This window comes from Myxocyprinus asiaticus, chromosome 49 (assembly GCF_019703515.2).
Source record: "Myxocyprinus asiaticus isolate MX2 ecotype Aquarium Trade chromosome 49, UBuf_Myxa_2, whole genome shotgun sequence".
Classification (NCBI taxonomy): domain Eukaryota; kingdom Metazoa; phylum Chordata; class Actinopteri; order Cypriniformes; family Catostomidae; genus Myxocyprinus; species Myxocyprinus asiaticus.
The window spans coordinates 6,726,612-6,844,625 of NC_059392.1; the positions used below are offsets into that span (position 1 = coordinate 6,726,612).

At 37.3% G+C, this 118,014-nt stretch overlaps 3 protein-coding genes across 4 annotated transcripts; 1 reads left to right on the forward strand and 2 right to left on the reverse strand.

Annotated features, from left to right (window-relative positions):
• The first annotated feature begins 1,769 nt into the window (after positions 1-1,769).
• Positions 1,770-12,891, forward strand: LOC127438001 (eIF5-mimic protein 2-A). 2 transcript variants are annotated; one of them, XM_051693208.1, is made up of 12 exons: positions 1,770-1,877; positions 3,683-3,755; positions 5,336-5,512; positions 5,646-5,740; positions 5,899-5,964; positions 6,080-6,215; positions 6,302-6,411; positions 8,346-8,516; positions 9,468-9,614; positions 11,644-11,782; positions 11,962-12,084; positions 12,185-12,891. In XM_051693208.1, exons 2-12 carry the CDS (start codon positions 3,692-3,694, stop codon positions 12,214-12,216), a joined length of 1,260 nt encoding a protein of 419 aa, XP_051549168.1. In that variant the 5' UTR covers positions 1,770-1,877; positions 3,683-3,691; the 3' UTR covers positions 12,217-12,891. The 2 variants fall into 2 exon arrangements, with proteins under 2 accessions (XP_051549168.1, XP_051549169.1); XM_051693209.1 differs by lacking the exons at positions 1,770-1,877; positions 3,683-3,755 and adding an exon at positions 3,806-4,862.
• A 71-nt stretch (positions 12,892-12,962) lies between these two features.
• On the reverse strand, positions 12,963-16,258 carry LOC127438010 (transcription factor 15-like). The gene is made up of 2 exons (XM_051693219.1): positions 15,604-16,258; positions 12,963-15,036 (listed from the first exon to the last, which is right to left on the reverse strand). The coding sequence occupies exons 1-2, from the start codon at positions 16,159-16,161 to the stop codon at positions 15,004-15,006; spliced, it is 591 nt and encodes a 196-aa protein (XP_051549179.1). The 5' UTR covers positions 16,162-16,258; the 3' UTR covers positions 12,963-15,003.
• A 14,874-nt stretch (positions 16,259-31,132) lies between these two features.
• On the reverse strand, positions 31,133-117,781 carry LOC127437999 (von Willebrand factor D and EGF domain-containing protein-like). The gene is made up of 32 exons (XM_051693206.1): positions 117,533-117,781; positions 104,031-104,215; positions 103,579-103,807; positions 101,380-101,445; positions 101,040-101,272; positions 98,769-98,858; positions 98,433-98,574; positions 97,539-97,756; positions 92,679-92,752; positions 90,554-90,830; positions 88,708-88,910; positions 87,140-88,098; positions 80,496-80,632; positions 79,158-79,319; positions 76,365-76,466; positions 73,943-74,057; positions 68,036-68,286; positions 65,626-65,845; positions 56,989-57,126; positions 54,270-54,446; positions 48,524-48,691; positions 44,654-45,496; positions 43,062-43,157; positions 41,917-42,012; positions 41,374-41,469; positions 41,164-41,259; positions 37,469-37,564; positions 36,856-36,951; positions 35,431-35,526; positions 34,089-34,184; positions 32,119-32,216; positions 31,133-31,471 (listed from the first exon to the last, which is right to left on the reverse strand). Exons 1-32 carry the CDS (start codon positions 117,627-117,629, stop codon positions 31,451-31,453), a joined length of 5,973 nt encoding a protein of 1,990 aa, XP_051549166.1. The 5' UTR covers positions 117,630-117,781; the 3' UTR covers positions 31,133-31,450.
• Positions 117,782-118,014: the final 233 nt, after the last annotated feature.

Genomic DNA, 118,014 nt, shown 5'->3' on the forward strand with positions numbered 1-118,014 from the left:
GAGTCCATGTTGCCTCAGTTTGTAGAGATGATCAGGATGCTCCTGTACTGAGTTTTGGTGTCTTTGTGGTGTCCTACTGGGGCTTTATATTCACCAGTGTAGGTGGGTCCAGGGTCTAAATTGTGTATCTAGAAGGAGGAAACTCTGACCTCGCCTGTTAGCCTAAAGCTTTGGAAATATTTTTAACTAATGCACTGAAAGGAACACACAGTACTGCTTGGTTTTTATTAAGTTCCTTAAAACAGTGATGAGCAGGAACATGTCTACAATACTTTGTCTTCTCTGAAAGTTAATACTCATTCATGTCAAATTTTTTGTTGAGCCTTTGATAATTTGAAATGTATATAATGTTAAAAATTGAAAAATGGTTTTACACTTTTCAGTTGCTAAAAAATAGACATGTAAAAAACAAAATAATCAGTGTTCTTGGAATTTGGACATCTTTTACTAAATTTGTTCTGTTTCTGAATGAAGCAGCCATTAAAACTCTGCTTTACTAAAAGTTTTTCCTATTAAATCACTGTCAGTAGGAGTCAATGGCTGCGTTTGAATTCGCGTACTGTCAGAGTATGCACTGCATTTGATGAAGAACATACTTCTTAGTCGTTAGAAAAGTACGTTCTTCAGGTATGCAGATGAGTATGAATCCATTCCCGGACATATTTCATCCACAAACCTGAGCATTGCCCTGTGACCCAAATATATGGTGTAATAACAACAACTGTGAAAATGATTGACTCTGGTCAGTATATTCTGGGTTCAGTACTAGTTAAGCTTAATCACCTATTGTTGATTGCCACAATGTTGATCAACTTGTCCATTATTATTATTATTTTTTAAATAAAATTCAAGAATCTGGGTTACAGTGAGGCACTTACAATGGAAGTGAATGGGGCTAACGTTTTTTGGCCTAAGCACATAATAGCACATTTACATTACTCATGTCTATTTGATGTGTGCGTTTACATCTGGAAGACACTTTACGTCTATAAGATGTTTTCTCTTGGATGTCAAAAGTACATTCAGCAGATCTCTTTGAGATGTTTATGATGCAAATCTGCTCTTTTTAACTACAAAACTACAAATCTGCTACACTGCGTTTAAAAATGTCATAGTGCATGTTTCATTTCATATAATGTGCTTTTATTGTGAATTGAAAGGACGGTGTGTTCATGATGTACCAAAATAAATTATTTTCATTTCATTCTAAAATATTTTTTGCGAGCTGAGGGCCCTCGCGGACACGACAACATAAAGGAATAAAACTGTATAATTTATTTTACATTTCTTACATTCTTATATTTTATTAGTGGGAAAAAGCTGTATAATGTGGAAAATTACATAAGTGTAAAAAAAGTTTGCATATAAAATAGTTATTGTGTTGACCCTATTGAACCGAACGCTTTTTATGGTTTGCACTTTGCAAAAAAAATAATAATAATAAAAAAAATAAATTAAAAAAAAAATAAAAAAAAATCACGCCCCTCATTATTACAATGGCATGACCGACATCGGGATTCAGATCAAAACCAGCTAGAGAGGGGTGATCGGATTTTGTCAACTTGCACACATACTGTAACACGAATGCGTATTTCACCAAACAAAATGTATTAGTATATAAAACATTGAGTAACATTTAGTCATAAGAGTTATAGACGTATAAGACTCATATTTTCTCGATAATAGACCCAACTTTTCATTCACGCATTTCTGAAATCGACAGTTCCATTGTTTTTTCCCCCTGCTCTTCTTCGGCGCATGCGCAGTAACAACAGCCTCTATTCTATACGTGACAATTTTGTGTGTTGGGTTCGGACCTGCATTGTCTTGCTTTGTTCGTGGGTTCAAAAAGCCGTTTTTTATCTGCATTAATTTCGGTAAGCTCTCCATTAGTTTTCCCACACACATACACCTAATAAACGTATAAAGATTAAATTTGAGTTATTATTAGTCCGTGTTATTAATGGATTGTAGATTTTTGGCTCATGTTTACGATCAGCTGTTTAAATCATGACGGCGGTGCTCGCCACCAGCTAGTAAAGAGATACATAAAAGAAAACCTTCGTTTCTTGTATATGTCCCCTTGATTTGTACTTACGCGTTGCCATTTATCTCGTATAAATATAGAATAGCTGAACATGGTGGTGTTTGTCATGTTGAGACGTCAATTTGGGCTTTTGGGCCTCATTTTAGCTGGTTAGCTTAGCTGCAGCGGGAGACCGGCACGTGAGTTGCAGTTCAGGGCCTGGGCCCCGTTGCAAGAAACTCCTTAAATAAAAAAAACGTTAAATGTTCTTATAAGGCTATTGTCACTTTTTTAAACCCGTTTGCGTCAATTTAAAAAGTTAATCGGAGGTCCTTAGAGGACAAAAATATCCGCGTCAAAAAACTGCCATAATATTATATATTAATATTATTTTCCACCCTTAATGAGTTAATTTGTTTTAACCAACATCTGTCCTGATCATAACTACCAAATATTCATAAATTTTCAGGATTTTAACCCTTTAAATGCCAGTTTGTTTATATAATGCCATTGTTGTTTTTTATGGGAAAAAAAAATGTTATATTTCCCTATACAAAATGCTAAGGGGAAATTTGGGGGGGGATTATCACAGGCTGGGATATGTCAATGATTAACAACAACATTGATTTTGAGGCGTTATTATTTTTTGTGCAGTGTCAGATATAAACAAAAAACAAAACAACTCGCATTCAGGTCCTTAGAGGACAAAAATGTCCACGTCTAAATACTGTCATAAAAATATTATATTTTAATATTATTTTACTTTCACTGACTTAGATTTATTTCACCAACATCAGTCCTGATCATTTTCAGGATTTTAACCCTTTAAATGCCAGTTTCTTTACATAATGCCACTGTTGTTTTTTTGCACATTTACATTTATGCATTTGGCAGACACTTTTATCCAAAGCGACTTACAGTGCCCTTATTACAGGGACAATCCCCCTGGAGCAAACCTGGAGTTAAGTGCCTTGCTCAAGGACACAGTGGTGGTGGCTGTGGGGATTGAACCAACAACCTTTTGCTTACCAGTTCTGTGCTTTAGTCCACTATGCCACCACATATGAAACACAGTCTGACATCCATACCAACACACCCACACAATTTTAGCTGCGTAATTTATTCAGTTGGCCTGCAATGCTCTAATACAGCAAATAGGAAAAAAGCATGTATTTGCTCCATAGGTTAAACATGAGAAAAAATGGTGCCATCTGGTGGAAAATATTAAAAATAAAAACTTTGAAGCCAGGGCTCTGGAATGAAAGCATAATATCATTGAATTCATGATTTTATGCTTTAATGGCTCTGGGATCAAATATTGCCGTTTCAATGGGGACTTTTTTGTCCTTAAATTTCTGAGTGTAACTATTTTGTGTACACAGTGTATCATAGATGTATTATAGTAACTGAGGTTGAAATATCAAAATTACCCCAAAAATACACACCAAATTCCCCCCCAAATTTATGCCATTGGCATTAGCCAAAATGATCGAAAAAATGAAAAAGACAAAAATGTCTCGAAGGTCGCACAAGGGTTGAAGTTATTTTTATTTAAGGGGTTACCAGCTGCTGCCCTTTAAAAATGAAACTAGAACACCGTTGTATAGAATTATATATACATCAATACACTAACTTGTTCTGTTTTTTTCCTCACAGGTGTCTTTTATGAATAATCAAAAGCAGCAAAAGCCAACGCTTACCGGCCAGCGTTTTAAAACTCGGAAAAGAGGTAAGTGGTTTAACCATTTACGGTCTCAATGTGTTTTTTAAAAAAAAAAATATGTTTCAGTGGCATACTTAAAATTAAAGGCTTATAACTCAACATAAGTGTTTGGTATCATTGTAAAGAGAACATTTTCACATTTTTTTAATGATTATGATACATGTGCTGAGTGACTCCAGCCTGGTTTCCTAAGCAACCAAATTGGCCTAGTTGCTAGAGAGGGCAGAGTCACATGGGGTAACCTCCTCGTGGTCGCGATTAGTGGTTCTCACTCGTGGTAAGTTGTGCGTGGATCACGGAGAGTAGCATGAGCCTCCACGTGCTGTGAGTCTCTGCGGTGTCATGCACAATGAGCCATGTGATAAGATGCGTGGATTGACAGTCTCAGAAGCGGAGGCAATTGAGACTTGTCCTCCACTACCCGTATTGAGGTGAGTAACCGCGCCACCACGAGGACCTACTAAAGTAGTGGGAATTGGGCATTCCAACATTGGGAGAAACTGCTGAAAAATCACAAACTTATTTTTGATTTGACATTATATAGCTCTGGGGGAAAATAAGGTGGCTCTGAATAACTGCTTTTGTTTTGTTCCCAATCATGTCAACTGTAACAGAAAAATGTTTTTGATAGGACAAAGCAGTCAAATGTTATAGCATTACAAATGTTTTTTATCCTAGTGTCCAAATCCTCTCCAAACAAATAAAACATAATAGTTGTACATAAGAACTAATTACACATGCAAAAACAACAATGATTAAAGGTTTTCATAGCATGCAGACATGATTTTAATAATGAGATTTCACAGAGTGAGTTCCATTCTGTGCCATTTAAGTCATTATTGAGTCTCCTGATGGCCATATGTAACAGTCACCAATCACATGTCTTTCTGCCCAAATATGGATGATTGTTGCACCGATCTGAATCCGATTGTTTTAGTGTTCCATAACACTGACGTCATCTGATCCAGGAAAGCAAACGTGTTTTCAGCCAGATTGCAAGATGCCAGATAGCCAGATGCACATTGTGCTTCATGTGGAAAATCTAATGATCTATGCATCCCATTACCTTGTGTGTGGGCTCGTTTGAAAGAAAATCACCTCTTCTAAGTAATGGTATGTGTGATATTATGTTCTGTTTATTTTTAGTGAAGTTAAGCGAAAACGCGTCATATACGCAACACTTGTTCACATAATACATAAATGTTAAAGATGTGTACTTCGCTATTACTCGCCATATAGCAAAACAAATATGCTATGAATATCCTACTCTGAGATTTTTTTCAATTACATGACTCGTGACCATTTTATTTTAAATAAATTATCAAAATGTAACTTCTGATTTGTCTGAATTTCAAAGCACTTGTTCAGTTTTGGTCACAATTACTACATGCATTGTAAAGTACAGTTTCTAAGCTTTCAAACGATACCTATTTTGTCGTGGCCAAGACTGTAGTTGTAAATATTTTTTTCACGTGCCCATTCGAGCTTAAAGGGTTAAAGAAACGTGTAATAACAGTTCTCGTAAAAAAAAAAAGAAAAGTGGGTTCCTCCCATTTGAAAACTTCACATTTTTCCTTTCTCAACAGATGAAAAGGAGAGATTTGACCCTACTCAGTTTCAAGAAAGTATTGTTCAAGGCTTGAACCAAACTGGCACTGATTTGGAAGCGGTTGCAAAGTTCCTTGATGCCTCTGGTGCCAAACTCGACTACCGCCGGTATGCTGAGACTCTCTTTGACATCCTGGTGGCTGGAGGAATGCTGGGTAAGCCAGTCTTGAAAAACCTGGAAATGTCAGGGAATTTAAATTTTTTTTTTTTTTTTTTTTTTTTTTTTTTTTAAACCAATACTGATTATCTAACATATTTCATTGAATGTTTTTTTTATTATTATTCCAGCACCAGGTGGTACTCTATCTGATGACATGACTCGTACTGAGTTCTGCCTCTTCACGGCAAGTGAAGACCTGGAGACCATGCAGGCTTATGCTCAGGTATTCGCCATTACCTGATCGTCCTATATCTGAAAATAGTCTTGCGTTTCTGAGCTTGTTCTAAATTTGATATCGGTGTGCTTTTTCAGGTGTCTAAATATATTAGTGACCGTGTTTATTGATGTCTTCGTACACGTTTTTCCTTGTTGAACCTGTAGGTTTTTAACAAGCTGATCAGGCGTTACAAGTACCTGGAGAAAGGGTTTGAAGAAGAGATTAAGAAGGTAAAGAAACAATGGCTGACTAACGAATCTGCAATAGTCCATAATTCATTGTGCAGCTGGAAAGTCCCAAGGATTTTTTTGTTATCCAAGAACTCATCTTTTTCTTTCTTTTCAGCTGCTGCTGTTTTTAAAAGGGTTCACTGAGTCCGAGAGGAATAAGTTGGCCATGCTTACTGGGATCCTGCTGGCCAATGGCAATATATCAGCTTCCATCCTGAGCAGCCTCTTTAATGAGAACTTGGTAAAGGAAGGTAATGCGAAGTTTGTTTATTAGTGTAGAGAAGTTGCAGTACTTTCCAAGTAAGTTTACAAAAACTTAACTTTGGTTTCATTGCAGGTGTGTCCGCCGCCTTCGCTGTGAAACTGTTCAAATCTTGGATCAATGAAAAAGACATCAACTCAGTAGCTGCTAGCCTGCGTAAAGTTGGCATGGACAACAGGTTGATGGTAAATATCATACCTTAGGGTGATTCTACAGAAACTGTCCTTGTTCTATTTTACTCAAATCAAAAGAAACAAATATGAAATAATTTTACATGAAGCCTATTTTTAGGGCAGTTAAGATTTTTTACATTGTGACATTATTTTCAAGACAGTTACACACTTTTCAGCCCATTTCTCAATGCTGTAATTATGATTCTCATTACTGTAATATGAAAACATGTTTAATTTTCAAGGATTTATACATCATAGTAGAACTCCCTTTGTACTGCTTACAAAAAACCAAAAAAAAAAACCATCCAGAAATTGGATCCTGGTAACATTTCCTCCTCTCGTTTTTCCTAAGTTGTTGTTCAAATGTGTTTTCATTCTATTGCAAAACGACCTTGAGTTGAGCTGTGAGAAAGGCGCTCAGTAAATCGTAATTTATCAGGGTCCGGAATTAACACTCGCCAGGTGTCCCCAAGGGAGCTCTGTTGTCCTGCAGTCAGTAAGGTCGCAGGTGTTTAGACAGAACGGCCCTAAGCTAGTTTCCCCGCTGCTCATCGATAACCTCAGTTAGCTGTTTATCTAGAAGCAAGATGAAGGTAATGTTCAGGACCATTTATGCCATTGTGAAAAAGTAAAGACCACTCGTGGATTTAGAGTGGATGTGCAAGTAAGTTTTAATTACCCACCACCAGACACATTCTCTAGTAATGATAGCATTATATTACTGGAACCGAGTGATTTTCATGACGTTGGGTTCTTGAACCTGCATCCTTATGGTGATGCAGGCAGAAGATCGGACTAAAAAAACAGTTTTTCAATTTTTCAATGCTGCAACACTTCTACTGAATCTACAATGTGAGACCTAAAGCGTGACTTATAGTCCAATTTCCAAACAAATTACTCTCTTGAGCCATTTCTTTTGAATCTGCAGCTCTTGTTAGTGAAGTAACAATACTTTTAAATCAGTCAAAGCTTACTGAAATAACCCAAGCATTTTAATATGTATTGAAATCATTTAGTTTTGTTATAATAAGTGAGTAATATGAAGAAAAAATCGAAATGGACTTTCAGACACTTAAGTAAGGATGTTTTAATGTCTGTCAAATCCACTTTTAAAATGCAATAAAAAAATGTCATGCAACAAATCTTACTGGCTGGTAATTTTCTCAATTTCAGGCTAAAAAGCAAATTGATTGTTTCAGTAAAGAGAATCATCATTGAAAACAAATGGGGAATAGTAAATGTATGTGTTGCAGTAATGAGAATTAGAGGGTAAAATGTGCTTGAAAATAATGCAAAAAGAATATCGTAATGGTTTAATTTCATTTATTTGTGTTTTTTTATTATTTTTTATTTTTGTTATTATGAATTGGAGGTAAATATGACCAGGACATTTTCTTGAACCAGTTTTGTGCCACTCATTCCTTTAGCGGCAGTCCCTAGGTAAAAATTATTTTGGACACTGCAACAGACAGGATATGATGTCACACTTAAGGGCTCCTGGTTTTAATAATACATTTAAAAATTCTTATTCAAAATGTTGAAATATACAGTTTAGTCTTTAGCAACAAAAGCTTGTAGTTTGAAATGTGTTCTTTGTATTAAGCCAAAAGGCCATTGTGTGAGGTTTCGATCTTCTCTTGGGCACACACGTCTTATCGTTGTACTAATTTGCAGGTTACAGTTCACCAAACTTGAACACTTATACATAGCAGAACACACATTTTTTTTTACTTGAGATTCCACGTGAATGAAACCTAATGAAGTGCGAGGTGTAGCATGACCGCAGCTTTAGCCTCCACTTATTTCGCATGTTTTTATAGCATTGTTGCTCCAGCGTGTTTTTTTTTTTCTTAAGCTTTCCGTTGCATTTATTTGTTCTCCATTTTCTTGACTTAACTACATGAGATGTGCTCCAATTTTTAACCTGACTCTGCCTCTCAAAACAGGAGCTGTTTCCTGCCAACAAGCGTAGCTGCGAACACTTCTCGAAATATTTCACCGACGCTGGGCTGAAGGAGCTCTCGGACTTTGCTCGTAATCAGCAGTCCATTGGAGCCCGCAAAGAGCTTCAGAAAGAACTGCAGGAGCAGATGTCCCGTGGCGAGACCCTCAAAGACGTGAGTAAACACCAGTGTATGCCAGGCTGGCCTTTTTCACTTTAGTTAGTTTTTCAAATATCAGTATGTTAGTTACGAGTTACACAATATATATTGAATGGAATTAAGCAAGACACTTTCAGTTTTCTAATTTATACTAGAATGAGATTGGCAGATGTTATGGTACATTTTAGGTAGGGATGCTCCGATCAGGATTTTTACAGCTGATACCGATCTTCTTGACACCTGATTGGCCGATACTGATCCCAATACCGATCATTTCACCTTTTATCAGGATCTCTGTCGTAACTGGCTATATGCAAGCTTTCTGCTCACTGTCACTATTAGTCGCATTTTCCTCTTCCCAGTAATATCACTTTGCCTAGTTTTTGCTGACAAAAACAGATTAAAGGCTTATTTAAGCTTTTTTTTTTATTATTTAAAGACTTTAAATCAAGTATAGGCTAACAAAATATTCTCTACATTAACATCGGTGCTTCCGTCCAGGGCTCTGATGCAGTTTGAAATGGCCTCTTCAGGTATTCTTCTGTTGTAAATAAGCACCGCTTCCGAATTCAATTATAAGGACCTGTCAGAGCTCTATATTCTAAAAAACTTAATTTGTGTTCTGCTGAAGAAAGACAGTCATACACATCTGGGATGGCATCAGGGTAAGTAAATAATGTGAGAATTAAAATTTTTGGGTGAACTATCTCTTTAACTGCTGAATCAAGTTTTTTCTTACAACACTATGCCAGTATTCCCTACGCTTTGTGATATCATGACAGTGCTTGTCTTAAAGGAGCCGTGCTGCTTTTGCGACATGAGCGATCTGTTTATGCGATCGGCCAAATAACCGATCACTGATCGAGTCATAGTATGTGAAGGATCGATCGGAGCGTCCCTAATTTTAGGTTTGGCAATTTAGTGTGGCAGTGTTGTATGCTTACGTTTTCTCTTGCCGTTTTTCAGATCATTGCCTACGTTCGCGAGGAGATGAAGAAAACGAGCATCTCGGAGCAGACCATGATCGGCATCGTGTGGACTAGCCTCATGAGCTGTGTCGAGTGGAATAAAAAGGAGGAGCTCGTCACTGAGCAAGCCATCAAACACTTGAAGGTATGAACACTACTCGTATAAAAATATTAAAAGCATAGTTCTAAATTTGTTTTGCTACGCTGGCTAGTGTGGCATAGTTAGAACTTTTGGCTTTTTTTTAAATATTAGACTGATGATTTTGGAAAAATAACCACAAAAGAGCATAACTAGGTTTATGTGCTCACTTTCAGCCAAAATTCCAGATAGAACCTTAAACTTCTATGTATCTCTTTAAAATGTAAAATCTAGTTGCCATTGCCGACAGTCGGAAACACTGTGCGTTCATATCAAAATCCCTGTTTTTGTGTGATAATCTTGTGAATTACTGATTGAGATGTGCTCAGTGCACGTGACAACAAACAGTGCTAGCCATAATGTCAGATTCAAGTAAATATACGTATATTCACAACTGAACTTTCTTGAAATGGTGTTCTAAAACATTCCAATAAGTTACAAAAACATTATTGATTGATTGAGCATAGCTGATTTTGACTGGCGTGTGGCTGTTTTAATAATAGCGGATTACTGGAATACCGGACATTCGACATGTAATTGTTAATGAATGACTGCTCATTATGTTAAAGGAAAATGCTAACTTTGTAGTGTTTATATTGTAAATGATTGTAAGGGTGCTGATTTTGTTTCCCTTATCTGTTGCTGGGAGCGCAGACATTTCATTTAAGATTAACACTATATAAACGCACACCATATATATATTTTAAAACTAATCGTCCAATTAATGTTATCAGCTTTCTTCGGATTTCTATCTTCTGAATGACTTAATTCAGTTTTGAAATTTCACTTTCGTTTTGTGTTTTGGTTTCATTTTAGTTTTAACAGTGCATAAATAGTTGTATTTCGAATTGCTCGCAAGGTAATCGTTAAAACGGTTACTTCAACGAAAACAAGCAGTGAAAACACATCTGTTCCACGAGCACTTAACCAGTCCACACTAATTGCACTAACTATTGAACTTGCACTTACTGTACAAAAAACCCCCAACTTTCTCTCTCTCTTCTGCACTAGCGCCTATACTACTCCAGCCACCTTGAAAACCTGGTGGTACTACACTGCAGATGTTGTTGAACTTTGTATGAAAATTGCTTGCTATGTTCCTCATTTGTAAGTCGCTTTGGATGAAAGCGTCTACTAAATGTATATGTAGAACAAGTAGTCGCTTCTTTGCCAAAGTTAACGAAGTTCATGGAATGAAATGAATTCAGAAGTTTTGTTTGAGCTCAACTAAATGAGGCTCTAATTTCTTCCGAGACGGCAGCGCCATTATTTGGTGTCAGCGCTTTGTCGCATGCTGGTTTATTTCGGTGTCGTCCAGAGCCCCTCCCGCCAGATGTATGTGCCTCTAAACCTCACGTATGCAGTTAAACTTCTTGAAGAATGCAAAGATACAAGGCGTGAGAGATTATTTAAATCAGATCATCCAACAGTTATTGAAAATATGAACTAAAGTCACTTTCTCCATGATTCCATTTAGTTTTCGTTTGTTTGTAGTGCACGTTAGGGTTGAGCATTTGAGTAATTTTTTTTTATTGGGCCTTAACCCACAAAAGAAATTAGTAATCGATTACTCGTAAGTTAATTAAGACAGTTAAAACGAAGTATGACACGTACGTGAAATTTATATCAAGGTGATAGTTCTCCCAAGCCAAAATCGATTTGCGATTATTCGAATAGCGTTTTTAATAGTCGACTAGCTAGTGCAGAACGATTAGACGATTACTCATGCACATCCCTAATGCACGGTTGTAGTTTCAGTTAAGGTTTTGTTTTTTTGAGAATATTTTTTTCAGCGCTAGCTATGTAACCGTTTTAACGATGATAACCTTGCGACAGTCCTGTAATTTGGCATCTTAAAGCAGCCATTTGGCTCCAAAATGTTTCATTTTAGGAGCTAATAGCTTCGTAGTCATATTTTAGGCTGGAGCCCTGTAAAAGATAGATGGTGGAGGTTGATAAATGCCTGCAACCTTGTTTTTAACCAAAAATGTATGTAACTACTGGCTGTAATAGTTTCTGGTAACACTCTTTGCAGCAATACAGCCCACTGCTGAAGGCCTTCACCTCCCAGGGCCTGTCTGAGCTCACCCTCCTGCTTAAGATCCAGGAGTACTGCTACGACAATATCCATTTCATGAAGGCCTTCCAGAAGATCGTGGTGCTTCTTTACAAAGGTGTGTCCTCCGTACTTGACCTTTTCAAGACTATGCACTTAAGCTCCAGATCTAGTACATTGGTAGTTTTATACAAAAATGTTGCCTAGCCACTACAACATTGTTGTCTAGGTTTTAGGTTGAATGGTTTGTTTTTGTGGCTAATGGTTATTTTCATATTTTGTTTTGACTAACTGTAGCTGATGTTTTAAGCGAGGAGGTTATTTTGAAGTGGTACACAGAAGCCCACATGGCCAAAGGAAAGAGCGTCTTCCTCGAGCAGATGAAGAAGTTTGTAGAATGGCTGAAGAACGCCGAGGAGGGTAAGGAACTCGTTTTGTATTTACCCTGCAATTGTTTCTAATTGGATTCCACATTATGTTTTCCCATGACTTTGCTAATTTATACCACTGTCTATTGCAGAGTCCGAATCGGAGGAAGAGGAGGGAGACTAAATAACCATGTCAGCAGAATGTTTTGTTACAAAAGTGCTTGTCTTATTTTTTTCCCCCTTTTTAAAAAAAAAAATTTTGACTTTTTTTTTTTATTTTTTTTTTATTTTATTCTACCTCCTGTTTTTTCAAACCATAACATTTAGATGTCATTTAAGGGCTTTATATAACAAATGGTTCATTTTAACATATTTTTCTAATATTAAGGTTTACACTTAAAATAGCACAAGTTGTGGTCAATCTTTACTCACTCAAGGAACTTTTAAGTGTTGACACAGTTAAATTATTATTATTATTATTATTGTTATAGTGATTCCTTTAAGAATTGACATTCCATTGAATTTAAATCAGGCTGCCTTGTTTGCTTTAAAGACGCCCTTTTCTATATTGTACTGATGCCTTCATGCCCCATTATGACCATTGTCCAGAAAGGGAAAGAGACATGTCTCATCGTGATGTTATTGCCAAAGGTTTAATCCTGCTTTCACTATATCCATCAGCGTTCTGTTCCCAGCCTATGAAACTGTAAAGCGCTGACAACGAATTGCTTATCATCCTGTTAAGACCCTTAAATGACTCCAGACCTCTCCTTCATGATGTATCTCCATCTTACATCACCAGTTTCTTTAATCTGAATAACTAATTGACTTTTTTTAAGAAATAAAAGTTATAAGTATATACTTTGTGTAGTTCATGCATTATGAATGTTTAAATATGGTTTCTTTGGAAGAAGTCAACCATTTTTAAGCTACATTTTCCACCAGGGGGCACTGCAAACCACGTCTCAGGATAAACCATGCTGAATGAACATGTTTTCAAAAATAATTTTAATGATTTGAAAAAAAAAAAAAAAAAAGTCATGAAGAGTACGGAAGATTTCTTGTACAAAAATAATTAAATAGCAGCTTGTTTGATGATTGCCATGTGCAAAGGATCAAAAAAGAAAAAGAAAAAAAGCAATTTTCAAGTATCAGAATATGATGGGTCTATGTTTAAAAAGTTTTGAAAGTAGGCCATATTACTGTTGAAATTAATTTTGACCCAGGGGTTAACAAAGGCGGTGTTCAAATATTTACAAAAGACTGGCAATAATCTTGTAATATAGTAATTCAAGTACAATTAATGCATGATATTTGCACTAGAATTTTTTTGGTTGTGCACATTTGCTTATGAAAGGAGAAAAAAAAAAAATTAGTTTTTCACAAATTGATGATAAAAAAAAATCATGGCATTAGCAGTTCGACAAAAAGACTTGTGCAACAAACGCAGGTAAACATTTTGGATAGTAATTGCTACGTTCTTCTAAATTTGCTTTACCTAAGTACAGAGCCATAGCAAGGTCATCTGGGCCCCCTGACTGTATATTGCTCTGGGTCCCTTTCCTATATAAAAAAAATACAGTTTAGAATTTGTTGTGGGGCCCCTTGGATCTTTGGGCCCCTAGAATCGTTACCACCTTTCACCCCACTAGCTTCGGCCCTGCCTAAGTATTTCTAACTCTGCACATGGAAGAGTTTAACATTGCAATTGCATCATCACTCAAGTTATAATCACAGAAAATGTTAGGATCAAATTTGTGATTCCTATTCTGTTTATGTAAACAACAAAAAATGAACTGTGCCTTGTGCACACTACAAGAATGAAGGAATTTTACTTTCTTGCTTTAATCTTGCTGCCTAAATCCCCAGATCATGAAATTAAAAAGTTACTGAAACACCTAGTCTGTGAAAAATTGGCATTAAGTGCACACTTTAACGTCAACAGCGCAACAAAAAATAGAAACTTTGAGTCTTTAAATGTGCGCAATGCGACCAGCCTGTCTTGTAGTGTGCACAAGAGCCTGTCCCAAATGGTGCACTTGAGCTGGACTTGTCATTTGGCCTTTGCTCACACGTGTCCATAAAGTCCAGAAGACTGCAGAGGGTCAGGAGAGTGCTCACGAGAACCCACTTTGGGGCAACAATGTGCCCCCTTTTGCTGAAACCTCACAGGTGTAAACACTATCTAAGAATCTGTGAAATGACATCAACAAAGTGTGCACTCAGAGAAGAACTGCAAGGGCTGAAGGTGGCATTTGGGAAAGGGCCATTCAACATAGGTGTCAGGGTCATGACCCAGTGTGACAGCTTGTCTGCTGACTAACACCAGGCTCCAAGACACTCTTAAAAGTTATATTCTCATTACGAAATAGTTCCACCTTCAGCAAGAAGTCATGCGCCATTTGAACTCTCATAAATCTTTAGCATGCTTTGCCCAACCCAAATTATCATGCAGAGGTTAGAATCTTGTTTACAGTCTCTTGAGAGCCATGTTGGGATCGTGGTCCCATCATAGATGTAGAGACAAGAGGGAGGGGATGGGATTTTGCCCACTGTTGTACTGACAGCGACCACTGCAAACCGCAGGGTTTCAATTACCATCATGTGACGTGCGAGAGACAGACACAAGACTGTTTTTTAAGGCGAGGGATGGTGTAGCTCACTATATCTGATACTGAAATAGCCTCCCACCAGGTGCAACTTTACACATATTCTCAGGTTACATTAACCAAAACTCAGTTGATAAGGTGGACACACATGCATATGCAACACAGATAGTAAATGCAAAAAAGTGCAGTATTCGTAGATTCTTCTCGTCACTCTTTCCATCTGTCCTCTGTCCTTTTAGGACAAAAAAGAACATACAGTAAAATATCTTGTCTCTGTGCAAGGTGATGATGTCTCTTTACACGTAAACATTTAGAAGTTGGGAGCTCATATGTAGCACCGATCAGTTGGATAACCCTTGCTGTCATGCGGTCGTATGCTTTCCCCCATCTCTTAGCTGCAGAAGAAGATACAGTCATTAGAAAGGCAATGCACACTATACAGTGTCACATATTTGTTGACATTACTGCATAGTCATGCATTATTGGTTTTGCAGATGACAAACAGTTAAAGGCGAAAGTATACTTCTGTTTTCTGTGTACCGCTACGTCACGCACAGTGCATGTGAAGCAAATTTTGTCACCAGCACAGTATGTACAGTCCATGTGCAACCCAGTTTTTCGAGACATCGTTTGCACATGCACCTGCACCTGCCGTTGACTGTAATAAACAGTATCACCAAGCATTCGTAGTGCGCATGCATAAAACATGTCCGTACGGGCTTGCGGTCAAAAGAGAATACTCTGAAAGGCAAGAGCACTCAACCTGGCGGAAAATGTAATGGCACGCAGAAAAACCCTAGCGTTAAGGCAACAATTGAGAACTGGCAAATCAATGTGAAATCAAATGATTTTTGGCTCAAAATCTGGGTAATCATCACCATGTCTGGAAATTTTTAAGGCACTCCAATATTTTTAGACTCAACAGGTGGTAGTTGAAATATTCGCCACCTTAAGAGACTCACCAGTTTCCTTTGGTTACTCAAGCAGAAAGTGCAGATGGGTTTTACTGGGGCGGTTTTGAGGTTGGTGTTGCTTTGTAAAATGTTGTGATATTTCAGGCAGGGTTGCCCATCACTGCAGTCCTCCCCTAGTAGAAGCACATTAGCCAGGTGCGAAATGTAGCTTGATGCCAAGCGCAGAGTCTCAATTTTTGACAACTTCCTGTCGGCTGGTTCCGTGGGGATGAGGGTGCGTAGAGCCGTGAAGGCGGTGTTGACGCTGTGCGTGCGGTCTCGCTCCCTAGCGTTAGCTGCCTGCCGCTGTTTGCTCACGCATGTAAGTCTACGGCCCCCACGGCGCCTCCACCCTTCCTTGTGGCCCTGAGTAGGGCTCCAGGCACCGGTGGATTTCTCAGAGCTGTCGCTACCACTGTCAAGTTCATCAGGGTCTGAGGGCAAGCTTTGGGTATCATGTGCGGGATGAGCATGAGCAAGCCCGTGCTCGCCTGCAGTGGACTTCATGGCGTGCAATGAGAGAGTGGTTGTTGTGGGTAGTCCATGGCGTAGATGCTGGCTGCCCATGGCGCTTTAAGCTGAGTGAAAATAGCAGCCGGGAGGCAGCTGCGTCTGATCCGGTGTCCGAAGATCTTCCGTGGCCCCGTGGTACTTCAGCATGCCATTTCTTGAATGACTGATCCCTTTCTGGATTTGTCCGCCACCATGTGGCTGTGGAAAAGGGTTGACAGGTGGAGCTGGGGGGCCACCTGTCATGGCCCAAAGAAGGGGATGTTCAAAGATATATAAATAAGTACACACACTAACTCACGTACAAGAGTTTGGGTGTTTATTTAACCTCTAGACTGTAATATTGGGCAAGTGGTAGGGTTAGTTATTCCTCTGGGCACAGGTCAGTAGGATGTAGAGGTGGTAATGAAGTGATCTGACCTACTTTGTTTTAGATGTCCCTTCACTCTACAGAGTTCCTGTAGCTCAACTGGTGGGCACTTGCAATGCCAAGGTCATGGGTTCAGTTCCAAGGGAAAACTCAGATACTGATAAAATACCTCAAATGCAAATTGCTTCGGATAAAAGTGCCTGACAAATGCATAAATGTAAATGGTTAATTAATCCCTCGCTATTGATATCTCTCAATAAACGTGTTTACATGAACAGCAATACGCTGACAATAACAAAAAAATGTCTTTTTAAAAAAGACAACATCATAAGAATCCCACGTTTATATGAGATTTGAAATCATCAGATTATTCTCTGCTTTGAATTCAAAATGAAAAGAGGCTTGCGCACAACACTTGCACACATTGGATGAGCTGGTAATTGCGCCATTAAATGTGTTTACATGCAACGCAAAATCAGGGTAATGGGCAAAAATTGTTTTTTCTTTAAAAGCTTATGACCATACCCCAATAAAGGAAAGCCTTTTAAGGCATTTACTTGACTTTTTATTATGCTGTCTGTTTATTAAGCATAATCTGTGTAAGAATGTGCTAAATCTGCTCATTGACAGGGCTGGGCAATATGGCCAAAAATATTATCCTTATATATTTTATTTTTCGTATCGTTCGATGTTGATATTTATCACAATACACAGTACATTTCGTACCATTAATGTGGGAGGAAATGCAATCCACATAATTGTTGGAAATCAAGAATGAATTAAACAAAACTTGTTTGTTTACACGTAAACTCCCCAGGGTAAGCTATCTTTAAATTTGAAGTTCAAGAAGTATACTCAGTTTGGGATTTAATTCTATTTTTCGATTAAATTTCCTCGTCTTCAGCGGACGTTTGACTTCTTGTGATGCTCCTCAATCCAGCTCAGTTGGTGGTGTTACTGAACCACAACCTGTATTGCTAACAGCCAATAAACATCACAAGAAGAAGAATACTTTCTTGCCTGGGACAGCTCTATGGATCATGAAAAAACTAAATAGTACATAAATAAATAGCATTGGTGTTGATGTCGGAATTGTTGTTTTCAGTCGATAGCTGTATTGAATTGTCAGTGCTCTCTTGTCCAGTACACTACGATATCATATTAGCCGGATAGCTAGCTGCTAGCGAGTGACTGGCTACCAAGCTTCATTACTGGTTTACATGACAACAGGGCGAGGTAGCCGCTAGCCAGCTAATACTTCCTAACCGTCTGATTTCATGACTGTGATTCAGTTAGCTAATTGTGTGTATAACTTTGCTGAACTTGTAACACGTACCTGATCTGATCGTCTATATGTAGAACATAGGCAAAATATCAAAAATTACTACTCAAAATTTATCATCGATATCGAGGATTTATCGTTTTAGCACCCAGCCCTACTCACTGATACAATAATTGACTTGTATTTTTATATTTACTGTCTTTGCAGTATATCTCAAGCAAAAGCACAGTTTTCTGTAATCAAGGATGTCTTTAGGGGGCCATCGCTAAAGGTAACTATCTAATATTATATACTCTTCTCTAAAACTCTACTCTCTAAACTTTGACCCAATGCTAAATTTAGCTCAGAAAAGTTTACAGACAGAGACTTCTGCCGTTGCCTGTAAAATTTTTATCACATGGGCTGTTGGTCAGTCCAGGTCCATGAGAGAGTCAGGTTTGATTTTACTGCACATAGAGGGCAGTGCTTCAAATCTGTCATGATGTAATTCAGAACACCTGTTCCACATGCTAGCAATGAAAATATGAGTTAAGAAAGCTTTACAGTCAACAAATGTTGAAATCAGGGTTTGTGCTGCAATAATTTGCAGGGAATACCTTACAATGTTGTTCAGAAAGTTCTAGTTTGCAAGAAGTTTCAAAATCCAAACCATCAACACCTTAAGAACTAAGGTGAACTTGTAAGTGAACTTGAAAAGTCAGTTGTTTGAGTCAGTTGTTCAAAGTTCAGTAAGCATTATGCTGTAATTTATGAGGATAGCACTGTAGATGGGTGCACTCTCATTCTCTGTCTTCCATATTTTTCTTTAATCCCATCTGACTGAAAGGCCTGAACAGGTGTGTTCTCTATCGCTCATTTACTGTAGTCTTTTTTTAGAGGCTGTAAAAATATCAATCAGAGTTTACCTATACAGAATAAATGAACCAAAACTATCCAAAACTTACGAAGTTAAGCTGTTCTTAAATTATAGGGTACTAGTCAATTAAATACCACAGTTAACTTTTGGCAGTTGCCATTGTGCGGAGTAGCCCACAGTGAAACCTCATTGGTCTTAAACCCTGCACCACATAACTGTTAAACATCAAATACACTCTGATTGGCTGTGATTGTGTCGGACTGTGCAACATCTTTACCTGGTAACAAGGATGCAGTGTAAGATGGCTCACCTTACATCTTAGAGATGGGAGCTGCATTATTAGTATGTTATAAACTTTGCATTTGGTTCTTCTGAAGAATTTTCCATTTTAAGATATGTGATTTATGTGCTTTAACATTATTGCTAACAGATTCTGTGGTACTTGGAGAGCAGAAGGACATTTTAAGAGCCTTGTGTTTTCTTTACCAAGCACTAGATGGCAGTAAACGACCAGTGGAGATTTTCTTTACTGTTTCTGCATTGATGTACACAATGGTGGATATGTGTCTATGGTTCAACAACTGACAAGCATGTAAAGGAACCAAATGGCCCGCCTTGTCTCCACAATTAAAACTTTTGATGGCAAATATTTAGGGTGAAAATAGGCTTTGCAAAACTACCATATTAGAATTTTTTATTAAGTTGGTTTGACAATAGCAACATATACTTCTATTCTACAAACTTGTTTTAAGGTTTTTTCCAAAGTAGGGTTAGGGTTAGTTAGGGTTACCTTAATCTAACCCTAACCTTACAATTGTAACATCACCTCCTCCTAGAGCTTTCAAGCTACATCCACCAAACTTGGTATAGGCCTTCAAACTTCTCTGGAATAGTACGTTAGGTATTTTCTAATTGATCAGGCATATGGTTTTCGCACAGCGGATGATAAAAAATGGTAAAAATCCCATAGGCTTGCATTGACGAAACGTTCAAACAGTCTAACAGAAATTCGTTAAAACCCTTTGATGTGTCTGACGTTTTCTTTCTCTCTCTATCTGACAGTTTATCTGACAATATTTCAGACAAGTTTTTGTCAAGCCAACATCAAAGTCTAGTTAATTTTCCAATGTTCAAATGTGGTATTGTGCTTTGAACAGTCAAATTGTACTGTGTGCAGGGTTCCCTCACCTTTTGACTAATGAATTTCTGCTACTTTTTCACTCATTCGTGATTACTGCAAGAGTTTTGCATTTTGCATTCATTTAGTACAGATTGCTTCACAAAGAGCAATTTTTAGCCAATGACAGACAATACTTTGGAGCTAAACATAACTAAAAAAAGTACAATATATTCACAACAGAAATTTCCATGACTTTATTTATTTCAGGATTTTATTAATTTTAATGACATTTCCAGGCATGCAAATCACAATTTTAAAATTCCCTCATATTTTCATATTTTCCCTGACCGTGAGAACCCTATGCGTGGCACGAGTCAGGCCTTGCCTTAATGCGTGCACAGTAACTCCATACAGGCGTTGAATACTTGATGAGCTGCCCCTGGCCCAAACATACGCTCCAATGGGTTTGTTGTTTATCCTCACAGCATTGCCTCTAATCTTTAAGAGTGCCTGTCGCGATGCAAAACAAAGATACGCCATTATAATCCCTGGAGACAGTTTGGTTGGTTCTCAAATGTGCAGGTCAAAGCTTGTGGTAAGTTATGAAAGTCAAGCTGCATTTGCTCAGAGCATGTTTTTCCTCGGTAACTATCCTCACAGAAACGAACAGAGCATGAAACAATACACATATTTTCATTGAATACTTTCACGGCTCTGTTCCAAGTTTAGATAGACAATATGTCATAGCTTACGCTCTGGTTCCAGTTGAGGGACGGTGAGTGCCAATTAGCATTTTAAAGGCCTAGTTTATGATTATAAAACTCTATATGCACACCCACCTGTTTTAAAACACTGTTGGAAAAGTGTGTGATTGGACTACAATATTAGAGTGCCCTCAAAGCCCCAATGAAAACTACACTTCTCTTACAGTTTTGTTTCTCTGGGTTTGGAGTGCTCTAAAATACCAGTCATTACTTACAAAAGAACCCTGTCCACCTACACATAAATTTACACACTTTAAAACACATTTATTCTTTGAATCTATGGCATAAAACAATTCTAAAATACTGCAGTGTTTCCCAACACTTTTTTGTAGCCCCCTCAGCCCCCTTCATCGAAGTGTTCCTTTTGCTTAATATTATTCTGGAAATAATGTTGAATTTCATTAATGGTAATAAAATGGACAACATGAAAAACAGACTCACCAAGCTTTCATTCAGACTCAAGCAGTTTATTTTAAAACTGCTATAATTGTGCAGTTTCATGTCCCAGGGGTTTATTTTTTATTTGTATAAATTTTTTTATTAATAAAATGGATTCAAACTTTTTTCTTTCTGTTATATGAAGGTCACATCAAAATGGACTATGAAACTTTTATTAGGCCTTCATTTCTCTTTGGTACTTTTCAAATGCCTTTTATGCACAGATTTGACTGTTTTAGCCTTGTCCCAGATCCAGACTTTCAGTATTAAACTATGAAAATCCATGATAAAAATACAACAACAACAAAATTTGTTTTTAATTGATAATCTAAACCAATTGAAATGAACATAAACCATTTAAATATTTGTGTAAAAATGATTTTTTTCAACTTTTCCACAGTTATGAGGTCATTTCCACCACATCAAAAATTTTACCCATAATAAAGTTTTTTTTTTCCCCCAAAAGTTACTGTACTTGTTAACCAAGTCTATAAAAGTGTAAGTGAAGAGAAAGCTTTAGATGGAATTAGACAAGTGATGTTCGAAGAAGACAAAGAAAAATCAATGTAAATATCACTTGTGAGTAGAATATTTCCAATCAAGCTGTAATTTTGCCAAATTATGAAAAAGTTTGAATATATATATATATATATATATATATATATATATATATATATATATATATATATATAATATTATGTTTATTCATGATAAATAAAATGTTAGCTATGAAATTAATCTTAGCAAGACTGCCAGTAGTTTTCAAAAACATTACAAATGCCATTTGCTCACCATCTTCTATTAAACACAATATGGAATTTGAAATGTGGAAAAATGAAACTGTGGTGGGAATTTTCAGGACTTTCAGGAAAAATGCCATTTAATATATAATATATATATATACTTCTGTCAGATTTATACTTGAATACTTTATTCAGTTATAGACAAGTGAAACATCTGTTGGTGTTGGGGGTATGGTTCTGTTCTGGGCAATTTCTCCGCCCATTCATGCAGTCATTTATGTTACAAGTGTCATCCACACAAAATTACAAAACTTGTATAGTATTATTTACCTTAGAGTAACTGAATGCGTTGAGCCATTAGTTACAAATAACACCCGATTTAAAAAAATATATATATATTTTGACAGCACTAGTAATTTAAAGTAATACTTTCTGTTTTTTAGGTTTAACAAGACAATGTTGTAATGCTTTCTCCACTGAAAACAATTTGGAGTGGAGTTTACTTGTCAAGTAAAGTTTACTTTGTAATACTGTTTTAAGTAAATTTTACTCTTTGTTTGTACATTTTACTCAAGCAATATAGCAATGAATTAAGCCTTGCTTTTAAAAGTGTACTAACATTTCAATGCTTTCTAACATACTTCATCATGTTCAACATGACACATGGAAGCCGTCCACATGGAAGCGTAAAGTATGCTTTTTAGTCTATTAGACAACATCACCTTGCTTTAATGGCGATAGAAACGAGATACAGAGCTGCGAATGCAGACCTGAACACTTGGTGCACAAAAAACATTGACGGTGACAATCAACAGATACTTATTTTTTTAACCATGAAATAATAATTTTGAGTAGAAAATTAACTCCAGACTTCACAAAAGAAGAAGTTAGCAAATGTAAAAAAAAAAAAAAAAAAATTGCAAAAAGCGAAACCATCCAAGTTCATTAATTATTCAAGCCCAGTGCATGGTGGGAAAACCAGTAAAGTAAAGTAAAATGTACTTATTCATTTACCTGTGAAATTTGCTCAGCTTAGCAAATAACTATGACAAGGTTTTCTACTTTTGACCGAATAAGCTAAAGCGTAAAACCAATGTAGAAAGTATTTAATATTTTGTGCTATATTTACTTCACTACAACATCATTTTTTTTTTCAGTGTACAGTATGTACCATCTGGAACCTACGCGTAACTCTAGTCGGAAAACACTGGTCTCCTGTACCAAAGTGCCAAGAGATCATTAAGCAGAAAAAATTATTAGAGAGAGAAAAAGACATATTGGAAGGTAAGAAAACAGATGATAGTCCAGCACAAATAAGAGACACATTTCATTCTTTCATTTCAGTTGGAGAACTTTTATAAGTGTCTTCAGTGCTCTTGCTGGCCATTAAAGCCAACTAATTGGAGCCGGGGGACTGACAGCAGTGAGGGCCACTGAGACCTCTCAAGAAAAGAGTTCCCAGAGAGGATCTCTACAAGGCAAAACAAATTATACACTGCAGAGCTGAACCACTCTCCTCAATGTACCTTCATGCTTCTCAAACTCCACGGTGATAGGTTTCTGGGAGATTTGATCTGTGGCTAGAAATCTGTTCTAATTTCTATCTCCTGCATGGTGGCATTTAGAGACTGTGTGGACTATCGAGGTTCTGTTTTAGCAGATCTGTACACCTACATTTCTACCTACATGATTAGCTTCTTAAGTGCTTTATTTTGTCTCTAGAGTAGTGGACAATCAGATTTAAAAGCTATTTATTGAAAAATTTTAATTACTTATCTACACTGATCTTGCTGTAAATTTGGCAAAAGTAGGTCAAAAGTTCTGCTGCTGACATCTGTTTATCGAAATTCAAATCACTGTCCCCAGTGGCTGAAGCTGGATGTGTTGTAAAATGTCCACAGAGTGGCGCCAAAAGTGAGTATATTTTTAGTTGTAAATGATGTAAAACAGTCAACAGGAATGCATATTTTATTAACTCTACCCCCCAACCCAAATCCCAACCCTAAACCTAACCATCAGTGGAGTAAAGCACATTTTTAGTGAAAATTATTTGTCAACATAATTACTTCCTGGTTCCCACTGGACAGGAATCCATGTCTTGGAGGTTGCTTGAACAACGCGCTATCAGTAGCGCTAGATGGAAATGTGTTCAAACTTGTTGGGGAATGCTGCTTGTCAGTAATTTCGCTGAATGGGGTTGATTTCATGGTACATGAACTTACGGAAGCAACATGTCGATTTCCAGCGTGATCATTTTGATTTATCCATATCATTTTATTTATCCAAATAACATCAGATAGCCATTTGAGTTATGAAGTGTTTAATGTACCCAAGGAGCTTTTCTGATAGAAGCTTCACTCCAGTTGAGTCATACAGTATTAGTCTTGGGTCACGGTTGCATTATTTAATAGCGCTCCCTAACTATAGGTTAAGCCTCTTACAGGTCTATAATTAAATATCTTTATATATTTGTAGATAGCTAATATGGCTCGTCTCATTGATCATGGCAAGTTTAAACAAGATATCAATCAAATGCCTCTATACAAGCTAAACATTCATTTTGTTTTGAGAAGATAGCATTAACTGGACAATCCCCATCAGGGCTAATTATAACACTTGGGGTGAGGTTCAAAGCTTGAACAAAAGATGTTAGAAACCTGTCATCATTCTCCTCACCATGGTTAACACATCTCAATGTGTTAAATAACAACCCTGATGAAGGTACGAATGCAGATGCAGTATGCGGCTTCCTCTGTTGCCTTGGGCTGCATATGCTAAAAGATAAGACACATATCTGATTATTAAAGCAACAAGGCACGACAGGCAGTGTTTCACAGTGGTTCTACCTTAACCTTAAATCACTATAACAAATGGCATTTCTAGGCTCATTGCTTTTATAAAAGGTGGAAAAAGCAATATGAAAAAATACACAGTTATATGAAAATTACACTAAAATTATTTTGCATAAATAATAAAGGTTAAAATAATGTTCTGAAAAGTAATGTAGTTTATTAGCCACACCACGTGTTTGTCATTTTACAATTGCTTTGAAATCGGCTGTGCCAGTCAGAACTGAGAGTTAGAACTATCCGATAAGTATAAACCAAACCAATGTCAGTCTCTTCATTTTCTGGTTTTAAATCAAAATATACAGTTGAAGTCAGAAGTTTACATACACCTTAGCCAAATACATTTAAACTCAGTTTTTCACAATTCCTGACGTTTAATCGTAGAAAACATTCCCTGTCTTAGGTCAGTTAGGATCACTACTTTATTTTAAGAATGTGAAATGTCAGAATAATTGTAGAGAGAATTATTTATTTCAGCTTTTATTTCTGTCATTACATTCCCAGTGGGTCAGAAATGTACATACACTTTGTTAGTATTTGGTAGCATTACCTTTAAATTGTTTAACTTGGGTCAAATGTTTTGGGTAGCCTTCCACAAGCTTCTCAAAATAAGTTGCTGGAATTTTGGCCCATTCCTCCTGACAGAACTGGTGTACCTTAATCAGGTTTGTAGGCCTCCTTGCTCGCACATGCTTTTTCAGTTCTGCCCACAAATTTTCTATCAGATTGAGGTCAGGGCTTTGTGATGGCCACTACAATACCTTGACTTTGTTGTCAAAGCCATTTTGCCACAACTTTGGAGGTATGCTTGAGGTCATTGTCTATTTGGAAGACTCATTTGCGACCGAGCTTTAACTTCCTGGCTGATGTCTTGAGATGTTGCTTCAATATATCCACATCATTTTCATTCCTCATTATGCCATCTATTTTGTGAAGTGCACCAGTCCCTCCTGCACCCCCACAACATGATGCTGCCACCCCCATGCTTCACAGATGTTCTTTGGCTTGCAAGCCTCACCCTTTTTCCTCCAAACATAACAATGTTCATTATGGCCAAAAAGTTCAATTTTTGTTTCATTAGACCAGAGGATATTTCTTCAAAAAGGAATATCTTTGTCCCCATGTGCACTTGCAAACTGTAGTCTGGCTTTTTTATGGCAGTTTTGGAGCAGTGGCTTCTTCCTTGCTGAGCAGCGTTTCAGGTTATGTCGACATAGAACTCGTTTTACTGTGGATATAGATACTTGTCTACCTGTTTCCTCCAGCATCTTCATAAGGTCCTTTGCTGTTCTAGGATTGATTTGCACTTTTCGCACCAAACTACGTTCATCTCTAGAAGACAGAATGCGTCTCCTTCCTGAGCGCTATGATGGCTGTGTGGTCCCATGGTGTTTATACTTGCATACTATTGTTTGTACAGATGAACGTGGTACCTTCAGGCATTTGGAAATTGCTCCCAAGGATGATCCAGACTTGTGGAGGTCCACAATGTTTTTTCCTGAGGTCTTGGCTGATTTCTTTTGATTTCCTCATGATGTCAAGCAAAGAGGCACTGAGTTTGAAATACATCCACAGGTACACCTCCAATTCAGTACACCTCCTATCAGAAGCTAATTGGCTAATTGTCTAAAGGCTTGACATCATTTTCTGGAATTTTCCAAGCTGCTTAAAGGCACAATTAACTTAGTGTATGTAAACTTCTGACCCATTGGAATTGTGATATAGTCAATTAAAAGTGAAACAATCTGTCTGTAAACAATTGTTGGAAAAATGACTTGTCATGCACAAAGTAAATGTCCTAAGCGACTTCCCAAACAATAGTTTGCTAATATTAAATCTGTGGAGTGGTTAAAAAATTTATGACTTTAATGTTTTAATGACTTCAACCTAAGTGTATGTAAACTTCTGACTTCAACTTATGTATTAACATTATAATGAACTATAAAATGAAGCGTATGATTTATGCATAAGACTGATTAATCTCAAATTGGATACATACCCAGGGGAGAATTAAAACATTGAAGACTTACTAAGATATGACTGTAAATTCCATACTCAAGGTCACTTTTTAATTAGTTCTGTATACAAGATCCACAGAACAGACTGCCAGCAATATGCTGAAAGTTAAATGATAAAAAATTCAGACTGGACTCGTTCCCATTTAAAATCAACAAACTATAAAATTCAGTACAACAAATAGTACCTTGAATACAAATGTATACTAACTATTGTACTACAACTGTTCTTTATGCATTGAATAAAACAAAATTTCACAATGCAGTGAGTTTTTTAGGTACTTTTGTACAGTGAGGTTTTTTTTCGCATTACAGTAAAAAAAAATATGTTTTTTTTCCATTACATTGTTGAAAATTACATTCCAAAACTGCAGCCACAGCTCGCTGCACAAAGCGTGACACAAACAGCAAGTTTACGTGGTTTTTTTTAGCATTCCAGTCACATTAAAGGGGACGTCCTCTGAGAGATTTCAGAGTTTCAAGTCATGTAGTTGGAGGAAGGATGGCACAGGATGCTAAATTGTCTGTGGCTTGGGTTGAATAACAAGAGAAATCGTTTTTTCTGTTATTCTCCATTTTGTGCATTCAACTAATTTCTGCACCAATAGTGTCACCAAATGCAATAGAGTGCAACAAAGCCAGCCCACTTTTTAAGCCGTCTGGGTTCCAGAAGTATTTTCCCCATTCATTTCTTCCATAGACTTTTTATAAAATCCTTCATTAAAGAGTTGTAATCTATGAACCAAACCAACCAGCTCCGAGGAGAATCACAACAGCACAAACTTTATTTTGAGGCAAAAAAGTTTTTGAAAATCAGATATAAAGACAAAGGTACAAGGCTGTGTACTTACCATCTTTCACAAGGGCACAAACTACAATCCCATAAAGCATTGCAAATGATGTCATTGAATAGAAAAGGATGGGAATATATAAAACTATTGATTTTAGATTGTTGATAAGTACAGAAACAATATATTTTGCGTTTATTGCAAAATATTCCGATATGTATAAATAGATAAGTAGTTTAAGGGAGATTATGTAATTTACAGTGCGTCATGGGAGTGGGTGGTTGCTCCAAAGCACGTTTTCGCGGGTTTTGTTGGCCGCGGTTCTCTGATTGGTGGATCTTTCTCTGCCGGACCATGGATTATGTAGTTGTTTACCATGAATTCCACTATCAAACATGATTTTTAAACAATGAAGTTGAAATAACACGGAGGGATGGCTTCAACGGAAGCATATACAATCGATGAACAACCTTGTAGCTCACAGTAGGTCTGTCTTTAAAGGTTTAAAAGTTATTGTTGAAAATCAATTAGTCTATGGGATAAATGAATGGGATTTTTACTTCTGGAACCAGACTGCTGCACTCTATTGCACGTCAAAAGAAATATTAAAATAATGTAATAAGGAATGTTCCTACCATCAGACCAATGACTAGAGACACTGAAAACTAGTGAAACGCAACGCAACCAAAGTGAGACAGTCCAAAATTGTTCGTCTGACACATGAGTACATAGACAAACAATTAAAAATAGCGCAGATGGAAGTAGGCCAATGATAAGGCTGTGTTCAATGATGTGGAAATAAAGCAAACAATATTTTGACTTTAAACCCTTGTGTTATGTCACTTTGTGTTCCCGGTCAAAAATGACTGGAACTCTAAGATTATTAATAAAGCCCTCATACTGCATATATTATCTCAAGATATTGCATTAGATCTTTCTGTCAACCTCTTTTTTAGTAATTATGACAGGTTTTGTAATTGAACTATACTTATACCAGGCTCGTGGGGGGGCACTATTATTATAAAAATAATAGAGCTGTCAGAATTAATGCATTAACACATGCAATTAATTAAAAAAGTTAAACATGTTAATTTTTCTTAATCACGATTAACTCATTTACCATTAATACGGCATCAACACTGGTGTGAAGGGCGGAAACTTTGTGATGTGTCCGCCCAGAGTCATTACACTGATGCACACTTCACAAACAGACACAACGCCAGAGCCCTTCTACCAAGATGTAGCTACAAGCTTAGCATAAAATAGAATAACACGGCGGTCCTATTTACATTCTATGGGCGGAACTGTCGTAATAATTTCCTATGATAGAGCTGCAGAGGTTGTTATCTCAGTAAATAAAAGAATCTCTGACAGCGCTTCCCTGTCAGTGATAAAATGATGGAGAAAGGAGCTCTTAGTGCTGTATAAATGTACACAACAAGCCCAGATGGGACTTGTAAGGCACATTTTAATTACCACAGAAGCAAGTCAAGTCTTAACTATCATCAAAACACAGAATGAGACATTTTTGTCTGGAAGCGATTTTCATGGTGAGTTCAAAGCTTGACACTGACGTTGATGCTCTGACGCAAATCAGGAACGCGGCTTCACGATTGCTGTAACAAAGCGGATAGCCACAGTCTACTGGCAGATTAATATTGTGGAGGATGAGAGTTTAAGAGATTTAATGCACATTGCAATGAATATGCAACCAATGGGAAGACTAGTTCTTTCAATTAATCAACCTCCCTCTTAGACTTTGGGAAACTTTTAATGTTACTCAGATTGGTGCTATTTTAGTGCATTTCTTGTGGAAGGCTTTGTTTGGAAAATGTTAAAGCATTATATTGTTACATATAGTTTTCTTTTTTCCTAGCAAAACAAGAACTTTATCTCCCTGTATAAATTCCCATAGCCGAGCTCCCGTTATACAGCTGGGACTGACATTCTTGAGCCTGTAGCAAATTCTCCTGTGATAGTTGGCCCAATGTGTGGAACCGTTTGAACAAGCCATCCGTTTGTGGGTTTGTGCCGTGATCCGTGAAGATTTCTTTCGGAATCCCCGCTCAGGAGATGATTCTGAAGAGTGCTTCCGCAACATTACGTGCTGAAATGATGCGCAGAGGCACTGCTTCTGGATATCGTGTTGTGTAGTCCACCAGAACCAACACAAAAAGATGCCTGCGTGCTATCTGCTCTAATAGCCCGACGAGGTCCATGCCAATTCTTTCGAAGGGGACCTTGATCAAAGGAAGCGGGTGCAAAGGCGCTCTTGGGGTGGCAAGCGGATTCACCAGCTGACATTCACGGCATACCGCACACCACTTGCAAACATCCCCGTGAATGCCCGGCCAATAGAAAGGGGCCATTAGATGGTTAAGTGTTTTTTCTTGCCCTAAGTGACCCGCAATCGCATTATGATGAGCCATCTGGAATAGCATTTCCCAATGGCTCTTCGGTATCAACAACTGGGTTGTATCCTCTTTTGTCTGAGCATCCTGCAACCAATCATTTATAATAGAAAAATACAGATATGAGAGTGCAATGTCTAGCTGAAGACATTGACAATCAATCACTTTCACTTGGTCGAAGGCATGTATAAAGGTCTCGTCTCTACTCCAGAGGGAAATCCCCCTGGGGAATCCTGCAGCGTGTTGGGGACACGAACCAATCCCCACCTCCATCACCGGGCATTGGTCCCGGAAATGACCGGGCTCCCCGCAGCTCCAGCAGACAGGCCCAGACTTCACGCCCGCACCCGCAGGTTCACCAACCTGGGAGTGAGAGTGGGGAGGGGCAGGGGAAACTGGCGGGTAGTGCAGTCCCCGAAGCCAGGGAGCCGGTTTGGGAGGAGAAACCCCCCGTTTCCGAAGAGGAGGAACAGGAGAGATGTAAGGGAATAGAATATGGGGAGACAGGAGAGAAAGAGTAAGAGAAGGATCTCGGGGCTCGCCGGCTGCCGAATACGCCGCCATGTGGTCCTCTGCCAGCTGGATGGCCATTTGGAGCAACACCGGGCGATGGCAGTGGACCCACTCTGCCTTTCCCCTCGGAAGTCGAGCAATAAACTGTTCCAGTACCACCAGATCGATCACAGTCCCGACGTTGCGTTGCTCAGTCAGCAACCACCTCTGGTAGGCGTCCTGGAGCTGCTGGGCAAAGGCAAACCCGTTGCAGGATGGTCTTCTTCAAATCCGCGTACACCAGTAGGTTCTTAGCTGGTGATGCACCACGAGTTGGGCCTCCCCGGATGGCAGTGGTAATAGGCGGACCGCCCACTGGGTGCTTGGCCAACTGTAAGCCCCCGCCATTTGCTCAAAGAGCTCCAAGAAGGCCTCTGGATTGTCTAGGGGTCCCATCTTGACCAGCAGGACATAGGGCAGGGCAGTCCTGGTCTAAACAGCTGTTAGAGACAATCAATGACAGGTGATGACCCTCTCCATTCTTACCTCCCAATCTCACTCTCCATTCACAAGCTGGTGCACGCCCTCGCCCACGCCCCACCACAGAATATATAAATGTCAGACATTAACTTTTCCATTAAAGGCCAATAGTGGCTCCAGATAATTAATTTTCTAAGGAATTTTTACCATAAAAGACATATGTTCTCTAATTGTATATATATAAAAAAATAATAATAATGTGAAATACTCCAGTTTAACAAATTTATTAACAATAAACAATCTGAGTAATTAATCCTATGATTCATGCAGTAATACTGTATATACTGTATATCCAGTCCTAAAATACAATAAAAATAATCAATATATCAGATGTTATGAATAAAAAATTTTTTGCCCCCACATTTGCAATTTTTCTCCCATTAATTTCTGACCCTGATTCTGTAGGAAATACTTCATGAAGGTTTTCTAAAAATCAAGAAAATATACGTCAGATTCGTAAAATACACAGCCATTTATTTTGTTTTGGATTGTCACAAATACAGTAATAGAGTTTAAAGGAAAGTAAAAAAATCTTTATATTATACCTTAAACATAAATTAATATCTTCAGATATGATATTTACAAATTGTAACAGAGACTGTAACCCTGTCAGTTTAATAAGTAGTGAAATATGAGCCCAGTGTCCTCAGTGCAGTATTGACACATCATGTGGGATCCTCATCCTCTCTGGGCAGTAAGCTGTAAAATAATACAGAAAATGTGAATACATTTTTTGTTTGTGTTTGTTGACCACGGACCCAAAAATTAAAATTCTGTTATCATTTATTCAACCTCATATTGTTCCAAACCCAATTTTTTTTCCTCTTCCATGAAACACAAAAGGAAGTCATTAGTAGTCATTATCATATTTTAGAAACATTATGATTTTTATTTTCACATTTTGACATTTTTATGACAGTTACACACATTTTACTCCACAATTCTCATTACTGAAACTAACATATATTCATCTCTGGATTAAGAGACCACTGCAAAATTATCAGTTTCTCTGGATTTACAATTTAATAGGCATGTGTTTGAGTAAAATGAACATTTTTGTTTTATTCTATAAAGTACTGACAACATTTCTCCCAAATAACAATATTGTCATTTAGAGCATTTATTTGCAGAAAATGACAACTGGTCAAACTAACAAAAAATATGCAGTGTTTTCAGACCTCAAATAATGCAAAGAAAACTAGTTCATATTCATTGTATGCGTTTGAGCATCTTTGGTTGAATTCTAAAAGGGCATTGTAGAATCACTTGCAAGACATTTTATGTTATGATCAGTGTATTCAGGAATCACTCTGTAGCCCAGATATGTGTGGGTTGTTGTTACCTACCTTTCTAGAGCACAGTGTGCCCGTGTATCCAGCTCGGCAAGAGCACACGTTGGGTCTGACACACCGACTTCCATACAAACACCTCTGTTCACAGATTGCTGGAAAACATCATGTCATTATAAACAAATACTGTACATATTGGCAATTTGGCGACAATTGAAGCCATTCATCCACTCGCATAATATCAAGCTCAGAATCAGGCCTTTTAGATAATAGATTTAGAACATTATACAAATATAAATTGATGGCAAATGCAATTTAAACTTTTCAATTTAAAAAGCTGCCCTCCGCTGTAGCTCTCAAAAATCTTTTTTGTCTGCATCCATTCTAATATGGTGCCATAGGAAGCAAGTTCAACGTCTGAAAGTATGTTTACATGCACTTTAAAGGTTCAATTTCAGTCTGACTAAAACAATAATTTGTCTCATAAAAACAAACATGTAAATGCTTTAGTCCGACTGAATTCGTACCAGTCTGATTTTTACGAAGGTGGACTAACAGACATAGATAATGCAATTGTAGCTTGGCTTTGTCCAGCACATATACACATTAATCGGCCCACAATTGGCTTCGGCGTTGTGCGCATGCTCTATAAGACAGAGGTGTCACACAACATGTATTTATTAGGGATGGGCATTTTCAAGTAATTTTGTAGTCGATTACTCCAACCCACAAAAAACCAGTAATCGATTACTCGTAAATGAAAATGTCAGATCAAAATATCAAGTATTACACTTATATGAAATGTATATTTTGTTTCATTCAAAACGCTATGAAGAACGGTTTCAAAATACGCTACTTTTACAAACTTTGCTTATCTTTTGGGAAAAAAATGAAATGAAAAATATGCATTAATAAGAAATAAAAAAATAGATTTAAAAATCAAACAATTGCACTCACCTGGAGCTTACATAGAAACCAATACTGACGGCATTAGGGTTGTGCACATATATAAGCTCCAAGTCTACATAAAAAGGCTATCACATTTTTATAATTTTACATGTTGTTATTCAGAAAAAACAAGTGGTAAAAGTTGGCTTTTTAGGCTTTTATAAAATTCCCTCTGCCTGTGTTCAGATAATTAACGCACAAGTCTGATAAGCTTCAGAGTTTCTCATACCGCTTCGCATTTACTTTACACCATAAAAACCGATCCTTGTCCATTGGTTGGCATGACTCCAATAAAATACTGAAAACCAACAGAGTAGAATTCACTAAGAATCAAAATGTTACAAGTATTGCCACACTTGGCTTTGCTTGAAAGCACACAAAGATGCCACTGTGTCCTACTCTCATCCAGCACCTCGACAAAACACATCCACAACACTCCCCCAGTGGACTAAATTGTAACTGCAAGATCTGGTGAGAGATCCAGAGGGAAAGAACAGGATAATTCAGCGTTGCCCACAGCATGCAAATGCGCAACAAAAAAAAAATCGATTTGCGATAATCGAGTAGTGTTTAAAATAGTCGACTAGCTGGTGCAGAACGATTACTTGATTAGTCGATTACTCGTGCACATCTCTAGTATTTAACCCAGTGTATTTTTCATCCTTTCTTCAAATATTCAATTACACTGTGTCGGATGAAGAATGTAGCTCGACTATGCAAAAAATCTGCTGTAGCTTGATTATAACTGCACATGTAAACATACCACTGTTGGCATTGTAATTTTTGAGCTAACCTTTAATAATTGGGTCAAGCTCAAGGAAAATCCATTTCAAACAGATCCCAAACCACTACCCTCATGAGAACATCAGCCAAAGCACTTTACTTTCAGACAGCAGTAAACCGAATTCTTGCTCTCCTGCCAACTCCTGCTGTCACCAAAGCTTATCACCAACAACCACAACAGAGAGATGCAATTTAGATTGTTTTACTGACAAAGAGTGCCTTGGAGGTTTGAGGTTAGCCACAGTGTTGTTATGGTGAAGGATTACATTTCCGTTGTTTGGATGGGAATCACTTACGTATTTGGCAAAGAGTCCCCTTCCAGCCGGGGCTGCAGTGGCAGGTGCTCGGACCCACACATTCACCTCCGTTTAAACACTTCTGCAGACACACAGCTGGAAAAGAGAAAATGGAGAAATTAGTCCAAAGTGTGTTTTTTTTTATATATAAAGCTGAAGTGTGTAACTTTTTTGATGCTAAAATACTTTCTCCTATCCCAGCTTAATATGTAGAGACAACTATAAGTTGTTATAAGTTCCAATTTGTAGGTTGATTTCATTGAAAACTATAAACACTGTGGAGCTATAAAAATTTCTCTGTTTGAGTGCCCCGTCCAGCCTGACACAACAACACTGACTCAACCAGTGGTGTGAGTTGGGGGCGAGATTCTCTTTGTTCGTTCAATGGAAGGCTAGGGAGTATTTGGGAAAGCTGTTTGAAAAAAGTGCTTATTTTTGCAACTCCGTTCGGTGGTGCTGAAATTACACACTTTAACTTTAAAAACAAGTTACCATATTTTCCTGGAAATAATAATAATAAAAAAATAAAATAAAAAAAAGAGTCGTATTGATATTGATAGAAGGGCAGGCATTAGGACCCAGGAGTCGGGACTTCCTGTCAGCTGCTAAGCAAGTCACTCCGCAAACATTACCTAAAGATCCACACATTGTATCACCTTGTATTTGGGCTCGTTTTAATCGAGAGCACTAATTGTCCAGTTCACTAAATGAATGTTTTTACTAGGGGTGTGAGAAAACAATTGAAACAGGAGTCGTGGGTGACAGTGGTTTTAGAGTTATTTTGTTTGTTAGCGCAAAAACGTTATGGTGGACAGAAGAACTGCTTGCATGAAATACTTTGTACAGGCAAAATACTCTGAATAGGCTACATAAACATGCTAATACTGTCTCTATGACTTTTGTTCTGTTTTTTATCTGTTTTGGTGTGCAGTGTGTTTGACCCAATGACATCAATTATGTATAAATTATATAGATAGGTTGCTTCGGACTATAAGTAGTAGGACCTTTCGGTTGATGGAAATATTTTTTTTTTTACTTATTATATTCTGAATAACAATGTACAAGATTTTAAGTTGAAGTTTACAAGTCTAAATGGACATTTTTATGGCCTCATTGTTTAGGCATGTATCTGATGGAATCATCTGGGAAACTGCTTTGTGCTTGGAGTAACGGAGAAAATGATATGACCCTGCAACACTGAGACTGATGCCTCCCATGTGTTAACACTGGCATTTTTCATACTTGTATGCCAGCATACACATAGGTGTCCATGAGGTACACACATATGTGACTTAAGGGGCTTTTCCCATGATCAAATGGATTACATGAGATTTATACTCACGTTGATCACATCTCTTTCCCTTCCATCCTGATGCGCAGTCGCACACATCTGGTCCAACACATCTTCCTTCATTCATGCACACTGGCTCACACACACCTATGGAAAAATGGAGAAAGTGGGAGTTTGAATTTACTCAAACCAGGAGGGTAAAATAACATAATTTTCCTGCAACCAAATTAACCAATTTTGATCGATTTTAGTTTAATTGTCTTGTTATGTAAAGATGTGGCTGAAATATTGATTACAGCTGTGACAACAGTAACAAAAGTTGACCATTCATATTTGAAATTTTTTATCAGTTTAATAAATGTATATCAAAATAGGAAAAATATGTATAAATATTTATAAAAAAATAATGATCATAAAATAATACAAGCAATAAATAATAATAATTAATATTAAAAAAATGATAAAAAATAGTATCAATTTAATAAATTAATATAATAGGAAGAATATTTATAAAAATGTATACAAAAATCCATTAATAAACCATAATCCATTAATAGATAATAATAATGATAATAATATAATACAAATAATGATCAAAAATAAGCAAAAAGTAAAATAAAATATGTTCATAAAATAGATACATAATAATCATAAAATAAGAAAATAATAGTAATAGTAGTAATAATATAATATAAAAATTAACATACTAAATGTATAATGAAATTATTATAATAATTATAAATTATTAAATTATTAAAATAATAATAATAAATAAAAATATATATTTATTATACAGTACTGTGCAAAAGTTTTAGGCACTTATGAAAAATGATCATGAGGATGTCTTCAAAAATAATGCCATAAATAGTTTTCATTTATCAATTAACATCATACACAGTCCAGTAAACATAAAAAAAGCTAAATCAATATTCAGTGTGACCACCTTTGCCTTTAAAACAGCCCCAATTCTCCTAGGTTCACCTGGACACAGTTTTTCTTTGTTGTTGGCAGATAGGATGTTCCAAGCTTCTTGGAGAATTCGCCACAGTTCTTTTATTTATTTAGGCTGTCTCAATTACTTCTGTCTCTTCATGTAATCCCAGACTGACTCGAAGTTCAGTGGGGGGCTTTGTGGGGGCCATGACATCTGTTGCAGGGCTCCCTGTTCTTCTATTCTAATCTTTCTATTTGCAAAAGTAATGTTTGGGAGTCTAAAATGTATATTTCCTATTGACACACTAAAGCTGAAGATATAAATAACCATCTTAAGACAAATGCTTTTGTGAGACATCTTAAGTGCCTAAAACTTTTGCACAGTACTGTATATATATATAAAAATACAAATACATTGTCGAAATTATTATTTGAATTTAAAACCACAAAGACATTATCAGGAGTTCTTCGATGTAATTTTAATGGGAATATTCTCACGTGTGAGGAAGGTAATGAGGAGGAAGACACATTTGTGTCACTTACTTTTCTCACAACGTGGGCCAGAATATCCGTTCGCACATGAGCAGATGTTGTTACGCACACAATGACCTCCATTTTTGCAGGGTGGACTGCACACAGCTGGGAAAAAAATCGAGATTGACAAAGAGAAGTAAAGGGAGGTAAATAAGACGTTTGATGAATGAAGATCAGGCTTATGTTCTTGGAACTGATGATGAATACATCAAACTGTCCTGAGGTTAAATCAACAACAGCAAATCTGACACAAGTGTGAAAACGTACTCTAAAAGCTCTTACATTTCACCCAACCTTGAAGCTTTGCCTATTATCAAGAACATCTTTACCAAGCGACTGTTTTAAACCATTATGTGAATCATTCCTCACTACATGAAGCTTCTATAGAGGAATCAATATATACACATCAAACGCCCTCGGCCTCTGATTCTGGGGTTATAACATGTTTGAAATGGTGTTGTAGATCTGTTCTATTTTATCGTTTCAAAGTTTGGATATGTCGGCAATAATTTATAGATAAGTTTTACCCTAAAGCTCTTACGAAATGGAATCCTCTTGAAGCAAACATAAAATCGCAAAGGCCTGCATCAGGAAAAGTTGAATCAAAAAGAAATGCTGTTACCGTTTTGACACTGAGCCCCATAGAAGCCGTGCTGGCAGGTGCAGGAATTCGGACGAATGCAGGTCCCACCATTGAGACACACAGGGTCACACTGAGCTGGAGATAGATGCATTAATCAAATAAAGAATGAAAAGGAAAGACAAGCAGTTTAATGCTGTCTGTTAAAATGTTTTGTGAAATCACAATCACTGTTGTACACATGAAAAACACTTAATTACCAGTAGGTATTCGAAGAGACTAAAACTGGCTTGCTATAAATCATATTGTGGATAAAATAGCAAGTTATTGTTAGTTTCCAAGCTCTTTTTCAAATATTTTGAAATTGGTTCATTAAAAAAAAAATATTTCTGTTCTTTTGTACACATTGTCACAATTAGGGCTGGGTAAAAATATTAATTTTCCGATTAATTGCGTTCTCCATTTGAACAATCCCGATAACGATTCTTAATAAGGCTGGGTATTGATACAGATTTTTCAGTTAAATTCCAATTAACAAGTTTTCGATTCAATTTCGATTTGATATCAATTTATATGAGTATATTTTAGTTATAATGTCTTTTTTGCTTACATATGAAAGAAATTCTCTACCAGCTAATTCAATTAATTATACAGGGGATCTTCTAACTAGGTACATTAAGAAAATATTAATTTGACTAATTATATTTTATTAGTTTGTTCATCATTTTGGTCACATTTTAGCTTTTTAAAAATAAACAAATCCATGTATTCAATCAATAAATATGATATTTTCCATATATTATATTTTATTACATGTTTATTGTTTAATTGCATAATTTTTACTATCTACAAGTATTTACATTGTTGTGTTGAACGTGCTGAAAACCGGTACCGTCTCTTTAAGAAAACATTAAGCGTCTGTAAATGAGCGCATGTTAACAAGAGAGACTCAAATGGCTTTATCTCATCTGTCCTACGTGTGATTAGAATTAAATGTTTCTTTTTTGTTGCTTTTGATCAACAACTGACTGTAGAGAACAGAAAGGGTATTAAAAGAGACGTTATTCAATGACAAATGGATTGTGTGGATCTCTTCTTTGGACACACACACATTACACAGAATAAATTTTACTCTCAACACACAGTGAAAGGATCTTGCTGCTGAATATTCCACCACTATACTACACAATCACTGGTGAGTGAAATCTGAACATTTACCAGCCAGTTGCCAAATATACAGTATAGCACATTTTTAGTCGCATAGCGTGAAATTTAGTTGCAAATGCGAGTGATTTTCTCTCATTGTAGTGGGGGGCTGCGCATAGAGTAAAAGATCGATCTTGGGATTTAAGAATCAATTTCGAGATCATTCAAATGAAGATTGCTATGCATCGGAAAATCTATATTTTTATCCACCCCTAATTTGTTTTGTCCTTAGATTGATCTTTTACCTTTACTTGAAAGTTTTCTACAATTTTGGTTGTGTTAATTATTATATCTGTTAAATAACTAGCAACTGAACTGCATAGTTTGGGCCTTGTTGGTAATTTTGTTTTTATAAATATTTTCGAAATTTTCCCTGTTAGAAAGTTTCCTGTATAACGTAAAGCATTAGCTGAGAGAAAATTTCCTTCACATGTAAGCAAAATGGGATGAGATAGTTAAGACAGATGTTTAAATAGTTGCTGGGTTTCCATCCAACTATTTCCATGTGAATTTTAAATTTGCGCTTAAGAAAACCCAAATGGAAATTTTTGATATGCACTTGTACACTCTAAATATGCTTAAAAGTTTATGCGCTGAGGTGGATTTTCTAGAGTTTCGCGTAAGTCAAAATGCGCATCAAGGTGATGGAAACATCACAAAACAATGGCGTGTTTTTACGGCGTGGTCACAGATACCATCGTACAGCGAAATTCTGCAGACGAAGATGCCGTGGGCAGACATTGAGCACGTGTGAACCAGCAAAAATATATTTGTCAAGCAGCCTCTTTTTAATGATGTACTCTATACTTTTGTGAGACTTAAGTTAAACAGAAATTCACCGCTAAATTTATATCCTTGTCCAATGTGACTTTTCAGTGCAGCTGTGTACGAAGCACCACCCACAGAGAGGTCACTGAAAAACCAACTTCCCATTGGTCAACGCGCCGATATTCGCCTGTCAAAGTTCATCAAACTTGAACGCCACGCGAAATCCGCTAGGGTAAATTTATCGCCACTGTTGTCTATCACGCAAATTCCCATTGAGATGACTGATTTCACCCCTGGAATTTCGCAGTGTGAAGGTATGTGTGACCGTGCCTTTACTATTTGTGCATGTGTTTCCACTCCTCACAACAAAGCAATTCTTCAAACATAGCCCCTGACGTTTGGAAGTGTTTAACCCACAGCTGGTCGTTAAAGTGGGTTCTCACAATACGACACAACAGTTTTGAGCACGTGCACTCCCATGTGTATGGAGGCTATGGCCATAACAGCCATTTTAGCCCTCATTATATGAGATATAACACACATTCATTGTATCAAATATAACTTTCACCAAAGCAACGTGGTCATTCAGCTGCTCCATCATGACAAGACGGACTCCTTCAAGATAATGTGTGTGACATAGTGGATGGAAACGTGCAAAGTTTTGCATTTTTTTAGGTTCGAATTTTTAGAAATGCGCTTAAATGCAAAACATTTAGATGGAAACCCATCCAAACTTCTACAGTTTTTTTTTTAATGTGAATTCATTAAAATGGTTTGTGTCAATGAATCGATTTACAACTGTAATTCAACAAATTTGCGTCATCACTCAAAAATGATCGAAGATCATGTGTGGCATTTTTCACGTATTTTTGTTAGAACATATGCAGGTAAATATTGCTATTTATTATTAGGGATGAGCATTTAGAGTAATATTGTAGTCGAGTACTCTAATCTAATACATACAAAAATGAGTAATCGATTACTTGAAATGTAGTATTTTAGTAAATAAAATAATATAACACTCGTGTGAAATTTACTGTATAACCCATTGGGTTTTTACAAATGGCACACTTATAATGGTTTCAAAATAAGCTAACTTGAACAACCTTTGAACCTGTTTTTCTTATGAAAAAAAAAAGCACTATGCATAAACGTCTAGATTAAAGAATGACACAATGACAAAATATGTGGATACATGACAATAACAAGTTGTAATGGCAAAATTTAGGTGAGAGAAGCAATTTCATTGTTGCTCACAGCAGGCAAAGGAACAAAGGAAAATCAAATTACAATATTTGAGTAGTGTTTTTATTAGTAGAATATCTGAAGCTGAATGAGTACTACATGTGTACATCTCTTTCTATTATCTTGTTGTCTTGCTTAACAACCCTCCTTAATGGTGGTAAAATCGATGTAGCGCACAGCATTTAGTGGCTTATTATTTTGTTTGAGCATTCTGAGTTAAGGTACTGGTTTTTCGTAATATGTAACTAATTCAAATAATGACTAGATTTGTAACTCTTGACTTTTTTTAAATGCTCTCTGTTCAACTGATAGTAATTGATCTTCACGGGTGGACGAATGGAAGTTATCATCAGGCTGTAATAATAGCTGGTGTTTTCTCTGAGCCAACAGGACGAAAAGAAAAATGAACAGAGAGAGGCTATACATCAGCTAAATGCCACCTGGAAACCGCACTCACACATATGATGGATTTGGTAAGAAGAGATTGGTCCCACTGGGAGCCAACCACACACACTCACCTGTCTCACATGATGGTCCCGCCCACCCCGCCAGACATTCGCACTCATCCGGCGATGCACACTTCCCTCCATTTTGACAGTGACGGTTGCACACCACTGTGTAAATCAAATCAAAACATGCAATACCTGATGTGACCACTGGGGGTGTAAGAGCTAACGTTTCATATTTACACATGCAAACCCAGGAGAAAGTGATTTATCAAGACTCACTGGTTTCACATCTGGGCCCTACGAAGCCATAGGGACATGAGCAGGTGTCCCGACCCACGCAGGTGCTTCCGTGCAGGCAGGGCGAACTGCAGAGGGCTGCGGGAATATTCATACGACCAAATGCACACAAAATACAGTCATACATCACGCAAAGCAAATAGCTAATGTGTTTGGTATTGTTGCCTCTTTATGGAAAGGGCAAACAGTGCAGACTTGCAAGATTGTAACAAACAATGGAATACAATAAAAATATAGTTGAATGTATGTGTATCAAATACACGTATTCAGGTGATAAAAGTGGTGTAAGCATTTTTTGTTTAATGCAACACATAAAAAATCCCAAATATATGACAGATGTCACTGAAATGCAGTTCTGCATTTTAATTTACATAACCGTTGCAGAATCTGGAAAATGTTTATCTTTTTTATTTAAATTTAAAAGGGGGATCATAAAAATGGCATCTTGTTATTATTATTTTGTCTTATGGAATATACCTAAATATATGTTATGCAGCTTCAGGACACACACAGACATGCTCTTACCGCTTTCACAGGTCTCTCCATGGTAACCTGACTTGCATTCACATACATCTGGAACTACACATTTCCCTCCATTCAGACAGGGAGGACTGCAGATCGCTGTGAAGTTCCAGAATTAGATTATTTTATAACCATTTACAAATTCATATTACAAATAAGTATTTATTGTTATGGTTGTTATAACCAAACATATATATACTGTATATATTTAAATACTTTATATATATATATATTAGGCTGTTGATTTAACACGTTAATTCAGCGTGATTCATTATAAAAAAAATACAATTTACGCAGTTAATTATGTCCCCGGAATATTCCTACAATCAGAGCAATTCAGACTTGCTGTACCACCTGTTTTCAGCAGAGGGCAGTAAGCGATAATTGAGCTGAATAGGCAACGCACAGCTTTACAGAGAAAAACCTCACTCATGCTTGCTTGACACTAGCGACAGCACAAGATGAGAACGTGTTCTTGCGTTCAAAACAGCTGAATGGTGCGCAATTCTAAATGCAGGGATCTCGAGACATGTTTTTCTAAGTTTCAAACTACGTTTAACTTGACACAGCACCCTAAAAATGCTTGTTTAGAACGCGACACAACCAAAATGAGATGCTCCAAAAGTGTCCGTCTGACACAGGTGTACATCGATGCGTCCTTAGAAAAGCCCTTATAATAAATCTATCTCAGACAGACGAATTCAATTGTAAAATGGATTGCTGTGGACTGTAGACCAACGATCAATGTTCAGTAATATGGAAATATTGCCTTTTTAAGCCATTATTGTCTTATCAATGCTTTACTTGTCTCCCACAATAATGTAATGCATTTTAATTATCTGAATTACTCTATTTATGATATATATATATATATATATATATATATATATATATATATATATATATATATATATATATATATATATAATGATCTAAATATAACTACAGTTGTTTAATTATACATTGAATTATTCTTATTTGAGGGCTTTTATCTGTAAATATATATGCGATTAAGTGTGATTTATTCGATAATTAATCGACATATGTTATTTATTTGATTAAAAATGTTAATCTATCGACAGCCCAAATAAATATAATGTATACGTATATATTGTGAGGCTAAACATTGATTTGTGTGCATAAGTGACCTGTTTCACAGTTGGGGCCACTGAATCCTTTCTTGCAACGGCATGAGTTCGGGGCAGCACACTCCATATTTTTACCGCAGGCATGTCTGCAGACAGCTGAGGGTACAAACGGCACACAAACACCAATAACAAATGTTCAGATACACACGTAAACTCATCTTGGGGCACAGGAAGTGACTGTAGTGTACTGTAAAGATACTGTATGTATGTACCTATTTTAAACGTGTACCTTTCACTTTAAATCAATGCGATTGGTTGTAAAAGTGCAGGAAATGCTAGTGTTATATTTTCAGATAATTACCATGCTCGCATTTTAAAATTGACCCTAAAATCTTCCGTCGAGCATTCTGACAGCACAGGCCTGATTTAAATAGTTGTGTAACTTTCACCACACAAACTTTTTGTCTAATGCAAATGTCTCTGCCATCTGCTTTTTAGAGCTTTGTGCAGGACACCTGTTAGTATTTTGTATGTATTCATGTTGTATTCATACATTCAAAACAATCCCTTAAAACATTCCATGAATGCATAAGTAATGATTGTGTTGAGTGAACATTTCTGAATTCCAACATGGTAATACAGTATCATGGGATTATGATGGCAAACATATTTCTAGTGATTCTTCCACCCACTGCTCCTGATTTTCTCAGGTTCACAAACCCAGGGGATGGAACTCAAGAATTGATTTATTACTCACGCCTAGAGCATGCTCAGGGAACAAACATATTGTTTACACTAGTTACTGTCAGTTGTCAGACTAAAACTCAACATAGTGCACACTTTCCTTTAGTCTTAGCCTCAAATGGCATGCCCACGGATCGCCAACAGTCCGTTCATTGACTGTCTAAAGCCTACTGAACACTAAACTGGGAAACACTATGTGAAAACTGGCAATTTCAGTTTTGAATGGCAATTTCTGGCAGTTGGGGTGCCCCAGTCCACCTAAACAAAGTGAAGGTACTAGGTGGACACATTGAGCACTTTTGAAGAAGAAATATTTACTGGATTTGACAAAGTTTGCCAGGCAAGTAGCATCAAATCTTTAAAAGATATTCAGAGTTCTGTTTGAGGTACTCAGCAAGCATGTAAACTAGAGCAGTGATTCCTTACTGGGGTAAGCAGAAAAGATTTGGATTTTGCTATGTTGAACTTATAAAACAAAATGTATGTCTTAAAATAAAAATGACAAGGATTAGGGATTTTCGAATGAATTGCGATCTCGATATCCATTCCTAAAATCCCAAGATTGATCTTTTAATATGCAAAGTTAAGCACTGAGATCCTTTGTAATGTGTGTCCAAAGACGCGATCCACACAATCCATTTGTCATTGATGTCACTTTTAATATCTTTTCTCTTTTTTACAGTCAGTTGATGATCAAAAACAACATAAAGAAACATTTCATTATTATAATGCCACTCCACTCTCATTATACTCACTCAACCAAAACAAACTGCGGAAATGCCACTGATAAGAGACAGTACCATTTTTGCAATTGTTCTACATATCAGTTTGAACTATAGTGATGCAAGACCTAGTCTTGCATGACATCACTCTATAGTGATGTCATGCAAGACTAGGTCTAAATTTACCTCTGCATTTTCGCCCATCTCCAGTGTACCCCAAAGGGCAATGTCCGCATCTAAGTTTGCCATCCCCACCAAGCTCACAGTGGACTCCTGGAAAGCATAGGACATCTGCACAGGTGAAACTTCTCTCCTCTAACAGTACTACATTTCTGCTCTTGCTCTGGAGTCTACCATTCTGAAGAGTTGGTTGGGGGTCCAGGGATTGGGTGAGGCTTCTTGCACCAAGGTAGGTGAAGCTCTTCTGGGGTAGTGGTAGGGTCTCGTAGGGGTCTTGGATTCCAGTTCCCAGACTTCCATCTGCTGAGAACTCTGACTCAGAAAAGGACAAAGAGAGAGAGGTCAAGGCTGCCGTTAAGGGTCGCTGGGTGTCTGGAGGTGTCCAAGGTCGAGCCTGGGATATTGTGACAAGACTGGGTTGTTCTAGAGACTGTCTCAATGTCTCGGCATTCTCCAAAGTGTGAGGTAAAGTGACTTTAGATGTCTCTCTGGGCGTGACACCTGCAAATCCACTTGCTGAGACTTTAAATGAAGTGATTCGCTCCTCGGGACTCGGAAGAATGTTCAGTTGATTACGAGGGCGAGAGTGGAGTTGATCCCTGCTGCTGGTTGAGGCAGGTGTGCGTCCTGCCAACCGCGGCAACTCCTCTTTCTCTGTGACAGGTGGAAAGGTTGGCAGGAGGAGGATGCGGGTGGTAGCCTGCTGGTGTGGGGTCCTCGCCGGTTTGGAAAGGCGTCTCTGAGGCTGCCTGAAGGGAAGGGTGGGGAGGTGCAGATGGGGAGCACTGTGGGAGGCATGGGGCAGGTTGCTCTTGGCTTGGGTCAGTTGCAGTGACTGGTAGGTGGGTGCTAAATGAGAAGAGATGCAAAATAGAAAACAATTTGTCTGTAAACTGTAATTACTTTCAGTCTCCCTTTTAGTCTTAGTTTACTTTGTGTGTTGGCCACACCAAGGAACTATGAGGCTCATAAGCAGCCAAAAACAAAAACATAGGACACAAAAATAAGGAAGTGATTAACAGTTTATGCTGCAGTTATGATTCACCAACATTCTCAGCACATCTTGAACAGACCTTTGAAGATTTGAAACAATGCCACCTCCAGAAGTGCAGATATGCTACAAGCTTAAGAAAGGCTGGCAATGCTGATATGTTTACTCATAAACAAAAGATAGTGGGAAATAATTGTGTGACACCAGCTGTGGTTGCTCCACAAGACTACTTTTTTACCCCATTCACATGCGAGGAACAAAGACGCAGCAAATAGAACGCCTAAAAACACAACAATTCTAACAAAAGAGGACAGTTGTTGCAGGGTGTGTATGAATCTGAGATGCATGTACTGACAATGAGGGAAGTAGCTTGCAAAATGAAGCTGTTTCTTTTGAAGTTCCCACTGTGGCTGCTCATGGATTCGCTCCTGATAACGGCACTATTAGGAATGACTCCAACAGCGGCCAATTCACAAGGAAAAACGCATTAAAAGTCATTACCCCACTCTGCAGGCTTTTACTATCATGCTGCGATACTGCATCCTTGCAAACGAATTCGAAGGATTTCTCTAGCAAAGGAACAGATTAAGTCAAACAACAACACAAACACATTTTCAAAGGGAATATGTAACAATGTATTCTGGGGTTTAGAAAGGATAAGATGCAGACTCGTAATTTTGCTTTTCCAAATATATAACGGCATCAAAGACCATAAGAACATCCTGTTGAAAAAAGCTTGCTAGTCTTTTGGTTTAAGCTGGTCTCCTAGCCTCTCAAGCTGGTTTTAGCTATTGTTTCAGTCTGACCAGCTAAGAAGTGCCCTTCTAAAATTTGCCAACTAGACCAGCCTTTCCAAGACTGGGAGACCAGTTAAGACCAGCTTTTTTCCAGATTTAGCTGTCTTAGCAGTCTTAACTGGTCAAGTGCTCAAAACCCCTCTTAACCCAGAAAACCAGTCCAGTCTGGGAGACCAGCTAAGACCAGCAAGCCAGCTTAAGCAGTTTTTTTTTCATCAGGGCTAAAACATGCTGGCCAGGTTAGTCTTAGCTGGTCAAGTGCCCAAAATCCCTCTAAACACAACAAACCAGACCAGTCTTGGAGACCAGCTAAGATCAGCAAACAGCGTAAGCAGTTTTTTTTTTCCAACAGGGCTAAAACATGCTGGCCAGGTTAGTCTTAGCTCAAGTGCCCAAAATTCCTCTTAACCCAGCAAACCAGACCAGTCTGGGAGACCAGCTAAAACCGGCAAAAAAGCTTAAGCCTTTTTTTTCAACAGGGCTAAAACATGCTGGCCAGGTTAGTCTTAGCTGGTTAAGTGCCCCAAACCCCTCTAAACCCAGCAAACCAGAGCAGTCTGGGAGACCAGCTAAGACCACCAAACCAGCTTAAGAATTTTTTTTTTCCCCAAAAGGGCTAAAACATGCTGGCCAGGATAGTTTTAGATGGTCAAGTGCCCCAAAAGCCTCTAAACCCAACAAACCAGAACATTCGGGTAGACCAGCTAAAACCAGCTTCAGCATTTTTTTTTCAACAGGGCTAAAACATGCTGGACAGGTTAGTCTTACCTGGTCAAGTGCCCAAAACGCCTCTAAACCCAGAAAACTAGACCAGTCGGGTAGACCAGCTAAAACCAGCTTAAGCACTTTTTTTTTCAACAGGGCTAAAACATGCTGGCCATGATAGTCTTAACTGGTCAAGTGCCCTAAACCCCTCTAAACCCATGAAACCAGACCAGTCTGGGAGACCATCTAAGACCAGCAAACCAGCTTAGGCTGGGCTAAAACATGCAAAAAACAAAACAAAAAACAAACAAAAAAAATTATATATATATATATATATATATATATATATATATATATATATATATATATATATATATATATATATATATATATCACCCCCCCCCCCAGTTCACACATTCCTTCTCTAATTCCACTGTCTCCTTCCGTTCCCTCTTCCCATTAGCCAAAAACACATTGTGGGTCAGCAGCCATTGCTCCTCGGCGGGTGCATGACTGAGCATTAGACGTTTTCGGTCTCACTTATCAACCGTATCAAAGCACCTGCCACCTGAGGATTATGACAGCTTCGTTTCCTGTTCGTAATATTTTTCTCTAATTACTGGAGCTCTTCGATTTTGCTAGATGAAACAAAGAGGATTAAGTAAGGATTTAGGAGGAAAACAGTGACAGATGAATTTCAGACTTAGTTGAGTTGGAAATTAAGTCTTAGTGTTGATACAACAATGTAGAAAAAGTTAATTTGTTAAGGTGCTGCTGGACCTTTGCAAAGTCTGACCTGGAGAGAACATAAATATAAAGCAAAACATTGTCTAATCAAAATATTTAAAGGTGCTGTAAGCATTTTTTTATTTTATTTTGAATGCCACACATAAAATGTCCTAAAATAAGTGTCCTGAGAAATCCCTCAATGCTCTGTAAACAAAGAGTAAGGGAACAGCCTTCCCTTTTTTAGACAATTAAAAATCCCAAGAGAATGTTCTCTGCCTTTTACATGTGTTTGAGTGTGCTGACATCAGGTTGGCTGACATGCCTTTGCAGGGCAGGGTTTTGGAAAGAGGGCAACAAGATGGGGTTAAAAGAGATAGTTTACCTAAAAATGTCATTTCAAATCTTTGACTTACTTCCGTGTATTACAAAAGGAGATGGTAGGCAGAATGTCAGTCTGTCACCATCCACTTTTTTTTTTTCAATACAATAAAAGTGAATGAAAACTCAGGCTAACTTTGCCTAACACCTCCTTTTTTAGGTGATCTATCAGTAAATCCAATTTAACAAAAACTAAAAGCTGTCCAAAATGTTGATTGATCGACTGCAATGTTTGAAAGTTATTATATAATAGAAAGTTATAATGTAAGCACTTACTGGCATGTTTTGAGTGTTTTGTGCAGGTGCGTCCATTCCCATGGTAACCTGGTGGACATCGCCCGCAGACGTAGCCAGTGTATGGCGGCCGAAGGTCAATACACTGAACACCTGGAAAACATGGCCTACTGCTACACTTGGCTGTCAGATTCAGTGCATTGGGATGACCTGCATCATAGAAAAATCTAACATGAAATACAATTTGTATTTTTTTTTAGGTTTGTCAGCATTTTTCCTAATTTCAGCTTTAAGGAATCGTTCAATCAAACATGAAATTCTGTCATAATTTATTTTCCCTCATGTCATTCCAACCTGTATATTTTTCTTTCTTCCATAGAACACAAAAGAAGATTATATGCAGAAATATCCACTCTTTCCCACTGAATTAGTGAATGGGGACGGCTGCCATCAAGCTCCAAGAATGACATAAAAGCACCATTAAAGTTGTCCATACAGCTTGTGCACTATATTCCATATTCCATTTTCATATAAATAAGTATTTTGAAGCCAAATGTTATGGCCCCTTTTGGGCTGCATTGGTTTTTCTTTTGTGTTTGTATTTTGTTTTGCAGATTGGGTGTGGTCGAGTTGAGAAGTTGATGAGCCCAATGATTAGTCCTGACAGGCTTTAAAACCGTCTCTCTGCCAGTTTGCAAGTGCCTCTCCCCAATCCAGACATGTGGTGTTTGGTTATCCTTTTCTTGTTACCAGTCATTCTTATGTTTTGATTTTTTTAATAAGTTATATACTTTGAGCCAAGACATCCCATGTGTAGTCTCCCTTATTGTTGTGGCTTACGAGCCATGACACAAGTGATTAAGCTTTGTTTGTGGATCTGACCAAAATTTTTCTGAAAATAAATTATTTCCTTCGTAGATCTCAAATTTCATTCCCACTTCTGCATGTTCAAATTAGGCTTGTTGCAATCAGTTATTACACAAACGAGAACCATACATTTGGCTGCTAACTCTTTGTTAAAACCTTGACTACAAGTATGAAGTATGTACAGCAACAACTTCCCTACACTCAAGGTGTATGGACATTCTGTACTATCAACATTTACTCACACTCATTAGTGTCTTAGCTAGAGATTGATAGGAACTTGGGGTCAACCCTCCCGGGCTGAGGGCGCACAGATCGGCCAATCCCCTGCTGCCTACCCTGACTTCACCTTTTCTTCAACCACTACCAACAAATCTGCTGCCTCCGCAACCTATGTGCAATACATGCCCCTTCACATCCCAAAACGGTTGCCTAACCCCAACAGACGGGTGAAGAATTAGCTATGCTGTGAAATTAAGGACTTGCTTGTATACCAGGAACAACATTATAATGTAAGAGGGTGTGATGCAATCCCCTGAAACATATACGTCACATCCGGTGACCAAAACTCCCTCCAAAAAAAAAAAAACAATTTCTGGTAAGAACCTAATTACATCAATAACCTATCATCCTATTACTCTAAGTAGTGGCTATAAGATACTTCAGAGCACTCTGATAATCTGTCAGATTTCAGGAACATGGACAAAATATATATACTGGGGTCACATCACCATATATTACTGAGCAAGTACTCCCTCATCTCACACACATTCACACACCAACACACACCTGCCCTGTCAAGCATATAATGCACAGGTGTAATGTCAAATAAAACAAGAAGCCCACCTTCTGCCAGCAGAGGAGAGAGAGATGGATGGAAGAGTTAGCAGCTGTCTTCCATTAAAAATTTATTTATCAGCCCTGTGATTACACATATCATGGGTTATTGCCTGGGCTTTTTGTCCCATTTTCGCAAGGTCAGCACAAATCCCTCAGACAATGGCAGGATTTATCGGCTGAGAGGGGGGTGACAGCTTGCGTCCCCTCTTCTTGCCATTTCTTCTCCCTCTATAAGTGATGGCAGGCAATTTGCAAACCGGCAAGGCTGTATTAGCAAGAGATGAGGTGCTCTGGAGGATGATAGCGGCTTTTTGATGACCTTACCCTGTTTCTCAAACTCTGGCCTTGTCTACCTTTCTGAAAAGGTGACTCATAGGATAGAAAATCTCTGTGGACTTTACAAATCCCTTGTTCTCTATCTCAATCCTTCCTTTCCTGTCCCACAGTAATTATGGCAGACAGCAGGAAGGTAAGTGTGAAAGAGGGTACGACAAAGTACAAAGGTATGTATTGTGTCTCCACAACTCTGAATTGCTTCGAGTGGCACTTGAGGCCAAATAATTGTCAACTGCACTGTCCAATTTCATTTTCAATTAGTATTTACAAAAGGACATCCAGGGTATGAGTGAACGGCAAGAATCCATTTAACCTTCAGGTACATGGCGCATAGCGAACCAAACATAGGAATCTCTGCTGGGCTCCTATTATGGTTGTTCCTGCATTGGGAATGACCTTTAAAATTTAGACAGTAATTCAAAACAATTACAAGGGGTCCCCTGTCTACACTGACACTTTTAATTGTAAAATGAAAATTGCCTTAGACTGAAAGAAACATTATGCCATCAATTATTAGACAATGAACGACTGCCTATAGGACAGAAAAATAACTTTATTTTATTTTTAGGTTTCTCCTTGGAAAAAATGAGATTCAATGGGCATCTTCTTCTTCTACTATTTTAATCCTGAGTAAAAGACCCCAGTAATCTCACATGTGTCTCCACTGGAGTTTCAGAAGGGATCTCAACAATGTCTAAAACTGAGCTCAGATTTGCCAACATACCAATGCACAAATACTTGGATATTTCAATTTGAAATCAACCATTTCTCATCAAATTCATCCAAGGACAACTTATCTGTTACGCTATGCTTTTCAAATAATTTTATATTTTAATTGCCTAGTTTGTGTCTCCTGTTTTATGGTTTATAATTTTAGGAGAAACATTAAAGTTCATACTTTAAGGAAACATCCACAAGTTCATACTTCAAGAAAACATCTCCAATAGTCTCCAGAGGTTTTGAAAAATCAAACTCTGAGCTATTAAGTGTTGTGTTTGCGAAAATATATAGTGCTACAAACAACATCTAGAATTTTTAAACCACATTGTTTGCAGACTTTAAAGTGAAAACAAGATATCTGTAGTAAAAGGCAAGTCTTTTTACATACAGTTGTGCTCAAAAGTTTGCATACCCTTGGAGAATTTGTAATATATGTACCATTTTTAAAGAAAACATGAGTGAGCAGGCAAAACTCATTTCTTTTATTTCTTATGGGATTCATATTCAACTGTAGGTTATAACAGAATGGCACAATCATAAAACAAAACATGGCAACAAAGAAAAAAATGAAATGACCCCTGTTCAAAAGTCTTCATACCCTTAGTTCTTAATACTGTGTATTGCCCCCTTTAGCATCAATGACAGCATGCAGTCTTTTGTAATAGTTGTCTATGAGGTGGTATAGCTGCCCATTCATCTTGGCAAAATGCCTCCAGGTCATGCAAAGTCTTTGGTCGTCTTGCATGAACCACAAGTTTGAGATCTCCCAAGAGTGGCTTGATGATATTAAGGTCAGGAGACTGTGATGGCCACTCCAGGACCTTCAACTTTTTCTGCTGTAACCACTGGAGGGTCAACTTGGCCTTGTGCTTAGGGTCATTGTCGTGCTGGAAAGTCCAAGAGTGTCCCATGTGCAGCTTTCGTGCAGAAGAATGCAAATTGTCTGCCAGTATTTTCTGATAACATGCTGCATTCATCTTGCCATAAATTTTCACAAGATTCCCCATGCCTTTAGAACTCACACACCCCCAAAACATCAGTGAGCCACCACCATGCTTCACGGTGGGGATGGTATTCTTTTCACTATAGGCCTTGTTGACCCTTCTCCAAACATAGCGCTTATGGTTGTGACCATAAAGCTCTATTTTGGTCTTGTCACTCCAAATTACAGTGTGCCAGAAGCTGTGAGGCTTGTCAAGGTGTTGTATGGCATATTGTAACCAGGCTTTTTTGTAGCATTGGTGCAGTAAAGGCTTCTTTCTGGCAACTCGACCATGCAGCTAATTTTTGTTCAAGTATCGTCGTATTGTGCTCCTTGAAACAACCACACCATCTTTTTCCAGAGCAGCCTGTATTTCTCCTGAGGTTACCTGTGGATTTTTCTTTGTATCCTGAACAATTCTTCTGGCAGTTGTGGCTGAAATCTTTCTTGGTCTACCTGACCTTGGCTTGGTATCAAGAGATCCCGAATAAGTGATTGAACAGTACTCACTGGCATTTTCAAGGCTTTGGATATCTTTTTATATCCTTTTCTATCTTTATTAAGTTCCATTACCTTGTTACGCAGGTCTTTTGACAGTTCTTTTCTGCTCCCCATGGCTCAGTATCTAGCCTGCTCAGTGCATCCACGTGAGAGCTAACAAACTCATTGACTATTTATATACAGAAACTAATTGCAATTTAAAAAGCCACAGGTATGGGAAATTAACCTTTAATTGCCATTTAAACCTGTGTGTGTCACCTTGTGTGTCTGTAACAAGGCCAAACATTCAACGGTATGTAAACTTTTGATCAGGGCCATATGGGTGATTTCTGTTATCATTATGATTTAAAAAGGAGCCAAACAACTATGTGATAATAAATGGCTTCATAAGATCACTATCCTTAAATAAAAGACAGTTGTTTTGCATGATCAGTCATATTTTCAAAATCAATGTCAAAATTTCACAATTTCTGCCAGGGTATGCAAACTTTTGAGCACAACTGTATTTTCTCCCCATTTCATTGGTAAAGATCATCTAAAGTACGTCTCGCAGAATAGCATTAATATAGTAGTATTTCCAAAGGAAAAATTTTGTTGTCTATATTACATTTCTCTGTGCCGTCTCGTGTGCCCTCTGATGCTGAATTGTGGTTAGAACCAGCCGGATATGTTTATAAAATAATTACGAGCTAATGAAAGATGATGGAAATAAAGCGAAAGGTTCATTTTGTTGAAATGCCAAAAAGCTGGAAAGCTGGTTAGAGTACAAATGTTCCCTGAAAATCTCCCCATGGCCAGTCTCACTGGCTGATGGATTATATGTCTATCTGTCTTTCCATTTTATTCCCAGAGGATGTAACCTGAGGGAGGGGAGGTGAGAGAGAAGATGAGGAGAGGGAAGGAAACCATGAAGCCAATTTACATTTCCCATCCTAATGTCCTCTAGGGGCCTGTTGTGCCAGTCCCAGCAAATATGTTCAGCTCAATCAATGGACTCCTGAGCTGAACTTTATCAGTGCAGATCAGTACAGTAGAAACTCGCATGCAAAAAGGTTAAGAAAACAACTTGTGATTCTTCTATCCTATAGGATTATACTGTACATGCAATGGCATTTGTGTGTCACTTATTTCTCTTCCAAAAAGAGAAAGTCCTTTACCTAACCTTGCTCTGCTAAGTCTTAAATAGAGAGAGTGAATGCCCAGCATGGCTAATTAGAATCACTAATTTCAGGCATCATACCAAGACGAGAGAGTAAGAGGTATGAGTACAAAGACACATTAGCAGGCCTTGTCTTGCATTGTGCTCAACAGCTGGAGGAGAATTCATTTCCTGGGAAGTGACACGTACAACAAAACTCAATGCAGGAAGTGACTCTAGGGGGACTGAAGAGACAGCATGCAGTTTTAGTGAAAGACAAATAATCATTTTCTGCAATGTCATGACACCAGCAGTGGGTGTTTTTGGCTCCAAACGAAACCTTCGCAGTTTTGTTTCCAGGCCATCTGTGAACATGGAAGGATAGAACAATAGAAACATGTACTTGCCAGTTCTCTGATTCAGGTTGGTAGCGGCTTTGGTGACCAGAGCCCTGCTTGGAGCTTCGTTGGATTCTAGTGAGAGGTGAGTGGAGGTGGTTTTGCTGACTCGCCGCACAGCAGGTGGTGTGGAAAAGGAGGCCACGTGAGAAGTGATGGGAGGTGAAGTGACCAATTTTGCTAGTGCTGATGAAAAAGAAAGAAAGAGAAGATAGGCGATATATTTTAATGTTTGCATTACATAACCAACTACATTTACAAGCTTGTTCGAATGCGATCAAATTGTGTTGTATCTCAACTGGAGTGTTGCACTTGCAATGCAAAGGACTGGAGTACGAATCCTGAAGAGCACGCAACTCGAAACGTGAGTCGACGGACCACAAACTGAAGTGGTTGCTTCAACAATTGCGTTTATCATCTCACATTTGCTTTTATGACACTATCGGTTAGGTTTAGGTTTAAGGTAGGGAGGTGGGTATTGTTGATTTAAAACTCGATATAGCATTAACCTTAAAAACCCTAATCTGTTTAGGAGAACGTTTAATTCTCTTTTAGCGCCACATTGTGGGCATTTTGCCTCGGAACTGCCGCGATACGCGTCATGAACCTCATAATATCTTTTTGCGAAAATGGCACCAAGGTCATAATTTTTAGGCTACATTTACCGATGCCATTGTAAAAATGCACTATTCATAGTAAGCCTTGATAACTTTATTCCATGAGTCAATCAATTACAAGGGATTATTGAGAAAGCAAGTAATATTTGGCTGATCATTTGATCTGGTGGCACTCATCAATGTGCGTTCAACACCATATGTAGAATAAAACAGCTTTTTCTCTAAGACTGATACGACTAGAGTCTTCATCTCATGTGAGTGTACATCATTTGAAACAGATTTTTCAAAGATACTATTCTACTATTACCATTTCTTTCTCTTTTAAAGTTTAGCAATTTTAATGCAAAATTAAAATCACTGAGTGCACCTATAAAACATAACTGACGACTTTAAAATTGTTACATTTTACAGACAAAAAACAAAAGAGGTAGATTTCTGCAACAGTGCGTCATCATCCATCAAAATTAGATCTATCATTGTGAGTCACTTTGACCCCAAAAACACAGTTTGACTAATCTAAACCATGGCGAGATAAATTAATTGGCTGGGCAAGATAAAATCATTGGCAAGTCTTGGCTGCGATTTTACATAAGTGCATATTCAAACGTTTCTGGGTCACAATGACTCAAAATGATGGAGCAGCTCACATATGCTTTAAAATACCATAGAGTTTGATTGGACTCAAAGCCTTTTACGTCAACAACAAAAGAAATGGGAAGAGTTTTATCCTGCTTTTGATCAGCTTATTGATAAGCTTATTATTTAACCTATAACTATTCATGATTATATGGTTAGCATTTTATTTTTAGTATTCAGCATTGTTTTTTGCCTTGCTGTCTGTGACCCTATTAGAACATAAAATGGATCACAACCCACCAGTTGAGATCCAGTATGATGAACAGGGAGTTTACACTACCTTTCGCTCTGGCACTTTTTTAATTTTCAAGGCTGCTAATTCAAGTTAGTTGAACTCCTCCCTCAAGAACACACTGTGAATTATTCCATATTCAGCTTAATACAGCATCTGCGTCCACTTTAACCACTACTCTCACTCTTTCACTCTCTCTCTCTCTTGCTCTTTAAAGATGAGTTTGAACATTGAGGCTGTCTTCTCCACAGATTGTCAGAAGAGCCACACACCTGAGACCAGGAAATTCACTCTTAATGTATTTGTTCCCTTTACAGAGAAGCTGTTTTACCAATTATCTCTAGACAAGAGCAGAGTCTGGCATCATGTTTGTGCACAAGGTTGATAACTATCTCTTGACATCTGGACTGTATTGCTCCTGCAGTTCTGTTGGTCACAATCAAAGTCTGTCAGTCTGTTGTACTTCTACATACTACAATCAGACAAATTGTGTTTGAAATTGCCCATCCAGGCCAGGCCTGGATCAAGAAGTCATCAAATCTTGGAAATTGTGAACACAGGGCTCCCTGATGTTAAGAAAAGGTTTACTGCTTGCAGATTATGGTCAAAACACATCTGCAGAATGTTTTGTCAAAGTGCAAAGAGGAAAATGGAAAGCACAGCTGTGAGAAGCAACACTAAAGAAACAATGCAGAGAAAACCACAAATCCTGTCTGTTACTTGTGTTAAAATGGAAACTGCTGATATTTCAAAGAAAATTCATTATCATTTCATCATTTACTCAACCTCAGTTTGGCCCCTCTATATGCTTTCATTATTAGCATTCATAGCGCATTAATTCTTACATGTTTGACAAGTCAAAAATTATTATTGCAGCTATTCTTTGAAATACAGTGTTTTCATTTCTGTATGGAAAATCTGTGACCATACATCACAGGGAAGCTCTCAAGCTGCGACTTTGATGCTTATGAAATATAAAGCCCCTCCCCCCGAAGTCATATTTAGTTATGACATTTTTTTGTGTTGGTTCTTAGCAAATGTAGTCATGCTTTGAGAGGAAATTTAGATTTCAGAGGTATTGACTGATTGATTGATTAATACTTTATTGTCTGACTTCCCAGAAATTTGTTTTGCGCCAGATGTACATGGTCTTCACCATCATATAAAAACGTACACACATCACAAAGGACAGTTTATCCAATATACCGACACAACATAAGTCGCAATCACAATATTTTCTTACCTTTGCAGGAGGTACCGTCTCCCTCCAGGCCATGAGGGCAAGGGCCGCACCTGAAGGAGCCAAAGCTGTTCACACACCTAACGCCAGGAAAACATGGCGCTTTCTCGCACTCATTCACATCCTTCTGACATGTCACACCTGTAAAAAAAATAAAAAACAGTTTCCATGTTTCACATTTGACATGTTGTTCATGACATTTACAAAGTAATTAGTGGTTCTTGCTAAGCATCACTATAGAGCACAACACTGCCCACCCACTTTTTCAGCCATGTTGGTTCCAGAAGTATTTTTTTTAATTAATTTTTGAAAATTGGATAAAAAGACAAAATATCAAGACTTTGTACTTGATGTTAAACACTATTATTTATTTATTTATTTATTAAATGTAGATGAAATAACACGGACTGATATGGAGAATATATCATTAAACAAACTTGGAGCTCATGGTAGTTATGTCTTTAAAGGTTAATAAGTTAGAGTTATATATCAAATATTACAGGTTCAATACAAGTTAAGCTCGATTGACAGCATTTGTGGCATAATATTTATTCATTTAGACTCACCCCTCCTTTTCTTTAAAAAAAGCAAAAATCTGGGATACAGTGAGGCACTTACAATGGAAGTGAATAGGGCAAATTCATAAACGGTAAAATACTCACTGATTAAAAAGTATAGCCACAAGATGTAAACAGTCTTTGTTAACATGATTTTAGTGTTATAAAATCACTTACTGACTTTTCCTGTGTAAAGTTATATCCTATACCTGGATTACACAGGAAAGTTACAGTTGAAGCCAGAAGTTTACATACACCATAGCCAAATACATTTAAACTATGTTTTACACAATTCCTGATGTTTAATCGTAGAAAACATTCCCTGTCTTAGGTCAGTTAGGATCACTACTTTATTTTAAGAATGTGAAATGTCAGAATAATTGTAGAGAGAATGATTTATTTCAGCTTTTATTTCTTTCATCACATTCCCAGTGGGTCAGAAATTTACATACATTTTGTTAGTATTTTTGGAAAGGAATTTTGTCCCATTCCTCCAGACAGAACTGGTGTAACTTAGTCAGGTTTGTAGGCCTCCTTGCTCGCAGATGATTTTTCAGTTCTGCCCACAAATTTTCTATCGAATTGAGGTCAGGGCTTTGTGATGGCCACTCCAATACCTTGACTTTGTTGTCCTTAAACCATTTTGCCACAAATTTGGAGGTATGCTTGGGGTCATTGTCCATTTGGAAGACCCATTTGTGACCGAGCTTTAACTTCCTGGCTGACGTCTTGAGATTTTGCTTCAATATATCCACATAATTTCCCTTCCTCATGATGCCATCTATTTTGTGAAGTGCACCAGTCCCTCCTGCAACAAAGCAGCCCCACAACATAATGCTGCCACCCACATGCTTCACCGTTTGGATGGTGTTCTTTGGCTTGCAAGCCTCACCTTTTTCCTCCAAACATAACAATGGTCATTATGACCAAAAAGTTCAATTTTTGTTTCATTACACCAGAGGATATTTCTCAAAAAGTAATATCTTTGTCCCCATGTGCACTTGCAAACTGGCTTTTTTATGGCAGTTTTGGAGCAGTGGCTTCTTCCTTGCTGAGCAGCCTTACAGGTTATGTCGATATAGAACTCATTTTACTGTGGATATAGATACTTGTCTACCTGTTTCCTCCAGCATCTTCATAAGGTCCTTTGCTTTTGTTTTGGGATTGATTTGCACTTTTCGCACCAAACAACATTTATCTCTAGGAGACAGAATGAGTCTCCTTCCAGAGCTCTATGATGGCTATGTGGTCCCATGGTGTTTATATTTGCATACTACTGTTTGTACAGATGAACGTGGTACCTTCAGGCATTTGGAAATTGCTCCCAAGGATGAACCAGACTTTTTTTCTGAGGTCTTGGCTGATTTCTTTTGATTTTCCCATCATGTCAAGCAAAGAGGCACTGAGTTTGAAATACATCCACAAGTACACCTCCAATTCAGTACACGTCCTATCAGAAGCTAATTGGCTAATTGTCTAAAGGCTTGACATCATTTTCTGGAATTTTCCAAGCTGCTTAAAGGCACAATTAACTTAGTGTATGTAAACTTCTGACCCATTGGAATTGTGATACAGTCAATTAAAAGTGAAACAATCTGTCTGTAAACAATTGTTGAAAAATGACTTGTGTCATGCACAAAGTAGATGTCCTAAGCGACTTATAGTTTACTAATATTAAATCTGTGGAGTGGTTAAAAAATGAGTTTTAATGACTTCAATCTAAGTGTATGTAAACTTCTGACGTCAACTATAGGTAAGCGATTTTATCAAGACCGATCAATCTCAGCCAAGAGGGCTTGTAAATCCTTCAAAGTTGCCTTTGTCCTCTTGAAAGCTTCCCTGATCAATATCCTCCTGGCATGGTCATCCAGTTTGGTGGGACGGCCCGATCTAGGCAAGGTTCTGGTGGTGCCATGCACTTTCCACTTCTTCATAATGCTCTGAATGGTACTCAGGGATAGTTAAAGCCTTTTTAATCTTTTTGTACCCTTCTCTTAACCTGTGCCTTTCTACAATTTTATTCCAGAGCACTTTTGAAAGCACATTTCCAACCCTGTTGAATATTTGAATTCATTACCATGCATTACTAGTACTGGAATCCTCAAGGAACAGCCGGTTTTATTCTGAAGTAATCAAAACCACTACAGTTGATGTCAGGGATAGGCCAATTAGCCAGGGATAGGCCAATTAGCCAGGTATGTGATATGAAAGGTGATTGGTTGCACCTGAGCAAGTTTGTAATGGTTACTCTTTGTGGGCTGATCACTTATCCAAACCAGGTATTTTACTAATTAATTTGCACTAATTGTTCAGAATTGTTTACATGTTATTTTCACTTTGATTTGTAAGGTTATTATGTGTAAATACAGCTGGAAAATGTTAGATTGAATTAATTTAAATTTTCACAGTGTAATGTGACATAAGGATTTTGACAAGATACGATGACTTTCAATACGCACTGTATGCAGAAATGTTGCATTTTTTAGATGCTGTGTCAAGTAAAAAAGAACCTTTAACTTCTGAAAATGCGTATTGAGACACCTACGTTCTGTTATATTCATTTCACTGCGTCTAGTTTTTTTTAGTGCAAGAACCTGTTCAGTACGAGTGTCCCCTAACATGGACTCGTAATTTAGAGTGTGACTGATAACTTGTTTGCCTATATTTACCAAGCTATGTATATGTAAATTATTGTCACTGTGAGCAAAAATAAATATACGTATTGTGCTTCAAACCCCCCAAGACGCAAAAGTTTAACAAATGTCGCTTACTGCGCACACAAATTGAAGTACATTTTAAATTCAAACAGAGTTGGAAAATACTGTGAAAGAGAATATTAATTTCGTCCACTTGTTTCCACTGCTAAAATATCAAGAGGGTTGACTAAAAAGTGCTTTCAGCAACAGTAAAACATCTCGGCACCGATTCATTACTGTGCTGAGGCCCATTAACTACTCCCAGCAGCAAAATAGCATCCAGACTGCTTTCTTTGTTTGGGTTCGGTACTACCTGCTGGGTCTTTTTGTTTATTTGTATTTGTGTTGTTTGTGGCTTCTCACAGAAGTGTGTTGGAACGGCCTCTAATAACGTCCATACCATCTGTAATGGCCCAAAGCATTATAAGCCACCGCAGAACATGAACTTTCAACCAATAAGAAGTGTCTGTTCAGTTGACTCATGCTTTGCCATCAGTATGTGAAATTGACAAACTCTTCTAACATCATTTAACATACACTGTGTCCTTAGACAGTAAAGGTATAAAGTGTCCTGACATGAAGCTTTGAATTTGATCTGCAAGCAACAACAACGATTGTGGTTAGCCAGCAAAGACCAGTGATGAGATTTTAGCTTTGACACTGAAGTTCCCAGACAAGGACCCTTATTTCTTTTGAGTCTTTTTTTTTCACCCACATGTAAACTCATGGCTTTTTAATGAGCTGATTCCTGGTCATAACTAGCAAAGAGCATCAGCAACTTTCTTTTTCTCTCCCCTTTTCTCCCCATTTTTGAATGCCCAATTCCCAATGCGCTCCAAGTCCTCGTGGTGGCGTAGTGACTCGTCTCAATCTCAGTTGCCTCCATGTCTGAGACAGTCAATCCGCACATCTTATCACGTGGCTTGTTGAGCGCGTTACCGCAGAGACATAGCACATGTGGATGCTTCACACTATTCTCCATGGCATCCATGCACAGCTCACCACGCACCCCACAGAAAGCGAGAACCACATTATAGTGACCACGAGGAGGTTACCCCATATGACTCTACCCTCCCTAGCAACCGGGTCAATTTGGTTGCTTAGGAGACCTGGCTGGAGTCACTCAGCATGCCCTGGATTCGAACTCGCGACTCAAGGGGTGATAGTCAGCGTCTTTACTCGCTGAGCTCCCCAGGCCCCCTGAGTATCAGCAACATTAAGATATCATACACATCACAATATATATGTCACGAGCCAATAGTTCATAGTGCATCATAATATCATAAATGGATTGCAATAGAGTGCAACAGGATCGCAGACTTTTTCAGCCATCTTGGTTCAGGAAATATTTGATCTAATAGGGATTTTATAAAATCCTTTAAAGAGTTCTAAGCCATGAACCAAATAAACCAGCTCCGAGATTAATCACAACATTAAAAACTTTGATTTGAAGCAAAAAAAATAGTATTTGAAAATCATACAAAAAGACAAGGGTCAAGACTTTGTATTAACATTTTTCATAAGGGAAAAAAATTATTACAGGAAGCATTGCTAATGCCAATCGAATTAAAAAATGCTGGACATTTTTTTAATGATTTAAAGTTGTTGATTATAGAAACAATACATAAAGTTAATTGCAAAATATTTAGATATAAATATTGAAGTACTTTGAGATTGTAAGGACACCAAATCAATTATGTCATTCAAAATTGGACAAAAAGACAAAAGGTCAAGACTTGGTACTTACTATTTAAAAAAACTATTTATTTTTTTTTAATGGAGATGAAAATGAAGATAGGTGCAGAGCTCTTTTGCCATGGTTTGTTTGCCGCAATTTTCTGATTGGTGGATCTTTCACTTCGAGGTCATGGGTAGTGCTATTAAACACGATTAAAAACAAAAATGAAGTTGAAATAACTTGGACTGAACAACCCTACTTATAACTGTTATGTGTAGATTTTAAGAGTCATGCTTTAGAAATATGACGAAAAAGTGGCTAGGCATGGCAATTAAAGCTTAAAAAAAAAAGGCATACAAGTAGAGGTGATCTAGTTTTGTCACGTGTCGCAGTTAGTTGGAGTGGTGGTGACGTAGTGGGCTAAAGCACAGACATGGTAAGCAGAAGGTTGCCAATTCAATCCCCACAGCCATCACCACTGTGTCCTTGAGCAAGGCACTTAACTCCAGGTTGCTCTGGGGGGATTGTCCCTGTAATAAGTGCACTGTAAGTTGCTTTGGATAAAAGCATCTGCCAAATGCATAAATGTAAAATTTTATTGAATTGTGTCGATTGAGTGTTAAACGCACCCTTTTATATATAAATTTCCCTGTCTCGGATCTTCTAAATCCTTAAAAACTACAAATGAAGCAATGGACATTCCAAAATCATGAAATGTAAAAAGAAGGTATAACCTAGCCATTTCAAAAAACTAATCAAGTCAAGGTTTTGGACCAATGATTTTCAGAATAATACCTGTTATAATGAAAAAATGGAAGACCATAAAACATTAATACCAGTGAGCTCAGCGAGAACGAGAAAATCATTGCGTAATCACGCCTGTGTAAATTTTTGACAATATATCTGCAGTGGACGAGGTTCTGATGATTATCTTGTCAGTCTCTGCTTCCATTTCATGATCCAAATGTTTTACTTATTTAAGAAGATGCTCTCGTTTTGACAGGATGAGAATGTGGAGAGGGGAACAAAAATGTCTTCGGTTGAAAATATCGAACACTAATATAAGCACCTTTAAGTTAGGTGTGAAGATCAAATGTCTGTTTGGAGTGTTTGTAACGTATTGACTCATCAGTGAGGCAAAACGTAGTTCCTACTGAGATCAGCACATTAATCAAATATCAATTGTACTGATTCTGGTCAGCTATTCTTTCCAGTCAAGGAAAGAAAATCTAACTAGTTAGTGACATACTTTTCTGAAGTTTTAACAATTATGAAAACATGTCTAATCTTTCTTGACAGAACTTTTGACAGATTCTGTGTAGAAACACCTGGTTTGCTCTTGGGGTTAATGCAACAACAAGTACATACCAAATAATTACAAGTACATTCTTTTAGTAATTTGTACATTGCAGGAATATTTCAGTCCACATCAGAGCCAGACTAGTCTTGCATAGGTCTTTGACAAAACAGCAGAAAGTCTGGTCCCCATTGCAGCTTATTCTGGCAAAGAACTGTCCACTTAGTTCACATGCACTATAATCCATATTCATTTGAAAACTCCTTTTTAATTTCCTAACTTCACTGTTTTCCAAAGTATGCAGTAATGGAGAGCTTTTTCAAAACACTTAATTTTCGGTGGATGAAAATGCCATTCTAGCGTGGATGAGAGGCAAATGTATTAAGTTTAACATGGCCTTAGACAAAAAGTGACCATTTGACCAAAATTATTCTCGTGCGACCCCACATACACGTGTGGACATTGTATTTTGGCTTTGTTATACGCAACGCATAATTCAAATTCATGTAAACTGACTGATCTCAGTTCAGGAGACTCAGTGCTGTCTAGGGTTGCCAACTTTCTTCCAGCCAATTATGGGACATTCCAGTTTTAAATACGAAAACACTTTTTTTTTCCCAGCGGGGCTCCAGCATGAGATGCTTACATGGAAAACAATTGAAAATAGTGCGGACAGACGCAAAAACACTTTCAGTGTGAACAGCTCCTAATAAGCTTCAAATGAAAACCACTTTAATACAATGTCCAGGAAAAAAAAACAATTTCTATCAATCTTCACTTTTAATAAACACTACTTAAATAAAAAAAAAGTAACACGAAGCTGCAATCAATAGAGAAAGACAATATTTTTCTGTCAAGCATGTTCTTCCCTCTAATTAACTTAAGACTGTCCATTTTTAAAACTCAAAAAATCAGCTTCCTGTTAAAAATTTGGGTCATCCATTTGTAGACAGTTGGCTATATGACGAATGTGTCAAATATAGTATTTTATATTTAGTATAGAAATTTTTATTTCTTTTTTATCACTAAAAATAAAATAAAAGTACAAGTCTTAGTAGTAACCATGCATTATAATGGATTTTTATGGGAGAGAAAATGCTTAACATGAAATAGTGTATTACTCCATGGATTACAGTGTCGTTGTTTTGGCAGTAAATAGAGTTCATCACAAGGGAATTTATTCTTTTACTTAACCTGCACTGTATTGTACTTTTAAAAAGTGCTGCAGTTTTTCTCACCGTCATTTAGCTGAATCTCTCTTCCAGAATGAGCACTGAAATATGCAATGTAATGTAATGTAGCGTACGTGTAACTTTTAACAGCCGGTAACTTGAAAGGTGTGTCTTTCAGGTCCATTTTCCTGATTAGTTAAACATTCTCAGCAGTTTGGGTGTGACACTAAAATGCAGGACAAATGGATTTCATACGGAACGCAACTTTGTTCTGTCAAATACGGGACTATTCCATATTATACGGAATGTTTGGCAACCCTAGTGCTGTCAGTAAGGAGATCAACTTTCGATGCACGAGTTTCAAGTCATGTGACCAAACAACATGGCGCTGACCACAGCAGAGTTTGTGTTTGGGAGAAACGCCAACAAAACTACATCTGATAAGAAACCTCATTAAGTTTTTATATTGAAACAATGCTTGATTAGAGTTTCATGTGATAATGCCATTTTTTAAATGTGAGTGATTTATCAAGAAACGCCACGCTGACAAACACAATGTACACTAATGTGTTTTTAAGCACATCTTTTCCTTAGAAAGCCTATATTTTCTGTGCATTATCACACTGAGAATTAATGGGTTCATCCAAAAGCTGAAAAATGTTGCTTTCAGGGGCTTTTTATGGAGTTAGGATGGAAATAAGGTGCATTTCGAACTGTTCTGACACCAGTGCAGACAGTGGAGGTTAAGACGTTCACTAAATAGGGAGCATGGGATCATGCTATAGATCTGCCAATTTCTGCCCATCTTAATTTAAAAAGATTCAATTGTTTTACAGACATAACTCAGAAAGCAAAGCGGCATATACAATTGTGCTTGTGGATAATTACATAAATTCTACTGAAAGATATGGTAATTCACCCAAATGCAATCTCTGGGTTTTAAAAGTTAGAAACACGTAATTACGGTAATTCTACCGGAAGCTGTGAAAATTCAGCCAGCCAATCAGACTGTTACTTGCGTTTCCAGCTAGCACTTGCCATTAATGTGCGCAACATGCATCAGATGGTCAGTGAACAGACTGTGGTCGATCTGTGAGCATGCCTTCATGTTTAAAAAACAAAAAAACAAAAAGAAAAACAGTAAATTACCTAAAACTTTTGGTTAAGGCAACCTCTAATTTTTACAAGTCTGAAACTAGTAATTATTGTAATTCCAATGACATGAATGTAGCCTTAATACCTGTCAGTCCAGCAGGGCACTGGCATTCGAACCCATCAACCAGATCAACACAAAGTCCTGCTCGACATGGACTGGAACTGCATTTGTTCAGCTCTTCCTGGCACAGGTCACCATGGAAACCTGTTGGGCATACACACAGGTACTCGCCACTGCCCGCCGGATACTTGATGTTGGTCACACACGTCCCTCCATTCAAGCACCCACATGGCCGTACATCTACCTGTAACCATGGAGACACAGCGAACCAAAAAGTACCGGTGAATAAAAATTATTTCCTACATACAGTCAACTTTGCATCTCAAATTAACCTCTTAACATCTGGTCATATAAAAGCCTTCTAATGGTATACAGTGGCCCCAACAAGTATTTGGATGATTTAGCCACACTTTAAATAGACTGAATGTGTTCTTGCACTAAAAAATGTAGATGTAACACAATAAATGGAACAGAATGCAGGTGTCTCAAAAAACTTTAATTTGACTAGGCTTTTAAAACAATATTATTTAAATTATAAAACAATAGCTAAACAGTTTAAAACATTAAATAAAATAACACTTTATAAGGGCACACCTGTCTTGTAAAAAAAAAAAAAAAAAAAATTTTTAAAGGTTTTTTTTATATCTATCTCTTTTCTCTTTGTAACCACAGCAAAAGTACCATGGACTCAAAACTAAATCCAAAATGCATGCATTTGGCAGCATGTTGCTAATTGCAGGCACTCTCTTCTGTCCTCAAACGACTCTCTCAAACACAGACAGTCTTTAATAAGTGCTAGAAGGCAGGAAGCAGATGCTTGTTAACTGCCTAGGCCACAGAGGAGATGGCGAGTATGTTTGTCTTCCTTTGCACTGGTTTGTTCTGACTCATGACTCTGGAGAGTTGAGTTATGCTGTCTGTATACAATGATTAGATAAGCTGTATTCATACATATGTATAAAAAACTAGACTGAATACAGCAAATTCTACAAATATCTTAAAGTAAGGCAGTCTTCTTTTACAAAAAAGTATGATGCAAAGACATGTCCTTCATGCGGTAGCATCTATATTAACTGGTTTAATTCAAGTGAACACTGGATCAGTTTGACTGCATTAGGTTACCATATACATGTATCATGGTATTTACATGGTACACCAAGGTAACGTCAAAGAATACCTTACATGTCCAAGAAACATAGTACTATCACAGTACATGTTCAAAAACATGGTATTACCAAGGCGCATGTCTTAGAAATGTGGTATTACCATGGTAATTGGTCCCATAAATATGGTATTATCATGGCACATGATCCAAGAAATATTTTATTATCATGGCTTATGTCTAAATAAAATGGTCTTACCAATGTAAAAGTCCACAACATAAAAATATGCTTTTACCATATCACATGTCCAGAAAACATGGTATTACCATGGCACATTTCCAAAAATATGGTATTAAATTGGCACGTCCAAAAAAAAAAAAGATTACCATGGCACATGTCCAAAAACATGGTATTACCATTGTACATGTCCAATAACATGGTATTAACATGGTCAATGTCCAAAAAAACATGTCCAGAAAACATGGTATTACCATGGTACATGTCCAGAAACATTACCATGGCAAATATCCAAATAACATGGTCTTACTATGGCACATGTAAAAAAAAAAAACAATACATAATATTACCATGATACATGTCCAGAAAACATTATATTACCAAGGTACATGTCCAGAAAATATGGTATTACCATTGCACACCTCCATAAAACATAGTATTACCATGGCACATGTCTAAAAACAAGCTATTTCCATAGCAAATGTCCAAATAACATGGTATTACCATGGCACATGTCTAAAAACATGGTATTACCAAAGTGCATGTTCAAAAACATGGTATTACCATTGCACACCTCTAAAAAACATAATATTACCATGGCACATGTCTAAAAACATAGCATTTCGACAAATGTCCAAATGACACGGTATTACCATGGCACATGTCCAAAAACAAAGGTATTACTATGGCACATGTCCACATAACGTGGAATTATCACAGTACATGTCCAACAACATGATATTGCCATAGTACATGTCTAAAAAACCATGGTATTACCATTGTAAATGTCCAAATAACATGGTATTACCATGGCACATGTCCAAAAAACATGGTATTACCACAGTACATGTCCAAAAAACAAGGTATTACCATGGTACATGTCTAAAAGCATAGCATTTCCAAGGTAAATGTCCAAATAACATGGTATTACCATGATATTAAAAAAAACAAGGTATTACCATGGTACATGTCCAAAAACTGTAAATACGATTGAAACATTACTTTGCCAGAAAAACTGCTTCGTGTGTCACAGAAATTCAGTTTTGCTCCTAAACAAAAAAAATCAGTCAAACATCAATCTCCCTGTCTCTCACCTCCACAGTAAATCTGCTCTGAGCATCACACTCATCAGACACAGTGAATTGGAAGCTGTATGTCTCCTCCCCATATACTTTCCAGATGAGAAGCCCGGCCGGGGAAATAGAGGCCCCGGGAGGCCCTGTCTCCAGCTGGAAGAGAAGGGCTGAACCCTCGGGGTCTGTGGCTGTGAACTGGTACACAAAGTTCTCCCCTGCAAAGGTCTGCAGGACGCCCTGTGGCACGTGGAAGGTCGGTGGTCGATTAGCTGAGGAAACGAGAGGGAAATTGCAGGATGCCATAAATGAATTGCTGATTCTGAGAGCTGATCTTCAGTTGGCGGCCTTCCCTTTCTAATCTTACATATCCTTAAAGTAACAGTTCACAAAAAAATTGAAATTATGTCATCATTTACATTGTCCTATCGTTTCAAACCCATATCATTTACTTTTTTCCGTGGAACACAAAAGGAGATTTTTTGAAGAATGTTCGAGCTGTTTTCATACAATGAAACTGGACCGTGATTTTTACCACTAAGTTCCAAAAAGGACAAAATAACACCATTAAACTTGTGAGACCCCGTGTCCACATGCATGGACGTTGTATCTTCGCAACCATTTATACACAACGCAATTATAAGCAACGCATAATTTTAATTAATTTAAACCGACTGATCTCAGTTCAGGAGACTCTAGGCTGTCAGTAAAGTGTTAGACTTTTGACGCACCAAGTTATGTGACAAAACAACATAGTGCCGATCACAGCGGAGTTTGTGTTTGGGAGAAATGCCAACAAAACTACATCTGGTAAGAAACCTAATTAAGTTTTTACACTGAAACCTGTTTGAGTGAAAAGATTAGTCTCTAGTTTCATCCGATATGTCATTGTTTAAATTTGATGATTTATCGCGAAACACCATGCTGATAAACACAATGTACACTAATGTGTACTTTAGCAAATTCTTTCCTTAGAAATTGTATATTCACTGTGCATTTTCACACTGAGAATCAATGGGTTCATCCAAATCCTGAAAATGTTTACTTTAAGTGGTTTTATATGGAGTTAGGATGAAAATAAGGTGCATTTTGAACTGTTCTGAGACCAGTGCAGACAGACAGCTCGCTGGAGGTTAAGTCATTCACTAAATAGGGAGCATCCTATAGTTTTCCTATGCAGCTAAGTGCATTTACTCCTAAAATCTGACAAAAAGTTCAGTTTCTGGCTGCAGGTGATGTTTGGACCACTCATCATGTTCGGCAGACATGGGACAATGATAATCAGTACATAGATTCAGAATTTATAATGTATAATTATATTTTAACATGGTTGGCAATGATTGGATGATGCTGGCCATTACTTTGAATTAGAATTATTTATGCTAATTTCTGATGTAATGTCTCAAAAACATGAATAACCAACACTCCTGGAAACAAAATGTTATATATATATATATATATATATATATATATATATATATATATATATATATATATATATATATATATATATATATATATATATATATATTTTTTTTTTTTTTTTTTAAATGACTTTCTATAGCTTGGCATTATTAAAAACATTTCACAACATAGTTCCTCTGACCACATATGTGGAAATCAGTTTTTAGGAAATCTATTTGGAAAACACACACACACACACACACATTATATAATATAATATAATATATAATATAATATAATATATATATGTTTATTAGGCTCATTTTTCAAAATTTTGCCTTCTGCCATAGCTCTCAAATCTCATGTCCACTTTTTTTCCCACTTATTTGATGTGACACAATCAGTCACATGGTACACAATTAATTGCATTTCAGCATCTTTGACATCAAATATTGTGTGAATATATGCAATAAAAAAATAGAGTGTACATCTTGTATGGACTACTTTTCAGGTACTTTTTTCGTTCTTTAGTGAGCTCTGCAGTAAAAAAAAAAAAATCACCATCTGCTTTCATTGTACGAAAAAAAAACAGTGGCTTGAACATTCTTCAAAATATCTCCTTTTGTGTTTAACAAGAGAAAAGTCATAGAGGTTTGGAATAACATCAGGGTTAGAAAACGAAGTATGGAATTTTTACTTTTGGGTAGGCTTTTCAAACAAAATCTTTCCCTGACCCTGATATCCTTTGGTCCTGCAATTTCAGAACGCAAAATGAGAAAAGTCTCACTTGGAATGAATAAGAGTGAAAAGAATATGTATGTTTTCGCAATATCAGGAATGACGACATTCGTGAGATAAAATCTGATTGAAAGCATTGCACGTACAGTATTAGTATCTGACGGTTGATTCTTTTGAAACATGACAAATAAAACAATAACATGCGGCTCGGATCCATTTTAAGTGACATGCAATTATCCGCAACAAAAACAAAAACTAAAGCAACCCTCGTATGGTAATATGAATGGGTTTTTGAAAAATATGTCACTCATATTCAAAATCTAATTCACGAACAGCATGATGTATATAGGCTTGTGTGTGTCTAGCTGAGAAATGTTGACTGAGGCCATAAATCTATTCTCCCATCATTCTTCCACACAAATGCCCCCTCAAAAAGTATTTGACAACAGACTCAATGCAGAATAAAGTGATGATCTTAATTCAGAGTCCACATTCTTCTATGCGCTTCTATTTTGCATTTTTTTCTATGCATTTTTCTAACATAGCTTGTTTTTTTCATTTAAAGTGAAATGATAAATTAACTTCAGAAAACACGAGATTTTGAATCACAGATTTTCAATGTGGACGCTCACTTTTGAACCCAACTGTAGCTATTCTCCCAGATGCACACACATACGCAAACATAAAAAAATAAAATAAAAAAAAAACCCACACATACACGCAGTGACTAATTGTTTCAAAATGGTATGACGTCTGTTTTTGCAGATTTGACTCAATTATGCATCGGTTGGCACTCTACAAATGCTCATTTGCATGATTTAACATTTAAATTTCTCAATTTTATTCTGGTAATCAACTCAGCCATCTAAATTTAATTTATTTGCATGGATGAATGGACATACTCTCAATTTTGCCTCAGAACATGCAACAAATCCAGCAATAACACAAGGGAATCAACAGGGAAGGAAGGAAGATAAATAGGTGTGAGCGAAATTGTTGTAATCTTTCTCAAAGCTGAAACTGGTGGGTCCGTAGAGTCTTCAGCTAGCATCAGTCAGGCCCTCATTTGCAGCCCAGGCAAACAGAATGATGTTTACTCTCAGATCTCTCTCTGTACACAGCAGTGTGTTGTTAGTTGCGTGTTGAAGGTATGGGAGTTTGTGCTAAAATACAGTCTGCTGCTTCAAATTGGATTCCCGAAGAACTGACTGTGTAGTGACATTCGTTGCGCATGCATAAGGGCTATGAGAGTAGCTCGTTCACAGTGGCATGTGAATTTATGTGAGAACTTGCATTTTTTTTAGTGCTAAACAGCACAAGTTCTTGCGTGAACACTGTGAACAACCTTCTCTCATGGGCACTCATGAACACGCAATGGACAGCAAGATTAAACAAATTTGTTCACCTAAACCTAGCGCATGCCTTTAAAAGACATGGAATATAACGCAGTGGCATGGAGTACCTTTATGAAACTTGAGCCCTTGTTTAAGCTTTAAAGTGAGTTCGTATCAACTGCCATTGCAACCATCTGCGGACACATTGGAGAATTAATCGCCACTGGCTAGTAAATTTTCGTTTTTACTTGCCAGACTTTTGACAACATGTAAGTATAATGCAACTGAAAACTAAAAAGATATTAAAGATATAATAATATACAGTATATATATATATATTAGTTTTCATAAATATGATTTCACCCAATATATTATGTAATTTTGTACATTTTATTTTCATATTTGATCATTTTAATCACATTTAAATTTACTATTTCACATTCCATCAATTTATATGATGTCATAAAAATTTAATTTTTAATAATAATACAAGCTGTCACAAATTTTTAACAAAATATTCACAAGGTTGGAACCTAATGAAAATAGAATTATAGTTATATTATAAAAATAATAATTTAAGTGCTACTATATCAAAATTACTATGCAAATATTTGTATTTGTTAAATTCTTTCATATTAACAGTGTTTTCTGAAGTTAAAATATTTTACAATGTATGATTGTTCCTTTTAAATATTAATGAATTTACAAATTGATTACACTTACTACATTACTACATTTTGTAACATGTTTGTTAATATACACTTGTGCAATTTACATTAAGTTTACTTTGATATGTAGTACAAGCGCTAAATTGGTACTGTCTCTTTAAGAGAATGGCAGCTCCGTCAGTAAGTGTTTACGGTTGAATAATCACAGCGCACATTAACGAGAGAAGTTGCATGGTGGTTTTTCCCTCATCTGTGCAATGTATAATTAAAAATAATATTTATTTTTATCTTTTTGATCACCAACTGACTGTAAATAACAGAAAGGATTTTAAAGAGACATGAAATGAAAATGGGGTGCCTGGATTTCATCTTTGGACACAAAATACATGGATCACAGCAAAAGGAAACTTTTACTTGCATAATGTGTATCGACTTATGTGAACAAATATTTATTCTACAAATTCTCAAATTCAAATCTACAACCTCTCGAGTTTTGCATCACTTTTACCTTCCCTTATAAAAAAATCTAAACTAGCCGCAAATTAGCTTTTGATTCGCCGCAAATGTTTGCAGCTCTTCACCGGTAGTGGTGAACATCCGGCAAACCTTTGGCAACAATGGACAATTTGCAACAAGTTTGCCATGAACTCTCGATTTTCGTAAGGGTTCTAACAGATGTCCAACAGGCGCGTTACTGGTTAACAGAAGACGTAAAATGCAATGTCAGTGCCATTTCATGGCTGAACTAAAGCGATAGTAACAGCGTGATCAGGACAGATCCGGACCCACTGCGGCCAAATAAGGTCAATTTCCTTCAGGGCGCACGCTCAGGAGACACAACACGCCATAAAATATGAGGCTGAATTCAGCGGCAGCTTCTTATTCAGTAAAAGGATTACAGCGCTCAAGTTCTTCTTCGCCACTACACAACTCAATCTTTGGTGAGTAAAATCAGAATATTTTCTCACCAATGGCTAGTAAAATATATATATTTAGTCGCATATGCGAGTGATTTACTCGCTATGTAGAGGGCTGCATTTTATTGAAAAGACACAATAGGATCTTCATTAAAACATTTTCTATTGTGTTCCGCATAAGAACGTAAGTCATACAGGTTTGGAACGTCATGAGGCGGAGTAAATTATGACTTGTGTAAATTTTGGGTAAACAATTCCTTTAAACTAAACTAAAACTGCACTAAAATGCAGATTAATATTTCATCAATGTCCTAGAAACGTCCTCTAGTGTCTCAAATGTCATATCTCCTGAGACAAAAACACTACTCAAAGACACTAATCAAATATTAAACATGCACGCTACTAAAGCCTCTTGGTTTAATAATAAAATTTAATTCCAAGTTTATTACCAAGAGTCGTTTTTTGCAACATTGTAAAATCCGAAAATGTAATGTCAGCTAATTGAAATTCACAGTGAGATATTCCTGCTGACTCCATATAACGATTGTTTAGCTGCTGTATTAAAAGTCAGCTCTATCTTTATAAGTTGAAAGCTTTTTTACTTCAAACATACTCAAACAGTGCTTGTCTTTTTAGTTCCACTTCCCTTTAGAAGAAACAATGAATGACTGTGACAAGGGCACCACACGATTTCCAGTGAAACACATATCCACCTGTTTTGAGCTGTAAAGGTGATATTCATTAATTTTGTCAGTCTAAACAGTTATTTTTAAGGTAAAGATAATACAACAAGTACAGATAATATGTTTAATAATTTGTGCTAATGCAAACAAAAGCTCAGTTTGTGCAGACATTGACTCTGTTTACCTTGATTAATGGACCAGGTGTATTTGGAGGCCGTGGAGTTACACAGAAGACATGGACTGGAAGGGCTGGAGTTTCCATCGGCAAAACACATCCCATCTATGTTACACGTCCTATCCTAAGAGAGAAAGGGAGAGAGAGAGAAAGAGTACTTTAGAGGAATACATTTCGTCAGTTTTTATGTTTTATGTTTTTACATCTTTCTTTCTGTGCATTCTCTGGGAATCGAACCTATGAAGTTGGGTTACGAGAAAAGAAAAAGAAAGAAAAAGAAAGAAAAGACAAAAGACATACATTTTATCAGTTTATTAGTTCCCTGGGAATCAAACCTGTTATCTTTCTTCTTCTGAAAGAAAAAAGATGTAGACATTTGATCGCTTTGTGCATTCTCTGGGAATTGAACCTATGACCTTGGCATTGTTAGTGCCATGCTCTATAAGTTGAGTTATGAGAAACGTAAAAGAAAACAAGAATAAAGGAAAAAGAAAACAAAACAGACATTTTACCAGTTTATTCGTTCCCTGGGAATCTAACCTGCTATCTTTCTTCTGAAAGAAAGATGTAGAAATTGAGCTTGTGTGCTCTCTGGTAATTAAACCCATGACCTTGGTGTTTTTGATACCATCCTCTACAAGTTGAGCTACAAGAAAAAAGAAAAAAGGAGAGAAAAAAACAAAGCAAGGAAAGAAAAAGAAAGAACATGAAAAAATAATTGTAAAAAACAGTGGATTCACTGATTGCTCCGTTATTGCCTTCTACTCTTCACCTCTCCAACTGTATCCACCTGTGTTGATCTGTTTTGCTACAGCTCACAGTTACATTGCAGCTCAAGCAAACTTCCCCTGTCAAACCTTTGAGATAAACCTCAGCCATCTTTGCTATAAATCACCAAAGCATAAAGCCAGACACTGATAGAATCTTTATATTTCAAGTTTCTAATACCCACTGGGACATGTAAGTCACAACGCCTGGAGGACATCTGCGGCAAGGCAGAGAAGATAAACAAAGACCAAATGGATCCACCTAGATAACTCATCTCTCGCAGTGAGATTACAAGCTATGTGGCAGCTGAAAACCCGTAGAAAGAGCAAAAATGAGAGAAGGATTGAGAAGGAGAGAAAGATCAGGAGAGGACATCAGGTTGCGTTAAGAAAACAAAGTGCACAGGGGATCGTTAACAACGTCAGACTGTGGTCTCAATATCGTAAATAATATTCACCGATGTCTGTTTTCCACATACACACTCAGAGCTGTATTCTAGAATAGAGTTTTTCCAATGCACGCTCCTGTGGCCCACATTAACTGCGCTCAACAGTCACAGTTCACCACTGTCCTGCTGTACGAAGAGCAGTTAAGAGACTGAACAACTATGACAGACTTTTTGCCTTTAGAGTCCATAAACTCGCACATCCTCTGTGACTTATTCTGGGTTGAAAAGTTCAGGCTTTTACTGTAGGAAGTCAGTTTGCGCACAGCAAATGTAAAATTCAGAATGTTGGACAGATGGGAATATGGACGAATCAAATGGAAGCCACAGGGGTAGATGTGTAAGAACAATAATGGATGTTTTGTAATGAAGTACTACTAAATAACCTTCATTCAAAAGCATTTTGCAATACGACTTGAGCAACATTCACACTAATACATTTTCATTTAAAACTAAATTGCACCTAACGTACGGGTTTCAAAGAAAGTGCCATCTAAATTTACAGTGTCTAAATATTCTTCCATATTTTAGATGTTGTAAATACCCCTGATATTGTATGTTTCATTAGCTATGTTTCCAGTCAAGTTGAAAATTCAATTTAAGGGAAAAATCTTAATAAATCGCAAAACCAATTTGCGAATAAAGCAATATTCTGTAAATGTACAGTATGTGAGCTAGAAACATACTTTACGTGCCAATAACCCAGAATAACAATGAGTCTGTTTTTAATAAAACTGGATTGCAAGCTTAAATGTACAATTTAACGTACATTTCCAGTCATTTTGGTGCAAAATCTCACACCCAATTCTCCTCGATTTTGGCTTCTAGCAGGTGAAGTAACTTTTTTGCCTGGACAGGTAGCAGCAGTGGTGGGAAGGGGCGAAGTTGAGAGAAGTGCAATGAGCTGCACGGAGAAAATTACCCCATTTAAATTAAATTGAGCGATTATTTCATTACTCTCTGCTCAATTTAAAACGTTTATTTAAAGTAATCAAACTACTGCTAATAAACTATAGGGAAAAAAGTCATCCCGACTGTAACTCCATCGGACACAGCTTGAAAAAATGGGACTGTCCAGGTTTTATTACGACGTCTAGTCACCCTACCTAAGATACATGAACATCACAACTCAAAGTTGAGCGCATACTAACTGCTAGGCCACTGTAATTAGCCTCAACATAACGACTGTATTAAATAAAAGTGTCTGTATATTATTACCTTCAACTTGCAGAGTCCAGAGGGAGACACACACAGCTGGCAAATACCATCATAAAGGGTCAAGATCTTTCCCTCACTGTACTGACGACCATCATTAGTTACCTGAGAGAGAGAGAGAGAGAGAGAGAGAGAGAGAGAGAGAGAGTATTATGGTTCTAAAGCAATGTAATACTTCAGAGCTTCTTTAGCTGTGATCGTTTGCATAAATCCAAAAATGAGGTTAATATTTCAACCTCTTAGTGACGGTTAATCCCAGAAAGCCTTTAGATTAATTTGGGCAAGGGAGTTGAGGTGGATTTTGAGATGTATTACCTCACGGATATGTCTTTGCTCTGACCTTCAGCGGCACCCCATGGCTCTCTCAACATTTAAATGTATGCTAATGATTCTCCTCATCACAGGCTATCCTTAGCAACCATTTTTTATATTCGGTAAACACACTCAAGATTACAAGATCTTTACAAATTTGCTTTGTCCAGAAAAAATCTGAAGGGATTTTACAAATTTACAGTTAAATATATGGCCAACTTGACTTTCCTGTATCTGCATAGGCTGAACCGTCATAACATATAAATGATTAAAATGATTGTGTTGCCTTTATGGCTGTCATCAGAACAGAATATCATTCCTCAATCTCATGGGTCAATGATTTTGCCATGATATTATATTTTAAAGCACCCTAGCACACATCATTTAGCTTTGCCTCAAACAGCGTGTGCGGGTGGCATAAATTCTGTCTGCTTTTTGCGCAGCCATTGACATTAAAAACCACAACTGTGAAGGAGACTTCTAGCATGGGATGCATAATTATATTTCGAAGTAGTTCTCAATTTGAAACTGAGACGAGGCGCTTTGGAGAGCTCAGGTAGCATTACAGTGCTACAGTGATACAGTGTTTCTTTATTGACTTGTCTTTCAATCAAGCTATAGAAAAAAGCAAGTTTAGAAAAAAGATGTCCAAGCATCTGTTTTTATTAGATGGTGTCGTGCCAAATCCTGCCACCCATCGGAATCCTTTCCCCTTTAGACCTCATGGAAATTCCATTTGCTGACAGAACTTATTTTGGATACTATATTCGGTGAACAAATTAGCCTAATAGCTAAGCATATCCCTAACCATTTAGAATGATATCGAAGCATATCGCTAACCGATCAGTTTAACAGATATGCATCCTGAGTACTTTAATACAGGACGTTTTGCCATCAGACCCAGGGATAGTCCCCCTTGAGCATTTTGCTGCTTCAATACACTACTGGTCAAAAGTTTTGAAACACTTGACTGAAATGTTTCTCATGATCTTAAAAATCTTTTGATCTGAAGGCGGATGCTTAAATGTTTGAAATTAGTTTTGTTGACAAAAATATAATTGTGCCACCATATTAATTTATTTCATTATAAAACTAAAATTTAATAAAAAAAAAAAAAACAAGTTTTTGAAATTGATGACTTGGACCAAATAATTAAGAAAAGCAGCCAATAAGTGCCTTATTGGGTTATAGGGTTATAGGGATGAATGGGAACTCCTTCAATATTGTTTAAAAAGCATCCCAGGGTGATACCTCAAGAAGTTGGTTGAGAAAATGTCAAGAGTACATGTCTGCAAATTCTAGGCAAAGGGTGACTACTTTGAAGATGCTAAAATATAACCCAGTTTTGATTTATTTTGGATTTTGTTTAGTCACAACATAATTCCCATAGTTCCATTTATGTTATTCCATAGTTTTGATGACTTTACTATTATTCTAAAATGTGAAAAAAAATGATAATAAAGAATGAGTAAGTGTTTCAAAACTTTTGACCGGTAGTGCATGTGACACTCTGTCTTCAATACGAAACGATTAGCTTCTTGTCCCTTGGTGTTAAACAGGACAGTTGGCAACCCTACATATCAGTAATCGCTTAGCAAATCGCTTAACAATTAGCCTGATAGCTAAGCACATTGCTTAATGATTAGTCTGTTAGCTAAGCATATCGCTTAATGATTAGCCTATTAGCACAGCATATCGCTAAATGACTAGCCTGATAGCCGAAAATGTCACTAAGCAATTAACCTGATAACTTGGCATATTAATAACCGATAAGCTTGATAGTTTAGCATATCACTACATATCACTAACAATTAGCCTGATAGCTTAGAATATCATTAACCGATTAGCCTGATGCTGAGCATATTACTAAACAACTAGCCTGATAACTTGGCATATTGCAAAATGATTAGTTTGATAGCTTAGCATATCACTAACCAGTTAGCCTGATAGCTTCACCTATCACTAACCGATTAACCTGCAAGTACATTTTCGAAATGTAGGATGTTACGGGAAGAATATTTTTTATTTATGAAGAAAGCCATACCTGACTGGACGAATCCGTAACATTCATCAGGAAAGCAGTACCTGATTGGTCTGAGAAACTATAACCTAACCCTACCCCTATACCTAACCGAACCCTACCCCTATACCTACCCTAACCAATAAGGTATCGTTTTCCTCATAAATATAAATGAGTCGTCCCCTGACATCCTATGTTTCGGAAATCCACAGTCTGATAACTTATTAAACTCAACGCAAAAACAAGTTATTACATGTTATACTTTTGTATAATGTTTTTTGGTCAGGCATTACAACAGCTTCTTTCATTTGGGTTTCAAGGGGGGTTGGATTCTGACGAGGGATTGGATTTGTCATGACAACGGTAGTGTCATAAATTTGATTCATTCATGAACTGTAAAAAAGGCAGTGGAAAATGAATCATTAGCAAGGATACATCCTTCTCTGAGTTTGACAGACAGCTACCTTAATCTCCCATCTGGCATAGGGCTGTTCGTTGGCCATGAAGTCCATGGTGTCAACAGCTATGTTGCCAAGCCGTGGGACGGAGCAGTCCACCGTCTTGGAGCTGAGGAAGGAAGCTTTGGTTCTTCTTTCCTCGTCAGGGATCCAAACTCCATTCATATGCTAAAAAACGTATAAAAGAAAATTTATTTTTCTTCCTTAAAAGAATAGTTCACCCAAAAATTGACAGTCCCAATCCTCTTTCACTTTCATTATATGGAAATTAGTGGCCAATATATTTGTCAAAATTACTTGTTTTGTGTTCTATGGAAGAAAAAAGTCATGGGTGTTTGGAATGACATGAGGGTGAGTAAATTACAAAATTTCGACTTTTGGATGAAGTATTCCTTTAATTTCAAAACCCATTTTATCAAAAGGTATGATAAATCTTTAGAATAGGCATATGTAGTCCTCTTGTATCATAATATATGATATAAAATGATAAATTATTGCAATCTTCACCCATGGCCCCTTATTCTTTATGGGAAAGACAGAGAGAGATAGCATAATGAATGTCAAACAAATTTGCTCAGATGGGATGACCACAAACTGTAGGCAATATACCCCCTAGGAAAAGACAGCAAAAAAGGGGCAATTCGGAAATATCTGAACTGCAAAATTCAAATGAGATGACAGCATGCAGGGATCATATTCAAATGTACTTTGTGGGAAGCTTGGAAATTTGGTAATGTTTTTGAGTTATACATTTTATTTAAGTGTGCATTTTAAGACTAGCCCTGAGAAGGCAGCGATTCAGCTTCATTAAATGACATTCATCGACATAGTTTGAGCGTAAAACTTTTGAGAGTTAAAATAAAAACACGTTTCACCTCAACTTAAGAGGTTCCATGTGAGCTAAGCTGATTAATCTTCCTCAGGCAATTACAGCACATAATATTTTTGGGATGTTGTTTACCAGTCATATTACTTGTTTTTTTTTTTGTTTTTTTTTTGGTATGTGTTCTGCACTGTTGACTGATTACTGTTTTTATTGCTTTCTTTATCTCATCAGATGTCCCCTATATCTTCGCTCATTCTTTTAATTAAACATCCAAACAGATGGCAGGCAGGTATTAAAAAACAACCATGCAAAGATTCAATAAGGCCTCTTTGATGAAATATTAAAGACGACAGGCTTAGAAGTGTTCAATGTGATTTTAGCCATTAAAACAAAAAAAAGACAGAATAGTTCTAGAAAAAAAGAAAGAGAGACCCCCTTGTTTTGGTTTTATATCTAAATGGTACTATTACTTGAATCTTAATAATAATATATAAAATAAATATCCACAGGCTTCTCACCTTTAATCTGATGACGAAGCATGTGAGGTCAGGTGAGTTGATGAAGCCCAGCCCAAAAACCCTCACACTGTCGCAGTCGAACTCACGTACGTCACATAAACCACCATTCTCCAGATCAGTGATTTCTATTGGCTGACCTGAGAAAATAAGAGTGGAGAATTTACAACATTTGGTCTGGTCATGAATGGGTGTGGCCTATATGAAAGGCGTGGCCTGTCGTGGGTGTGGCCTGGCACTGGGATTCAAGGTTACTTTGCTTTCCATCTCGCACAGGAAGAAAACAAATGGCTTTTGGTGAAATGACATTGCAAAAATCACATTTTTAATTTAAAAAAACTGTCATTGACAAGACACTATAGACAAGGATTTAACAAGACCTTGTTAAACGCAGAAACTCAGATCACCAGTGAATAAAATTGTATTCAAATGGAAAAGCAACACAAGCAGCTTCAAAGTTGCAGTCCTTTCCAAGTGCTTTGCCTCAAATAAACAGAACAATCCCGGCTTTGTGCTATCATGCATTACCACATATTCAACAAACTGGCTGATTGTGACCTTGCCTGCCTCTGTTTGTCATTAAACAGTGAATGGACACATACTGCAAGCATTACAGTATAAATCCAGCTGGGGAATCACATGTTCTCAATAACCGAAGCTCTTGAATAATGCAAACGTCTAAATATGAGCTTGTTTGTCTCAACAAATGAGTCTCTTAGGCTGAAAAAACCCAACAACATATATAAAGCAACAACAAAGTATAGTTAAAATCTACAAAAGTCAACATGCAAGGAATGAGCAATACTGGAGAAAACAAGAGAACTGTCCTTAGAGGAGTATAATTAAGCACAAAGAAAGACCTATTTAATCTTAGCCTCATCAAGAACTTTCTCCAGATGATCTTATTTTGTGTAATTTCACACCAGGAGAAAAATATTAAAAACATACTAAATGCTTTAATAATTACACCCTAGTCTCAGATGGCATGTCCACAGATCATCTAATGCATATAGCACAAAAATAATAAATAAATATTATTAAATTGATGTATTTTTTCCATTCATTTCTACATTCGGATTTTATAAAAATCTTTCATAAGAGTTCTAAACCATGAATTAAACCAACCAGCTTCAAGGTGTAACACATCATTACAAATTTTGATTTGAAGCAAAAACTTATTTTAAAATCAGACAAAAAGACAAAAGGTACAAGACAGTGTATTTAACATCTTTAATAAGGTAATGAACTACAATCGCATGAAGCATTGCGAATGCTGGAATTGAATGAAAATCGATGGAAAATATTTCTAGATTTAAAGTTGTTGATTATAAGAACAGAAACAATACTGTATATTTTAAATTTATTGCAAATATTTAGGTATGTACAAATACAAAAGTAGTTTGAAAGTGTATGGACACAGACTTGATTGCTTCATTCACAGTGTGTACTGGAAGTGGGCGGTCACTACAAAGCTCTTTTGACGTGCTTTGTTGGCAGAAATTCTCTGATTGGTGGATCTCTATTCAGGATCATGGTTAGGGTCATCACAAAGAAAGAAAACACAAATTTAGTTCTTAAGTTGAAATAACATGGACTGGTAGCTTCAACAGAAGCACATACCATCGATTAACAACCTCATGATAAAGCTCATGGTAAGTCTGTTTTTGATTTTTGATTTTGATTATTATTAATTTAGAATGCCCAGTTCCTAATGCACACTAAGTCCTCATGGTGGCGCAGTGACTCGCCTCAATCCGGGTGGCGGGGGATGAATCTCAGTTGCCTCTGCGTCTGAGACCATCAACCCACACATCTTATCATGTGGCTTGTTGAGCGCGTTACTGCAGAGACATAGCGCGTGTGGAAGCTTCGTGTCATCCACCACGGCATTCACGCACAACTCACCACGCGCCCCACCAAGAGCGAGAACCACATCATAGCAACCATGAGGAGGTTAACCCAATGTGACTCTACCCACCCTAGCAACCGGGCCAGTTTGGTTGCTTAGGAGACCTGCCTGGAGTCACTCAGCATGCCCTGGGATTCGAATTCGTGACTCCAGGGGTGGTAGTCAGTGTCTTTACTCACTGAGCTACCCAGACCCCGGTAAGTCTGTTTTTAAAGGTTTAGATGTTATCGTTTATAATTAATTTGCCTTTGGAAAAAACTGATGGGATTTTTACGCCCAGAAACAAGTTGGCTCTGTTGAAGCTTTTTATTATTATTATTATTATTTTTTTTAATTGTGACATCATTATTATCAGTAACGAAAACAATCACAAAGACAAAAACTAGCAGTAAAAAATACTTTGTTAATCCGAAAATATAAATGCACACTGATATATGAATGGAATCTAATTAGAATTACAGAGAATTTTTTTTTTTTTTGTATTTTCAATAAACATTGGATGATCTGATTTAAATAATCTCTCAAGCCTAGTATCTGACCATCGCTATATTCTGTCAAGAAGCAGTCGTCGCTTGTCAAATGTGACGTTTAGGGGCACGTAAATCTGGAAGAGGTGCTCTAGACGACACTACAATTATAAACAAGTGTGTAGCAAAGTGGGGACGGCAAATAATGGCACTGCTGCCTCCATGAAACATCCCAAAGACAACACGAAAGAAATTAGTGTCGTTTATTTGACCCCAAACAAAGCTCCTGAATATATTTCATGCTATGATCTTCACAATCTTTTTCATGACTAAAAGTTAAAGGTGTACTCAGTAATTTTTTAAAAGTATGTCGAAGTGGCTTACATTGGCTTACACTGACACCTAGTGGCCTGGATGCTGCATCATTCAAACACAGTAGTTTTCAGTAACCTGTGCCATTGTAGAAATTCACTATGCACAGTAAACCAGGTTTAATTTTAATCAATGAATGAAAGTGTACAATAACAGGGCAGTTACTGAGATTAAGCAAGTAGTATTCAGCTGGTCATGTGATGCCACCATGAGGCACCCCTGCCCCATGAATAATAAAAGAGCTTTTATAAGGCTACTGATATGACTGAACTCATCACATCTCACATGAGTGGTCATGATTTTAAACATATGTTTCAAAATTTCTATTAATTTCTTCAGAAGTAAAGGACAAAAAATTACTGAGTGAGGAATGCTCTTTGCTTCTTTATGTTCTCATGACAAGTGACAACCCCCCCTCCCCAAAATAAAAGAACAAAAAAAAACAAAACAGGACCTTAAAATGAGTCTCAGTTTCAGTCTACAGGAGTTCCACATATATACCTTTAGTCTAGTCACCACAGAGATAAGGCATTTCCAGCTCAGCAGGGCACCGAGGTGATTTTCAGACTTTCCCATGATTCACCCTGCTCCTGAGCTCCTAAAATGCAGATATGAACCAGACAAGCCTTAAGCACTGACGCAGTGTTCACATACACACACTGTCCCTGACCAGCCAGGAAGGAAGCTTGAGAGATATTCAAGGGTTTTTAATCTCCGCCACAAGGGCGAATGCTCGTGCTTCATGTTTGAAGAGAAATGATAAATGAGGAGCGATCAGACGACTCGCTGAACCTAGTGTAAAAATGAGAAAGAGCCAAATATGAGATATGTCCTTTATAGAGAATGTGACTCCTGCCTCATAGCTAAATACTGTATCAGGACAGAATGAAGGCAGTAGTGAGGTTCTACAAAAAGTTCTGCTGTTAAATGAAACCCAGATATGCACAGGCATTGAATCCAGTCTGATTGCATTTTCTATAGACTTGATTTTCACTTTACCTGCCATTATGGGTAAATAAAGAGATGTGGTAGTGATACAGAATCATTTCTTAAGAGCCTCATTCATGACACTCTTCATATTGGCACTTAGAAATAGCTTTGAACTTGCCACAAGACTATATGGAAAGTAGCTGATTTACAGTTTAGTGCTCGTGACACGATTCAACATGTCTGTCAAAAGGGTCGTAGAAACACCACAAAATTATGGAAAAAGTTGTGTTTTTGTTGTGACACTATTGGTTAGGTTAAGGCTTAAGGTTAAGGGTAAAGAGGTAGATTTTGTTAATTTTAAATTGACAGAGCATTAACCTTAAAAGCCTCATCTGTTTGGGAGAATGTTAAACTCGCTTTTAGCGCCACACAGTGGACATTTCACTCCAGAACTGACGTGATACTTGCAAGAAAACACGTAATACCGTTCTTAAAAAATGTTGCCACAATCACATATCACATCCTGTATTAATGAGAACAGGCTGGTCATCTGGGTATTCAGTGCATTAAGAAAACTGCATACTATTTACAATGAATATACTACATTATGCCAAAATAGTTAGAAGAGTAGTATGTTAGCATGCTATTCCAAACATAGCCATTCACAAATCTTGTTCAAGTTTTCAGTCGTGTTACCGCAAACAGGCCAAATGAAGCCTTAAAAAAATAAAATAAAATCAATGTTTAGCTTGAAGAAGAGCGAACAGAACTAAACGAAACCCCTCTGGCTTGAAAAAATGATGGGCTTCAGAAGCAAAAAAACAAATGGATGGAGCTCCCAGATGGAGACGAGGCATCAACAGATGATCAGTTGGGTAATTAGACAGATTTATCTAGCCATCCTCCCAGCGCTACCTTGCGCAGTTACCATAAATCAGAGCTTGCTCTCGGAGTGGTTGAAAAGAGTCACTCTGTGATAAACAGCCTTCTCTAGCTCTCCTAAACTGCTAGCTAATTTGTGTTAAAACTCCCATTTCGTCACCACAGCAGCCCCAGGGAGCATCCAAAGAACCTTAAGCGAGATAGTGGCTTAGCAAAGATTCCAATGCTAATCAGAGAGTAAGTATGTCTGTTTGGCACTGGGCCTGGTGCTAGCATACTTGCATTACAATATCTCCTTGATGTAAAGGTTGGCTGTGTAAGATAATGGCGCTTCTGAGCCTTGCCGCTATTGCCAAAAACAATCAGCTGATAACATGCTTGATGGCTTAGACATGACAAAGCTGTTCCAGTTCAAATAATTCATATAATAATAAAAAATAAAATACAAATAAAAAGTTGGGGGCTGCTAACACCAAATGTGTTGTTGTGTCTATCCACACTGTTTTCCTATGTAAACATGAGCTAGATGGACATCTTTGATTGTTGTAACACTGCTTCTAGCTGTTCAGTGCTTTTCAGTGTCTTGCGCAGAAGCAGCACTTTGGACACCTCGTCAGCATAAAAAGAACTAAAAACCACATCTCAAGATACCCGGGTTATGTTATATTTGTTGTGCTGTGTCTAGCTTTTTTAGCACAAGAATGTGTTGAATGCACTATGAACTAACTTGAACTAACAATTAACAATTGTAATTTTATTAACTAGCATTAACAAACATTAATAAATGCTGCAAAAAATAACTAATGCATAAACTAATGTTAATGAATGGGCCCTTATTGTAAAGTGTTACTGAATAGTTATATATTTTTGTGCTTTTGTGTCATTAGCTTAGCAACATGCTAACTTCACACTCTATAAAAATAAATTGTGAGTCAAGTCTCCCATGTGATTCACACAAGGAGTGCTTTCACATGATGCACAGAGTTGCTACCTATGTAAAGCATTACAAAACAATCCATATTGATCATAATCCGGTTCCTTTAGTTTAGGATGATGCCTTTAGCGCCGTCCAGACTGAACACATTCTTGCGCTATAAAAAGCTAGAGGATAGAACTTATGCATCTCGAGATGCGCTTTTAAAAGTTGATGATCTTTTTAACCAAACATTTTCCTGATGCATTCACACATATGAGCACTTGTTAATGAATCATTAGAACAGTCCTCTCCCTCTTTTATAAAGCATTGGAAAATCAGATTAATTTTAGAGAATCAGTTTGTTCGGATGATTCATGTAGATGACCCGTATAAAGGATGATTCTTTTGATTTTCCCTGCTGTTCGCCACTATGGTTTTGATCGATTTATTTTCATAATGGTGTTCTGTTTAAATGCTGCTTAAATGTTGATAGTTACATATTTTTAAAAAGATAATGCTTTGATGTAATTAAGCCCTGTTGTTCATAGCTTGTAGTGTAGCAAACTACTTTTTTAAAAAAAGGTAGCTTCAACTCAATTGACAATTGGTAATTGACAAAAAATAAAAAACGTATACACAAATGTATATACAATAAAATTATTTATGTATATGTGAATGAATTATATTTCTATATCAAGCAAGTAGTAAACAGTCATACAAAATATTTTTTATTGCTTGTATGACGGCCAAAAGTCCTTTTTTCCACCCCTCCTAGACAACAATAAAATAAAATATAGAAAATTGAGAGTTTTGCATAAGATCTGCAGAGAAATAGATCCAAATATCATATTTGTCTTAAATTAAATGTTTGTGAACAGTTAGAAAAAGCTTTAAAATGTGAAATAAAGCCTGAAAAATGGCTGAAATTCTCACATCCATTGAGAAAAAGGACATACAGTATGTAGGCTTTCCAAAGTAATACATCAAAAACCTCAAAGACCACTTTGAGGTCACAACTCAAATCCCACAGCACCCAGTAGGCATGTCACATAACCTGCAGCAGTACAGAACTACATGGCTGCTTAGCCCAGAGCCCAGAGTGTTTCTAATGATTGAGGATCCCTCGAAACCATGCTTGAAACCACAGATTGATGCAAAAATGTACACTTACTGATGGTGAGACTGCAGTCGTGAAAGCTGTAGCCTGGATAACACTGGCATCCCCACTCTACACACTGGCCATTCCCGTTGCAGAAGTTTGGACATCGTAGGGCCTTTGCAATATCCTCCAATGTTCTCAAAACGTCTTGAGAACGTTGAGTCCGGTTCTCCAGCCACTTTCGCTCACATTCATTCTCCAGGAAGGGCACGAGGGCGTCCTCCCAAGCCAGGTCGTCCTTCAGTTGAAGATCGAGGATGCAAAGATCCACAGCTTCTTCCAAGCGCCAGCCAAGAAGACTCTTGCACACTGTGCCCACGGTTGAGTTAGCAAGAGCCAACTGGCAGACCTCCAAAGCTTTGGCAGAAGTAAGGCCACTGGGTGTTGGCCAGGACGGACGGGGAGGTGGGCGACTAGACGAGAGGTGGTCATCTGAAAAGAAGTAGGCGAGACTTTCCAGGTCAGTTTGGCTTAGGGCCTGGAAGGTGTAAACAGGCAGGAATTCAAAGGTCTGTCTCTTGGGTCTACCAACTGAGGTAGGTAAAGGCACCTTAGATTCATTCAAGCGAGAAGTGGAAACGTTAAATAATGAGTCCACTTCTAATTCCTCTACAGTATGCGAAAAGTTCTCAGCCAGGACTTGAGACACCTGAAACTTTGGTTTAACGTCATTGAGATTCTTGGTGAACTCTGGGACTTTAGTTGCCGCCTCTCGTTTATGGACGTTGCGGACCGAGACAGTTTTAGTGGTGTAGTCAGCAGTGACATCATTGAAGGGAAACAGGGACGTGTAATCTGTGTCTTCATGAGATTGGCAGCGGGAAACAGGAGGCGGGTTTAATAGGCCATCGGAGGCGTGCGCTGAATGTTGGGACAGGCTATATCCCTTTTGACAAGCACAGAAATTCAGCCTTATCTCCTCATTCACGGCAGGTGGCGTGCTGTCAAACAGGCTCTCACCAGGCGCGATCCTGACATAGAGAAATAAAACAAAAAATATGACTGTCTTAAATCAGCCTTTGAATTAAGCCCTCAAGCGCCACGTCTGGAGAGGATTTAGAGTTCGAAAAAGGTTACCCCATTAGATTAGAGACGTTCCTTGCGTTTAATTATCATTTGACATTAAAACGAGCAAATGAAGGTTAAATGGTGAAACAAACTCTAATCTGACACTGAACTGCTTTCCAAGTCTCCTAAATACTTCTACAACTTGTTCGGCATCTTTATGAAGTTCCAAACTCAGAACCATATTACAATAACTTATAAGCTCAGTGTAAACTTCTGACGATATATATTTTCAACTTCAAAGTCAATAGAAGAATTACGTTTTATATATTGTGGCTCCAAAGAGTATTTGGACACATAAAGGAATAGTTCACCCAAAATTGAAAATTATGTAATTTATTCACTCTCATGTAGCACCAAATCTCTTTGACTTTCTTATTCGGAACACAAAAGGAGATCTTTTAATGACTACCTTGGTCATTTAAGTATTACCTTGGGGTCAATGTATTTCTACAAGTGAAAATAAGATACAGACTGTGTGAATGAAATGAAATGATATAATAAATCACTCTCACCTCCAGCCCTGAATGAATTCCACTAAGTCATTGTTGCGGTTGCTTGTGCCTGCCGGGTGATTCAGGTCATTGTTGCTGTTCCGGTCAAATAACCCACATAGGCCTTTGGTGCCGTTAAAGTCCTGACTCGGAGCCCTGATGGACAGACTCATTCCCCAATCACTAATGTCTGCTCGAACAAATGCCCCAGAGGCAAATACAATCTGCAGGGGTTAAACAACTTCAACCTCAGTTCACCCATATGTATATCTTAGTTTAATACTAAAATAAAACAAAAATCTTCAAAGTCAGGTCATGCTGACACTTACACATGCCAATTTAAAGCGGGGTACTTCAGGTAAATAAGATAAAGATTTTAGCTATTTAAACTTCTTGAAGATGATGCTTTATTTGCTTTATATATATTATTGTTTAAATTTTGCAACTTGGACCATCATTAAATTAGGTGTCTTTAACTACTATTACTTTTTTGATGCAATGTACTTATTATGAACTTAGATGCTGTTGCACTGTAGTTACATTTAAAGTACCTGCATTTAATTGCACCTAGGGCGGTACGCTTGGTGGACAGTCCTAACTAGGGTCTGTTTTCTTGCGAGATTCTCGACTTCAGAGCACTTTTGATTTTCAGAAACAGAACATGATACCAGCATGTGTTAGAACATGATGCCTAACCTATGAATTTTATAATTACTTTTTAGACTATTGTTGCTTTCACCTAAACCATCCCTTACCCTAACCTCTACCTCAGCCTCAATAGCAGCAAATGTGAATTTTGTTAGAATTTTGCAGAACAGTATACAGTAGTAGTTAAAGTAAAATACATGGTAGTTAAAGACACCAGCAATATTTTTTAAGAAGCATTATAGAAAATCTGGGGTCTGTACCGATTCTGAAATATCATATATTATGTTTACTATTTTATTACTGACCATTTTAATTAATGACTCTCAGAGATTACTACTATTTTACTGTCTGTCCATTCATGTGTAGGATCGGAACTCAAAACTATGCCTATGGATTAATCTATATATTATCACAACATCAATCATGCACTATATGCGCATGTGACTCCAGGATTCAAAATTCTTCAAGTTTCCATGCCAACTGGATGTGAAGTCTTTAGTATCGGTAAATTTAGCCATCACAAAGCATTTCCTAATTTAAACTGTCTCACAATGCGACAATGACAATATCTGCTGCACTGACAGAACGATGGTCTGTGGAGACCAAATGCTTTCACATCCTTGGCAGGGTAAAAAGCTTATTTTACAGACAGATGCGATCTGTGTTTACTTTTCAGAAAAATCAGAAAAGAAATTGCCAATCAGCCCATACTGAAATTGAACTGTATAACTTTTCAGTGAGTAAGGCTGAGATTTTCGGAATTACCATTTAAATGAATATACTGTATGTTTTACATTATCGAATTTATTGAACATATATTGAATCTTCATGAGTTGCTATTGTTTTAGTTTCGGAAGTGAAACACATTGCATCTCATTCACTAATAATTGCGTACTAAGTGCACAAAAAAGGTTCACATGCAAAATTTCAGCCGGATTCATCACAAATTTGAAAACATTTAAGTGCAAATGTATTATTAATTCATGATTTCTTTGCAAAAACATTTGCGCACAGGTTAAACGCACAAATGTGTGCATGCATATAGTTAATAAATGAGACACATTTTTTCTTTGGTTTATTTGATTTGTCAAAATTTTCAGTGCATATTATTCTGTGCATTTCTGCTTATAGCATAGCACATTTCTTAATAATAAAACCTGTACTTATAAGTCATTTTTATTAGTGAACACAGCATTTATGACTTGGAATGTAGCCGTACCGTGATTTTTTTTCCTTGGTGCATCTCGTGGATCTTTATCCGATTGTTTGCGGATGGTCCCAAGGCCTTGATGGACAAGTGGGGACGTGTTTCCTGCAGCTGCCCGTTGCACATGTCAAAGGTCACGACCTCATTACCCTCTCGGGCGGCCATGCCACAGCTACACGCCACGGCGTAGTGTCGGCTCCCACAATCCCACTGCCTGGTGTGGACCTCGAACACACGGTTTGTGCTCTTATAAAGCAAAAATGTGCCAGTCTGTTGGTTTTCGTAACGTCTGGATGGAACAAACAAAACTGTTGTCAGAAATTGTTATTTTTAGTGCAGTCAATTTAAACTGTTAATTTAGTACAATTAATTACTAAAAAATTAACGTAATAACAATAATATTAATGCATTTTACTAGAAACAAACAAACATAAATATGATAAATTTAAAAATAAATCTAATAAAATGTAATACATTTAAATTGAAACCTTGATTTAGTTATTTTGTCTGTTTGTCATGGTGTCATTAAAGATCCAATCTAAAATGGGTTAAACACAATTTTGAATTGTTTTGCTTCAAAGTTGAGTTATTTTATGTTGTCTGTTCTGTTTGCTGTGCTAAAAACGATTTGATGATTAAAACCGATGAAACTCAGAAACCTCTGCGCTCACTCTTTAAATATGACCTTCAAAGACTAGATAGTAGCTGAAAACAACATCTCAGAGGACTACTCAAAATTAATAGCAAAGTAGAGGAGATCCAGGAGGAGAGAGTCTATTCAAAAAGAACTAAAGAGTGAGGGAGAAAGAAAGAGATGCAGTAATTTCATGTGAGCTTTTTAGCCATTACAGTTTCCTTCCACCAAGCGCACATCTTTTACTTTGATGGTGAACGTGTCACTTTGCGGTTATGTCTCTGTACATTGGCATAGCTGTAAACACACATAGCTCAATACAGCAATGTCCTCTCTGTATAGTGTACGTTTAGATCCATATCTATTGTATATATGAGCCATGTGTACCTCTCTACTGGAGGAAAGTATGGCACGGGGCCGGCATTTGTCAAGGACATTTTCCACTAATGAGGACAGATCCCTTATGCTTCCATAAAGATCCCTCCTTCTGAGACAAATTCAAAGAGTATAGAGTCCTCCGACTGATAAATGTGAACCACGCAAACCTGAAATCCAAAGGTCCTTTACGTTTCTGCCTCATTACCTCAAAATGTACCATTTGAACAACTGTCATGTAAAAGTCACACAACTTATGTCAAAATAATCACAGGCAATCTATTACCATTCACAAATGTGTAGTGCACAGTGAATAACAAAATAAAATGTAATAAAGAAGGAAATATTATTTATATAAATATAATATATATATATAATTTTAACTACTGTATATTAAACTATAATTGCAATGTTATAATCCCTACTAGTTCAGGTAATACATATTTTTAATATAATTTTCTAATCCAATATATTTGATATACATATTTCTTATTTCATACAAAAAATAGGTTATTTATTTTGAAAATAAAATATTTTATCTGTATATGCATTTGAACCCTACTAGTTCATGTAAATAAAATATTTTTATTATATTTTATAATCAAATATATTTGATATTCGTATATTTCTCACTTTATTAAAAAGTATATGTTATTCCTTTTATTCCTTATTTATTTTGAAAATAAAATAATATTTTATCTGTATATGCATTTGAACCCTACTAGTTCAAGTAAAGAAAAATATCAAAAAAATATTGAGGTATAATAATTTGTATTATAGTTAACTGTAATTTAATAATCCAATATGTTTTATATACATTTCTTATATAAAATGCTATTCCTTTAACAAAATAATATTTTTATCAGTACTTGCATTCTACTAGTTAAGGTGAAAAAATACAGATTTTTTTATCATTTTATTATTTCATTCTAATTGTATTATTTTTTATTTATATTTCTTATTTTATTAAGAAATATGTGTTATTCCGTTTTAAATAAAAGAATATCAGTATATGCACTGACTAAGATTCGAACCCCTGCCCTTGACATTGTTAGCGTGATGCTTTACTAGTTGAGCGAAAGAAAGAAAGAAAAGAAAGAATTCTGAAAAAATGTGTAAATATTTTACCTGCCATCAAATGTAATGATGTGAGGGTCAGTCAGAGAGTAACAGGTAGCTGTTGGAACATCTTGAACCGTGATCTGTGTGCAGAAAAACATTTGTTAAGTGCAGTTCCAAAAAATGGACGTGACAAAGTCGGCGACCTCAAGCGGTTTAATCGCTGGCAGCATTAACACAACTTTCTGCAGCTTGGTTGTGCAGTTTAAAAGGTAAAGAGTGTGATTTCTGTGCCCCTAGTGGTACTGAACGAAACTGCAACAATAACTGCTTCTGAACAGGATTCCCGAACACTCCAAACATGTCACTATTTGAGCCAGAAATAGATAATCAAAGGGCAATGTTTTGAAAGCGCAACAAATGAAGTCAACCTACCAATGTCTTACATGTAGTGCACATTAAACTGGGATAGGAGAAAGTATTTTAATGTCAAAAAAACTACACACTTCATCGTTAAACAGAGTAGCACAGCTACCACAGGAATAATTTAGCATTGCTATGCTCTCAAAACTTTATCGCAATTTAGAGGCCATTGACGGGGATAAACACTGCATTGTATGGCTGTGACTGCCATAGCCTAATTATAAGGCAGAAAAGTACAGACTCTTCCCATTATTAAAGGGCAGTGAGGGGCTTTTATGTTTACAGACAACACAGATGGTGGTCTGGTGCCGGCGATGACACATTATTCAAGGGGACTGGCAGTCTGTGTGTGTGTTTACGTTTTGTTCCTTCTCAGTTGCCACATTCTTGTCTGTCCTTTTAGTGTCTGGCTTATTAGAGACTCTCCTTGTATTCAGCAGGGGGCAATTATGAGAGTTATAAGTCTGAGTCATGCTATATTTCAAAGTTGGAGGGATACACAATATAACTGTGGCTGGACATGAGTTCCTTCACTGCTACACTGCTGACCAGTGTTGGGGAGTTACTAACTTTTAGCATCGATGCTACTGACTGATGTAAAAATATTTTCTCATATTGCATCTTAATGTGTAGAGACAACTATAAGCAATTTTTTTTAAAATTCAAATTTTTTTTGGAGCATCGCGACCAGCCCAACATAGCAACATTAGCTCAATCAGAGGCGTCAGCTTGGGGTGGGGCTAAATGTTTTTTCTGACCAATACAAAATGGGGGAGTATTCGCAAAACCTGTTTGAATTATTATTTTTTGTAATTTCTTTTGGTGACACTAGTGGCGGAGAAATTACACACTTCATGTTTAACTAAATTTTTTCAGTAGAACGATATTAGTAAAGCTGTTTTCAAAATAGTGTGGCTTTTCTAGTAACAAGCTATGTTTTCTGACGAGAAGCGCTGTAGCGTGACAAAATGCTACATTGCTGTTTTTGTCACATTGTATTGCAAGCACTATATTGTAAATGGCAATAATTAAGGAAGCTCACCTAAAATTTTCTCTGTCTCATATTTAGCGATTATTTTCAGTAAATGGCTTTGTTACACCTTCTCTACGCCAGATGCAAGTGATATTGTGTTGCACCGCAACAGCTTGAGGTGAATGTTCTGAACCGTTTATCTGGCAACAGTAGCGCCAGCGCGTGCAGTACAAAATCAAACTGGACATCCGTTTACTGTCGCGCCGCTCGTGTCTGGTGTAGACAGGGTGTTAGGATAGTTTGTTTAAACAAAATAGTTCAAATAAACAGTACGCAGCATTTTACGTCTTTTTTATAGCGAAATATATTTATACCAAACAACGCAGTTTATCACCATATTTTCGAATTCTTTTCTAGTTTCACTGGTTGTAGATGTACAGTATCTGTTCAAATTTTGTTTAATGATTTCACCCTAATTGAGATTCCCGATAAACATATTATATTGTTTTTTGTTCCCGATAAACACTGCTCTGATTAATATACAGTGACAAGATTAAGTATGTGAACCCTTTGGAATTAGCTGGTTTTCTGCATTAATTGGTCATAAAATGTGATCTCATCTTAAAGTCACAAGTATAGACAAACATGATGGTCCAGGCCCCGAAGCAGAAAAGCAGCCCCAAATCCACCGTACTTCACCACTGGGAAGATGTTTTCATCTTGGTATGTGGTGCCCTTTTTATGTCATACGTAGTGCTGCGTGTTCTTCCCAAACAATTTAACCTTAGTTTTATCAGTCCACAAAAAACAAAACAAAAAAAAAAACAATTCTAGTAGCATTGTGGAGTGTCAAGGTGTTTTTTTTTTGCAAACTTCAGGCACACAGCAATGTTTTTGTTGGAAAACAGCAGCTTCCTTTGTGGTGTCCTGCCATGGATCCCACCATAGCTGTTTACATTTACATTTATTCATTTATCAGACTGTGGTGATGTGGGTGTGGCCGAGCGATGGCTGTGGAGAGCGAAGCCGGAAGAGGAAGAATGGTAAGGATTGACACCTGTGGGAAATTATCTCTAACAGCTGTGCTGTGTTACAGTAAGAGCTAGAGAGGGATAAGAGGGCAGTCCAGACTGCCGTGGAAGAGAGAGAGAGAAGAAGAGGGCTCGCCAGCCCCCGAATTCGCCGGTATATGGTCCTCAGCCAGCTGGACTGCCTCATCCAGTGATGCCAGGCCGGACCCACTCCGCCGTTCCTTTCGGTAGCCGGGCGATGAACTGTTCCAGTACCACCAAATCGAGTACTTCTTCTGCGTCATATTCTTCAGCCAGCAGCCACCTTTGGCAGTTGTCACGGAGCTGTTGGGCGAATGCGAACGGGCGGCCATGCTTGCCAAGCCTCCGCGAGCAGAAGTGTTGCTGATGTTGTTCTGGGCTGCGGCCGACCCGTTGCAGAATGGCCTTCTTCAAGTCATCGTACACAAGGAGGTTGGATGTAGGAAGTTGTTGGGCCACGATTTGGGCTTCCCAGACAACAGCAGCAGTAGGCGGGCTGCCCACTGGGTGTTTGGCCACTTCCATGCTCCAGCCGTCTGCTCAAAGAGCTCAAGGAAAGCCTCCAGGTAGTCCTGAGGTCCCATCATCACGAGTGTGATGTGAGGCACAGCCATAAGTGAGTCCAGGGTCGTGGCTGAAGACCCCTCCCTCTTTTTATGAAGAAGGAAGAGGGAGCCAGATAAACAATAAACAATCCACATAGTCGTTTATTCTCCTCCGCTGGTCTGGACTGCCCTCTTATCCCTCTCCAGCTCTCACTGTAACACAGAACAGCTGCTAGAGATAATTTCCCACAGGTGTCAATCCTTAACGTTCTTCCTCTCCCGGCCTCACTCTCCACAGATGTCGCTCGGCCACACCCACATCACAACACAGACGCTTTTATCCAAAGAGACTTACAAATGAGGAGAACAATAGAAACGATTCATCCAACAAAAGGGGCAACAATATAATAAGTGCTGTAATACAAGTATCACACAGCTTAGAGCAGAACACATAGCAAGGAAATGATTATATTATTATTTTTAAAGAACATGAAGGAAGTGTGTTAGTATGAATGGGTTAGGTGTTCACGGAAAAGATGCGTCTTTAGCTGTTTTTTGAAAGAGTCTAAAGAGACAGCTGCTCAGGTGAAATTAGGCAGATCATTCCACCAGCAGGGAACAGTCAAGGTAAAGGTCTGGGACAGTGATTTTGTGTCTCTATGAGATGGCACCATGAGGCGCCATGCACCTGCAGAACACAGGCTTCTGGAGGGCACATAAGTTTGAAGTAGTGAGTTTAGATAGTGGAGTGCGGAGCTAGTGGTTGTTCAGTAAGCAAGCATCAATGCCTTGAACTTAACGCGAGCAACCATTGGCAGCCAGTGCAATTTGATGAAGACACGTGTGATGTGCGCTCTTTTGGACTCGTTGAAGACCACTCTCGCTGCCACATTCTGGATCAATTGCAGAGGTTTGACAGTACATGCTGAAAGGCCTGCCAGAAAACATTGCAAATAGTCCAGCCTGGATAGAACAAGAGCTCAGAAGAGCTTGTTTAGTGTTTTCCTTATAGTAGACACATGAATAGAGATGTTAAACAGTTCCAATGATTCCTTCAAGTCTTTAGCGGTCACTCTAGGGTTCTTTTTTTACTTCATTGAGCATTCTGCGGTGTGCCCCTTCAGTCATCTTGGCTGGACGGCCACTTATAGGAAGAGTAGCCACAGTACTAAATCATCTCCATTTATAGACAACTGTGGACAGATGAATATTTAAGCTCTTCGAGATAACTTTGTAACCCTTTACAGCTTTTTGCAAAGCAACAATTCTTGATCGTAGGTCTTCGGAGATCTCTTTTTTGTGAGGCATGGTCCACGTCAGAAGGTGACTCTTGTGAAAAACAAACTCAAAGTGTTTAAGTTCTTTTTATAAGTCAAAGTTCTAACCCACACCTCCAATCTCGTTTCATTAATTGGATGCCAGGTTTGCCAACTCCTGATGGTTTTGTTGACGTCATTAGCCTAGGGGTTCGCATACTTTTTTCCAACTTACACTGTTAATGTTTGAATGATGTATTCAATATGTAAGAACAATACAATAATTTGTGTGTTATTAGTTAAAACAGATTCTGTTTTTTTCATTATTGTAACTTGTATGAAGATCAAACCATTTTAAGACAAATTTATACACAAATGCAGACCATTTGTCATCATCAAAGGGTTCATACTTTTTCTTGAAATTGTACATGTATATATATATTATCTAAATAACTACTTACACTATTAACAACTTTTGTAGGATAGCTTGAATGAAGCTTACCTACTTCTAATCATGAGTTTTGAATGCTACAGTTTTCTAAACAGAGCTACAGTTTTTGTAGAATCTGTAGAATTGAGTAATTCATGTGACAGAAGAAATATAAATTGCTTGAAAAATATGCTTAAAATATTCAAAGTTAAAAAATTTATAGTAAACAATCTTGAGATGAATTTTAAACCTTCAGTGCTGGTGGGTTGTAACCTCTCCAGAGGCGAGGACTGCCTTGGGCAGGCTGGGCAGAGAAGAGGCTGACCCGGTTCCCGTCCCGGGTGAAATCGGTAACAGCGGTGACAGTCACGGTACCCTGAGCACAGACGTTATTTTGGCAGGGTTGGGACAGGAGCTCGACGTAGCAGGACGACAGGGCCACATTTGGAACCTTCACAACTACATTGTCTGAGACGAAAAAAAAAAATACTGGATTCAGGCTCAGATTATTGCCAGATCCATCCTTAAATGAAAGTAAATACAAAAAGGCAAAATGCTCTTGAAAAAACTAATAATTTATACAGATGTTGTTTCTTTCAAAGCCTGCAGATCATGACAAGAAAAACATTACTTTGCAAATAATATGTAAAGAAATGTTTCGAAAAATGAAAATATCATCGTTACAAAATCACTAAGTCTACATTAAATTTAAAATCGACCCTATTTACTGTATATGCATTTGTGATCTAACAGTATGTTAACAAATCATCAGTACATGCTTTTATAAAAGAATAAAAAAATAAGATGTAAAAACTTGCTCTGCTTCTGAAACAGTTTTCCTTGGCATCCTCTTTTTTGATGCTTAATATTCACATTACAGAAGTGAAATGGGTGGTAAATGTTGTTGCATGTTGACTTTAATAAACTGAATTTTAAAAAGAATATTTATCAACACTGTTTAGAATATCAAAAATGCCCTGAAATGGAAACAATTTAGCCAATAAAAAAAAAAAATAATAATAATAATAATAATAATAATAATAATAATATTAAGGCTCTGATTGCAAAAAACACGTTTCCTTATCTAATAAAGTTGAGCATAACATCAACTGTATTTGAAGCTTGACGAAGCATGAGTACACACCTGAATCATGTATACTGAGAGCAAGAGATACTTTGCAACGGCGGTTGTGCTCGTATCCGTGGCAGGGAATTGGGACTGTGCTGTGTAGTGCCAAAATGTGCTTTTTAGCATCTTCGCGGATGTTGAGAACATCTGGAACAAACTGCAGAAAAAGTGTTAGCCGTAACCAATGTAAATCAAATATAACAAACTGTACAGCTCTGTTAGACATGAACATTATGCAACATAATATTTGCAATGTTGTAACATTTATGTATGTGGTAATTAGAGCTTCAGGCATTGTGTATTATGCATGAGCCATCATAATTATCAAGAATTAGATGTAATCGGATTTACCTTGATTCCTGCGAAAAACCCAGCGCTCTCTTTTGAAGTCGATGGGGAGCTGGATGAGTTTAACAGGAAGCTGGATACACTGCAGGAAAACTGTCAATCAAATCAGATTGTTATGAAAATCATGCTGATTGACGCCACAAGGGGTAAATACTGGCAAAACTAAAACTACAAATATCAATAATAAGAGCAGGCAACACAGCCTTCAACAGACATTCTACAGCTTGTACGCGCAAATTCAGCCGGACTGAGCACAACAGAATGCAGATTTCTCGAGATGCCTTTTTCAAAGTTTCAAACTACATTTAACTTCATACATCATCCCATAAAGGAAGGAAGGGAGGAAGGATGGATGGATGGATAGAACAGTGGATGATTGAACAGATGGATAAATAGATACAGTATATGGATGGATTGATGGATAGATGGATCAGTAGATACCTGTAGAAAAATGGATGGATGGATGGATGGATGGATGATTCCAAGGCTTATAATGCCATATATGGCTTTGGAATGATTTCTGTGTCTGTTCTCTTTTAATTGTACTGCCAGTTATGGTGTTTAAAAAGTGTGTGTGTGTGTGTGTGTGTGTGTGTTTGACCAAGCCCAGCTGTGACACATGCCTAAGGCACAACCTAAACCAGACCTGTTCTGTTTCTCTTTCAAACTGGGACCTCCATGACATACAGTACTAACACATGGATTTTAAATACCTCAGGTAGTAAAGCATGACTCAAATTCTAGGTCTTCACAGTCTTCAAACTGCTTTGTGAATCACATCAAAATTAACAAATCAGAATAATATCATCCAAGAGTCAGACAAACTAATCGATAAAACTACACATGTTTCCTCCTCCAATGCATCTATCTGTAGAACATGTTATTTATGGTTTGTATATACTCATGGCCTCAATTTGACCTTTCTTATTTCATGACCTTACTCTTACTTCCGCTAAAACCATTTTGAACTCATGCAAAAGGTCAAAGGGCAAAATGACTAAAGGCACATGTTTCCATTCTTGGACTGAGAAGAAGTGAGTTTGAAGGGTGTCTGCAGCACATTACCTAAGAGGGGTAAAAAAAAGCAATATCCGGGAGGTGCCCCATTTTGAAATATTTCATGATCTCACATACTTCTATCACTGTCAACACACCATTATACAGTAGATATAGTTAAAACTGTCCTGCAGTCATTTACTGCATTGTAAGAAAAAAAAAAAAAACATGCAAATGATTGTTTGATTTTAGTTCATTTTAAATAAAACAGTGTCCTAACTAGGCATGAGGCAAAAGGTTTACAGCATCAGCATTTTTTATATCAAGAGAAAAACTCAGTTCAGACCAAACACGTTCTTGCCCTGAAAAAGGCTAGATGCATGCAACATTCACCGATCAGCCACAACATTAAAACCACCTAAACCACCATCAACAAGGCTTTTCCATCCACAGAACTGCCGCTCACTGGATGTTTTTTTGTTTTTGGCACCAATCAGAGTAAATTCTAGAGACTGTTGTGCATGAAAATTCCAGGAGATCAGCAGTTATAGAAATACTCAAACCAGCCCATCTGGCACCAACAATCATCCATACAATTATCTAATCAGCCAATCGTGTGGCAGCAGTGCAGTGCATAAAGTCATGCAGATATGGGTCAGGAGCTTCAGTTAATGTTCACAACAACCATCAGAATGGGGGTAAAATGTGATCTCAGTGATTTGGATCATGGCATTATTGTTGGTGCCAGATGGGCTGGTTTGAGTATTTCTGTAACTGCTGATCTCCTGGGATTTTCACGCACAACGGTCTCTAGAATTTACTCCAAAAAACAAAAAACAAAACAAAAAACATCCAGCGAGTGGCAGTTCTGTGGACAGAAATGCCTTGTTGATGAGAGAGGTCAACGGAGAATAGCCAGATTGGTCTACAGAGTCTACAGTAACTCAGATAACCGCTCCGTACAATTGTGGTGAGAAAAATAGCATCTCAGAATGCTATTCTGAGATGCGGGTTGGCGCTGTTTTGACGGCATGAGGGGGACCTACGCAATATTAGGCAGGTGGTTTTCATGTTGTGGCTGATCGGTGTATATAACAGAATGCATGCATCTCGAGTTCTTTTTACCTTGAGATGCATCTAAAACGTGGTTAAAACATTCAGATGCTTAAAAACAGCGAGACGTGGTGCAACGGTTAAAGACATGTTTACATTGAAAAACAACTGAAAAATAGCACAGACGGGTGTAAAAAATGCTCCAACGTTCTACAGTCTTTTTACCATTTCTCCTAGCCTGAAGTGAACTCCATCCATCTCCACCAGTGAATATAGCCGAGTCGTTGTGTCTCGTCTGATCTCCACCTTCATGGTGTTGGAAGAATATCGGGCCCACACAACCAGGTACCCCACTGGCGAAGTGGCCTTTACCCCAGCATAGGAGCATCGGAGGTGGACACTGCTGCCCACCAACTCTGGGGTCACCACTGGTTTTGAGGGAAGTGAGGGGACATTTGCTTAAAAAAAAAAAAAAAAAAAAAAAAAGGATATAAGATTAAAAAACAAACGTAAGTGATCAGAATTGAAAATAGAGTAAGGACTGTGGTGCATCTTACAATCTTACCTTTACATACCCCATTAACTTCTGTTTCACCAGGTGGGCAGGACTTAGACGTGTACTGTGAAATAACTGACAAAACACAAAACAATCACAAAACAAAAACAAAACATGGAACAAAATTAAACAAAACATGAAACAAAACAATAAACAGAACAGAAAAAAAAAAAAACATGGAACAAAATGAAACCACACAGAAAACAAAGCAAAACACAAAACAATCAAAATGAAAAAAAAAAAAAAAAGAAACAAAAAATAAACAAAAATCAAAGCAAAAGAGAACAAAACAAACAAAACAAAACAAAACAAAATAAAAAACCCCAAAGAAAATGAAATTAAACAGAACAACAAAACATAGAACCAAAACAAAACAAGCTTAAATTAAGTCTTTAACACTTTCAGTTCAGCCATACACTTCAAAGCTTTTGTAATATGACTTACATTCTTTTTTTTATATATATATATTCTCATTTATTCATTCCTCCATTAATTCCAAAAGATCAGTCCCATGATCTTATGTGTGAGTAACTGAATATTTTGATAGGTCACAGATAACATTGTGGAATTCATTAGCTTTGCAGGATATGGCAGTTTAAACAATACATGGTTCTTTGGAAGTAATGCTGACTTTCTTTCCTCGCCAAAACTCCAAAACCCAAACAATTTTCTTCTTGCTGCAGCTGCCATGGAAATGTCATAAATCTGTGAAATATTGCTACATGAATGTGGTAATCTGATTCATCCCCCCCCGCAGATCTTCAGTCACTAGACATCGATCCGAAACTAACCCAAATACTTGAGCACACAGTTGATGAGACAGTCGTTTATATGGATCTAGGAGATGTTTGAGAAAGTGAAAGAGGAAACGTGGCCAGAGAAGGAGAAATATTGATCAGAGAGTGGCATTAGACCCACACTACAAATGAGAAAGCATTTCTTTCAGTTCACTGGACTGTTGAGTAGGGGACATCTATCGATGCTCTATTACTGTAAATGAGCCAAAAATAAACACTTCACCTTGTTTCTTGGAACAAGTCTCACTTGTTTTTCACTCTGTTAGGTTATGTTCATTATAAAATGCACTAAAGAAGCTAATAGTAAACTGCATTTCCTCTTTGTCTCAATCAATAGGAAAGTTGTAATGTTAAAATGTCCCTTCTTCATAGCTCAGAAGACATAGTGCTTAATTATTTTTCATTTAAGAATTCATGTTTTTCTCTGCTGCCTAGGAAAAATGTTTGGAATACTACAGAGATTTGTGATTTTTCTGTCCTGTGAGAAACATTTTAAAAGTTTGTGCTTTTAAATATATATATATATATATATATATATATATATATATATATATATATATATATATATATATATATATATTATTTTTTTATTTATTTATTTTTACTTTGAAAAATATGTTTGAAAACTTTTATTTTAATGCAAGGAATTTCATGTTTTAACATGTAGCTAGGTGTTGCTAGTCTGTTACTAGCATGTTTTAACATGTAGCGATGGTGTTGCTAGTATGTTTCAAACATGTTACATAGGCGTTCCTATCATGTTTTAGCATGTAGCTAGATGTTGCTAGCATTTTAATAGCATGTAGATAGGCATTGCTAACATGTTTTAGCAAGTAGCTTGGCATTGCTAGTATGTTTTAGCATGTTGCTAGCGTGTTTTCCTTTACGAAAATCGTGAGTTCATCGCAAACTTGCTGCAAACTTGTGAAAATAACGTGACAATAACGAGCTTTCAATTTTTGTAAGAGTTCACATGCAGCTAGGTGTTGTTAGCATGTTGCTAGCATGTTTCCAGCAGGTTTTAGCATGTAGGTAGGCATTGATAGCATGTTTTAGCATGTCACTCGGTGTTGTTAGCATTGCTAGCATACGCTTGGTTATTGCCAAAGCTCTGTTGAATTTGTTCTAAATTATTAGACCTTTGTGGCTCCATTGAACTTAATGAATGTGGGTATATTAGCTACAACGTGATGTAGCGCTGCCTCGGATGCCTGTTTGAAACCAGTTTCCAGAGGTACCTTCGTACACAAACGCTGTCTGTTTAGTGTTATTGACTGATAGATCAGTGAGGCAACAAGGTAGCTACCTTTGGTTTCGGATGCAGCCATAGTTATACAATTTTGTATTGAAAGTGGAGTGCATCTAGTGTTTGCAAATCAAATACCATGAAAATGTGTGTCAAGTTAAATACCTTCAGCACAGTAACCCATGCAACCTTGTGTTGGCTGTAGGTAGTACAACAGGAACTCTCCACAGTTGCGGACAGATATTGGGATCCGGAAAAGGCAGCAGTCTTTGGTGCTTCCATGGAAGAACTGCCACGTGGCACAAGCTGAAAGCTGCTTGACCTCACCAGGCCTCGGCAAAGAGCTGTCTTTAAGAGACAACCATACCGGAGCCTGCGTCCCACAGCGGTTCATCTGCAAAGACAGGTCAAGAGGTGGAGAATTACAATTACAACACACAGGAGAAAAGCATTTTTACTGCCATCTCGCACATGAAAGTGAAACCGAAGCACTGTGTTTGATTTGATCTAAAAATGTTTTTCCTAACTTTCATACTGCTTTCCACTGCAATATGGAAACAAAGAACTGATCTTAGACCTGCTACTTGCAGTACCTTTCACCTTCCTGTCTGACTTACCTCCACACAGCGGGTGGGCATCTCCGCAGGTTTGTTGTTTATGCTAAAGCGGTACCATCCAGGCAGGAGCAAATGGTCACAAATCAGATCCTGTATCGCTGTGTTCTGTAATTCAGTAGAGTCGAAGTTGACGCTCCGATACGCATTCCTTAAGGTCCTGTATCCACCTGGAGAACATTCTGGAGCTGGAAAACCAAGGGCATTGTCAAACAAAGGCCTATTCTATTACATATTCATATTCATAACGAGTTTAAAACAACCTTTCGGCGAAGACAAAGGTCAGTGCTCAAAAGACAACAAAGGAGAAGGTCGAAAACGGTGTCATTCCAGAGGTTTCAAAACATCACTCAGGTTCATTAAAACATGAATGAGGGTTAACGTGACCTCCACATCGGCGGACGTTTAACCACGGTAAAAATAATGCACCTTCAATTGTAACCCCCTTTCTTGCTCCAAACTTTACGCCATAAAGGTCGACGAAATCAGTCAGGCGTGTCCGACATAGCGCTGGTCTCGTGGCCAATGGAGGGACAAAAATAGAAGTGTGACTTTCGGGCTAAAACCTTTTTTTAATCCCTTGCCATTTGCATAGACAGCACATCTGTAACACCTTACTGTTCTATTTCCTGTATCTCAGAGCTGAAGTGGGTCAGATGTCACACTAATGGCTAATTATGAGGGAAAAAGAGACTGCGGTGTCTCAGCCATTGTATGGATATGCCTGAGGCTAACAGTACACTGGTAATCTTCTAATGCTCTCCCTGAAGATGATAATAGAATATTTTGAACGGTAGTCATGCCATCTTTGCCAGTGTACGTGGGAAGCTGAAACAGGGCAGATAGGAAGCAGTTTAGACATAATAGACAGAATTGTTTGGATCTGCCTGGACAGCTTCCAGAATCTACAGCTTTTTGTTCAGTTTCGCTTTAGAAACTACCAAGGTATACACTTAGTGAAAATACATGGAATTTCACTTGGTGAAAAATAAAAACTAAATAAAATAAATTAAAATAAAGTAAAATAACATATTATTGCTCAAGCAAAAAAAAAAAAAAAAAAAAAAAACAAACAACAAAAAAAAGGTCAAACCAAAACATTTAATAAAATAAATAAAAAAATATACTGTCACTCAAACAAATCAAAAGACAAAAACAATGCAAACTATAAACTAAAGTAAAATAAATTTATTATATTATTACTCAAACAAAACCAAATCAATCCAAGCAAAACGAAGAACACTGAAAATAAAATAAATAAAAATATACTGTTCCTTAAATAAAAATAAAACAAACTTAAAAATAAAATAAAATGAAGTAAAATAAAATAGTATATTACACAAAAACAATTTAAGCCAAACAACAAAAATGAATAAAATAATGTAAAATAAAATGATATATTTTCTCTCAGATATAAAAAAAATAAAAAATAAAAAAAATTAAGCCAAACAACAAAACTAAAGCAATAATGAATAAAAGTAAAATAAAATTATATATTTTTACTTTGATATAATAAAAAACAAAACAAAAAAAACGTGATAAAATATAAGGTAAATAAAGAAAAATAAACTATAATATTTTTAGTCAAATAAAAATAAATACATAAACTACACTGTGTATATATATATATATATATATATATATATATTATTTCTCAAAAAAAAAAAACCTGAATAAAATAGTCTAATAAAATAATACATTACTCAAAATCAAACAAAATAAACACAAAACACACAATAAATATTAGATAATTACTCAAACAAACAAATAAACAAAAAACAAACTGAAGTAAAATATTATATTACTCAAAATCAAACCAAATCAGAAAAACAAAAGTAAATAAATGAAAGTAAAATAAAAAACATTTTCTAAAAAGAAAAAATATTTATGCTTCGGACATGCATAATACCCCCCCAAAAAATGAAGAGGTGTGCTATTACTTTGAGTGATCGGATTTAAGACTTTCACCTGACGGATGATAAAACAGGTAAAAATAAACCCAAATACACTAAAGAAGAGACCCATATCTAGGAACCACATTATCACAAAACCACAAGAGACTTGAGGGTGGCCTCTTTTGACGTGGGCCAATAAACAACCAACCAGAACACTCTAGCAACCACACAGCAATGCATGAACAGGTATTCAGAACACCAGAACAATGCCCTGGCAAACACTCTCAACACCCTAGCACCACTTCGACAAGCTTTGCACATGTAATCACCCCTCACATGTTCTTCAGACAACATAAAAATCTAGTTTGTTCTACATTTCCCCAAATCTTCTCTCAATCCGGTGTCAGAAATGTACTTTTGTGTCTTTATTCAAAGAAACACATTTCATTTTAAAGTCCTCGTAAAGGCAGATGACCTCTGACTGGTCTGGGAAAGAGCATAAAATCTCTTCTCTAATCCCGTCTGCTTCAGCAAGTGAAGACGAGGCCGACCTCAGAGGACTTTCTGCCCCACTGGAGCGATGATTAGATCATGTCCCGGCTGGTTTAGAAACCATAATGCCCTGCTCTTTCCCGCCTATTCGAGGTTCATTACTCCGCAATTATGGCCTTAGCATTACTCTTAGAGGCGTAATGGGCAAGATGAAGATAAAGGCATTTAAGTGTTCATTTGATAAATTCTTAATAGTGGTTCGGTGGGGAGATATAGGGCTAATTTAAGAGGGAGCCTCTTTAGGGGAGGTTATGGTTTTCAAGGTGGCCGGCAATAAAGATAAGATGAAGGTTCAAGCAATAGGTGCTCGCTTTCTTTATCATGTGAACACAAAGATTCAGAAAGTCATCAGTTTATAAGTAGATTTCTAGATATTCTGGAGAAAATGTGAGTGGTTCTTGCGTGAAAAACTTGCCGTCACGATGCTAGGGTGTTTGATACTGCATTGCAGTTGCTAAGGTGTTCTAGGTAGTTGCTAGATGGCTGCATGTCCAGCGAAAAAAAAAAAAAAAAATATATATATATATATATATATATATATATATATATATATATATATATATATATATATATATATAAACTTGGAGAATTGGTAATATATGTACCATTTTTAAAGAAAACATAAGTGAGCAGGCAAAACACATTTCTTTTATTTCTTATGGGATTCATATTCAACAGTAGGTTATAACAGAATGGCACAATCATAAAACAAAACATGGCAACAAAGAAAAAAAATGAAATGACCCCTGTTCAAAAGTCTGCATACCCTTAGTTCTTAATACTGTGGATTGCCCCCTTTAGCATCAATGACAGCGTGCAGTCTTTTGTAATAGTTCTCTATGAGGCCCCAAATTCTTGCAGGTGGTATAGCTGCCCATTCATCTTGGCAAAATGCCTCCAGGTCATGCAAAGTCTTTGGTCGTCTTGCATGAACCGCACGTTTGAGATCTCCCCAGAGTGGCTCGATGATATTAAGGTCAGGAGACTGTGATGGCCACTCCAGAACCTTCAACTTTTTCTGCTCTAACCACTGGAGGGTTAACTTGGCCTTGTGCTTAGGGTCATTGTCATGCTGGAAAGTCCAAGAGCATACCATGCGCAGCTTTCGTGCAGAAGAATGCAAATTGTCTGCCAGTATTTTCTGATAACATACTGCATTCATCTTGCCATCAATTTTCACAAGATTCCCCATGCCTTTAGAGCTCACACACCCCCAAAACATCAGTGAGCCACCACCATGCTTCACAGTGGGGATGGTATTCTTTTCACTATAGGCCTTGTTGACCCCTCTCTAAACATAGCACTTATGGTTGTGACCATAAAGCTCTATTTTGGTCTCGTCACTCCAAATTACAGTGTGCCAGAAGCTGTGAGGGTGTCAAGGTGTTGTCGGGCATATTGTAACCAGGCTCTTTTCTGGCATTGGCGCAGTAAAGGCTTCTTTCTGGCAACTCGACCATGCAGCTAATTTTTGTTCAAGTATCGTCGTATTGTGCTCCTTGAAACAACCACACCGTCTTTTTCCAGAGCAGCCTGTATTTCTCCTGAGGTTACCTGTGGGTTTTTTCTTGTATCCTGAACAATTCTTCTGGCAGTTGTGGCAGAAATCTTTCTTGGTCTACCTGACCATGGCTTGGTATCAAGAGATCCACAAATTTTCCACTTCTTAATAAGTGATTGAACAGCACTGACTGGCATTTTCAAGGCTTTAGATATCTTTTTATATCCTTTTACATCTTTAAAAAGTTCCATTACCTTGTTACGCAGGTCTTTTGACAGTTCTTTTCTGCTCCCCATGGCTCAGTATCTAGCCTGCTCAGTGCTTCCACATGAGAGCTAACAAACTCATTGACTATTTATACACAGACACTAATTGCAATTTAATAAGCCACAGGTGTGGGAGATTAACCTTTAATTGACATTTAAACCTGTGTGTGTCACCTTGTGTGTCTGTAACAAGGCCAAACATTCAAGGGTATGTAAACTTTTGATCAGGGCCATTTGGGTGATTTCTGTTATCATTATGATTTAAAAAGGAGCCAAACAACTATGTGATAATAAATGGCTTCATATGATCACTATCCTTAAATAAAAGACAGTTTTTTTGCATGATCAGTCATATTTTCAAAATCGATGCCAAAATTTCACAATTTCTGCCAGGGTATGCAAACGTTTAAGCACAACTCTATATATAAAATTAAATAAAATAAAAAGGTGGTTGCAAACTGTCCCAAAAATAAAATAAAATAAATGAAAATAAAATAAATAAAAGTAAAAGTGGTTGCAAACAAAACACCAAAAATAAAAAAGGTGGTTGCAAACTGGCCAAATAAAATAGGTGGACAAACAGTGCAAAAACCAAATCACAACAAAAATTTTTTTTGTGGGACCAGAACAGTAGTTTTGTGTCTGTTAAGAAGATCTGCACTAAGAAGTTACAGTATGTCAGCGGGTCATAACTAGGGATGCACCGATACCACTTTTTCTCTTCCGATCCGATTCCAATATCTGAAATCTCAATATCGGCCGATACCGATCCGATCCGATACCAGTGTTGTTTTTTTCATAATCAGTTTAGAATATCCATACCTCACTGTGTGATGCTAATTATATGTAAAGAAACACAAACCTTTAACTACACATTATTTCAATATAAATGTACAAACTATTAAGAAAAACTTTATTGTTAACTAGTCTACTGGATAATGCTGCAGCAAAATTAACAGTACTTCCATTCTAAGTGTTTTTTTGTTTTTGCAAAAAACATTCAACTTGTATCTGGACTTTAAAGGTTTCAGATCTCTTTTTTGTTCAGTTCACTTTTCATTCACAGTTATTTTTTGGAACCCAATAAACTAATTTGTAAACAAATAATAATAATAATAATTATTATTATTGACTTTTAGAATTTTAAATACAACAATATATATTTCAATATATATTTATTATATAGTAATATATTTCAATCGTGCACCTTTAACTTTAAAACACTCTGGCTTTTATTTTGACATTCTGAACTCTCCAGGAAGTCCTGTATGTGTCTGTTTGTAAGCAAGTTCACAGTAGTTTAATTCGCTTCTTATTCAAATTCTGGTAAAATGCACCTCCGGCACCATTCTAAATGCATATTATAAGTGAACCGAACTACTGAGCATCTACTTCCGAGATGTTGTTCGTGAGTAGTGCTCAAATGTTGCGCAACATGTGAAGGCTAAAAATAGCCGCGAGTGTGTGTGTAAACAGAGCAGCACCATTCAATAACGTGCTGGCGCTGCACGTGCATATTATATATTTACTTATTAAACACAGCTTTTTGTGATTCACAGAGCTATCGCACGTAAAATGCACGAATCATATTAACTACTTCAATGTTGTTTTTATGGTTCTTTTATGTCATTTTTTTTAGCTTGACAGGAACAAACATGACTAACAAACAGTATCGGATTTGGATTGAGCTCGTCGGACCGATACCCGATCCATCTAAAAATGTCAGTGTCAGAGCCGATACCGATCCAGGTATCAGATCGGTGCAGCCCTAGTCGTAACAACCTCCAAAACAGCAAGCCACATTTGGTCCCCGTCTGTGCTTGCAAGGGTGACAACCACAGTCAAATCACTCTGCCATGTAAGGTCAGAGGTTCCACAAACACTAATTTATTTAAGCCTCAGATAAAAGCTGGCACAGCACTGCTGAGTAAACACCTCAGATTACCTAGCTAATTTGTTGACTCAGACATGGTGTGAATTTCAGACAGTTTCACACCAGGGAGTTCCAGAGTGAGACAGTTTTGGATTAGAGGTGCAGATTGGCCACTTTCTTAACATTTCATCCCTGTTTCACTCTGCATTTCAAAATCAAAATCAGAATGAGCTTTATTGCCAAGTGTTCTCACGTACACAAGGAATTTTTTTGGTGATAGGAGAAACAAGTGCACACAGAACATTGTAGTGAGACTGAATTTACAGAATATAAAACAAGGTAAGAGTATAAATAGACATACAAATAATAGGACATATAACAAAGGATGGCGTATGTACATGTGCAAGTAGTAATGCAATGTATGTGCAAGGTAGGGGTATGTACTTATTGAATTAAATGTGAATTTACATATGTACATGAGATATTTATTTACATTATTGCACTATGGGGAGGTCCTGAAGGCAGTTTAATTGTTCATGTGGAAAACAGCCTGAGGGTAAAAACTGTTCTTGTGCCTGGATGTCCTGGCGCTCAGTGCTCTGTAGCACTGGCCAGAGGACAACAGTTCAAAGAGGGAGTAGGCATGGTGTGTGGGGTCCATAATGATTCTATCTGCACATTTCCTCACTCTGGAGACATACAGGTCTTGGATAGTGGGCAGGGGGGCACCAATAATCCTCTCAGCAGTCCTGACTGTCCATTGTGGTTTCCTTCTCTCTGATTTGGTGGCTGAACCAAACCAGACAGTTATAGATGTAAATAGGACAGATTCAATGATGGCCGAGTAGAACTGTGTAAGCAGCTCCTGTGGCAGGTTGAACTTCCTCAGCTGGTGAAGGAAGTACAAACTCTGCTAAGCCTTCTTTGCAATGGAGTCTATGTGGGTGTCCCACTTCAGGTCCTGAGAGAGGGTAGAGCCCAGGAACCTGAATGACTCCACTGCTGCCACAGTGCAGTACAGGAAGATTTCTCCTGAAGTCCACTATCATCTCCACTGTTTTGAGCATGTTCAGCTCAAGGTTGTTATGACCGCACCAGACAGCCAGCTGTTCAGCCTCCCATCTGTATGCAGACTCGTCCCCGCCTTGGATGAGGCCGATGACCATGGTGTTGACTGCAAACTTAAGGACCTTGACAGAGGGGTCCTTTGCAGTGCAGTCACTCGTGTACAAGGAGAAAAGCAGTGGAGAGAGAACGCATCCTTGAGGAGCACCAGTGCTAATAGTGAGGGTCCCAGATGGGAGTTTCCCCAGTCTCACTAGCTGCTGCCTATCTGTCAGAAAGCTTGTGATCCATTGAAAGATTGGGGTGGGCACAGAGAGCTGGGTCAGTTTGGTTGAGAGAAGATCAGGCATGATGGTATTGAAGGCTGAACTGAAGTCCACAAATAGGATCATTGCATAAGTCCCAGGTCTGTCGAGGTGTTGCAGGATATAATGCAGTCCCATGTAAACAGCATCATCCACAGACCTGTTTGCTTGGTAAGCAAACTGAAGGGGGACTAGCAGTGGTCCAGTGATGTCCTTCAGATAGGCCAAAACCAGTCTCTCAAACAACTTCATAACCACAGATGTGAGGTCTGTAGTCATTAAGTCCTGTGATTTTTTTTGGGGGTGGGGGGGGGGGGGGGCAGAATAATGGTGCAGGGAACTTCACACTGCTCCAATGATTTATTGAAGATCTGTTTGAAGATGGGGGCCAGATGGTCAGCGCAGACATTCAGACAGGCAGATGAAACACCGTCTGGGCCTGAAGCTTTCCTAGTTTTTTTGTTTCCGATAGACCAGGCACACATCCTCCTTACAGACCATATGTGCAGGTTGAGTAGCAGGATGGGGGAGGAGGGATGTTCCAGGAGGTGTTGGTGTGTGTGTGAAGTGAAGATCAGAGCAGGGGAAGTGTGTGAGACTAGGGCTTTTCAAACCTGCAGTAAAACACATTTAGGTCATCAGCCATTTGTTGATTCTCTACAGAGCGAGGGGGTTGTGTCTTGTACTTGGTGATGCTTTTCAGGCCATTCCACACAGATGTAGGATCGTTGGCTGAAAACTGTTTTTTCAGCTTTTCAGAGTAGCTTCTTTTAGCCACTCTGATTTCCTTAGTCAGTGTGTTTTTGGCCTGGTTGTACAATATTTTATCCCCACTTCTGTAAGCATCCATTTGTAATGGGAATCTGCCATGATACGTACAATAAGCCACGTAAAAATATTTTTTGCAAAAATAGTAACTATGAGACCAGGTTGCACAAATCTATTGTGTGGTCTTAGAAGTCGTATAAACTACTTTTATGATGGTGTTTTTTTATTTTATTTTTTTACTATGAACAGTCATTGTACACAAAAGAGCTGCATTAGAATTCTTCAAATATTCTCCATTTGTGTTCCACATAAAAATAGCAGCATACAAGTTTGGAATGATATAATGATCTGTACATAATGACATAATTTTCATTTAATTTTTCAACTATTCTTCTACAGCTTGGAAAAACATCTAAAGTTACTAAACCTGCTGCTAAATACGTTCAATACGTTCAAAATCTATGAACTTCAAATGCTTTGAACATTGGCAGAAACGTAACAAAAAAAAAAACAACAGTTCAGTGCATTTAAGAGGCTTTAGAACTTTCACAAAGTGGTGCATTTTACAAGTTTCATCCAATCTGTGTCTGCGTGAGCCATGTTTTTAATGTGTAAGCATGGGGCAGGTGCAGGGCTGGTAAATGCTCAGAGTTATCTGTTGTGACAGGCTGCCTCTCGGCTGAGTGAGGAGCTGATGACACCGCAGGGGAGGAACTATACCAGATATTCACACTCCAACCCATCAGCCCGAGAGAGAGAGAGAGAGAGAGAGAGAGAGAGAGAGAGAGAGAGAGAGATTACATGCACTTTAAAAGATTGATTTCATTCAGACTAAAACAATAATTATTATTATTTTTTTTTATGTCTGACTGAAATCGTACAAGTCTGATTTTTGCGAAGTCAGACTAACACACCTAGATAATGCAATTGTAGCTCTGCTTCGTCCAGCATGTATACTGTTCATGTTAATGGGACCAAAATTGGCCTTAACATTGTGGCATAAACACTTTAGTCAGAGTGAAAAATTAACAGTCTGACTTTTGCGAAGTCGGACTAAAAGACTTTGATAATGCGATTGTAGCTCAGCTTTATCCAGCATGTATACACATTAATGGGACCACAATTGGTCTTAACATTGTCGCATAAAAGCTTAAGTATGAGTAAAATTGTGAAAGTTCGAATTTTGTGAAATCAGACTAACAGACTTAGATAATGAGATTGTAGCTTTGTTTCGTCCATTTATACACATTAATTGGCCTCAACATCACTGTGTAAACGCTTTAGTCTTAGTGAAAAAGTAACAGTTTGATTTTTGCGAAGTGGGACTAACAGACCTAGATAATGCAATTGTAGCTATGCTTCGCCCAGCATGTATACCCATTAATGGGACCACTATTGGCCTTAACATTGTCACATAAAAGCTTTAGTCTGAGTAAAAATTTAACAGTTTGAATTTTGTGAAATCAGGCTAACAGACCTAGATAATGAGATTGTAGCTCTGTTTCGTCCATTTATACACATTAATCGGACCACAATTGTCCTTGACTTCGGCGTATAAATGCTTTAGTCCGATTGAAATTGTACGAGTCCAATTTTTGCGAAGACGGACTAAAAGATCTAGATAATGAGATTTTAGCTTGGCTTTGCCCAGCATGTATACACATTATTGATACCACAACTGGCCTCAGCACTGGAGCATAAATGCTTTAGTCCTAGTGAAATCGTACCAGTCTGATTTTTGCAAAGTTGGTCTAACAGACCTAAATAATGTGATTGTAGCTCGGCTTCACCCAGCATGTATACACATTAATAGAACCACAATTGGCCTTAACGTTAAAAAATAACAGTCTGCATGCATACACATTAATGGGACCACAATAGGCTTCAACGTTGGCACATGAGATTTTTGCGAAGTTGGACAAACAGACCTGGAAAAGGCTATTGTAGCTTGGCTTCATCCAACATGTACAGTTAATTGGACCATAACTGGCCTCAACGTAAACACTCTAGGCCGACTGAATTCATATCAGTTCGGTTTTTGCAATGTTGGTCTAAGAGACCTAGATAATGCAATTGTATCTCGGCTTCGTCCGGCATGTATACACATTAATGGGATCAAAATTGGCCTTCACATTGTCACATAAACGCTTTAGTCCTAGTGAATATTTAACAGTAGGATTATTGCAAAATCGGACTAACAGACCTAAATAATGCAATTGTAGTTTAGCTTCATCCAGAATTAATACACATTAACAGGACCATAATTGATCTCAACATCAAGTAAACGCTTTAGTCCGAGTTATAATGTAACAGATTGATTTAGCGAAGTCGAACTAACAGACCTGGATAATGCAATTGTAGCTAGACTTCTACCAGCATGTTAATCGGACCACAACTGGCTCTGATGTTGTGACAAAGTCAACCAGAAAAAGTTACTTCCTCAGATGAGGTTCTTCAAATATTCAATTACACATTTTGCTATGTATACTTGGACAGAATGTTGCTCAACTATGCAAAAAACTGCTTTAGCTCGATTACAATTGCACTCGTAACCGTACTGAGCAGGAGAGAGAGAAAGATTCATACAAATACATCTACTAAAAAACTGTGGCTTTGTTTGGTCTGTTGCATTTATCAGTGACCGTAGGAAACTATCCTTGATATTAAACTCAAAGACAAGCCTAAACTTTCACAAATCCAAATGCGCTCATGCATTTCCCTTTTTTTTTTTTTTTTGTCAGCCAGAACTTCACCCAAGCCCTGAGGACTCAGTAATGTCTTTTTCTTTCTATCTTGTGTTGAGTGAGGCTTATGAAAGATGAGATCATTGATCCAAACACACAGCTGTCAGACATTTAATAAAGACTCAAAATCAACACCGATTCACACGATGGGAGTTGAATGATCTTCGTAGTGAAATATCACAGAGGCCTCGTTCACGGGCTGCCAAGTGGAAGGACACCGCAGAGAGGACAAAGAGTGTGTAAAAAAACAACACTCAACAAATTGAGGCATTTCCCTAAATGTCTTTCATACAGCGTTCTTTAGGCTCAAAAATCTAGATGAAAGAAACATTCGCCTAAAAATGTCACTCAAATAAATCTTAATTTCAGAGTGGTCCAGAGTGGTCCAGTACACAATAATTAATATACCGTAATATTCCAATATACTTTGGTAACATTTTACCAAACATTAAAAAGACATTCACAAATATACTAATATTTACCAGATCAGTTGAAGGATTAGTTCACCCTTATGCACATTCACGTCATTCCAAAACCATTTATATATATTTTTTTAAATGATGTTTGATGATTTATTCCAAAATGATTGGTTTTTGTATGTCTAGGGACAGGTCACGACATTCCAGATTAGGGACTTTAGGCAACTTAAATTTCATTCCGTTCCTCACACGAAGCACATTCCTTTAGAAGACTTGGATTATATCGCACGAGTCATATATTACATTGATGGTACTATACTGACCTTTTTGGAGCTTGTTGGCACTGGTTCCCATTCACTTTTTTGTAAGGAACAGAGCAGCCTCGATATTCTTCTAAAATCCCATTTTGTGTTCCATAGAAAAAATTCAATTACATGAGAAATTAAACGGTGACAGAATTTTCCCTTTTAGTGGTAAACATTTACTTTTAATGTAAATTCAGTCAGAAAATATATGAATCAACGTTTCAAGACATTTCTATTTGAATGTACAACTAAAAATCTGTTTTATATGATCTTTTATTATCTGTTTTATAGGATTCTTTATATTGTGACATTATTTTCATGACATTTTTTTTTTTTAAATTTAATTAGTAAAGTATTTATTCATCATATAAGTACATGACTATAACCTGTAATGGTCCTGAAGTATGGGCTGGTGGAGAGGAAAGAGATAAGCTACCAAAACCCCGCTGATCAATTTTACCATGATGCTGACATTCCCGACCCCACAATTACGCCTGCACACTAATGATTGACTGAGAGAGAGAGAGAGAACTTTTTTCTTTTATATAGCACGTTAGTACAATAATTCTATAATGCGCAGACTGACTCTCCATTTGGTGTGCAAATGGATGTCAAAGCCCAGAGTTACATAGCAGTTTCGCTCAGATTTCAAACAGCTGTTAAATCCCCATGAGTCCCACGCTACAGAAACGGGATATTGAGAACTAATGAAAACAGTGTCTTCTGGATTGAAAGCACATTTATGTCAACGCAATGCTTCTGACGTAGCTAGACAAAAAATGTTAAAATATGACCCTTACAGAACAACACTGAATCTCTGTTATTTAGTTTAGTTCTGCAGGATATTAAATATTATAGCAAATCAAAACACACAATCAGCAGATGTTTATTTCCAATACTGACACATTTTTTTTATGCAAAAGGATTTTAAAAAAGATTTTGTGTGTGTGTGTGTGTGTGTGTGTGTGTGTGTGTGTGTGTGTGCATAAGGATTTCAAAATGTAATAAATGTAAAACATAAAGAAAAATATTTTTAAATGTTTATTTTATATAATTGTTTTTAAAAGTAAAAAATAAACAAGTTAAATAAATAATTTTTTTAAATTTAAAGTTAAAAATAAAAACACATACAAAACAAAAACATTTGCAGTAGTAATATAAGTTAATAAAGTAAATACAAATATTTTTAAAATTTAAATTAAAAATAATAAATAAAATATAAATATTTTGCAGTTGGAATAATTTAAATAAATACAGGTTAAAAAATAATAACAAATAAACAAACAAAATAAACTTTTGCAGTGGGAATATAAGTTAATAAAGTAAATAAAAATACATATTTTTTAAATGCAAGTTAAAAATAAAAACGTTTTACAGTAGGAATATATGTCAATAACGTAAATGATTTTGTTTTATATAAGTTAAAAATAAAATAAACAAAAGTCTGCAGTACAGTAATACAGAATTAATAAAGAATAAATAGGTAAAAATATTTGTAAATAAGTTAAAACATAATAATAAAAAAATTAATGAACAAAGTAAACTTTTGCAGTAAGGATATAACTTAATAAAGTAAATAAATATTTTTAAAATAAAAGTTAAAACAATAAATAAACAAAATAAACGTCTTCATTAGGAATATAAGTTATTTTGTAAATGAGCAAGCAGTGATTTTAACATTGAAAGTTACAGGCACAACTATGCAAACTTTCTGTTGCACAATATGGAATTATCATTCTGTACGTGCATTGTTGTGCCACTTTATTCGTTAAATCACCGTTAGCAATTCAGCAATGTATGATTTTGACTTACCCAGCTGCGCAAGTGACTTCAGAGGAAGTAAACACACGCACCATATGCAGATATATGACTTTAAAAAGTCATGGAAAATGCGCACAGTCTGATGCATCTTTAAATCTCACAGTTGCGCGTTTCCCCACGTGGTTCCCATCGGAAAGTTTGGAACAGTTTGGTAGGTATTCCTTACAAGACTAATGAAGTTTCCTCATGCACAACATATTGTCCTAAAGTTATGGGCAGTCAGAGGAGTCTTCTTCCATTTCTGCCTTGTATGTGTTTACAGTCAGCTGTCTTGAGGAGTGAAGGGGGCACACTGACTCAAGCCCTCAATTAACTGAAAAGTAGGAGGACACTTTGAGGGTCTGTTCCAAAATGTGTGCTGCCTCCTACCTACATAGGAAGCTGCATTCTATGGCAGCATCCTAACTGAAATTGTGCCTCATTAAAAAAATGCTTTATAGTCAGCATATTTGCGCGCCATTCAAATACAGCTC

What these genes read in the sequence shown, in the direction of transcription:
- LOC127437999 (XM_051693206.1), bottom strand. Translation starts at nt 117,629, where the DNA reads ATGCATCAGACTGTGCGCATTTTCCATGACTTTTTAAAGTCATATATC. An exon ending in GCTTCGTCATCAGATTAAAG is followed by an intron (nt 79,320 to 80,495) that starts GTGAGAAGCCTG and finishes TACGTTTTTTAG; the next exon opens with CATATGAATGGAGTTTGGAT. An exon ending in CTGGACTCTGCAAGTTGAAG is followed by an intron (nt 74,058 to 76,364) that starts GTAATAATATAC and finishes TTTCTCTCTTAG; the next exon opens with GATAGGACGTGTAACATAGA.
- LOC127438010 (XM_051693219.1), bottom strand. Translation starts at nt 16,161, where the DNA reads ATGGGCAGCCAGCATCTACGCCATGGACTACCCACAACAACCACTCTC. An exon ending in TGAGTAACCAAAGGAAACTG is followed by an intron (nt 15,037 to 15,603) that starts GTGAGTCTCTTA and finishes CTTCTTCTGCAG; the next exon opens with CTAAGAGATGGGGGAAAGCA.
- LOC127438001 (XM_051693208.1), top strand. Translation starts at nt 3,692, where the DNA reads ATGAATAATCAAAAGCAGCAAAAGCCAACGCTTACCGGCCAGCGTTTT. An exon ending in GTGGCGAGACCCTCAAAGAC is followed by an intron (nt 8,517 to 9,467) that starts GTGAGTAAACAC and finishes GCCGTTTTTCAG; the next exon opens with ATCATTGCCTACGTTCGCGA. An exon ending in CGTGGTGCTTCTTTACAAAG is followed by an intron (nt 11,783 to 11,961) that starts GTGTGTCCTCCG and finishes GACTAACTGTAG; the next exon opens with CTGATGTTTTAAGCGAGGAG.